The sequence below is a fragment of the Chrysoperla carnea genome, chromosome 4, assembly GCF_905475395.1.
Source record: "Chrysoperla carnea chromosome 4, inChrCarn1.1, whole genome shotgun sequence".
Taxonomy (NCBI): domain Eukaryota; kingdom Metazoa; phylum Arthropoda; class Insecta; order Neuroptera; family Chrysopidae; genus Chrysoperla; species Chrysoperla carnea.
The window spans coordinates 54,953,635-55,075,530 of record NC_058340.1 but is presented as its reverse complement, the minus strand read 5'-3'; the positions used below and the strand labels follow the sequence as shown (position 1 = coordinate 55,075,530).

The 121,896-nt window shown below is 28.7% G+C and overlaps 13 protein-coding genes and 2 non-coding genes across 19 annotated transcripts; 9 read left to right on the top strand and 6 right to left on the bottom strand.

Annotated features, from left to right (window-relative positions):
• Window positions 1-335: 335 nt before the first annotated feature.
• LOC123297934 (equilibrative nucleoside transporter 4) lies at window positions 336-5,321 on the bottom strand. Its single transcript, XM_044879771.1, has 8 exons — window positions 5,047-5,321; window positions 4,446-4,600; window positions 4,152-4,361; window positions 3,867-4,093; window positions 2,944-3,298; window positions 2,599-2,786; window positions 2,189-2,423; window positions 336-1,770 (listed from the first exon to the last, which is right to left on the bottom strand). The coding sequence occupies exons 1-8, from the start codon at window positions 5,268-5,270 to the stop codon at window positions 1,343-1,345; spliced, it is 2,022 nt and encodes a 673-aa protein (XP_044735706.1). The 5' UTR covers window positions 5,271-5,321; the 3' UTR covers window positions 336-1,342.
• A 2,142-nt stretch (window positions 5,322-7,463) lies between these two features.
• LOC123297766 (WW domain-binding protein 2) lies at window positions 7,464-17,067 on the top strand. Its single transcript, XM_044879537.1, has 6 exons — window positions 7,464-7,627; window positions 7,782-7,956; window positions 14,395-14,554; window positions 15,185-15,460; window positions 16,027-16,112; window positions 16,389-17,067. Exons 1-6 carry the CDS (start codon window positions 7,572-7,574, stop codon window positions 16,431-16,433), a joined length of 798 nt encoding a protein of 265 aa, XP_044735472.1. The 5' UTR covers window positions 7,464-7,571; the 3' UTR covers window positions 16,434-17,067.
• Window positions 17,068-18,845: 1,778 nt separating this feature from the next.
• Window positions 18,846-25,203, top strand: LOC123298801. Its single transcript, XM_044880898.1, has 5 exons — window positions 18,846-19,262; window positions 20,417-20,432; window positions 21,362-21,914; window positions 23,325-23,457; window positions 24,816-25,203. Exons 1-5 carry the CDS (start codon window positions 18,846-18,848, stop codon window positions 25,032-25,034), a joined length of 1,338 nt encoding a protein of 445 aa, XP_044736833.1. The 3' UTR covers window positions 25,035-25,203.
• A 7,569-nt stretch (window positions 25,204-32,772) lies between these two features.
• On the bottom strand, window positions 32,773-38,185 carry LOC123297976 (ubiquitin domain-containing protein UBFD1-like). Its single transcript, XM_044879821.1, has 6 exons — window positions 38,058-38,185; window positions 35,303-35,674; window positions 34,669-34,820; window positions 33,875-34,000; window positions 33,622-33,810; window positions 32,773-33,020 (listed from the first exon to the last, which is right to left on the bottom strand). The coding sequence occupies exons 1-6, from the start codon at window positions 38,068-38,070 to the stop codon at window positions 32,910-32,912; spliced, it is 963 nt and encodes a 320-aa protein (XP_044735756.1). The 5' UTR covers window positions 38,071-38,185; the 3' UTR covers window positions 32,773-32,909.
• A 204-nt stretch (window positions 38,186-38,389) lies between these two features.
• On the top strand, window positions 38,390-42,797 carry LOC123298800 (polycomb protein SUZ12). The gene is made up of 3 exons (XM_044880897.1): window positions 38,390-38,541; window positions 38,877-38,923; window positions 41,082-42,797. Exons 1-3 carry the CDS (start codon window positions 38,442-38,444, stop codon window positions 42,795-42,797), a joined length of 1,863 nt encoding a protein of 620 aa, XP_044736832.1. The 5' UTR covers window positions 38,390-38,441.
• Window positions 42,798-49,451: 6,654 nt separating this feature from the next.
• LOC123298799 lies at window positions 49,452-51,839 on the top strand. Its single transcript, XM_044880896.1, has 3 exons — window positions 49,452-49,570; window positions 50,309-50,766; window positions 51,582-51,839. Exons 1-3 carry the CDS (start codon window positions 49,486-49,488, stop codon window positions 51,837-51,839), a joined length of 801 nt encoding a protein of 266 aa, XP_044736831.1. The 5' UTR covers window positions 49,452-49,485.
• Window positions 51,840-52,612: 773 nt separating this feature from the next.
• On the top strand, window positions 52,613-56,041 carry LOC123298798. The gene is made up of 6 exons (XM_044880895.1): window positions 52,613-52,677; window positions 52,752-52,876; window positions 53,307-53,453; window positions 53,625-53,906; window positions 54,551-54,719; window positions 55,670-56,041. The coding sequence occupies exons 3-6, from the start codon at window positions 53,358-53,360 to the stop codon at window positions 55,933-55,935; spliced, it is 813 nt and encodes a 270-aa protein (XP_044736830.1). The 5' UTR covers window positions 52,613-52,677; window positions 52,752-52,876; window positions 53,307-53,357; the 3' UTR covers window positions 55,936-56,041.
• On the top strand, window positions 52,930-53,011 carry Trnal-aag. Its single transcript has one exon. It is a non-coding gene; the product is annotated as a tRNA-Leu (tRNA).
• A 3,887-nt stretch (window positions 56,042-59,928) lies between the features above and the next one.
• LOC123297273 (methyltransferase-like protein 22) lies at window positions 59,929-62,469 on the bottom strand. Its single transcript, XM_044878872.1, has 6 exons — window positions 62,442-62,469; window positions 62,261-62,342; window positions 62,089-62,196; window positions 61,831-62,019; window positions 61,188-61,355; window positions 59,929-60,232 (listed from the first exon to the last, which is right to left on the bottom strand). Exons 2-6 carry the CDS (start codon window positions 62,340-62,342, stop codon window positions 59,943-59,945), a joined length of 837 nt encoding a protein of 278 aa, XP_044734807.1. The 5' UTR covers window positions 62,442-62,469; the 3' UTR covers window positions 59,929-59,942.
• Window positions 62,470-64,691: 2,222 nt separating this feature from the next.
• Window positions 64,692-70,996, top strand: LOC123297272 (protein disulfide-isomerase). Its single transcript, XM_044878871.1, has 4 exons — window positions 64,692-64,917; window positions 67,582-68,051; window positions 68,504-69,328; window positions 70,130-70,996. The coding sequence occupies exons 1-4, from the start codon at window positions 64,767-64,769 to the stop codon at window positions 70,175-70,177; spliced, it is 1,494 nt and encodes a 497-aa protein (XP_044734806.1). The 5' UTR covers window positions 64,692-64,766; the 3' UTR covers window positions 70,178-70,996.
• A 2,301-nt stretch (window positions 70,997-73,297) lies between these two features.
• On the top strand, window positions 73,298-75,004 carry LOC123297997 (enoyl-CoA delta isomerase 1, mitochondrial-like). Its single transcript, XM_044879847.1, has 4 exons — window positions 73,298-73,643; window positions 73,705-73,851; window positions 73,969-74,316; window positions 74,885-75,004. Exons 1-4 carry the CDS (start codon window positions 73,389-73,391, stop codon window positions 74,990-74,992), a joined length of 858 nt encoding a protein of 285 aa, XP_044735782.1. The 5' UTR covers window positions 73,298-73,388; the 3' UTR covers window positions 74,993-75,004.
• Window positions 75,005-75,128: 124 nt separating this feature from the next.
• On the bottom strand, window positions 75,129-78,261 carry LOC123298128 (dynein regulatory complex subunit 3-like). Its single transcript, XM_044880037.1, has 8 exons — window positions 78,081-78,261; window positions 77,732-78,015; window positions 77,487-77,662; window positions 77,183-77,398; window positions 76,900-77,040; window positions 76,257-76,485; window positions 75,507-75,877; window positions 75,129-75,362 (listed from the first exon to the last, which is right to left on the bottom strand). The coding sequence occupies exons 1-8, from the start codon at window positions 78,244-78,246 to the stop codon at window positions 75,149-75,151; spliced, it is 1,797 nt and encodes a 598-aa protein (XP_044735972.1). The 5' UTR covers window positions 78,247-78,261; the 3' UTR covers window positions 75,129-75,148.
• A 3,202-nt stretch (window positions 78,262-81,463) lies between these two features.
• Window positions 81,464-89,931, top strand: LOC123297432 (TOM1-like protein 2). 2 transcript variants are annotated; one of them, XM_044879090.1, is made up of 9 exons: window positions 81,465-81,664; window positions 83,511-83,758; window positions 84,911-85,114; window positions 85,178-85,426; window positions 85,900-86,203; window positions 86,636-86,774; window positions 86,928-87,018; window positions 88,128-88,178; window positions 89,695-89,931. In XM_044879090.1, exons 1-9 carry the CDS (start codon window positions 81,598-81,600, stop codon window positions 89,872-89,874), a joined length of 1,533 nt encoding a protein of 510 aa, XP_044735025.1. In that variant the 5' UTR covers window positions 81,465-81,597; the 3' UTR covers window positions 89,875-89,931. The 2 variants fall into 2 exon arrangements, with proteins under 2 accessions (XP_044735026.1, XP_044735025.1); XM_044879091.1 differs by lacking the exon at window positions 88,128-88,178 and having other exon boundaries at window positions 81,464-81,664.
• A 5,995-nt stretch (window positions 89,932-95,926) lies between these two features.
• LOC123298389 (intracellular protein transport protein USO1-like) lies at window positions 95,927-102,097 on the bottom strand. Of its 4 annotated transcripts, none has more exons than XM_044880378.1 (4): window positions 101,943-102,097; window positions 101,689-101,843; window positions 97,740-99,888; window positions 95,927-96,210 (listed from the first exon to the last, which is right to left on the bottom strand). In XM_044880378.1, exons 1-3 carry the CDS (start codon window positions 101,986-101,988, stop codon window positions 97,756-97,758), a joined length of 2,334 nt encoding a protein of 777 aa, XP_044736313.1. In that variant the 5' UTR covers window positions 101,989-102,097; the 3' UTR covers window positions 95,927-96,210; window positions 97,740-97,755. The 4 variants fall into 4 exon arrangements, with proteins under 4 accessions (XP_044736313.1, XP_044736315.1, XP_044736314.1 ...); XM_044880380.1 differs by having other exon boundaries at window positions 97,753-99,888; XM_044880379.1 differs by lacking the exon at window positions 95,927-96,210 and adding an exon at window positions 96,964-97,552 and having other exon boundaries at window positions 97,753-99,888.
• A 13,184-nt stretch (window positions 102,098-115,281) lies between these two features.
• Trnae-uuc lies at window positions 115,282-115,353 on the bottom strand. Its single transcript has one exon. It is a non-coding gene; the product is annotated as a tRNA-Glu (tRNA).
• Between the last annotated feature and the right edge of the window lie 6,543 nt (window positions 115,354-121,896).

Genomic DNA, 121,896 nt, shown 5'->3' with positions numbered 1-121,896 from the left:
CTTCCTGTCTGTGCAAACACAAGTCCGTATCGTGTGAACCCACCATTTAAGCATATAAAAATTTACCCTACTAGACTAGAGATTTCCGGTATAAATTCAAGTCGAATAATACTCGGATAATCGTATTTAATCAAAAATTGACCGACCTATATCATCTAGAATTTTAGCTGATTTTCGTCAATAAATTAGTTTTTTCGGTTTTTCTATTTTACAAGCGAAATGGACTAATTTATTTCAGAGATCGAATTTGTAGAGAAAAAAAAAACCATATTTAGATTGGAGATCATGAGACTGAATTACAGTGACGTAAAAAACCAAAAACATTTTTTTTTTTTAATGATTTTAAAACTGTCCAGTTTAATTCGGCTATATCTTTAAGAGTAAACACTACAGCCTTCAAGTTAAACAATTCAATTTCAACTTTAAAAACAAAGACTACCGCATTATAGCCTTCTCTTCCTTTACTTTCATTTACTTTTACTCAGTTTCCCTTTTGTTCGCCATTTAATGGTTTTTTTTTTTTTTTTAATTTTTGTTGCGGAACGGAATATAGCATTCTATACGTGAAAGAATTTTTAAAATCTGCTAAGTATTGCACTCAATAATTTTCATACTAAGTTTCATCTCCTATTTCATTCGCTTGAGGGTAGCATTCGAAAAATAATTACTAGCTTTCTTATCAGATGCTTACGTCATACAAAGAATACACCCTTCAAGTTTTAGGTCTGTACGATCAGCGGCTTAGGGTGTGCGTTGATCCGTCAGTCAGTAAGTCAATCAATCTGTCATTCAGGACAAAACATTTTATATTTATAGATTTACTTAAGGTTTAGTTTTTAGGGGTGGCTTACCCACCCAATTAGATTTAAGCTATGATTTCAATGGTTTTTTTTTAGTAAGATTTTTCTATTCATATTAACAATGTACAAAAATTTTTATAATATTTCGATGTATTTTGTGTATAAGACGATGTAATATAGGTAAAGTTTAGGCTAGATACTATAATTTTAAGATGTTTTGTAATGGCACAATGTAAAAAATTCATTTAGTCGGTCAACTTTTTCTGAATTCAATCATCTCTCGACATGTTTTTTTTATTATTTACAAATTTCCATTTGAATCTTTACAAATCAGTGAAATTTTCGCTGATGGGAAAATTAATTAATTTTAATTCATCCAAAAAATCACCCTTTCATCAGGATTCAATAAGCCTGATAGGTCTGAAAGGAAGCTTTGTAGCATAATCCATTTTGAACGCGAAATTGGAGGTACTTGACTTTCTTTGACCCTTCATTGAAGTAACATAATTGAAACAAAAAAATCAGGTAAAATAAAAGTAAGTTTAATCATCATTAATAAAATTTGTTGATGTATCACTAATAAACGAAGAACTAATATTTAAAACAGCTAGGGGCATTGTTGGTGTAAACAATGTTGTTTGACTTCGTGCTGTAGATGTCGTATTAATCAATGTAGTTGTTACAGCAACCGCTAATGTTGATAATGTCGATAAAACAGTTGGTGATGATATGTTGTTTGTTACATTACTAATTATATTTGTTACAGTTGTATTATTGTACAATTGTGTTGTTGCAATTGTTGTTGCTAGATTTTGTGATATTGTTGACATTGTTGTTGGTAATGGTAAATAATTACTATTATTTTTTGGACATAAATTTGCATCGCCGAATTTTATAATTCCATTTAAGAAGTATGCAGCTATTGAACCAGCTGTTAAGCCCATATTATATGATAATGTCATTATGTTCCCTAAAAATTAACCGAAAATAAAACAGTTAGCTCTTTTCAACAAAAAAACCGAAGTTTTTGAACATATATAAACAAAATAAGCCGTGTATTTTCTACAACTTATGATAATTAATATAAATGAGTCCTTCGAATATTCAATGACAATTTCGTTCGAAAATTAAATAATTTCCTTAATGTATAAGCGCACATACTACAATCGCAGCTATGGAACCAAAATTCGAATGTACTTTTTAAAATTTTAGTGGGGTAAATCTTCCAGACTTTGAGAATCAATTGGTAAATATACCGGATTTTGATAATCAATTCAGAAAATTTTGGGAGAAGGCTAATTTTTTTTAATAGGTTGTAAATTTCGTTATAAATCACAGAAAAAAGGAGTTTACCACTATCATAGAAAACTATCAACGAAAGAGATTACCACTTATTTCTCGATGTTGTTCGGGTACTTTTCCTGGTGCAATTATCATAGGTACACTACCAAAAACTCCGTTGGTAATTCCCAAAAATATTGATAATACCATAGCGCAATATTCTAATTCACCACCAGGTCCTGCATTTACCATAACCAATAATGATAAAATTACGGCTATTATTCTTAAACCATTAAATGGTAGTAACATTCGACCCCAACGAATTGGTCTTCCACTGCAAATCTAAACGATAGAATATTGTTAGTGAAATTACGATTTACATTTTACTTAGTTTCCAATTTATAAAGGACTATTTGAAAAGGAATATGTCTAACTAAACATCCAAACACTGGATTCGAACCCAGGATGGCATACATAAGTAAGGTGACGGTAATGGCTACGTGTATATAATATTTACCTTTCCCAAAAGATCAAAGCTGTTAAATAGAGCCATTAAAATTACAGGTAACCATGAACCATATCGACAACTGTTTATTTCTGAAATAATTCCAGGATACAAGCATAATGTAACGAAATATGCAAGTCCAATAGCTAACATATCTTCCCATATTAATCGAGACACTTCCAAACGTGCCCACCAGCCTCCTGTAAAAGTAATTTTAACAATTACATATAACAGTCCGTAGAATGACATATTGTAAATTCCTCAAAATCAGGTCTATAGGGCCTGAAAACTTTTTCAGGCCCTATAGAAATCTCCATCAGAAAAAATTTTTTTAAATAGAAATGTAATGGTAAATACTTTTAATGCTGTTCCATAATCGACTTCCACCGCCAGGATAAACTGGACCTGAAACACTTGGTCGCATACGGATCACAATGTCTTCAACTCTATATTTGGTACCACCTAGACCATCATCATCTCCAGAAAGTTCATCTGGTCGAACTCGTCCATCTACATCGTTAACAAATTTACCAGCCTCACTATTTCGTTTTGTAGTTGTTGGCTCATAAACCGGATTTGCAAAACTAAATGCACTGTATTTAGTTTGCACGTCATTACTTCCCGCGCCTGTATCCGTAGGTGGCGGACTTGTTTGTAATTTTAAGAATCCATATTGAGTTTTTACTTCATCTCCAGTTTCGAGTTGATCCATCTGGAATAAATGCACACAAACACAATCTGCCGAAATTTTTAGCCAAAAATAAAAAAAGCAATAATAATGATGAAATAAAGCAATTTCTGTAATTCACTTTATAATAATAGGGTAGCAATTTGGCAATAGCAAGATACAGGACATAACAATACCTTCATTTGATCACAATCAAGAAATCGATGTCATAATGAAGTGTAATTTGTCGTATCACCTAAATGTAACCCTTACAATTAAAGGATTAAAACGGCGCAAACTTTGCAAAGTATATTTAAAAAATTTATTTGTACATAATCGATATACTATTGTAACGCTTCCACTATAATTCTGTTGTATATTATATTATATTTTTCATGTTCCTTCCACCATAATTCCTATTTTAAAAGCCTTTTTCTAATTCTTTTTTAATTTTTTCATTTTATGTATCAATCGAAAACTTAGAAGTTGTCGAAAAATCAATTAAAAGAGTATCAGAAATAAAAAAACGACTTTTGAATATTGCCAGAAATAAAAGCTTGTGAAATGCAAAAAATTCCATATTCAAAGAAAACTTAATCAAAAATCTACTTACTAGTCCAGAATCTTCAGTAGGTTCTAATGTAATTTTCGTTCTAGATTCTTGGCATAATCGAATATAATATTTAACAAAATCTGTTTCTCGAATAATCATATTTATTATAAAACAAATTCCAACCAAAATACTTGATGCAAAGAAAAATAAAACTGTATTTGATGTTTCACCCGGTAACATCCATTTAGTTGTAATACGATTAATTGAAACCCAAAAACCAGCGGCACCTTGAACACAATTTTTTTTAATAAACTTTTCCATAAATTTTCATTTATTTAAACTTACTTTCTCCTGCCATAACTGCTTGAGTATATCTACTTGGTAACATACTTGTATAGCCATAAAAACTTGATTGTTGAACTGTGCATCCAAATGCAACAATCGCAACCGCTATTAGATTTATACAATACGAAACAGATAAAGATAATCCAAATGTTTCCCACCAAACTTCACATATTGCCACAAATAATAATGTTGTCACCGAAATAATATATCCTTAAAAACGTATATGATATTTAACATATGTTATATAGAATACATATATGTAAATAAAATTGCCTATATGCAATAGAAAATTACCAGCTTTAATTCTTGTATTTAATGTTAATGCTTCAACAAGAACATTGTTTATTAAAACAGCAAAAAATGCTGTAAAAATATAAACTGTAGACATATCAAAAACAATTCTAGAATTTGGATAACGAACTTTAAAATAATCAACAGCCATAATAAAACTAAAATATTAAAAAAATTGTATTAAAAAAGGTTCATTTATTTAAACAAAAAGATTTAATCTAGGCGCCAAAGTCACTTTTCGTAGTAGATAAAGGTCAGATTAAAGAAGATTTAAAGTAAAAATACTTTTTTATGGAAATGAAACAAGCTGTTACAAAGAAATCATCTCTAAATGCTATTCAGAATTTTGTTACAGAATGTTCAAAGAATATTTATATTTCTTCAAAAATCAAATTGGTTATAATTCGAAAATGGATTAACAATAACCAAAAGCTTTTTTGTTCAAAAAAAAAGTTAAATTTTCTTATTTGTTGACAATAATTTTTTGGCATAAAGAAGACAATTGACAGCAGCATATAAAAATACGTAAGAAAACTTTGGTGAAGCCAATAAAAGTGACCTGTATCCTAAATTAAACAAACAGATTATAAAGTTAAATTAAAACCTGTTATATGGAAGCAAAAATCCAACACCTGCCAAAAATAACGCCATATAAATCATGTTATATCGATCGGTTGGCGGTAAAATATGGCTAAAACCATTTGAGTATTTAAATGAACTCTGACTTCTATCATTATCAGACTTTTTACGTGATGTATCCTCAAACATTGTATATCCGTCAGGATCAGCGCCTCCCCAAATACTGTCGTCAACAGATATTTCTGACATTGTTAGATAATAATCATATGTACATAAATATGTATTTCAAAACAATTATCAAAAAAAAAAAATATACAAAAAGATGATTTAGTATTTAATAACTTTTTTTTAGTAGTATCAATTTTAATTTACATTTTTCTACGAAGAATTATTGAATATTTTAAATAATTAGTTAACTTTATTTTTATTTTAATCGTAATTTAATACGAACATATTGCGTAAATATATTTATAATCTTATTCACGAATGCGCAAGTTCATAGAACTTGCAGCATCGATTTTTTTGATCGCATGCGCTTGATGCATATGAGCTTTTTTCCATATTTGTTAATTTTTTTTTAAATCTTACCGGTACTTGTCAATATATTTACTAGAGCAGCATAACACTAGATTTTAATGAACCTATGATATCTTCACCTTTTGTTAAAGTCGTTGCTAGCCAGAAAAAACCGTAAAGTTAGCTTTTACAACAAAACATAAAAAAAAAATAGAAAAATTCACAGCATTCCTAAAATCGCTATCATTTGGAATATAATGTTTTTTGAAGATTTTTTATTTCCAAATCGATATTTAAATTGAGATTGATTAAGTTCAAAGCTAGCATTATGGGAAAAGACTAGCCGTTGGTGAAACATTTCCTCAAATTTTTGGCACGTTTCCATTCTGAAAAGGTTGCTTACATAAAAAAGAACAATAAATGCAACGCATATTACAAGACAGATCACTTTTAGGCCTAACAAAGGTCGTCATTTTCGAGGAAAGATATCGAAAATCTCGTGATAGCCAGGCAATGATTAGTAATAATTTTCCAGTTTAAGAATCGCTGAAGAAGAAGAGATAAATAACTTTTTACAATGGTTTTTCCGAAAAGATCACTCACTCGTGATGTCTCAAGAGCAATATGTTGACCGCATAATCCCTAATGGTTGTACATTGAATTTGTACTTGAAAAATTTCAGTGTAAGCAAGACAGGAACAATATTTATTCTGGTATTAGTGAAATTTTATAAAAGCAATATAAACAACACTGTTTGCTGACAGTTTTTTCACGATCATTATTGCCAAATGTATTGTCTATACTATAGTAGTGACATATCGCAAGTACTTATTGCCTATACATAAAGCAATATAATTATTCTGCGAAAATCCTATAACAGCATTGCAGCCACGAACCCATATAACAAGAATGTGAAACTCCATGCCGAGCTAAAAGGGCCCATGGCTGAAATTATGGCGCCTATCTGGACTTCAACCCCTTTTCAAGGGGTTTTCCTAAATACTACATTAAACATTTTCCATGAAAGAGTATTTTTAATTCAATTATAAATAGTCTACTGTTGACTCTAGGAACAAAACAGGACAAGTCTTCATCCTGAAGTTTTTTTCGAGGATGGCCAGATTAGTCATATAATTCTACCTCTGCCTCAAAGGGAACTTAATAGAATTTCAGTTGGACTGTAATTTGATTTGACCATCCACAGACACTTTCATATTTTGATTGGTATAAAAACATCTAAAATGCCGAAAATTGTCAAGTTTCCCTACAGGATTTTATTTCAGTCTTTTTTTCACCTACAAGTTGCTACCTTTATGCCAATCTTTTTGCCGTATACAAGTTTCAATCTTTATGCTAATATTTTTCTAATGCTAGGTTGTATATAAAAACGAAAGCTAAAATTACGTTCAAATTATCTTATTATTATATAAACGCTTAATTAGCGTATGGCAATCTTTTGCTCGTTTTACTTATTTACTGTGAATAGCACATTCAAATGTGCTGTTTTATTATTCATTGCCAATTAAGGTCTAAAAAATTAATATATAATCGTTGACCTAGCACGAATGCCCATTATTGCACGCTTTTAAGTCTATTCCGAGTCGTAAAAAAGTGGTTGCGCTTTCATGAATACAACATAACAGACGATTTTTCAAATCAATAATAAAAATCATAGACTGGAAAATAAAGTAATTTTATTTCCTATTAAATGATTCATGTATTAAAATTGATTAAAATATTGGACGTAATTAATACAAATTGAACATAATAAGTGAAAAAGAACACTCACTAAATTGCAATTTTTTTTACTTGAATATATCTCCGACATACGTCATCATAAACTTTATTATTTAGATAATAGATGTCAGAGTGTCAAGAAATAGATAAGTTTGTGTATTATAATATCGGCACTAAACGAATGACACATTTCTATAATCATGTGTTGTTTGATAACTGAATAATAAAGTAAAGAAATTATTGTGCAATCTAGAATTATCTGTCAGTTGTATTGTTTTGAAAAAATTAATCGCAAAAATGTCGTTAAACACAGCTCACGCTAACGGTGGTGTATTAATTCACTCTGGTGAATGGTATGTATAAAAATAATTATTTAAATTTTTTTATTAAAATTTATTTTCCTTGACAAGTATACTCCCCAATATTGACGTGTGAATATCATTAGCAATACATTACTAAAACAAAATTAACACTGATTTACTGTATTTATTAATTATTTTTTTGCAGTATTTTATTATTTTGTGATAATGTTACGATGGAATTTGCGGGACAATCGGGTCCAGAATTCAAGGGTACGAAACATGGACGATTATATTTAACAACGCATCGAATGATTTTCAATAACAAGGAACCACGAGATGTTATGCAAAGTTTTAGTTTTCCTTTTATTACATTAAGTGATGTAAGTATTATTTATTTGTTCTTAGATTAATATTGTGACAAATTTAATTTTGTTGATAAGAAAACACTTTTTGTTATGATAAAAATTTTTATCGCAGTTATTCTATGAAACTGCATTGCGCGATAATATATAGGTATCATAAATAATAATTTTTAAAACATAAACTCTAATCACAACTAATTTCTTTAACAAGTACTTATCTGATCCTACTGAGACATTGAAAACAAAATTTTGAGAAGGTTGGAACGTTTTTAGAATGTTTGAGACAATTTTATAGCATTTTGATAACTTAAAAATTGGCCTAGAACATTCTGGTAGTTTTTCGAAGATCCAAAACATTCCGGCCAATCTTAATATAACTTCTTTAGATAAGCAATAGGCGAGAATACGAAAGTTTCTCATATTTAATAGTTTTCTACTGCTTTTATTCTATTAGACCGACATCTATTAACAGAATTTGTTCCATTTGTATCCATCAAATCGCGTATGCCATTGAGGATTTTTATCGTACCCTAATTCAACATTTAACCAGCAATCGAGTTTTTTAACTTACGAATCGAATCATGTTTGTCGTGGACGCAAGATTAACACTATGCATTCATGAATCTTAGGAGCTTAGGGTAGTTTTTTACCCAAATCAGCAATCATTTTCGAATTTTTTTATTTACAACAAACGCCTCAATGATTTTGCTAGTCTGCTTTGTAGGATCAATCAATTCGATAGCAAATGCCCTTACAAAACATTGTTGGGCACCTGAGCCTTAAGAACAAAAGGGAAATAACCGAAAATGTTAATTAACCATCCCTAACAGAAAAGTTTTTTTATCTTCCGATCTGTTTCAGAAATCATCAGAAACTACCTGCCGACTGAACTAAATAATACTTATTTTAGTTAATTAGTATCTGTATGATAAATTGATTTGATACAAATCTAGTTATTATGTTCCATAACTTATTCTAATCATTATAGATAAAATTTCTTTGTCTTACAATTCTGGATCTATTACATCGGTAATTATGGTCCAGTATTTAAGTAATAGACATATGTAAAATAATGCTTGGAGAAAGATTGACCAGTTTATCTCTAATGTCCATAGAATGTGATATGATCAAAGATGTAGACTTTGAACAATTTATTGACGATTTTGCTCATCTGAAAACTAGAAGGGTAACGTTACAATAATCATAGAATTTGAAGCTCTAGCCTATGAATGGGAAGAGTTACTTTTCCGAAACATATTACTATTATCTATTCATTTATCATGGGTCGTATTTTCTAATTTTTGTACTAGTAAATCTCTTATACCACTCCTCGGGCCAAATGTGGAAACCATGGTAGTTAAATTTTGAAAAATATTGCAGTTACGTTAAATTTGACCAAAAATTTGAAAAGTATGATCGAAAATTGGTGGGATTACATACATATTGGTGGGATTAAATTTTTTTATTTTAATGACGTCATAGAGTATAAAAAATCAATTTTTTGGATATTTTGGCCAAATTTTCTTCGATTTGCATGAAATTTTTTTTTAAATATACTAATTTTGGGTCCTATTTTCCATTTTTTGTGTTAGTAAATCGCTGATACCAGACTTTGATACAAATCTGGAAACCATGTTAGTTAAATTTTGAAAAATATTGCAGTTACGTTAAATTTGACCAAAAATTTGAAAAGTATGATCGATAATTAGTGGGATTATATTCTTGGTTTATTAAATTAGGATAAAATTTGGGTCTGATAGAGCAAAATAAATTTTTTTTTATCTTAATGTCGTCATAAAGTATAAAAAACCAATTTTTTGGATATCTTGGCCAAATTTTCTTCGATTTAAATGAATTTTAGAATTAACTTATCTACACAGGGGTCCAGTGATTTTTATGAGGTTATAACCCGTTTTAACTGTTCTTTAACAAATCTTTTACGTTTGAATCCTTCCAAACGAATTTCCATGTTTTTTGAAAGCTCACAGAACTTGATGGGAATTTTTATTTGAATGTCCTTAACCTAGACTAAAAAATTGTTTTAAAATATGTCATCACTATTTCCCTCAATAAAGCTCGATAAATGTATTTCAAATCTAGAGGACTTTTTCAATACATTCAAATAAACGTATTTATCAAACTACTTTTCTATGTACTAAGCAATCATTTACCAAACATCCTGCCTCCTATATTATATAGATGTGATGTGAGTCAAGAAAAAGTAAATAAAGTTTTTTGACTCAAATGAAATTGATAGGGTTAATTGAATACCACCTGTATTGATAAAAAATAATTATTAGCTACTTGACGTGCTTAAGATGACTGACTAAACATGGACTTTAAACCTTAATTCACTCATAGCTAAAACAAATGCTTCAGTGCAATAAATGGCCTTGACTCTATTTCTTTTTTTAAAATATTTTTGTTTTGTGTATATATTTTTTTAACAAACTGGTTATACATATTTCTCATACATATATAAATTACAAAGTGTACCATATAATTCAATTGAAACTGTGGTTATGGTTATACAGCCTATATGACATTTAACTGTATAAGAATGTATTTACTCTCTCTATCCAACTCAAATCACCATACGGACATATATCCTGCTTCTACTTACACTAGGCCAACCGACAGGTAATTTCAGGTGGAAATAAATCGAAAGTTAATGAGACTTTGGGATGTTTTTCAGAGATGATTAATATTTTCTCAAGTTTTCGACCTCGAGGACCCTGTGCTAAAAGATGGAGGAGGGGGTAAACTGCAAAATTTTTGACCTTCCTCCGGGTTTTTCCTTATGTCCCACGGAAAAAGCATTTTTTAACTTTTTTGTAGAACATTAAATTTTCTATAATATTAACAATTCAAACATGTGTGTATCTCCATTCATTACCGAGATATAGCGCTTCAAAAAAAAAGGTTAATTTTCAAAATTCGCTAAAAAATTCCAAAATATGAAGAATTTCACCTTATTTCTTCCGTTATACCTGAATTATGATGAAACATTGTCGTAATTGTGGTTTCTGGTTGCAATCACCAGCTTTGGAAATCAAATCTGGCCATAAAAAGTGCGAAAATTCAATTTTTAGCTATAAGCCCCCTTTCGACTACCGATAATATAAAATGCGAGTAATTTTTTAATTTTAAAGAATTGAAACGGAAACTGAAGGATAATGCGTTTAAAAATTCACTATCGATTCTCTTACTCACGTCTAGCGTGTCTGTATTACCCAAAAATTTGAATATCTGAAAGAACTCTTCAAGTTTGAACTTGAACCCTTTCCTTTGCTACTCTTCACTGTAGAGGGAATGCGCAAGGGAAGAAAGTCTCCAATGTACTTATCCTTCACTCTCATAGAGAAAGTCAACCTTGGCAACAGAAAATGTAACGTGTTTGATGGAGGATATCTGTTACGCTTTCGCTTATTTATGTTGATGTACTCAGATGAACTACTGTACATCAATTGTAATGTAAGTAGATCTACACAGGCGAACAAGTGTACATCTACTAAGATATAAGTAAGAAATCATCGGAGATATTATGGATTCAGAGATTTCGGACACTATGCCCGTAGCGAGACAACAGCCTTAAAACAATAGATACTTATTAACAAAAAATAAAACTTATTTGGTACACAGTATCTATATAAATGTTTAATATATGATCAAATATTACTCAACTTTATATTACTTTTACCAATCTTTACCTATTCATTAGTGTATGAGATCAGTATTAAAACGTATGTGATTATTAGTTTATTAATGCGGGTACCTACAGTCTATACAAGAATAATACTACCTTCTTTATTATTTACATGTATACAAATATTAACACCAATAACGAGCTAGTTAAAATTTACAACCCAACAGTGAATAATTGGAAATAGCGAATTTTTGTTTAAAATTTGAATACACTCAAAATAATTATAATATTAATTTTAGTTCTTGAACTAAATTATTTTTTACAATTACCTTTTCAAGGATTTATTCGCAAAGTTTTTAAGTAATTTTTAATAAAATTTTAATGTGTTTAATAAATTCATTATTTTTGAAAAGTTAAGTTTGTTTATATTTGAAACTGAGAGTGTTTCGGATTATAAAATCTAAATTAGGTGAGTTTTATTTTCCTTTGTTAATATTTCTATGAAATTTTGTTTCAAACGGAATTTATTATTTAGCTAAAAGCATCGTTACAAATCATCCAGAGCTTTTGAATATTGATGCGCTTTGTTGTTTTATAAATTCTTTAATCACAATTTATTCCGTTCGCCATTACTCGTCACACCAAAGGTACAAATTTATGTATCGAAAATCTCAATATTTATTTTTCTAAACACAAAATTAAACTGAAATATCGACATAATTATGTGTTTAAAATTAATTACTGGCCACAGATGATTTTTCACAGTCCTTGTTCAGTTCATTATATTATTCTATGGTTCAGTCACGCAAAACAAAACGCACTCTCAATTCATTCATCGGTCAGTTACCGGTTTTGGCCTATAAAACGCACATTTTTGGGGCGGTTTGAAAAAGTTTCACAAAAAGAAATTTTCCTAGTCATATACTAAAACTATGGTATAATCGTAGCTTTGATCACCTTAGCTCGAAAACTACGCGTTAAAAATTTGTGTGGTCGGGATAGCTTTTGGTCAGAATGATCCAAAGAACATTTTAGGGTGGATTAGAAAAAGTTTCACAGAAAGCAATTTTCTTATATAATCTTGCGGGGTCCTTTATTAAGTTTACGGAAAAATGTTACGAATATAATTTGTTTGTTATTTTATAAAGAATAAACTTGCGATATGAATATTCGTCTATTTCTTACTAGTTACGAAATATACAATTAGACCTCTGCGTAATTTAACGCCTATTATGATTACATAAAATTTCACATTCGGCGCTAAAAACTATCTCTATTTTTTTTAATTATATTTTGAGCATTCAAAATATAAGTGCAGTGTTCTTTTTTCTGCAATTTTATCTGTTAAAAAGTAAAATTAGTTATTTCGTTTTTTAACATGAACATTAATCAATTCAAATTGTTGCTTCCTCTTAAACCACTGAGCAAATAGTATCCCATTATAATGGAAGTAAGTTCCATGAAAGAGTTTTTCATAACACCTTTGCTACTCCACATGGAATTTATCAATAAACGAAAATTTAGGAAAGTAGACAATGACTAGTCGACTTTCCTAAATCCCTACAATGTATATAACAGATTCAATTTATTAAAATAATTAATTAATTTATTAATAATATTTAAATTTATGTACGAATTGTTCGATGTGAATATTCGCACGATTTATAATATACATTTTGCGTTTACCTGATATCTTTTGTTTCAATCAAATAAAACATAATTATCAAAACTTATCAAAAAACTAACTCTAGTTATTACGAAATACATACATTCAAAATTATACAAGCAATCATTTTGTGGAAAAACACTCCATGTCTGAGAAAAATTTTTAGTAACCGGTGCCTAATCTGTATTTCGAACTGAGCAACATATTTAAAATTAAAAAACAAAAACCTCGTATACAAACCAACGAAATCGTTTTCTTTGTTTTAGTTCTTACAACACCCGCTCCAGATTAATCTCTGATTCTTGACCATCTATCTTCAAATTAGTTACTGATAAGGGACAACCAACTCGTATGCTCTTGTGGTTTCCGCTTCGATCATTAGTGAACATTAACTCATTGGAAAAAACATTTGACAAAAGCCTGATCAAAAAAATAGATATTAAGGGGGGGGGGGGGTGTGTCATGAATCTGAGATACCGCAGCAAGTGTTAGTGGTGAGAAGCGATTCACATAAAAACAATTCCCATGCGGTAGTCATGATAAGTCATGAGAGCTTCATCTGAAATTAAAAAACCAAAAGGATTTCTTTAGTACATAAGTTTATCTTGAATTTGAACGAAGAAATTATCAAAATACTCATTTTTTAACTTTTTGTGAAGATGCAATAAAAAACCTCTGATTTAAACTTTGATTTTTGACAAAAATTGCTCTTTTTGTTAATTAAAAAATAAGTTATATTTAAAAAAAATCCTTCGATCAGAAACTAGTATTTAGTATGTAAACGAAGTGTGCAAAAAGCACCCGGAGACTCGATTGTCTATTACTCGGAAAGTTTTGCTCCTAAATTCCTAATGACTTCAAATTTTCCGAGAATATTTCTTATAAGTTAACAACGAATCTATAGTGTTACAAATATGCAATTCACTAAAAATCAATGGACATAATTTAGTAAATAAATTCAAATTTTTGAATGTATGACCATGAATACATAAAAATTTTAAATATTTTTGGAAAAAAAAACTTTTTGATGCAAATTGCATTTAAAAAAAGTATTTCCTTTAAAATATGAATAAATTCAGATGCTTAATTAATAGATGAGTGTCATTATTGTTAAATAATTAATTTATTCTGAATTTATACACAGGTGGAATTAGAACAACCAGTATTTGGTGCAAATTACATTAAAGGTAAAGTTCGTGCTCAACCAAATGGCAATTGGATTGGAGAATCGAAATTTAAGTTGATGTTTAAATCTGGTGGTGCTATTGATTTTGGACAGGCTATGCTAAAAGCAGCACACATGGGTAAGTCTTAATGTTTTATAATTAAATTAATATTTTTGAATAAAATTATACTGCTAATTTTATAGAAAAACTCCAAAATAATCCACTTCGTTTAAAGATTTCGAGAAAGCGTTCATTATAAGTCGATGTTGGCTCAATAGTCATTACAGCTTTGTAATTTTTTCAAGAGTAGGCGTTTGTTGTCCTATAGACTTAAATATCTGAAATTATTTTTTTTTTAGAGCGCACGGAAAAAAAATCTCGAGGCGTTCTAAGAATTCTCGAACAGAAACCTTATCCTAGACTGATATTCCATTAATTTTACAATCGTAGCGCAATTAAATTTTCCGGATAACCCTAAAAAAGAGCACCCCCTTTTCCCGACCATGATTACCAAATTTCTACCCTTAATAAAATAATTTTCCAAAATCTACACTGGCCTTACATCTCGCTTAATTCGGCTTTGTCCTAACGAATAAAGCAGCAATTAGTCTATGATATTCTACGGTGTATTTTCTGTTGCAATTTTAAAATATAGTTGTTGGAGTCCTATCCCTGAAATATAAATCATTTATGAATTTTACCAAAATTTCATTGACTTAGGTTAAATATCCTGGATAATAAGTCTTAATAAAACTTTTATAATTTTAGCTCAACGCAACGGAACAAATGATGCACCACCACCATACATGCCACCACAAGGACCATGGTATCAAGCTCCACCACCTGCCTATGCCCCACCACCAACTGGCTACTATGGTTGGGTACCACCAACACAAGCATTCCCAAATGCTCCTCCACAGAATTCAGTTTTTATGACAAATTCACCACCACCATATCCAGGAATTGGAGGATATAATAATGGTTACGCAAATGCTCCACAAACTGGTGCTGTTGGATTTGCCCAACCCACTCCAGCACCACAAGGTATGGATATAATAATTTAAAGAAAATAGCGAAAATACACTTGGAAAAAAATTAATTATATATATCCTGGCTATAGATCCTCGTCAGATTATTTTCACTTTTCTTCTTTTAATTTGAATTTTATTTGTTTATTCGGAGAATTCAAAACAGAAAAATTGGGAAAATGGAACAAAATTGGAGCGAAGTATAGACAAATTTTTGGTCAAAGGGCACGTAGATTTACGAAGACTAAAAACAACTTCAGTCCTTTTTTGCTACAGGCCCCGCGCTGGTTTAATCCGGCACTGTTTAATAACCTTGAATAGTATTTGAAATTTTATTTTTAATGCCTAGCTCAAGTCATAGATTGTGAAGATATACAGGGAGTAGATTTTCACAAATCCTAAATTGTTTAGTTTGTAAAATTGAGTGGAATTAGATTCAAAATTTTTGATTTTTTTTTTTTTTTAAGTTAAAATGAACTAAAAATTGATTACTTGTATCGTATCATTTTCTCATTCCAAAAAGTTGATTCCAAAATCAATCCAAAAATGTAAATGAATTTCGTTTTTATTTATTTGATATAGATGCAAAAGCAGCTGAAGCCGCCCAAAGTGCTTATTACGATCCCAACCGACCTCAAATGGCTTATGTTCCACCTCCAGCTTATTATGTATGTATATTTAGTTCATAATTTTATTGGCAATTTTATGGTTTATTTTAATAATTTATTGTCTATTTTGTGTTTTAAAAGCTCAAATTCGACGATTTTATGCACAAGGATTGAATAAACTTTAACCTAAAACCTTTTTTCTTTTTTTACTCCATTCAATCGGCATAAAAAACGTACCCTATTTTTGGGGAATATTGGATATGCCTTTTGGCCAAAAGAGTAATTTTTTGAAGGTTTATAAAAAATAATTTAATATTGAATTTTGTTTTTTCACAGGAGAATCCACCTAGTTATCAGAATGCAACCAAAAAGGAACAATAATGAATGAAATTTCCCGTTTTCTAAATTACATAATGGCACTTCTATAAAAAGATAATATATTATACAAATATTTAGCTAGGAGTCAAAAATGCTTTATTTGTTAATCTTATTTTTTATTATGTCATATAAATATTATTATTCCAACTTATTAAATAAAGGATTTCTATTTGGTATTTAAATTCAATGCTTTAAAAAAAGTTATAACAACACTGATGTGAAAACTCTTCTTTTTCTACTTGATTCTATTTTCAAAAAAAACATTTTAAAATTTTAAACTAGTGGACAAGCTTGCCTTTTTCATTTGTTTTTAATGTTTTCTTTATTTATTATTGTTGGTAAGTGTATTTGAATTTTAACGCCCCATGTGCACTAAAGAGTCAGTCCGCAGTGGCTGGAATATTGAGCAATCAGTAGGTGTTTTATTGACCTATACCAACGGAGAGTCATGAGCATTTTTTCACAAACGATGAACTAGGATTATATGGACATACACTTCAACAAGTGTACGGAGAAAAATGATCAGGCATGGTTACCCATTGTACGGTCTCAAATCAGTAGTTACATACCGAATTGGTTGCCTTTTACGTAGCGGTCCTAAGAAATGATCTATTGATAGGGTCTCCATCATAAAAACGATAAAATATTGATTGTAAAACAGACTTATTGAAAACGAGAATTGGGCTTTCACTTATAAGAAAATATTAAAGGATTCGTTTGCTAAACAGAAATAAAGTTTCTACAGAACAACAACATTTTGCCATATCCCATGAAACACTATCGGCTTTATTATTAAGTATGGTCGAATTTCTGATTAGCCATTTGGATTCAGTAAGTAGTCATTAATCGATTGTTTTTTTATGAATCTCCTTAACCTTTGATTTAATCGCATCTATTCACTTTTCTTGCACAGTTTTAATAATTAAAGACATCTCTTTCAATAAATATATTTTATGTTATTTAATAAATTTGAAACAATTTCTTAAAACACTTACCGGCTAACTTTATTTGATAAAATATAATTCTTTTTTTTTTTATAATATTTTTAGGAACACATTGTATAAATTATAATTAATAAACTGTTTATATAATTAATTAACAATAAATTGTTAATAACAAGTCATAATAAACATTTTTATGATTAAGTAATAATACCTAGTATTATTCCTATTTTTTCCAAAGTTAATTTTTTGTTTGTTAATAATGTTATATATATTCCTAATTAATTCCATTTGTAAAGTATTAATTATATTATTTGATGTTATTAAAAATACATAAATATTTTACATCTATATTACCATTATTATAAAGTAATAAATAAATTGTTTTCAAATGTAGCAATTAAGTTTTTTTATTTAACTAATTTATTAGTATACAGGTTGTATAGATATTAGTCCCACCTCTTTAGCTAAACTGCTATAAGTATATTCTTTCTATACCCACATATACCTACCTATATGTCGCATCCAACTAGCTTAATTAGCTGTTTAATTAACAGCTTTACCTACATATTTAGACAAATGACTTGAGACGTTAATATTTAATTACTTGTCTAGCCTATTCATTTAAATTTAGGCCCACTTTCCTGTCACCTGGTGCTGAAACCCACAAACTATCAATATGGCGCCGGCAAGCAACAATATTGTTGGTGTTTCTTACAATTTGATTGCATTAATGCAACAACAAAAAGTTCAATTGAAGAGAAGTACAAATTAAATACTAATTTTCACGGCAAGAGTTTCAGCTTTGAGAGATACTGTAGCAAGTCAGCCACTCCTTTTGAGTAAGTAACGAAGGAATTATGGCTCAACAAATTAGTGGCTTTAAAAATTTTCAGATTGTCTTGAACAATAAAATTTACTCTCAAACTTACCCAAATCACTTAAATGTGAGGAATTTTGTGAACTCGCTTCTAAACTTTTCCTCCTAACAATACCTCCGGAATCCATTTGCCACTTCGATATACATCTCAACTGCCATTGAAGGTAGGTGAATGGTGAATCGAAATTTGGAGCAAAGTGACGCATAGGTTGTTACTTATGTGTCCATGACATGAAAGGAGTCCCGTAATTATTTTCATTTTTAGGGTTTGTATTTCCTCCTTGATTGGAGTTACGATATAAAACTTCAGATAGGAGGATATCTTTGATTGGTATTCTCGGCCTAGTCATCTCGCACGGATTTTTCGCGTGCACCTATTGATACTGTTGATAAATATCTTCAAACTGGCGACATACCGTCAACTTGACAATAAAAATTCCCATTGCGCGTACAGGAATCTGAATAGTGTGAACTCGCCTTAAAAATACAAATAAATATGGCGTCATAATTAAAACGTACATTATTGATCATAAAGCATTTATGTCAAGAAAGTGTTTCAAATAATTTTTAAATAGTGAACAAAACAAAAAGAATATGGCTAATAATTCATCCCATTGTGGAAATACTCGGATATTTATCAATGATGAACATATTAAACTTGAACAGGAATTAAATACGCAGCCAATAATTAAAGGTGAAACCATGGAACAAAGTAATGCAATGGAACTTGTACTAATTAAGGAAGAAATACTAGAAGAAAGTGATATAGAGGAACCTGAACAATTAAATACACTAGAAGAAAGTGACGTGGAGCTAGAACCTGGACAACTATTAAATACTGAATTAATAATTAAGGACGAAATAATAAATACAAATGATTTAGACCATCAACAATCTCATAATGAAGATAAAGTGTATTCATGTGCCGATTGTGATAAAACATTTACTTGGAAAGGCAGTTTAATTCGACATAAACAAGCACATACAGGAGAAAGGCCTTTTTCATGTGAAGTTTGTGATAAAACATTCACTTTTCGAAACTATTTAACTAAACATAAAAAAATTCACATTGGAGAAAAACCTTTTTCTTGTGAAATTTGTGATAAAACATTTAAACAAAAACATCACTTAATTGGACATAAACGAATTCATACTGGAGAAAAACCATTTTCTTGTGAAGTTTGTGATAAAAGATATAATTCACGCAGTGATTTAACTCGACATATGCGAATTCACACTGGAGAAAAACCATTTATTTGTGAAATTTGTAATAAAACATTTAATCAGCAGAGTAATCTAACTCAACATAAACGAAATCATTTTGGAGAAAAACCATTTTCATGTGATGTTTGTGATAAAAAATTTACTCAGAAACATTGCTTAGTTAAACATAAACAAATTCACAGACAAGAAACATTATAGAAACAAAAATTGTTATCAAAATATAAAAAAAAATTTATTTTTCAAAATGTAAATAAAATAACAAAATTTGTAAAATATAAAAATAAAAAATTATAAGTAAATAATTTAAAATATATGTAATTTGTGTTTGTTTTTTTTTTAAGAAAATTATCAGTCGAATGTAGATACTCCTGTGTGATTTGCTCCTTGGAATGAAGTTTTTGGAGTCATATTTGGAGAGAATACATTCCCGTTGAAAACTAACATCGATCACCTCTTATCCAGTCAAATAAGCCCATAAAATATAAGTAAGGTTACAAAAATTCCTATAGTGCTAAAAATTGGTATGAATGTTCAGAATACTATTATAAATGAATTGTGAAAAGTCCCCATCAATCCCCCTTGTGCAAAAAATTTTATTGAGGGGGGAAGTTTGCAAAAATAGGCTTTTCGCGTTTTTCAGCAAAACGATGAGTTTCACAGCAAAAATAGTTCAGACAAAATATAGATAAATATAGATAATCTGATTCTCTACCAAAAGTGTCTCTACACCTTTTTTCATAAGTATTGCCATTTTCGTGATATAGCGGTTCAAAGAATTGAACAAATTATTTTCTTCGTAATACATTTTTAAACCGTTATACGAGTAAAAATATGAGGACTTATTTTTGATGAACCAGCTTCTTCTTGGCGCTGTCTTTTCACAGTATCAATGCTACTCTTTCGAGTATAATTTTTTCGACACTGCCCATGAATTTTTACAGATGTCTGGTCTTTCAGGTACTTCGAAAATGCACCACCTCTTTCAATACTTACGACTATCACCACGCTGACAATTGAATGGAAGACAGATGTTACTTAGGCCATGCTACTAAATAAAAATAGGGACGGAGTTCTTGACGTTGATTCATAGTCTAAAAATTTTAAAATTTGTATGTATAAGATATAGGGACTCATATTTTTACTCGTATAACGGTTCAAAAATGTATATAAACGTGCATATTATGAATAAAATAATTTTTTCAATTCTTTGAACCGCGATATCACGAAAATGGCAGCAATTATGAAAAAAGGTGTAGAGACAAATTTTGTAGCAAATTAAATGATCTACAATTTTTGCTAGTAAACTCACCGTTTTGCTGAAAAACGCAAAAAATCTATTTTTGCAAACTTCTCCCCTCAATAAAATTTTTTGCACAAGGGGATTGATGGGGACTTTTCACAATTCATTTATAATAGTATTTTTAGCTCTATGGGAATTTTTGTAAACTTCAAAGTATAATTTGACTGGATAATTTGAAGAAAATGGACACTAAAGTTTTATCCTAAGTTGCGCCCTCACGGGTAAACGACTAGTACCTATTATTTAATCTAAATATTTTTCTATCGTCAAAAAAGGTTTTTACACGATTAAAATACTCACATCTAAATAGGGTATTAAGTGCGTTCTTATTGGACGAACGCTCAAATTGGACGTCAATGCGTATAAATGTTTGGTCACCCCTGATATTTGCATCTGTGATAGACATATTTGGTACACAGCCCTTATAAATATAAATTGTCAGTTGACATCTGTCAACCCACACGTTATGTGTGATTTGGCAAACGATAAAAAATGGAAAATGATTACAAGTTGAAATTTATTAATATAAAACATTTAAAAATATATAATTCATTTAAAACTTTAAATAAACAATTAATTAATGAAGGTTTAAGTGTAGATATATTAGAAAGACAATGTTTACAATTACAAAAACGTCTTCAACAAAAACAACAAAGAATTTCAACATCATTTGTAATTATATTAATTACAGTTATACTTGGCGTTTTAATTACACAATTTACACAAATGCATGTAATTGATTTTATGGTGAAATACGCACTGGGTACACGATGTTTTATTCCAAATAATTATTTAATATGGGAAGCAACAAGGCCTGTATCAAATTGTGATTTCTGTATAAATATCACAAAAGCTTTAATTTTACCAAATTTAACACGTGAAGAATTTGCACCATATGCTTATTCATCACGACCAATTATTATTAAAAATGCTGTACAACATTGGCCAGCAATGACTGTATTTACATATGAATTTTTTAAGAATTTATATGAAAATATTGAGGGTGCATATGAGAGTGTGGATGATGGTTGCCAGTTTTTACATTTTCAATCAGATTTTGTTACGATTCGAGATGTTTTTCAAATGAGTGAAGCTCGTGCCAAAAATTTACCGGGTGAAAAATCATGGTATATTGGATTGTAAGTAGAATTATATAATAAATTAGAAAGAAGTATCTAGTAAATGTCCACTTGCAACAAATAGTCTCATAACATAGGTCTGCGACTAAAAAACTGCATAGGATTTTTTTACATTTTCTTATAGATTTTGACCTCCTAAAAACAGGAAAACTATTCAAAACATTCTATCACATAGGTTTTTATAGATATTAATAACAACATAAACTAGTCTTTAAGTAGTATTATATAGTATTTTATAGTAATATTATATTAAACTAGTCTTAAAGTAGTATTATTGCACAATGAAAATAAATTAGCTTCGCTTTCAATGGGGTATTCTGTGCATATGGAAGAAAATTAACTGTAATAATTTGGTCATTATCTTGGAAAGAATCAAATATCAGGACCATTAATGGATGGTTTGTTGGGACTTCAAAATACTCACGATGCTTTTGTTTTGGGTCAGCAGGCAGGCTATACTAAATACCCTTGCTGCTTATGCTTATGGGATAGTAGATCCAGAGAACAGCATTGGACTAAAAGTGATTGGCCACCCGAGAAACTTTAATACCTGGAGAAGAAAATGTTATCAACACTACTTTGGTGCCGCCAGAAAAAGTTTTGTTGTCACCTCTCCATATCAAATTGGGGTTGATGAAACAATTTGTAAAATCACTGCAAGAGGGTGGAGACTTTTTTAAATATCCATGTACAAAATTCCCAAAGCTGTCAGAAACAAAAGTGAAAGAGGGAGTTTTCACTAGCCCCGACATAAGAAGGCTTTTAACCGACACCCTCTTTGTGGAAAGTATGGATGAGAAGGGAAAAGAAGCTTGGGTATCGTTCAAGAATGTAGTGCGAAAGTATTTTGGTAATACTAAGGATCCTGAGTACAAAACCATTGTTCAACTAGCAGCATACGAAGCTCAAGGCTGCAAGATAAATCTGAAGGTCCATTTTTTATACTCCCACATAGACTTTTTTCCTGAAAACCTGGGATCTTACAGTGAAAAACAGGGGGAGCGGTTTCACCAGAATGTCCGCGATATCGAGAGACGGTACCAAGACAAATGGGAGGTCATTATGCTTGCAGACTACTGTATAATTTTTAATAAACAAATGCTTTTACCAATTTTTTGTTTTTGAATTTGCAAAAAAACCTTATGTGATAGAAAAAAAATGGCCATCACTTCTGAAATCAGCGCATTCTAAAACATACAATTTAGTAAAAATATCTCATGCAGCTGACAAAAAAATTTTTTTTTGCAGACCTGTGTAATTAGAAATTAGATTAAATAAATTCAAAAGGACCTAAATTATTTTTTATAATTAACAAATCTAACCGTTACCAAACGTGTATATTAAATGGTTTAAAATCTACTAATTTAAACTGTTTGAAATGGCTAAATAACTTTTTTCTTATTTACACAGGGGAAACTGTCATCCAGAAGTTTTAAATGAAATGCGTAAATATTATCCAAGACCACATTTTTTACCAGATGATGCCGAAATTTCAAATCGGGAATATATATTTTTTGGATATAACGATGGAGCTACAATGCATGTGAGTATATTTATTTTGATTCCCTTTAACATTTATATAAATTTGATATAAAATTTCAAATCATGTGTTTCACATATTACAACCCTTAAAAAATTCAAAAACACGACTGCGTTAAATAAAATTTGAAAAGAAAAAACAAGTCCAGTTTTGTTTACATAGCTTTACATAGCGACTTCAACAATCAGGGCTCATTATTGGAATGGGAGCGATGTAGATTTTAATGTACCCCGACTGTTGAAGTCGCTATGTAAACAAAACCGGGCTCGTTTCTTTCTTTTCATGTTTTATTTAACGCAATCGGTGACCCGGCACTAAAAATGAAACTAAAAAATATAAATCTTACTAGCTGTTTTTTTATACCATGTATACTTAGTGTTCAGTTTACATCTACGCATAGGCCTACCACGAGTTACCTAGACATGCGTTGAAGCTTCGATACGCGTTGAGTTAGTTGCAAGACGCTTGGAGTTGTAAGACATACTTTTGCAATTTCATATAACATCTATAATACCTCTTACCTAGATGCATTGCTTAACGCATGTACTCTGTCATACTCGTGGTAGATGTCTATGCGTAGATGTAAACTGAAAGAACAAAATTTTGGTATAGGTCTTCCTAAAATTACTTAATTAGTCAAATTTTGGTTGTCTATCCGTATAACTGTCACATCAAAAATAGTTAGTAGAGTACTTAAATGCAAGAGGTCACGTGTTCGATGTTCGTTCAGGTGTTTATTTCTTTATATCCACAGATTATAATTTATTACATAAATAGATAGGCAACTCTACTGTACATGAAATGTTATCCAAAAAGCCCTTTGGAGAAAGGCACTTACAATAAACTATTTTTTTTTTTTAAATGGCGGGAATTAGGTACTATTCGAAATATTTCTATTCAGTTTATCATTTTTTCTAAAAATTTCTTTGTATTTATTTGTCTAATAGTGGTAATAATGCCACTATTCAAATAATCCACAAAATGTTAATAAAGACAATCAATTGAGAATGCACACAACGAATTTTAATGACATGCAAACGAATTTTTAAAGACGTATTGTTTATTTCTTTAAAAATATATAAAATATTGTTTCCCCAACAACCATTGAAATGGATAAATTATTATCAAAAATAATAGATGATCCTACACGAATATAACGTGTAGAGCCACCTGGAGAAAGGCACCTTCAGAGAACGGAAATAGTAAAAATTTTACAGGGAGTTGCGGATCTGTTTTAAATTAAAAACTATAATCTGTGTTTATATCTAACATTTGTACCAAAAATTTGATAGTATTTCATTGTCATGATTAACCTATTCTTTAATTTTTTTAAAATTAATAATTGCTAATTCTGTTTACAGTTAGATTATATACCACGTTTAATGTGGCAAGCACAAATAAGTGGAAATAAAACATGGAATTTAATACCAACACCAGAATGTGAAAATGTTTGTAATCATATAAAGTTTTATGTGGAAGCAGGTGATGCAATTTTATTAGATACTCGTGTATGGTATCACAGCACATCAATAAATACTCCTGGAGTATTTAGTTTAACCGTACAATCTGAATACGGTTAAACGATTTAACTATTTTTTAATTCTTTTTTTTTTTTTTTTTTTAAATACATAGTTGCAATATGTTTTTTGTACAAAACGTTTTCTAATCGTGTGTGTATTTCGAGTACAAATTGTTAAGAGACAAACTTTATTTTTTTGCACATTCTTGCCTTGCACAATAACAGATATTTAAAGCCAAGTTTACAAAAGTTTTTATATTTAAATTCGATTAATTTTAACGTTTAATATTTATTTATTTAATTTTTTTTTCTTTTCAAATTTTATATGATTGTACATAATACTCAAATTTTTGTTTTCCATTTGTGCGACAAATTCGTATTGGCTATGTTCTAGCTCTTAAATCAATTAAACTCTTTGTCTAATTATAAGCCATGTGATGAAATGAAGCTCTTCCGTCAGATAATTAGTAGATCACATAATAAACCTACATGTATCGAAAATTTAATTCGAGAGAAATATCCACTACACGTTCCAAACTGCCTTTGATTGAAGAAGCCTCAACGATCGAAGAACCGACATCTCACAATATAAACTTCGGATATCTTTTTCGTGTATCATATAAGGTTGTCGTATAACGTTAGAACAATACAGTGGACTCCCGGTAATCCGGCAAACTTTTTGGAGTCTTGTGTCGGATTATAGAATTCTACTGCCTAAGATCCCCTATAGTCCGAAATTTTTTACCGATAAATCACAAATCCAATGATAAGATTCTATATGTTATACTTTGGAGTACAAATCATACTTCATTACAAAAACAATAGTCGGATTACAAGGGGTGCCGGATTAGCCTATAATATATTGTGTGCGATTGCTCATATAAAAAATTTCCCCATAACTATTTAAAATCAATCACTAGAACATAGCTAACTAACATTAAATGAAAATTAAATTGTTAATTTTCTAAAACAAAATATTTTGATTCATCTGCAGCTAAAATTTCTCAAAATATTAAAAAAGAAAGAAAACATTGTCTATACTTAATTTTTACTTAACGGTAGCTATAATTTAAGTCTGATAAAATTAGTGTCATTTACTTAATTTGCTATTGTACTACAAACTAAGTTTTATTTTTAATAATCGTGTGCCATTTACAAAAAAAAATATATGTTACCATAACATAATGTTTTTATATATTAACTATTTATTAATATTATTTGTAATACTAATTTATTTTTTAATTTTTAGGACATCTTGCCAAATATTTTTTTTATTAAGTTTGGATTTATACATATTTATTTTTATCCATCATTTATACAATTAGTTTTTTTTTTTTTTCACTAACAACTTTTTTGCAAAATTTAAGAAGAATCCGAACCTGTATAATGTCTGTTTTTTCCATAAAAATATCGCCTCCACTCATTATAAAAAACGAAAAATATACAAATTTACTTACTTTTTCAAAATTCTATTAAACAGACCCTGATATTCCACGTACTTTGGTTAGACATAAATTTTACCCGTGTGTAGATGATTCTGTCTCCGCAATTTTGCAAGCTTGTTGCCAGTGGACACTTAGGTAGTAATCACCATGTACCCATCATAAATAATTACTTGTTCATTTCCAAAAAAATCATAATTACTTGTTTTCCATCAAAGTTTTCCCAGCAATTAAATTTTAGAAGCCATTTTTTTTTTTTGAAATATTTAATATAAATATTACGTAATTTGTTGTGTCAAATTATTCTGATTATATGAGTTTTCCTTCTTCCTTAAAAATTTGAACGTGTCTTCCGTATAAAGACAACAGTCTTGTACAAAATTTGAAATGAAACAAGTAGATATTTAATTTATTAAGCAAACATAATAAATACCATTGATTTATAATAATTAGTGTCAGTATTTAAAAAACAGTTAATTCTAGTCATTTTATTTTTTTAATACATTGCATTCTAAAATACACAATAATGAAGTGACTCCTCACCAATGCTCATTAAATTAGGTAGTATTAAGAAATCTTCCCCTGAAATACGTTAAATACGAGATTCAATTCTAATAATCTTCGGTCAAAATTTAATAGACAATATATTCTTCAAAAATTTTGGAAAATTATTCAATTTCCCGACAATTTGGCGTACTAAACAACCTGTTTAAAAGTTATTCAACTTTTGTTCAAACTATTGGATTCATATTCTCACCTGTACCGCACAAAACTGACGCCATGGTGCTTAAACTTTTTTTTTATATATCGGAGAATCTTTTTGTAATGATTCCTGGTGGGTCATTTAACTCGAAAAATTTCAGCATGGGCTTGTGGTGGTCAATCTGTTTATATGTTCAAATAACTATGTGGAATTTCCAACTTGCTTATTATATTTCCATTTTTAAATGAGAAGGGAGGGGGCAGAATTAAATGAATTTACAACTACTTATTTTGAATATAAATTTTTCTCGTTAGATTTTCTAATATCCACAGATAGTTCTTTGAGTCGATATATTGCTTGTATTTGTTTCCCCTACTCAGCCGAAGAAAAAATGTACGTAAATAACATTGTAGTTTTGGTTAATAAAAATCGAATATTCTAACAACAGCTTTATTTTAATGTTGAATTTCTCCATTAATTGAAAATATCGAAAAATTGTGTTATAACTCGTAAGTTTTAACACAATTACGGTAGGATTAATTTTTTACATTGAGTGAGGAGTTGTCATTATTTATTAAGAAGCAATTTTTCATTTGTATATCAGTTAAATAATTTTTACAAATAGTAAACAATCCAATTTTTCTTGTCATGCTCTACCATTTTTAGCAATATTTTACAATAATTTAGTTAATAGACGTTCGTTATTCGCTCAATTTAAGTGAAGGTTGAGAAAATCCATTCGCAGCTTATATATGTATATTTTTTTGAAATTTAGCAACAATTGTATAATGTATATTGTATTTTAACAAAATAATTATTTGTCCGTCAAATATAAAAATTGTATTAAAATTTTGATTAGTGTGCCAAGGTTTTAACAAATTCGGGTTTTTAATACTTTTATAAATACTTATATGAAAATAAATTTTTATAATGTTTTATGTAAATCTAGTTATTTTTTACAGTTTTTAAACTGTGATAAAACCCTATCCTTCCCAAAATTTTAATTTTAGGAAATATTTTTTTCAGTGATATTCTTATTATATGGATTAGTAAGTATTAGTATATGTATTAGACAAGGTAAACTTACTGGCAGTTTTCTCTCTCGCTTCGCATATCGCATTCACTTACAGGCCAAGGTTCTCTATCTTCATATCTCGATGTTCTAAGATACGAGGTTGTCCTTGTATTAGCAATAAAGCTAACGTAATTTGGTCCCCCACAAAATTTCTAAAATAGGTGAGTAATAAGAAATACATAATGCGTCAGAAGAAAAATAAATACTAAATGTAAGTTTAAGAAAACAAGTTTATTCAAAAAAGATGAGTAAAAGACATGTATATTACATTATTGAGATATATAATATGTCAAAGGTAGAGTGGTGACTAACCCAGTCGCCTCCGGTTACAGAGCACCTCGGTTCGTATCTAGCATTGTCCCGATTAATTTTTTTTAATATAATTATGCCGAGAGAAAGTTGTTTTTTAGAAAATTGTTATGAGAACCAAAAGCGACTAATAAGTAAGAGAGAGTAAGGTATATTTTAGGTGTTTCTAATTCCCACCCCCTGGCAAAAGAGTGATTTATGACATAAGTAGGAAAGTGGGACTAACATAATTAATTTTTTTTGGGTAAAATAACATGTTCTCCTGTTACAAAATCTTATTAAATTTCATTTAACAAGAATAAATTTTAGTATGTACACATACATGCATACATACAACAAAAAAGCAAGCAAAATAAAGCTCCGCGATCTTAGCACCTCATGTGCGGAATTTCGATTGACCAATTATACCATCTGAAAGGTCAGAAATTGGTCATAAAAGGTCAGTTGGTCTCATTAATTGGTCAGCATCAGAAAATTTTTTATTAAAGATTGAAAAAACTCTACCTATGCGCGATCGGGAAGCATTCGCTGATAATTGGTCAGCTAATATAAATAATTGGTCAGTTTAATTTTATATTCAAAAAATAAATAATATAATTTCGAAAAAATTTTCAATTTTTTCAACATTTGTACTAGGAGAACATAAGTGGGAATTAGTAGTTCCTGATAAGGAGAAAGGTGAGTAAGTGTTTTCACCCCGAAAGTCTAAAATTTTATTTTGGCAGAAAGTTATTAGTCTGCCCACTAGAGGTCACACTCACCAAACACGGGTGTGCAGACCACTAACTTTCTGACTTACGAGGTGACAACAATTACCTTGCTATCAGGTACTACTTATTCCGTCCGTCCTTGATGTTCTCCTAGTAGAAATGTGAAAAAAATTGAGGTTTTTGAACGAAAAAAAACTAATTTTTTCATCATTTACTAGGCAAACATGCTGTGGTGGAAATTTGAAAAAAAATGAAAATAAAAATCAGATTTTGCTTAAAAGATTTAATGAACTTTTTTTTAATATATGTCCTCACCTAGTTTCGAACCAAGGGACTATTTATTCGAAGTCAGATACGCTAACCATTATACCATTAGGGCTCTGTTATTCGTATTAATACCCGTCTTATTTTCAAGAATACAATTAACTTAATACTTACTTTTACTAAATAATTAATTAATGGATAATTTTGCTCTGAAAGAAAAAATAGGATAGAAAATTTAAAAATATAACAAAATTTTAAATATATAACGATTTTTATTTATTGATAACAAAAAAAAAATTTTTAATTTCCTATTAGGGATTGTTCTTGAAGTCTCCGCCGCAATTCCAGCAACATCTCAAGCAGTTGGTCCAATTTCCTCCTAGCTTCAGAAAACTTTATTGATCATATTACGCAGCCAAATATAAGCAATGATTTAACAGTTTTTAATTTTAATTAGCCAGTGCATCATGTAACTTATTTCATAAAACCATGAGTACGCGAAATGTTTATACCATTACTCATTTCCATTTTGAAATACTGCAGAAAATATGAAAATTTGATGGGTTTGCTTATTACGAAAGTGAATTTCAAATTGAAATTTGGGGTATAATAAAAAAATTTCTACTTTTAATTTTATATATTAAAGTATTTTATTTTTATGAAAACACTCAAAAACATTGCGCAAAAGCATTTACAATAAATATAAATGCAAATTATATTTCTTTTAAATAAATGTACTGTGCTTTCGTTCAGTGTAAAAATTACATTAATTTAATATCGAATTTTATATTATTATATCAATTACGTAATATTAAATTTCATTTATATAACTATTTAATTATATTATAATTATATTTTTATAAATCTAAAAACATCACACACAAAACAAAAGAACTGTATTTTTTTAAAATTATTAAACAGAAGAATATCTCTCAAAACAATACAATCATTGGTTAGAACAAAATTTAGAAACAAATTATTTTCCATTAAAAAAATTAACACTAGAAATTTCAAACAAAAATTTTGTTTTGATAAAAAGAAACAAGAATTGAATTTACTCAAACTTTAAGTGACTGAATTGAATAAAAAAACTTTTCTTTTTAACTTGATATTCGAACGTCTAAGCCCATGGTAAAATGCAGCCTTTTCATTTCATGATAGTGCGTCAATCTGCGAAAAGTTGGCAGAGCGCATTTTTAACTATTAAAGAATTTAACTTTGAATCTCAAATTCATATTGCATTACTTGTTTACATTGAAAAAGATTTAAAACAAAATTTATTTCAATGGGATGGAGTATAGGCGACAGATCGGGACATAGATTTTACAATCATTATTTTAACGTCATATACTTCATTGAACCATTCTATCGTTTATTTCTGTCGCTCCGATGTGAATTCAACATATTGGTGAATTCACACACAAAGTGATGGGCAACGATCGACACGCGATTAGCAACTGAAGTATATGAAATTTATCGGAAATTTTTTTATTCAATCATAATTTCATATAGGTCTATTGTAGACAGTTCTATTGGATATTGCGTATCGCTCGTCGCCTTATATGTTAATTTCCCGTGACGATTGTACTAAAAGGCATACAGTGGGTCATTTTAATCTATAATCGCTAATAGCTCGTTTTGTAGTTAACCAATCAAAAAATAACTTAAACAAAAGTTGCTGAGTTTGATGGTAGAAATCATGTTCTAACATCAGATTGACCTAGTTCTTCTGGTTTCTTTAATAGCCAATTTAGATCCTAAACGGTAAAAGATAGATTAACACTTTAAATTAGAAAGTTGATCCTCATACTCCGAAAGCTAACGATTTTCAAAAAATGTTTCAAACAAAATTTGTTAGTTTTTTTTTAATGAGGATCAACTTTCTAATATCTAAGTGTTATTCTATCTATTACCGTTTAGAATGTCTATTTGTCTACTAAAGCAACCTGAAGATCTATTTCCAATCTGATGTTAGAACATGATGTATCCCATCAAACTCTATTATGTTATTTTTTGATTGGTTATCTACAAAACGAGCTATTAATTTAAAATGATCCACCCTGTATACTCTGTTAGGTTTGCGATAAGTTTGTTAGTAATGCAAAAAATTATTAAACAAGTTGAATAAATATGCTAACTTGTAATGAAGGTAAGAAGCAGCCGTACATAAACTGATTTAGAGTTAATTTATTTGGAAATCACCCTGAACCTCAAACATATTTAAAATTAAAAGAGGAGAGGCGTTTTTATTTCAAAATAAATGCACTCTACGATTGCTGCGCTAATATTGATAAATCTTAAAACATCAGAAAACGCTTTTAGATTGTATTCTGGATTTCTGATTGTAAATTTTATACATTCAAAATTTTATAAGACTTCCATACGCAAAACGTTTTCTTAGATAATTCTAACGTAGCTTGGCAAACGTACTAGATAGCTTTAAACACTTTTCACTATTAGTTTAGCATTTTCTAGTGAGGAAGAACAGTGTAAGATGACTTACAATTCGAGGAGTTATGAGAAAGTGTTTACAAATCACAGTAATACAAAACAAAGATTAATAATTTGGATTGTCAATAGCTATTAATTCTAAAAGTTTAAAATTATCCAGTACCGTGGGACAGAAAGGTTGCTTTGTAAAATGATTAATACATACTTTAAATTTCGTGAGTTGCTTCCTTTTGGCAAGTCTACCAAACTTCTCTTTACGACTATTTTCGAAAACACTGCGCTCTAAATGAGCACTATGACATCATATTTAAGCTATCGGTCTGAAAAAACGCAGCAAGGAATTTGTCGGACGCTATGACCATGAACTGAACCCATGAGCTTGTCTACGACCTCGAACATGCCGTACCTAAATATTTTTGCCTTTCAATACAAACATAATTCATTTTTACTGAATTGTTAAATATGACGTGCTTAAATATGACATTATTGTGCTCATTTGAGAACACAGCGCTTTCGAAAAAAGTCGTAGAGAGAAGTTTGATAGACTAGCCAAAAGGAAGCCACTCACGAAATTTGAAGTATGTATTAATCATTTTACAAAGGACCCATTCTGCCCACGGTCTATAAACCATTAGATAATCTGGTAAATTAATTTTATATGTCTTAATAAATTTGGAATTTATAAATAATTTAATTTTTATTGGCACTTCATACAATTATTTAGCATATGAAATTGATGTTAGAGCTTAATGTAATCGATCTTTTTTTTTATAATTAGAAATAAAGCAATTATCAAATATACAAAATTTAAAAAACAATTGAAATACATATACGAGAATAAAAAATCAAATGAAAACCTAAACATTTAACAAAAAATTTGAGTAAATACAACAAATATAGTTCTGTCGATTTCTTTTTGTATTGACAAATAATAAAAGGAAGATTATTTTGTTGCTTCTTTGTTTCTTTACAGAAAAACATTTCAAAAATACTGCCATTTTCCTAAAATTGCATCTTTGATCGCATCTACATATTGTGCTGGAACCCAATATATCCAATATCTAGATGCTTCTGTTGGACCTAATTGAAGACCCTAAAGATAAATTTAAAACTTGTTAGATATTAAAATTATATAACTTCTAAGTAAAGAATTATCGTATAATAAGAATTTGTCTCATTTTAACCTATGATCGTCAATAGTTTTCGAAAACAACCTCTGGGTAAGTTTTCGCTTTAAAGGGATACAGATTGTATTGATTTTGAAATTGAATCTGATTTGCATGATTATTTTACAGTAATCTTTTGGTCATAGCTAATAGTATTTTCTTAGTTTCTGCCAAATTCGTTCGGTTTTTGAACAATAGACCTTTTTCACATTTTTTTTTCTTTTTTTAAATGAAAGTAAATGTCTTGATAAATGGGCTAATTTTTTCCCCGATTTTTTTGAAGCCATATGACCGAGAAAACAGACAATGAAAATCAATAAAATTCAAATTGGCGAAAACGATCCGGAAACACACGATGTTACACGAAGGTTTGGTTTGACGTCATTTAAAGTTGATAATAGTGATATATTAATACAAAAGTTGACACTGTTTTATTGTCATTGCTTGTCGGATTGACATCACGTGTGCAGTAGAGCCAAAAAAATCTGAATATTATAAATTTTAATTTTTATAAAGAGAAATACTAACCACAATATGGTAATGTTCGAACCCTTCAATTGGTTCAGATATCACACTTTTTATAGAACTCATTCCTAATTTTTCAGTACGTTCTCTAGTTCCTAACCATACTTGATCCTGTTCTAGTTTAAATGTTAGCCTAACTTTTCCACCATGTTTATTTAACATACCAGATAACGGCCTTGTCGGTAACGGTTCCTATAAGAAAAACAAAAAACAATTAGTTCATAACGTTTACTATGATTGTATTTTAAACACATACTTTACTCTCTAATAATCCAGGCATGGCATCATCTGGAACTCCTTTATCTAAAACTTTTCGATGTATTTTTTGTCTACATAGTGGCTCTTTAGTGGAAGCTGCTGCTTTCTCCTCTTGAGCTGCAGACTTAAAGATAGAAAAACTCTTTTATAATTATAAGTTATTTTAAAATCACAAAGTTTTAATAAACTTCTATAAAATTAATTGTAAAGTAAACATTAACTTTATCAATCCATTAGGGTTAAAATTTTAAAATGCTAAAGAAGATGACTAGCGGTTTACTTTCTATGAGTTGGAAAAATTAATTTTTTCCTATAATAACTGAAAATTAATGCAATGCAAATTTTTTATGTAAATATGAGCCCAAGACGTTCAATAAAACATGTACATAAACCCGTATTCTCTAAATTATTTTTATTTATCTAGCAACATTTGCTGGCGTTGCGTTATCGTCACGGGAAGTCCCTGCTGATCAAAATTGGAAATGTTCAATATACCAGGCAAGAAATTTGTTTAATTGGTCGCTCGCCCATTAATTTCGTTTGCTTATCTATAATTTTTTACCCCGCTATTTTGAACACACTTATCGTATTCGGTGTTAGCCATTTATGATTGCAATGGTTAACTGTCGGCCTTAGAATTTAGTTAGTATTTCTAAATTTTTTTACCATTTCCTGCGAAAATATGGATATATTTTAATCGATTAATCGGTAATGTCGAATTATAAAATCGATATACCGATATTATAAAAAATATTTGCGTCCCTATTTATTACTTTTTTTTAGATTATTTACCTCTTTTGAAACACCGGAAACGGCTAACACATCATGTAATTTCGAACCAACAATCATAACTTTAGCACCTTGTGTAATACCAATTGCTCTTAAAGTTTGTTCATCTCGAGCTAAGCCCTTAAACATCACTTTTTGAAGTGCTTTAGGTATACCTAGAATAAATTTAAAAATCATTATTGATACATGTTTAATGTCCATTGACAAAAGACCCAGCAAAATAAAAAAAAATACTGTCAAGTAGCCTGAAAATTTAATTCTATGTGGTCTATGTAATTCTAAATAAAATTTACCATTGGTTCAATGAAAATAATGACACGTTTCGAGTTATTCGATTTTTAAAAATCGAAAAAGTGGCATTATTTTTCGTTGGGCCAATAGGTATTTGGAAGTTTAATTTTCTCGGTGAGTGTAATAATGAATTATTGTGTGATCATTGAAATTTTTAAAGAAGTAAAATTGATTAAGCAATAATCTTCAAAATATTGTTAACGTTTATCGAAAAAATTGCACATTCGATTTCAGCATATCTGGTCGAATGGGAAAGACGCTTAATGTGAATCAAAAAGATCCGGGTTCGATTCCAGGGATGTGTGTATTTTTTTCAATTATTTATTATATAATTTAAGAAACTTACCAATTATAGTTTCTAATTGTGTTTTAAGTTGTTCTACTGTATTATCTAATTCACTTGTTACATCATGCTTCGTTTTATTACATACAACTTTAAATGTAACAGTTTCTTTAACTTTTGTCTCTTCATTTTCAGTGGCAGCAACATTACTAACTAATTTGTCATCGGTTGATACAGTACTTGTAACATCATTCTCTGTTACATCAACCTTACAATCAACACCTCCGGCACTGGTCACTTCTTCTGATGTTGTTGGTGTGTTCTGTGAATCTTCTTTCGATTTTAATGTATCACTTTTAACTACATCTTTATTTTCCACTTCTGTATCATTATTTACTGTACATGGAGCATTTTCACCAGCTCCTTGCTCCGTTTCTATAAATCATAATATATTGAACTTACAATTAGTATTATTACATATTAGTAATACCGCAACTTGTGCAGGTCATTTAAACAGTTGACTCTGTTAGTTGGTATTTTCGTTTTTGTTTTTAGTTATTAAAATATTAGTATAATACTCGATTAAACCAAAGATAAAAAGAGGATTCAAATTTAAACAACCAGTATATAGAGTGAACCATTTAAATCTATTATGACTCATAATAGCTCGTTTTGTAGTTAGCCAATGAAAAAATAACTTAAAAAATTGCAGGGTTTGATGGGGGACATCATGCTCTGATATTAGATTGGATCTAGTTCTCTTAGATTGCTTTAATAGTCAATTTAAATCCAAAAAGGTAAACACTTTAAAATATAAAAAAATTGAAATTTTTTCAATTCTCTCTTTAATTTAAAATATAAAGTTGATTCTCATTTAAAAAAAACTAACATTTTTGATTTAAAACATTTTATCAAAAATCGTTAGCTTTCGGAGAAAATGGCACTTAAAAATATGCCATTATTGCATTTTATTGAAAGAAAATACGCAAGCTTTAGAAAAATTTATCAAGGCAATAATGGTCATTCGTCTGTGTTAATAACTTTTAAGTCCAGATAAATTTTCAAAATCATTTGAAGATCAAGGTCAAATGATCTTGAAACTAAAATTTTCTTTTTTTAATGAATTCTATCTCTTATCTTTTAAGATCTAAATTGACTATTAAAGCAATCCGAAGAAGTAGGTCCAATCTGATGTTCGATTACAAAGATAAAATTACTCGATCCTAACAGTATTATGCCCGTGATTTTTATTAAAACTCATGATGTGTCATTTTTGATACCAAATGAACATTCCAAACATATTAGGAGCAGATAAGCTCACTAAAAAGATTAAGTCACTCGTACAGGTACTTTTTCATAAACGATTACAAACAGGATGAAACCTCGTATGTGATTTTGATATGCCCAGCCGCGAAAAATTGCATTTTTCATGGTGCTGAACGATGGGCACCATGTTTAGCGAAATATCGGACAAAAGAAATTTTCTATTTAATTATCTTTAATAAAGTATAACCTCAAGTGAAGCTGATACATTAACTAACTGACATATACAAATTCTAAGGCACTTTTAGACATGCTAGTAAGGCGTGGATACATACGGGAAAAACGGAAAACTTCAACGTTTTCAACATCCCCCAAAATTACGTTTTTCTGTTCTATACAAACTAGAAAGATGGGATCTTCATCAAAATTACTTTTTTTAAGTTCTATACATGCTAGAGAGATGAGATTTTCACCAATCGACACGAAATAATGTCAAATTAACAAAATATTTCGAAAAATTTTATTCTTTACATAGCAAACCTCCAAAAATGGGAAAAACGTCGCCAAAACTACCCTTTTTCTTCTATACATGCTAGAGAGAACCGGCTTTTTGCATTTGATGCAAGCCAAGGCTGAAGGCCGTTACATAGGTCAGGGTGCAAAGCGAGTCTTCTTAATTGAATAAAAAAAAAAATCGAAGGAGACACTAATAGAACTTATCGAAAATAGTTTATTTTGATCGAGTAGGAAACTTCTCGAAAGTCTTTGAAGTTGGAGAAGGTTAAACTTCAAACAATTTTTTTAGTAATTACGAAGAGATAAGCCAGCAATAGACTTCGTGTTTACAAGTTTTATATCTCAATAAATTGTTTACATACCGCATTTATTTTGTAAAGTGTGCAAAAGTTAATTTCTCGAAAAAATATAACTGATATGTCACACGATAAATATAAAACCTAGTTTTTGCCTTTCAATTCAGTTGCATGGGAATAATAATGCATACTGATTTAACGTTTAGGGCTTATAAATTTCACTTTCCCCAGTTTATTTTTATTAAACTCATGATTAAATTTTTTTTTAATTTTTATATGGAATATCTTGAATAGCTTAATTTTTAGCGTCGTTTAAATAGCATATTCCTTCAATTAATTATCAGTCATATATATTTAGCCGTTAACAATTAAAATATTCACCATCTTATTATATTTCATCAAGATCCGGAAAAAGGTTATAATAACAGAAAGTTCTTTGTGTTTTGTCATTAAAAGTTTTGTAAACAACTTTTTTATAATTAAAAGTGTTTAGATATAATTAAAACAATTACAATTAAGATAAACTATTAAAATTTTAATGATAAATCATACAGGTTTTATAAATTTTTTTAACTGTTAATAATTGAAAATTTCAAAATTATCAAAAAGTCATCTTCATGACTTGCATCAATGATTCGAAAAGATTTAAGGTAATTTAAAAAAAAATAAATTAACTGTATGGAAATAAACTACGAATACTTTTAAAAAATTAGAAAATATTTATTATTTGAAGTTAAACTTACCAACATATTCCATAGTGGATGTTTCCAAAAAATCCAGCTGTCACGAATTTGGTTATGGTTTTGTTTGTGATCAGCTGTTCGATTTATTTAAGTCTATAGAAAATATTATTGAACTCTATTGAACTTTTTTAACCGAAAAATGTTTGAAAAATTAATTTCATTATTTTATTAATTAAACTAATTGTTTTTATTTACAAACATTTGATTTAATCACTAGTTTATGTTGTTAAAAAATAATTAATAAACAAAATAAAATATTAAAAATTTAAAAAAAAATTAATAAATAATTTTTTTTTTATTGAGTGTTGGTAATAGTCAATTCTGATAGCCGCAGAGTTTCGCGGGATCTGAGTCCTAGAAAAATTTATTTTAAACTAATAAATAATGCCACCGAAGAAAAGGGACAAAGATGCCGAAAGTGCTAAAACACCAAAAATGGACCATATACAAGCGGATCATGAATTATTTTTACAAGCATTTGAAAGTAAGTATCTTGGTTATGTTTTGGCTTCTGTAATAAATGTCCGCTTACCTTTTTCCAGTCAAAGACCCTTATCTGTATTATGCTTACAGTTTTATGAAATTTATAAAAAAAACTTTGATTTTATTATTTCATATTATGCAAATTATAATGAAAAATGATTTTCTTTATGTTAAATTAGCGAATTATATTTTATTGTTTAGATTTTGAAAAAATTCCCCAAATATAAACATAGATTATTTTCTCAAAATTTTGCATAAAAATCATTTTATTTGTCTATTTGTCCATCCTAGGACTAATATTATGGAATTAAAAATAACATTGCTTAATTTTTTTAGAGCCAACACAAATATATCGATTTTTACGGACACGAAATATGTTATCGGTAAGTAAATAATGCTTTTTGTCCAAGAAGGTAATTTTTCGATTGAAAAAGAAATAAAATTTTTGACGCTAAGAATATGATATTTATTCTTAAAACTTTTGTATTTAGAAGATATGTAAGGCATTAAAAAGGCAAAAGCAAGGTGGATCTCTATTATTATTGGTTTTTCACCAATATATCATTCTTCTAAACGATTAACCCAGTTTCAAAAACACCATGTTAAAATTTGGAGAGCATTAAATTTCCAATAAAAGTCTTATTTTTTTCTAAAATGAGCATTACTGTTAGAGATGTAAAGTTGAGGAAAAATCATTTTAAGATAATTATAAATCAAACTCCAAACGATATTCGGGTAATAACCGTACGGCGAGTAAAAGTTAAATAATTATGGAATACCAACTGTTACTAAAAGTTTAAATTCGAGTGTCTCAAGATTTTATTTTTAGTAACATATAGGCGATCACGGATCTAGTAATTATAGTAGGGATGTAGTATAAAGTCCTACTTTCGACGAGGGAGGGGTGTACCACTCAGGGGGGAAGGAATGTGCCTACTTTTGATTGGCTGTGGCTCTCATTTGCGGTAAATTCAAATAGAATGATAATATTTCGTGTATTTTAGATTTTAATATTTCTATTTTCATGGTTTTAGATTGCCTCAAGCAATATGTCGGCTTTTGATTGGCTGTGGCTGTTCGCACTCTCAATTGCGGGAAAATTTAAATGGGTAGCGAATTCTGCGTGTGTTGTAGATTGGTCCGAGCAAAAAATCTTTCTATTTAAAGTAAAATCTTTTACCTTAAAGAATTTTTTTTAATACTATTTAGAAATTAATTACAAATATAATATTTTTAACTAACTACCCTTGGATGAAGGAATATACCTTTAATATTCCTATGACCGACTAATCACCTAAATAATATATTTTAACATCAATTTCATATTTAAAAAATTCTATAATACGTTGAAATTTAGTATTAAAAATTAATCGACGTATTTTCGAGACATTCTTAATCCTTCTTTTGAATTTCATTAGTTAACTTATAATAGTTGTAACACTAGAATTGAAGATTTAATATTCACTAAATTGAATAGAATATTTTTGCGTTTTGGTTACTTATATCGTAGAAAAATTGTTTTAAAACAATCATAAATACTTCACATATTTATTTTTCTTTACAAATTTTACTTTTCTTTTGAATATAAGATTATTTATTTATGTTGTCCACACTCGTCAACCATATGTCAAACATGTTTCCATGCTTACAAACGAATCAAAAACACTTAAAGAAGGTTTTGAGCATACTTTCAGCATGTGCCTAGTTAACAGCCAATAGAAAGTAGGCACAATGATACCCTGCCTCTTCCCCCTAAGTGAGGCTCACTCCACTCGGTTATACTCCATCCCTTTTAAAATATTCCTATATCCATGGTATCTCACTGTCAAAAAAAATGCCACAGTTAAAACATTCTAAGCGTACTCATCATATGTTATAATAGTAACACTTAGAATGTTTTAAAACGAGCATTTTTTTGGACATTGAGTATACATATGCACAGATACATTAGACAATGTGTATACGAAAGATATTATATAGTTTTCTAAAGCATTTCACAAACATTATTTCATACACACATACGCTATTGGATTTCAAGCTGTATCGTCATTGAAGAGTAGGCATTTTGTGTTGCATATAATAATAATTAATAACAAACATATAATACATAGTATCTTTCTTACACACATTGCTTAATTATATGTACATACGTATTCTCTCACACTCATTGATGTACTATGCGAAATGATTTACTGAACGGATTGTATACAATTATTGCTACAAACCCTGGTTTTTGCCCATTGAATAGGGACAGAACTATGTCAAATTACCTCTCTCTCCCCACGGGAGAAAATTAAAAAAAAAATTTAAGTGAAGTCTTTTTACTAGTGTGTGTAGCTAATTTTAACATATTATCCTAGGGAAATCTAAGGGAAAAGTTTTTCGCTCTGGTTGAAAAAAAATATTTGTGTCTTATCAAAGTCTGATTGTATAGATTTTCGTTACACAAAAATATAATTTCAAATTCAATCGGAATATTAACTTCAAATTAATTATTATGAAACAAAAATGAATAAATTGGAATATTATTTATAATTTCAGCCAATATTTTTAAATCGTAATCTTAGTTATATGAAACATCGAATGTCACGTACAAATGCGGCTCGTAAAACATTTCGAATAGATGGTTTATTAGAAAAAATCACTGCTCAAAAAATAAATAAGCCAATACCGAATGGCGGTCAAATGGAATTAATATTTATAGGATTTTATGATAAAACAATCGATAACTCTGTACAATATGCTCAAGTAGAAACATTGTTATTGAAAATATGTCATAAAAAACGAAAAGATAGTGCATCCCCATTAATGCAAATATCATTAGGTACAAATGAAATAGATGTAAATCCATCAGAAGAAATAATTGTCCCAGCAAAACAGACAGCAAACGTGTGCATTCCAAACGAATCGTTCAGTTTATCAAATGGTCATCTTGTTAAATCGTATATGCTGTTATTACGTGTACATTGTTTCACTACAACATCACAAAGTATCTTAGATCCAGACGGACAACCAGCTCAAAAACGTAGAAAATCAACATCAACCAAAATATACGGCGCCGAACTTGTTATTTACGATAAACAAAATCGATGTTTATTAACTGACGGAGATTATGAGATTGCTCTTCAAGAAGTTACCACACCTGCACCAAAAGTATCTCCTAAAAAGTATTCAAGTTGGGAAACGTTATCTACTGATATGGACGATAGTTGTGGTTCGTTTGAATCGTTTAAAAAAGGTCCTTCGTTAAAATTACGATTACGGTGGTCACGACCTCAACCTGTTGCTGTGAAAGTTGAGAAAGTCAGTTCAAATAACAATGAAACCAGACCTCAAATTGTTTATCAATTTTTATATAATAACAATAGTCGACAACAAACTGAAGCTTGTGAAGATTTACATTGCCCCTGGTGTAGTCTTGATTGTGGATCGTTATATCCGTTATTAAAACATTTACGTCTATGCCATGCACGATTTTCGTTTACATATGTTCCATTACAAAATGGTGGCGCTAGAATCGATGTGGCGATTAATGAATTATATGATAGTTCGTATGCGGGTACACCTCATTCTTTAGCTGGTCCACGACTTCCGAGTGCTGGTCCCACTCGCCGTGCTCCAGTTACACGATTATTAGTTAACAGATCACGTAAATGTCAAAATAATGTAAATAGTTTAACTGAATTTTTACAACAAAGAGAAGAATGTGAAAGAGATGCTAGGCGCCCATATTTAGCTGGACATGCACGATTATACCATCACACTGGAACGTGTTTACCAGTATGGCCACAAGAATTAGATTGTGATTCAGAGGGTGAACATGATCCAGATTGGTTGCGAACTAAAACAACAATGATGATCGATGATTTCACCGATGTTAACGAAGGTGAAAAAGAATTAATGAAATTATGGAACTTACATGTCATGAAATTCGGTTTTGTTGGTGATTGTCAAATACCATTAGCTTGCATCGAATTTGTTAAACATCGTGGTAAAGAAATTTTAATGCGTAATTTATATAAAAATTTTGTACTACATATGTGTAGCTTATTTGATTTTGGATTAATTAGTCCAGTGACATTATATGGTGTTGTACGTAAATTACAAGCATTGGAAGGCGCGCCCGAGGGAGCTGAATTAGCACGAATCAATACAGCTGTGGAACAACAAGTGGCATTAGCTGCAGTACATAGAAATGGACATACAGGTGGTCATAGGAGAAAATTAAATTTAACAAATGGCCAAAAAGTGATCTAATTTTTTTTTTCATTTTAATTTTAACTAGTTTTTAAATCATGATTAATGTTGAATTATTTTAAAATCAACAGTAAGTTATTTTTTCTTATTTAAGTTTGCACTATTTTCAGTTTATTAAAATTACAAAGTCCTTGTTCTATTTGCAGTTCTAGAACTGAAAATTAAAATCAATTAAATGAACTAATATAAATTCAACGTTTTTAACTTACCTTTATTTTATGTTTATTGTTGACAAAGTCAGTATAGGTTATTTTTGATCTACTTATTTATTTTTCCGAATAGTATAACTTCAACATTCAATTATTTGAAACGCGTTTTCCTTTTTTTAAATGGCAATGAAATATAATGATAAACGAATCTATTTTCTAGAATCTGAATTATTTAAAAATAAATAAGAAATATAAGAAAGATTTAGTTCGAGAACTACAAATGGAACAAATGAATATAATTTATTGGAATTAGATGAAAAATATTTTATTAAAAGAAATAAATCCAATTTAGGATTCGACTCAGAAAGTGGTGAGACCCCAGTGCCTCCCAGTGAAAATATACTCACAGTGAAACATTAAAAATTTCGATAGTTTAGCCTATGTACCAAAATAATACAATTCTGCACAAAAAAGTGCATATCACTTTTTAGAGTTTTCTGTTCTGATGAAATTGTGATCGGTGAATATCAGATGTTTTTCAAATTTCAACTAACAGATCTCAAAAAATTTGAAAATTAGATTATTCATTATTGTGTGCAGAATTCCAAGAGGATTAGTTTAGTACATAATATGCGTGAAATAAAATCAACCACTTACCACATCGAACCTCAAAAGCGAAAGTTATTTTTGGATTTATTTATCTCTTATTTTTGCCAAATTCAATAATGACATAATTGGATTTTTTAAAACACTTGGTGATAATTTTGCAATTTTTATAATAGTAGATTTTTTTCATTTTATTGTAACTGCTATCTTGACCATGTCTAATATATTATTCATTGGTGTTTGATTTTTTATATAGATCAATATTTATATGAATTTTTGTAGCAAATTCATGAAAAAAATTTCGTACAACAATATAGACAGTGTATTTTCGCAAAAAATAAAATAAATGACATTAATATCTTAAATCAAACTCAGGCATAATTATTATTAAATTTTGATAATTAGAGAAAATGAGACTTCATTTGCCAATTTTATAGATTAACTCGATCAAACCAACAAATATTAAATTTAAAATAACAGTAATTTTACTATAAACTAATTAAACGAAACCAAGAAAGTTTTTAACAAAAAGTTTGAATTTCGATTCTCATCAGTTTATCATTATCATAAATGAGAGATCGGTGAACCGATATTAAGTAGCCAAAAGTGATTTGAAACAAAAACGAAATAGCTCAGAACATAAATTATTATATCCGAAATCGAGTACGAAGTTCCGAGAGACAGCCAGTTAATCGTGTAAATGCTAGTTATTGCTAAATATTGTGTTCATAATATAAGCATAAATTTCCGAAACCAACACTTTTGATACTTTTCAGTAAGATCAGTTTTCCTTGTTATTTAAAATCTAGAATTTCAAAGCGAGATAAAAGAATAAAAATTAATTGTGAAATACTAATTATGAGGGAAGTTGCCTTTGTAAAAATATATTTTTTTTCAGTTGTATCGATCTCTTATCAATGTGATAAATGAAATAAAACGCTGATAAACGAACGAAACTGATTCTTTAAACTGAAATTTAATTTAATACAATCGAATTATAACTGATATAACTCAACTTAAAATAAAAGATAATTTTTTTTTTTGTAAGTGGGAAGGTGATAAATTTCATCATTTAGTATTTATTTTTGCCTCAAAATTGTCCAGGATATTGATTGATTATTGAAATTTTAACATACAAAAAGCCCGACAAACCATGTTCATACCATGCTTGAGTTCTGCGTCATAGTATCACAATATGATGTCATCAATTTTCATTTAAAAAATGTAAATTGATGCCATCATATTGTGACATAATCACACATAACAACGTTTAAGAACACAGACTTTATGACTACATATATGTGATCTCACATACCAGTTCTTCCATTCATCGCCTTCCCTATTAGTTATAAAAACAAATGATTGTGAATTTGTAAAAAAAAAAATATTTCAAATTCAACTTTCAAGGTATTTCGATACCGTAAAAATGAAAATGATAGCAAATATTTGAAATCTTATTTATCAATTAATCATCTTTTTATGCGTCTTTTGTGAAAATTCTTATCGATTCTTTGTACGATTTAGGAGAAATTAACTATCCAAGTCAGTGTTTTTACTAAAAAGGACACATTTCTCATAAACTATACAGAGAATCGATATGAATTTTTTGCAAAAGACGTGTACAAGGATGATTAATTGATAAATAAAATTTTAAATTTTAGTTATTATATAATTATAGTTATATTACTAGAACGCAATCATTTATTAATTTTTATAAATTCTCAACAATTTATTCTAATAACATGACGTAAAATATGAAGCTTGCGTTCTTCTATTAATACCAGTATTGTTAGTATACTGACCAGTACCGTTTGACTTTTCATTTCTATGTATTTAATATTGTAAACAATAAGGTCATCATACTGATCAATATATTGACATTAATAAAATAATGTACGCAAACAAAACATCACACTGCCTATTTGTAAACAATGGGCTTGTTTAGCAGACAGAATGAGCCAAAACGTGAAACCAAATAAGGTATACTAGAGGTAGTGTCCGACCGAAGCTTGGGCTTCGACCATCTTCGGCCAAAAAAAACCACCTTCGGCCTGAATTCAGGTCGATTTGTTCTAAATGTTATTATTTTGAAATAAATTTCAAGGTAATTTTTTTAATCATCTTTAGATTGGCTTCTAGATCAACTTCTAGAGATCAACTTTAATATTAAAGTTTTAAAATCATGTTTTTAAACCTTCAACTTCGGCTTCGACCGAAGGTTGTGGCGATAGCCGATTAATCGGCTTCGACCAAAAACAACCTTCGGTCGGACACTAACTAGAGGATACATTAAACATCTGATTTCTAATTGTTAATCTTTAATCGATTTGATGCGCGTGTTTGCTTAACAGTCCTATTTAATATTTATTTTGTGTATACGACTTGTGATTTAGAAAAATATTTATGAAAGTTTTTATATTCGTTTGAATTTGTCAAAGACGTTTGTAGCAATAATAACTTATCCTAATATAAAATATAAATTTCTATTTGAAATTCAATATACAATTTTCTTCAATTTTTAAAAATTTAAAGGAATTACACTTAGTAATTTGCTAACAAACCAATACTTTTCGGATCATAAACGTTCTTTCTCAACTGCCACCATCAGAACTGAGAAAACTTAAGTATTTGATCTCAATTATATTACAGAAGCAATTTATTATAAAATAAAGCGACGTCTTAAATAATTTTAATTATAAATTGGCGGACAAAATGACATACATATAAGCACCACTTTTACTTTGAATAAAATTGTGGTTAAAAGAGATCGCTTTGTGTATGATGAATAAATTCAAACATATATAAATATTTTTCCTTGCTGGAAACTGTAAAGATTGTTTAAAATACGACCAAAAACATTTTTTTTAATATATCGTAACAGATAAAATAATCAAAATAATATCATTTTATTTAATTAAAAAATTGATAGTGAAAATTTTTTACTAGACAAAATTAGTAGTTAAAGATCGTAGATTATTAAATGGATTTTAAGAATATTACATTCAATTTTTGGATGCATATTTTAAAAAAATAATTTAATTTGTTAAACCAAGAATTTGTAGAGATAAATAATACATAAAGTAATATATTATTTGAAATAATTTGTAAATATCCTTGATTGTGAATAGACTAAAAGTCTGACGTCACAAATGATAGTGAAACAGTTTCGGATACTATTTCGTTGCCCCCGTAGCGAATATTAATGGTTGAACTTGAATGAAAGTATTAAGGTAGTACCTACACGAAAGTGATATTCCAAGAATTTCTCAAAACTCAGAATATAAAATATTTAATTCATAATACACTTGCTGTTAAAATTAGAAGATGATTTACCATGCCATACATGAGATATTAGCAATTAAAAGTGACGCAATTTGTACGTGTACATGGGAGAAGTGTATAAAAATACACAAATTTACAAATATTATATTTATTTACCAATGAATGACGTCCACCATCTCTATGAAAAACTAATATAATGTAGAATACTATATTTAGAAAATATATAAATAAAAATAAAAATTATTTACCATATAGTTTCGATAAAAAACTTAAATAAATAACTCGTTTTAGCGATGATTTTTGTGGAAAAGATATGAAGACTAATGTTAAAGGCATATGTCATAGTGTGTGTGCTTATATGTATACTAGAAACAGTAGTGAGGAACTACAGTCTTTTGAAAATAATATATGGTATATGTATAATAGTCATAGCACAGTTAATGCACTGAATGATAGTATTAGTCCAAAACTTTTTGACTGGACGGTCGCGGAGGAACTACCTTAAGGAGCAAATGCATTATACCATACAAATTTTTTAATGAAGCCGTTACTTATTTAGTTTAGTGATTCACATTATAACGCCTCCTTCGCCATATTTATGAACTCTGTTCTTCTTGTGAATTGATTAAATTGACGAACCACAGAAGATAGAAGAAGACATCGTTGTCAGGATAACATCGCAACTTGAAGGTTAAGAAATAATCCTGAAACAGTCATATTCAAGAGGTTTAGTTTACTGAATAAAAATATACTTGGTCGATTTATTATCCAATTCATTTCACTTTCAAGGAATGATGCTGTATTTAAAAACAGTTTTTCTTGTTTATATTTTCAATTTTTCTTTCAAAGTTCTATCTTCTTTTTGTTAAATGGATGCAATGGCAGGTAATATCAACATCAGATTATCTGGTCTTGGTTTTTTTTTCACGTTTGACCGCCGAATTAAAAAAAATTTAGTGAACTGTTAACAATGTGCATTAATCTTCCTGCGGCCAGTAATCTTCGTATTAAATTCATTCTAGTTAGTACATCCATATATAATAAATAACTATTTAAATTTAAATAATAGCAGTTGTTTCATTAAAACTGTGCCTTAATCAATAAAAGGAAATTTCATTTTCAAATTAGATCTGCAACAATTAATTTGTGTCCTTGAAAATGACTTAAAACGTGAAGGATGGAAGTAAATATTTGCTAAGTGTGGAATCGTAAAATTTTCTTTGGAATTTGTGTATATAATAGAATGCGTGGAATTTTTGTATGAGTAAATACATATCGGTCATATCTAAATATTGAAACTGTCCAATATTATGTATTTTAAAACGCGCGTCGCCCGAAATTAGTAATCAACGGCTTTATGATGTGAACCCTTTTTCAGCACATACCAAAGTGCGTATATTTTGCTAGACAGACCCATTGGAAAGAATTTAATTTTATCTATAAAATGTGCAAGTATTAACTATTAATTTTTATATAAAACTTAACGGTGTCAGTTTTTATAGTAATAATCACCTTAAAATAATAAGTTGTGCTTTCGTAATATTTCTTTGCAATTGTTCGATTTTTTGCTATGTAAACACGAATTATAACAATTGGTGAAAATCACATTTAAAAAAATTGCATTAGGTGATTATATTAAGAATTTAAATGTAAAATTTAAGAAAATATATATTATAAAATTGCATTTTCCATTTTAAAAATATTCCTATCAATTTTTTTTTACAATTTTTTAAATTAATGGTTAATTTTGACATATTTATGTTTAAATTTTCGAATACATATAATTATTATAATCATGTTAAAAATCTAATTAATTATATTGCCATTAATTATGTTTTGTAAATATATTTTATTCATTTTTAATAATTTGTGACTTTTTTTTTATTTATTCTGTGATACCCAACCGTTTCGCTGCATAATTTCAAAATATAAGCTAAAAAATATTCACGCTGAACTGCAGAAAGGGTATACATACATTGTATTTATTTTAAAATTACATATTTTTTAATTTTATTTCTATTAAGGTGACTGCCTGTGGTAATATTTTCATTAAATAAAACTACAAATCATTAACGAAACTGTAAGAAACCGCATCTCGACGAGACAAAGCGAGTTATAATTTTGCTAACAAAACAGCTCATCATAATTCGTTATATTAATTTTAAGTTAAATCTATTTAAACTTTTTTTATTCGTACAAAGAAATTTAGATTTAACTTGGAATATAAGCAAGTTTGAAGTGTTATTTTCCAGTTCAAATCATTCAACTAATTTTGGATACCATACATACCAGAGAATGAAATTCAAAACTATGTTGTAAAATAGAAATTTTGCGGCGGTATTGGAAGAAAGATAGGAAAGACAAGAATGTAAAGTTAATTTTTAAATCAAGCTTTTATTTAAATAAGTGTACAGTCGGCTTGTATAGATAAACCTTACCGGAACGTGTATGCTCGGGCGGTTTTGACCTTTAGGCTAGTTGGCGACGTAAACCACACGAAGATAAATGTAAATTATATTTCTATAGTTACAAGTTTAATAAAGTAACTGTTTTAAGTAAATAGGTAACTCAAATATTTAAGCTCAAGGAAATTAAAATTTTTTAATGATATAATTAATATAAAATTTAAAGTTTACAAAAAATATCTAAAAATGTTAAACGCTGAAATTTTGCGAAAACGAAAGAACAATAAGAAGAAACATTTATTCACCGAAACAAACTTCAATATATTACCAGGTATACTAAAACAATATCCTGTTTTTCTTTAGTTAAAACGAAATAATGCCAAACAAATAGGATTTTAACCGGGAATGAAAGTGGATTAGAAAAATTGAAAATTAAGGCTTAAGATAATCTGCAATAACTTTGTTAAGTAAGTTTAATCACATTGTTTTTCAAAATTTTGAAAACGATTGTTGCATTTTTCCAAACATGAAACTAATCCGATTTGAGTGCTTTTAGATTTTTTGACAATAATAAAAGTTATTTAATTTTCTTTGGAAATAATAAAAATTTTATTTTTCGCTTAAATTCGTAGAATTCATACCTTTGCACGGAGATCGAAGGCACATCTTGAAAACCAGACTCTGCGGCTCAAAATCCGGACAGATGGCAACTCTATTTCCCCTATACTTGATAAAAAAAGGCTGCTAGAAGAGGTTAAATTACAATTTTGTCCTAGCTGATGTTATCGAGTGCCAAATAAACACATGCGTGATTATAGATTCATTTGGTACTTCATAACACCCAGTTAAAAATTCAGACAAAAAATTTTAATTTAAATCTTTCAGCAGTCTAAGGCCCAACATTCCGAAAACGCTAGATTTCCCTGCCAAGTTTAGAGTGAAAAAGGCTTATCTTATCACCAAATAATAACCTACCAACCATCAGACGGTTAGGATTTATTCATAAAAATATGTCTGCTACTTAAATAGCTGGCAATTTTCTCACATTCATTGAGTTAACATTTTTAAGATTTTCATAATTTGGCACAAACAACCAAGACTAAATCAAAGAAAAAGAATCAAGCGAAAACATTAAAATCTAATGATTCCAATTTGGCAATACAGAGTATTGGCGATAACGGCGTTTCCTCCAATAATACAGTTCTGTATGATGTTTATAGAAACGAATCCACTTTAATTGAAAATGAATCGAGTGAAAGTATCGTTTACCCTGTACAAAAAATACGAGCACCAAAGTATAAAAATCGAAAAAGTAAAAAGAAATGTGATCAGAATAAAATTGAAAAACAATCAACATCAAGTGATGAGCTATTACCAACTACTAGAAAAGAACAATTTCGAAATAAATACGCTGAAAATGTTATTACAAACTTGAGAAACACTAGTGCATTGAGTAGTATGGAATATTCAAAAATTACTCCAAAATCTGCACAAAAATCAACTTCGGGATCCTCAAGGGGTTCAAAAGTAAATATTTAATGCTTTTATCGTATATTTTATAATTTTAAAAGTAGGTAATAAAACAAAAATTTGTGTTAATTTTGCCTTATAATAGTTTAAACTTAATTACCCGAAAAGCTTACTTAAGATATAACATCACTATAAAGTTTGACACTATTAGAAATTACTTAAGCTAAATAGCAATGAGTGTTGGAAATAAATTACAAGGTCGAAAATTACAGTTTTTAATAATATCTCTAAAAAAGTGAACTTCCACCATATATGAACAAAGCATTAATTGTAGTCGATAATTCGAAACAATTATTTACAAATAAAGTTCAAAGATAAATTTTCATAATCAATAAATACTTTTCTATATTTCCGTAGAAGGTTGTCATTTTTATTTGTGAGTTCAAATTTTTATTTTCAGTCTTAGATATCTCAAAAACTGAGAGAGAAATAAAAAATTTTACTTTTACTATGCGTCTAATTTCACCGGGTTGTAAGAGGATGTAATTTACGATTAATATTCTATTGGCTAACACATTTACATATACAATTAAACAGTTTGTGCAACAATCGTGTTTACGCAAACAGTTTGATTGTAGCATGAATTGAGTCGTTGCATTTTTTTTATAATATTTGTGCAAACCATTTTGAAACTACTCAAAATTCTACGCTTTGCATCATTATTTGTATAAAAACAAATGTTGCGCAAATGGTTTGAACTTTTGAAGTAATGATAATCTAGTTCCCAAAAAAACTGCTAAAAGTATAAAATGAGCATCGAGAATTGTGAATAATAATAAAAATACATAATCAATTGTACTATTTAAATATAGGAATCAAATTTGGGAATCACGAATTCACCTGCAAAGTCTATTGTTATAAAATTGCCATATTTAACATATGATTCAGACATACACATTCAGGATTCAAAAAAATATGTTAATAAGATGAAAATATATTCGAAACAAAATGAAGCAGTTAATATAAATCAACATTTGAAAGCGGTTTTAAATGAAGAAAAACGTTTCGCATTACGACCTAAGGAATATGGTTTGTTGGGACAAATATGGAAAAATACAGTACATTGTTGATTGCCTTAAAATATTGTTTTTGTAAACTGTTCGAATCGTAAACCCTGCAATGTTTTTTTTTTTTTTTTTTTTTTTTTTTATGAAATAAACAATTTTAGTGAATATAATTTGTATTTTTATATTAAATCACTGGCAGTAACTTATACTCACTTTGCAAAAAAATTTCCTTGTCGAGCCACCCTTCAAACCCTTGCCGTCCCTCCAACGAACCTTCTGCCCCAATAAAATTATATATTATATAAATAATCTATCCATTATCAATAAGATCTTTTCATTTTAATTACGATTCATTATTGTTTCGAACAGACAGTATAATAAGTTGGACAAAGAAGATACAAGATATTTGTTATTCATTTAATCACATTATTACAAACTGTCCGAAACAAAAAGTAATCACTTTAAAACGAAAAGTTATCTATTGGCAGCAAAGGTAATATGAATGACATTTAATTCGAGGTAATACAGAGGGATACGCTCTTTGACCGCCTCTCCACTGCTGAAGGACTTATGGGATATACTATATATCTTTCCATTTGTTTGAAAATACAAAAAAAAAAAATAGTTCGCAATTTTAAAAGATTGCTATGACTTTATGATCCTTTTATGATAACAATTGACAAAAATAATACTTATTAAAACTAAGTTTTCCTTATTTTCATTAATTCCATCAAAACATGAAAAATTTAAAGTGAATATTTTAATCCCAAAATTATTGGGATAAACGTTTCATTAACACTTTTCGATCAACCTATTTGTACATCATCACAATAAAATTATGCCAAAGAGGTCAAAAAATCAAAAAAACAAGTGAATACATCGAATTTAAATATTTATCCAGGTAACGAAATATAAAATGATTTTTTAATCTTATTACCTAATGTCAAAATTGACATCTAGTTTCATGATTCATAGATTTACAGGGTCATTCCTGTCCTAAATATCCAGTTAATTCACGACCCTTAACAAATCCATCTATATCTTCGACTTCCCGGAAAATTATTGATTTTCAAGACAATCTAAATTTAGATTTAAATCAGGTATTTATACTAGTTTTAATAATAGTTGAACAAATATCATCATGCCACCATGAGGTAGCGTGGCCGAGCGGTCTAAGGCGCTGGTTTAAGGCACCAGTCTCTTCGGAGGCGTGGGTTCGAATCCCACCGCTGCCAATATTTTTTTTTTAAATTAAGATCAATAATTTGAATAATTATCCTCTTTTTATAAATCTTTTTCATTTATATTTTACATGTTTGGTGATGTAATGGGTAACGTGAGTACAGTAATTCATAGAAACAGTCTTTGGAAAAAGTGGAAAAAATTTTACAAATTAAAACAACAAAATTTCAATAGCATTATAAAGGTTCGTAAAATGTTAATCGAACTAAAAGAAATTTAGATATATCCATTACATCACATCATATTTTCTTAAGGATAATATTTTCAGCAACAATTGTATGATTTTAGAAAGTAGATGCCAATATCACGTTGGAAATTGCTAAAACAAGTCATAACAAAATGAACAAAACAAACGACTCAAATATTAATTTAGAAACTTCGAATTCAAAAAATAATATTGAACATATAATTACCCCTGAACAGATTGTAACACAGGTATTGTACCTACAGGATTCTACATTAATGCTCTCCGAGGTTTTGTACAAATTTTATGATTAATTTATGTACAGAAATTTTATGAATTCTTGGCCAGTTTTGATGCTAGAAAGTTGAGCAAAAATTATAATGTGTAAAATTAAGTATTTTTTTCTGTTAAATTTTCAAAAGGTCGTATCTTTGGCGAGAGATTCAATTGATAATACAAAGAAAATACAAGATATAGACCAACCAAAATTTGATTCGACAATACCTAATGAGGAAACTGAAAACAATTCAGCTCGTAGTACACTAGTTATCGACGAATTATCATCTCAACTGATAGAAAATCATCCATTAAACTTGGACAGGCGTGAAGAATCGAAACCAAATTCTAAGGATAATATAAAATATAAAGGAAGTCGCCGGAAAGACAAACAGGTAGACAGTTATATATCTGTTTTCTCTCTGATCGTAATAAAATTTAAAAACATTAGCCAAACCTTTTTTGTAAAGAAACCTACAATTTTTGCAATTAAATTTGGTTTCACTCTTAAGTTTTTGAAACTATATAGATCTCTAGGGAATATGAATCCTAAGAACATGTATTTTTAAATTGGTAGTTAATTAATTCAAATGCGGAAGCGTATATATATGAATGTGTAATATTTATCTGAGGCTAGAAAATGTCACTGAAGACTTTTATTTTTTGTATCCATAATGAAACACAATGGGGTTGACTAAAAACTGAGGAATGGAATATTTAATCAGTCACCCCATAGTGTGGGGGAATATTTGGATATGATTTTAAGAATAAGATGTCTTCCTGGTACATCCTGGCACTACGCAACCAACATCCTTAGTTTCTGAAATTAATAGTGAAACCCTAAGCACATAAACGTTCGAGTTCTTTCAATATTGAATATAGAAATTTAAACAGCTCACTCAGTTTTTCCTGAAACTATATTGCACGTCCGATTTTGAAATGCTTGTTAAATTTTGAAGTATTCTATAAAAATTTCACATTATGGTCATCTCTCAAAAGTAATGGACGCGATAAAAGACAGAAAACCGCAACATTAGTTTAAATGCCTAATTTTCAATTTCATTAATTTTAGATAAAAGAGAATGCTTTATTAGAGGTTACAAATAATATTATTACTCAAAAGGGAATTTTAAAAAAAGAAGATTTGGAAAATGAGGAGGCTGCGTTTTATTTAGCCACAGGCTTCAACCCTAGTGCTGGTGAAATACCATTACAATTAAAAGATTCCGAAAATGTATTTAGTAAGTTACTTTGATAATAATAATGTTTCGCCCGCGTGAAATAATCTTTAGGAAAAACTTGTAGCATGCGGACACTCGGATAATATAAATACGAAATAGAAGTCCCATAAAAAAAACTATTGTTTTCGATATAATCCTGTGGGCGTTCGACATTTTTTATATGCATTTTAATAAAACATGAAATTTGGGAGATAATTGGTATTGGAATATGTTATCAATATCTATCCGATAAGTCGAATTTTTCTGGCCTGGGAACTAAGCCTCCGCTAGCTCGATTTTGAGATGTCCTTTTCCTCAGGGTCATTTTAACAAAAATGAAACATGGTTTTTTTAATAGTTTATGAAAAAATTGAGAAACGATAATTCTCTTAGATAGATAAGTCTCTTCCAGCTGTTATTAGATAGTTGAAACGTGCAAAGATACTATTTTCGTGTCGGGTCATTTAAACAAAGCTGAAATATGCCCAGATTTGTTAATTTTTACCCATAATTGACAAAAAATAAGTGTTTACCAGCTGGGTTGGGGGAGCGGATTCGTCCCATCTGTAAGTTGGAACTTAGTAAAGAGCATCTATGCAACTTTCAATTGAGTTAGCAGGCTTAATCCCCAGGCCAGAAAAATTCTACTTGTAGGATAGTTGATAACATTCCCATATGAACGACCTGCCAAATTTCACGACTTATTAAAGTGCATATTCTCTATTTTAAAATTTATAAGGATTCACAGACTTTTTTTGTTATAAACTAGATGCCTTGACCCACCGATGTTTATTACTAATTTTTTAACAAATTGAGTAATAGTTACCCTTGAAAAACTATGCTGGAAAGTGAAAATTTAGATGTAGACAGTTAATGGTATTTCGAATCAGATTCGTCAAAAACCCGTCAGAGTACACCACAGAGTATAGACTAAACAACAAAATAAATATAGCTCCTAAAATCATTTTTAGATGGCAACATAGCGATAAATTCTGCCGCATACATGTTTGAATCAAAGCGAAAGAAAAATGTTCGATTTAACGACAATGTTGTAATTATTTATTATACATCAGCTGAATGTCAACAACAAGCAATACGAAATGGTACATTTATTACATCGGTTGTCGAACCTCTGAAAGTAGCTCTTCAACAGCAACAACGGAATCGTGAATTACGGAATAAACATTCATATACACATACAATTTTTCCGACTACCGTTCGTTGTGGAAAATCTTAGAAGTATTCATTAACCTTTATTTTATTTATTCAATTTTTCAAATAAAATTTCATTATATTTAAATATTTTCATGATAATTATTATAATGGCGACCGTGTTTGTGATGTCCCCGATTTATTGATTTCAACATTTTATATTTATTTAAATACATATCATAAATTTTTTTTTAGTTTATTGTCCAAAAAAAATTACTTTATTTTTTAATATCTACTTTGGAGTTAGAAATTATTATTTCAAAAATATTTATTGTATTCTGTGTAAAAAAAATAAATGTTCATTAATTAAGTTGAATTAAATAGTGTATATTTTTTTTTGCCAACAATTGTTTCGGAATAGGGAAGATGGTTAAAAAAACGACGGGAATTTATTATTGAAATCTAAACACAAAATTTAATATAAATATTATCGAAGATAATAAATGAGAACTCTAGGATATTTCGAAATAAATATCGATTTTTGCCCCAATTTCCTAGATCAGTCTAGACTGCAGTCCGCCACCAAATTAGCAAAGAGTAACATTCATAATAAGAGTAATAACGACTAGTTAATTCTTACTGATGATGACTACATGGTAGTCGAAATACGTATTTATAAAATTGGGACAAAAATGGATATTTATTACAAAATTTAAATCAAAAATACTTTTTAAAGGACGAACTTTTATTGTACTAAAAAGTAGAAAATAATTATTTCTATATGATTCGGAGAGCCTCAAGCTTTTCTTGTTCTTAAAAAAGTATTTTTATTTAAATTTTTAATTTAAAACTAAAAAAAGTATGTATATCAGATATGGTGAGTGCGTTGGGAAAACCAGGTCGTACTTACCATGATTGCGCATTATTATCCGATTTAGATTTTTACTTGATACCCATATCATGGGAAGTGCTAAAAAAACAACTAAGCCTCCACCATATTGGATTTAGAATGACGTCACTTAGCTAACATTAGTCATCTAAACTAAACGTGCATAGAAAATTACTTACGCATGTCTGCGATATTGCATAAAAGCGAACGCGAATTAAGCCACTTATTATTTATGGAAACAACCTTGATAAAATTCCGATTTTTTAGCCAATTTCATTGATTTTTTTTTGTGTAACAAACTTTTTTTTTAAATTTAGAGATATTTTGATAGGAATTTTTGTTCTTTGTAGATTTTTTCTAAATTTCCTAAATTGTTTGAAAACATTGTGTTTTTTTAATAATATAAAATATACGTTTTTTTTATTTACCTAAAGGATCTTTTTTTCAATCTTTCAGATTTAAAGAAAAAAACGGATGTTTTTCAAAAATAATTTTATTTTTATAACATATACAGGGTGTAAATATGTCTTTTTATGTTTGTATTATAATTTAAGCAAGTGGGACCTTCGAAATGAGAAATATAAAATTTTGTTTCAAAACGTTTACGTTAGCTCTGCGCCACACAAAATAAAAACAAAATTCATATCTATTGCAATACAGCAGGCCGTAGATATAAGTATCATTTTGTCAATATAACTAAACTCCATCCAAATTATAGTCATGGCATTAGAGGATCACTATGATTATAGTTTAATCATGATTGGTCAAGTTAGATCGGATTGAATTAGCCTTTTTCCTGGGAAGATTAAAAAAAGATCCTCTAGATGGCAGGATATATTTGCACCCTCCCTCCCACCTAGTGTTGCCATCTAGCGGATCTTTTTTTAATCTTCTCAGGAAAAAGGCTAATTATATTTTTAAATAATACTAATACAAATTTTTAACTAACTACATAAGACAAATTATAAACATTATCATATTATCATTAAATCCGAACATTCAATAATTAATAATTCCAGGCCTTTTTTCTCTGAAGATTAAAAAGAGATCCGCTAGATGACGACACTAGGGGGGGGGGTACAAATATATCATGCCATCTAGAGGATTTGTTTTTAATCTTCTCAGGAAAAAGGCTAATTATACTGAATTAATTTTTTTGACAAAAACGAAAAAAAAAAAATTATTGTAATAAAAATTAATTACCGCATGCATATGAAAATATAAATAGAAATAAAAGAATCGATATTGTAAAATCTTAAATTGCTTATCATTTTTAAGTATATACATACACTGTTTATAAAAAAACGATAAAAATAAATTGAATAATTAACAAACAAATAAAAAATTATCAAATTTCACTGATAAATTCTATTTTTTGTTATTGCTGTTGCAACTAATCGCTTGTTTATAAGTTTTTCTTTTAAATAAACAAATTTAGATACATATTCTATAAAAAGAAAATTGTTCTCTTAGTAACTATAGACTCATATCAAGTACCGTGTGGCATTCCAGAGAGCGACTTTCTTACTTTCTCTCTTACGTATCTTTGCCTGCTATAGTAGGATTTTAAAGAATTTGCCTAACGATAGTTACGAATATCGAAATTCTTAAGTAACTTTTTATAAATTTTTATTCGGAAATTCATCTACTAATAACAATACATCTACGGCTCACGCTGGAAGTTGACATCAATTTATTTAAAGTAATTATGAAGTTTATGGTAGGCCACCAATATTCGCGGCTGGCAGAACCCATAGGTATAAAACGATGGTCGCACTGTCGTGTCGATGGAAAGTAGTATAAACAAACAAAAAATCTACAGAACAAATAACTAATTAATTTTGTATCTTAGTTCGTAAGTCAACTAGTGAATTCATTTCCACTTTATAATTTTATTATAATTAACCAGTAGAGTTTGGGCCAATATTTCGGAGTTGCGAATATATCAACTTAGCCTTTCTTTCCTCTTTTATTCATATTTCGATGAACTGCTGAGATTTAATTTAATTTACAAGAATTAACACGTAGTATGGAAAATTAGCAGCTATTAAGAAAATGTGAAGATTGACTTTGTAAAATCGAATAAATAACATATAAAAATAATAAATTATAAATTAATAGGAAATACTAATTAAACTTATATTTAGATCCGTTCTTCACTCACGTCTATGGAAAGTAGAGATAAGGAGCACAAAATCTGTGTTAAAAAAGTGCCCCTCAAGCTGCATTAAATTAAGATGGCGTTGGTGTTCCAGAGGACCCTACATACAAATACATACAGTTCGGTTCATATACTTCGCTATACGAGGGCCATTCTAGCTCCTTTATTTATACTGTAGGAAATGAAGCATTTGACCCAAGAATTCTCTCCTCGTCAGCAGATTTTTATGGGAGCCGATGGGAAATGTTTGTCTGAATGTACTGAAAAATGTCATATAGGTGAGTGCTTGTGCTTTTTTGATTTACGCCCATGGGGCGGGGCAGAAGTTCCCTACTCTCAGGCACCATGTTGTCTTTGTTAAACATTTAAAAAAACTATCCAAAATATAAAATCCAATACTTTTTTTAAATATTTAACAAAGACAACATGGTGCCCGGTAGTAGGGAACTTCTGCCCCGCCCCAGGGGCCTAAATCAAAAAAGCACAAGCACTCACCTATATGACATTTTTCAGTACACTCAGACAAACATTTTCCACCGGCTCCCATAAAAATCTACTGACGAGGAGAGAATTCCTCAGTTAGACGATTTTTTTGGTTTCATTTCCTCGATTATTAATGCTATCTTGTGGACACTTTGAGTTAAACAAGTATACGATAGATATTATGTCACTTTTACGCAGATTATTACGCATGTATTAATATATTAAAATAAAGAATTTATGTATTTTGAAGTGAGTAAAAAACGCAACTACACAATCATTAAAATTTACAACAAAATAGTTGCAAAAGCAACTTAATACTTTATGTAGGTATTTTATACAAATTACCGCCTTAAACTATATATTAAGCGCAAAATAAATTTTATTATACTGCTGTCGATGTTGCTAAACCTTTTTCCAAAAGCAAATAAATCAAGCTCATTATATTATCGCATCTGTATGATAAGCTTTTGCCAATGTCATATAATTTGAACCTTTACTTTTTTATCATAAATATTTTAAAATATTTTATTAATACTTGTAACGATTTTCAATTATTTGTTTATGAACTAATTTTCCACAAGACAAATTGCTTAACTCGATCATATCGAAAGTATTGTGGAAAATCTAAATCCAATTGTATTGCTGACCAATTTTTTGATTTATTTTTCGCCATCATTTCCGATAATCTTAATAAAAAATGTTCATAGCATGGTGCTACTGAATCTAAATCTGATACCGTGAACACATAACGTTTTTCAAGTGCTATATAAATATCTTTTGACGGTGGTTCTATAAGTAAACGCTCAATGGTTTTTACAAATGCATCGGTAATATCATTATCGTAAATAACTGAAACAGAAAAAAATTATAAACATTATCAAAGATAAAAAATTTCCTAGATCAATTTTTGTATTATATAAATGCGTATTTCGATTACAATGTAGTCATCATCAGTAGCAATTAGCTAATCGTGATTACTCTTATAGTATGTTACTCGTAGCTAATTTGGTGGCTGTCTGCACACTGGTGTTTTGATTGATGTGTGCACAATTTATATTTTTCCAAGTATCTAACAAATTGTGATCTCGGCCAATCACCCTTGGATCAGGTGCTTATTGTTTGGTCAATAAGCGTGATTCTTTTAGGTCAATGATATTCGAGTATTTTATCACCTCAAAACATTTTTCAATTTCAAAATCTATTATTAATTCTAATTTAAATTTGGACTTTTATTTTAAGTGTCAAAATACTCGAATATCACTGGCCTAATAAGATCATGCTCATTGGCCAAACATTAATCACCTGATCAATGTTTGGCCAATCACCAAGGGTCATTGGCCGAAATTTACAATTTGTTAGATACTCGGAAAAGTATCAATTGTGCACACACCAAAACACCAGGCCAATGGACAGTACTTTTTTCAAGAACACATATATTAAGGACATGAAATCTCCTATGCCAAGCTATAAGCACCCTTGGCTGAATTTAAGGCGCCTATCTGGGTAGAGTCTAGTTATCGGTCGTTGCGTACTTTGTATTTCGCATCAGGCTGTCTAAGTGATTGAAAACAATTGAAATTTTTCAATTGATTAAAAGCATTTTCCTGCTTTCCTCTCCACTTAAGTTTTATGTCCTTAATATACATGTTCTTGACTTTTTTACATTAATTACAGGATCTTTTAACATGAACAATTGCCAGCATCGTTTAATGTAGATAAAAATTTATTTATCGTAACCGTGACAATTAAACAACGAATTTAAGATAATTTTAAATGAAACTTGTGAGCTGTGTACTTTACTTACCATCTGCAGCTAAAACAAGACTGACATTTGGTAAATGTTCTTTTAATTCATCGCTAAATTCATTTGCATAAAAATCCAAACCCAATATTGAATATTTACTTTTTACATGGTGTTTATTTCTTAAAAAATTTGACGATATTAATTTTAAAATATTCCCAAGATCCACATCTAAAAAATCAATTTTATTTTATATGATAAATTTTTGAAAATGGTATAATTATTATAATTCACACGCTAGCGTAATTTCTTTCAGGAGAATAATGTATATTATTAGTTGAGCAAAAGAGAGTGAGTGCACATACATATATATTTTTTTTTCGTAGCTCGCGTAGTTTGGTTTGATAGAACTCTACGAGCTTTACCATAAAAGTTTCGGGAACAAATTTTTGTTGTAAGATAAATATAGTAAAATCAAATTAGCGTGATTTGAATATAGACCAGATTATAAGCTCAAAAATGAGTTTGGACTTTTATATCGATGCCGAAATAAAAATAAATAATTTTTTGTGCAGTCTAAAAATTCCTTAAAAAAAATTAAGAACTCTGTGATGATACAAACGAAATTTTGGTATAGGAAAATAAATCACATGTGAAAGTAATTATCACGCTAGCGTGTAATTATACATAATTTAGATAACAGTACCTGTACAAATAACATTTTTTGCATATTTGCTTGCAACAATGCTTGTTAGGCCAACACCCGATCCTAATTCTAAAATTGTACTATTTTTTAATTTTTCGGGACCTAAATGTAATAAATAATCACTTAAAAGTAAAGCACCTCTCCATACTTGCAAACCCACCAATTTTAAACTTGATATTGAGCTATGTTCTAAATAAAACAATCAAAAAAGGCGATCAAAAATAAAACTTTTAGTTTAATTTTAAATGTATTACCAACCTATTTCTATAAATTGTTCTGACACTTTACTCTCTTTGGATCGTTGCACAATTAAATCACCATCTTCATCAAATAAAGGATATTTAAAAACAAATTTTGCTATCACATCTATAAATTAACAATTAATTTATAAAAATAATTAATGAAAGTAATTGATGAAATAAAAACTTACTTTTATTATCACTTTTTTTCAAATTACAAACGTAGTCCTTTTCACTATAAATCTCTGATGTAACAACGGCAGTATCAGCCATCTAAAAATATATGTAAATGTAACAATCGAATAGAAAAACTTTTTAAAGTTCGCAAAAATCATACTTAAATCCTATTAATTTTAATGTTTTTTAAATCACCTTCGGTTAATCACAGTGATTTTTAATTATAATTGGAATTTTATTAATTTTGTATTTTTTGCGAATTATATAATAGTAACGGATTAAAGTATAAAATTTTAGTGCAAAATTTAATCATTATAATTAAATTTCGTTTAAAATGTTTAGCTGAAATAAAATGAAGGCCTTGAAACAAAACGTCATAAATTATTCTCTAGTGTATGTCTGTTCGACAATTGTTTGTCTTTTTTTATATTTTAGCTATAATTTATTTAAGAAAATATATTTTTATTGCCAAATCTTTGTTTAGATTCCGTTATATTATTGTAAATCTTATATTTACAAATGAAAATAATTGGTTTACACATGAGTTTATTGCCAATAAAAAAAGAGATGTTTAGCAGTCGACTGTAGAAAAGTGTCTAAAGCACTATTTACAATAGTTAATATTTCTATCAATAGACTCTTTCACTAATTAGCAATCTATTACCAATTACCAATTTTATTTGCCAAGGGAAAAAATATATTTATAATTCATTTAATAACTTTGGTATTTTAAAACTAAAAAGAATAATAACTTAATTAATATACAAATTTGACTAGGGTTGCCACTTGGATCATGTCTCTCGCCGGAACATTATAAATATGGTGTTGTGAGTGGGCGGGGGGCATTGCAGTGAGAAGCGGGAAATTCAAAAAGTTATAATTAAATTTATTTCTACATAAAAATATAAGTATGAAGTAATATAAAATATAAATATATTAGAAATTTGCAAATTTTGTGCATCATTTTGCACGAAAACTATAATGTCAGTTTGTTTTGGCATTAATACTTAAGTATCTATCAACACTTAATCACAAGATATAGCCATAAAAATTTTACACAAGTATAACTCGAACAAAACGAACAAACCAGATAATTTTGCGCGAACGTGACTTAGAAAGTGCTATAAAAAGTAAAAATAAAATTATGAACAAAATCAATTCTCACTACAATTGCTGGGGTTAAATCCATCGTGCGTCGATTCAGCAATCATAATGCTAATTTTTGCTTTTCGACCCTGACTACGGCGTGGCCCGACAAAACCTTCTAGGCCGTCACTGTGGCAACCCTAAATTTAATATGCCACTAAATAATTCAGTGACATGTTTGTTGCTTTCAGAATTGTATTTAGGACCGCTTCGTGAAAATATTTATTGAAGAAAAAGTGAATGTAAATTAATCAAATGAAAATTTTCCTAAATTAATCAAATAAAAACTTACTTACCCAAAAAATGATTTTTGAGATTCCAAATATTGATTTAAAATTTAAGCCAAATAAAGATTTGTAAGTTAGGTTATCATAAAGTATGTACAAAAATTATCATATTCACTTAATAGAAAGCAAATATTGTTTTTTGCAAGCTTGGCCGATTTTTATTACCTATGTTTGATCATAATGACAAAATTTCATTTTTATACCATGTATATATGAAATATACATAGTATATTAAGTTTAGTCCAAAGTTTATAACGCCTAAAAATATTCATGCTACGAAAAAAATTTTGGTATAGGTGTTCGCATAGAATCACCTAATTAGTCCATTTCCGGTTGTCCGTCCGTCCGTCTGTGGACACGATAACTCAAAAACGAAAAGAGATATCAAGATGAAATTTTTATAGCGTACTCAGGACCTAAAAACTGAGGTCAAGTTCGTAAATGAGCAATATGGGTCAATTAGGTCTTGGGTCCGTAGGACCCATCTTGTAAACCGTTAGATATAGAACAAAAGTTTAAATGTAAAAAATGTTCTTTATAAAAAAATAAACAACTTTTGTTTGAAAATTTTTTTTTTAAACATCACTGTTTACCCACGAGGTTAAAAGTGGATATCTTTTTTTACTAACATGACGTCAAAAAACAAACGATTGCTTCATCAACACTGTCTATACATGGTATTTCAACAATTAAGTCAGTCAATTGTTTGTTTTCACTTGTTTAGTATATTATTATTGAAAACTTTAAAATTTAAATATCTATGTTTTTGTAAACAACTATTTAACCTTTAATTTAAAACAATTATTATATTAACAGAAAATACATTACATTAAAAAAAATTTTGCTAGTATTAAAAATTACTGTCATTCAAAAAAATGAAAATGTATAGCATAGACTTTATAAATCTGATGACGCCATGTTTTGTCGTGTAGGTTTTTCAAGAGATCATCCAATGAGGTTTCCCCACGACTTGATGTGCCACGTTGTGAAGCGAACTTTACAATACATAGAAAAGGTTTACATTGCACGTCCGTCAGTCATTTTTAGAGATTCATATTATACATAGGTTACAAGAAATTCCATAATAATGAAGTTTATACCGATTATTTGTTTTATTTTATTTGCCGGTTTTGTATATGGTGAAGAAGAAATTACATTAGATGAAGGTGTTTTAGTATTAAAAAAAGCTAATTTCGACAAAGCCATCGCAGATAATGAATTTATTTTAGTTGAATTTTGTAAGTAACAATTTTTTTTTTTCCTATTTTACTAAACAAATACGGTTTATGATTTGTATAATTATTTATTGTTTAATATTTACATTGTAATTTTATTACGTTAAATAATTAAATTATATTGTGGGTTTTTAATTAATTTAATAGATGCATAAAATTGCATTAATTTAGTTCCGCTTAGGTACGGTCATTAGCCTATGTTATCCACGTCATAATTATTATGCTTCGTGGTCCGTAACTACAACGTGACCTTTGAAATACTTTCAAAAATTTTATTATATGTAAAATGTTTTTTTTGTTTTGTTTAAAAAAATTATTTTGATTTTTGTGAATGGCCAAATTGGCATTACCATATGGTAATTAGTATTGTCAATATTGCGAAAATAATAGAAAATTTGATCAGAAATATTAGATACATTGCGAACCGCCTGTTTTTACCATGTTATACTATTTTTAAAATTTTTTTATGGCTTTGAATTTCATTTAAACCTTGGGATTTATTGTATAAATTCGGAGTGACGTGTAGGTGGTGTATTTATTCTGATTCATTGAGATTCATTCAAACCATATTTTCCCACGATTCTTATGAGATATGAATATAAGTTAACAACTCAGCAGTGATTTTTATATTCAATGTCTTACGTGGTTCCAAATCCAAGCCGTCGCCACTTCACTTTCTACTACTATATGCCGCGCCGGCTATTTGTCATTTTATTCCATTGACAGTTTTTAAATATTAGAAGTTTTTGATTATATTTCCTAATTATTTTTATTAAATTTTTCTAATAATAGAAGAATCATCAACCCATGAGGTTTAATTCACCAAAATAATTTTTTGATTATTTAGTGCAAAATATTTTTTAATTATTAATATGACGACCCTCTAGCATCCAACATTCTGACCGTGAGTTTTATACCATTTTTCTTGATCCCGTAATCGAAAGTACAGCGAATTTTGTGACTTTCTATAGTGTTGATATGCTACCGAGCCTCAAAAATCTATCTTCTCGGTAAAGTCTGGCCGATAGAACCGTTCGTATTAAGAATAATATTTTTGATGGGAAGACAATGGTTTTTCTTCAACTTCTTATAATTATTATTCAACATCTCCCTTAGCCTCTGAGATATCGAATCTTATAAATTCAATTTGGGAATTATTTACGATAGCGTTTACTTTATGTGAATTACAAACCCCTTTTTTATCTCTTAGCAAATTATCAAAATTATAAATGTGGCATTTTTGTACCTCCGCTTTTCATCTACTTGCAACATGTTCTTACATGATAATCAAAATTTTTTGCCTAGGAAATTATAATTCTAATTTATAATTAAATTATAATTTTTTGGCGAGTTTTGATCTTTGAAATGTGCATACAAAATATTGTTTATTAACAATTTTAAAGTCTAAGACATTAGATTGGAGACGATAAATATGGGCAAATCATGTTAATAGCTACTTTGTATGAAGCACAGACTTACATTAAATATAGACAGACACTTTATGCCTTACTGGCTGTGGTCAAATGATATTCCACCGTGTCCGCTCTTTCTGTAAATTTAGCACCTCCATACATTGATATCCTATCTTTTGCTTAAAAAATTACGCAACGGGTGGTAAATTTACATAAAGCGCACAAGCTTTTTTGAAAATAAACACGACCAATGTTCTAATAATGTAAATAAGCTATAGGTGGTATGATTAAAGGCTAAACATAATATTAATAAGTTAGTATAAACCCCATGTTGTTTATTCACATTATGCAATTATAGGGACACGCTGAGATGTTAATTTAAATATGATAGACCTGTATAATATAGACAGAACATACAATTCTGGTCTATATCCGATTTTGTCACCATATAGGAAAGTGATCAGACAGCTATGTCTAAAATTTCAAGCAATAAACTTTACATTTTATGATTAAAGCTTTCAAAAAATGGAAGATGTGTAAATTATTCCAACTGGACAGATTAAAATTCATTTACTACAAAATCTCAACAATAAAATATATATAATGTTTTTATGCGTTCTTCACTCTATGTATGATTGCACGCTAAACAGAATGTTTATTTATCTCCAAAAATGAAAATATAAGATTTCATTGTTTTACAAATCTTTTGTTCTGGCTTTCATAATAAAGTTGTTAATTTTCATTCGAGGTGTGCAGTTTTAATATTAACACTTGCACTTATTTCGCATTTCAATCCCAGTTCGACTTTTATGCTGTGTTTACAGAATCTTAATTTTAAATAGTAGAACTTAAAACTGACGCAAGCCTCACTTTGTCAATAATATAATATAATCAATAATATTTTAAAAAGTTTATTGTTAAAAAATATTGTTTTTGCTTTTAATAATCGTGTTTATTTAAGATAAGTTGAGTTAAATACAAGGATTAGCTTATTGTCACTATAAAATTTTTTAAAATGTTGTTGAAAAGATAATAAGAGTAATTGTTAAAGAAATTATTGATAAACAGGATGTCTTGCTTGCGGTCTTTGAAAACCTGGAAATGTCATTGATTTTTAGTTTTGTCGTGGAAAACCTGGGATCTTCCTTGATATAATTTTGCGGAAATTTTAATCTGCCAGGGATTTTATTCTTGAAATCATTTGTGAAAAATATTAATATTATCAAATTCTAATTTTTGTTTTTGATTCTTATAGATGCTCCATGGTGTGGGCATTGTAAAGCTTTAGCACCCGAATACGCTAAAGCTGCACAACAATTAGCAGAAAAGGAGTCTTCCATTAAATTGGGTAAAGTAGAAGCCACTGAGGAACAAGAACTTGCCGAAAAGTATGGAATTCGTGGTTATCCAACATTAAAGTTCTTCCGTAAAGGATCGCCAGTTGATTATAACGGTGGTCGTAAAGCTGAAGATATTGTATCATGGTTACTTAAAAAGACTGGCCCACCAGCTAAAGCTTTAGATACAGTTGATGCTGCCAAAGAATTTATTGAAGGTGCAAATGTTGTTGTTGTTGGTTTCTTCAAAGATCAAGAATCAGCAGATGCTAAAGTATTCTTGGAAGTTGCTTCCGTGAATGATGATATTCAATTCGGTATTACAAGTGATGACGCAGTTCTTGGTGAATACAGTGCAGAAAATGGCAACATTGTTTTATTCAAAAAAGTAATTATTAAATTAAAAATTAATTTTTGTATTCTTTTTTTTTTTTTTTTTTTGCAAATGTATTTCAAGTTGGCGCAAAAAATTTCAACTCGCCATAAAAATATTTGGGTTTTTCGTTTCCAAGAACGTATAATTAAAAAATGAAGTCTGTCCGTTCGTCGATTTTGATTCTTTATGTGATAAATGAAAACTTGATAAATAACTTCATATAAGCTTAATGTAATTTCCAATAAAAAGTAAACGCATGTATTGGGATTCGAGATATTTTTATTAAAAATATGTAAATTCCCTTTTTAATGAATGATCTGATCTAAGCAATGCATTTGCCATAATTTTTACATAAAAAGTTAATTATATCATGCGGATAATTTATAAAAATTTAAAAATAAACTTTTGTGACATCATTGGTAGGGTTTTGTCTAAGATTTATTAATTAATTTAATTTTTAATAGTTCGACGAAGGAAAAGCTGTCTTCGATCAAGAACTCACTGAAGAAAACCTCAAAAAATTCGTTGCTGCACAATCATTACCACTTATTGTTGAATTCAATCATGAGACAGCTCAAAAGATCTTCGGCGGTGAAATTAAATCACATTTGTTAATCTTCTTATCAAAAGAAAGCGGCGATTATGATAAATACATTGAAGGCGCAAGCTCAGTCGCTAAAGATTTCAGAACACAAGTATTGTTTGTCACAATTAATGCCGATGAAGAAGATCATCAACGTATCTTGGAATTCTTCGGAATGAAGAAAGAAGAAGTCCCAGCAATGCGATTAATCAAACTTGAAGATGATATGTCCAAATACAAACCAGAATCACCTGAATTAACAGCAGATAATATTAAATCATTTGTGCAAGGTTACCTTGATGGTACATTGAAACAACATCTCTTAAGTCAAGATTTACCAGAAGATTGGGATAAACATCCAGTTAAAACATTAGTGTCATCTAATTTCGATGAAGTCGTTTTCGATACCAATAAAGATGTTTTAGTTGAATTCTATGCACCATGGTGTGGACATTGTAAACAATTAGAACCAATTTATGTTAAATTAGGTGAAAAATTCGCCAGCAATGAGAATATTCTTATTACTAAAATGGATGCTACAGCTAACGAATTAGAACATACTAAAATTACAAGCTATCCAACACTTAGATTATACGCTAAAGGCGATAATAAAATGATTGAATACAAGGGTGAAAGAACCTTAGAAGGAATCAGCAAATTCTTAGAAACTGGTGGAAAATATGGTGTAGATGAGCTTCCAGAAGAAGTAAGTATTTCAATTTACTTTACGCTATGATTTTTTCCAATAATTCAAAAAACATTAAAAAATAATTGACACTCTTTTAAGTGCAAAAAACGCACTCTTTATGAATGTTTTATTTAGTTTCGCTACAGTATCCTAGATATATCCTTTGTTTACTGATGGTATCGAGTTAATAGGGTCGCTTAATATGTATAAGATTCTAAGTTCGCCTGCAAAATATTTACAAGGTGGAAGAAATTGAAAGAATATTAATAACTTTAACTGAATGTTAGGATAATAAAAAAAAAGATTTTTGATAATGAATTTTTTTGGTAGCAAAATTAACGGAAACAAAGGGAAATTAAAAGGCGGAAAAATTCGAGAAATTTCATGAAACACTACATTATTCCTTAAATTAATTAGATATGTTGATTCTCTTGTGCTTAAGATAAATGATTGCATAGTAAATCGACTGTCGAATTGAAAATCGTGTTTCATTTTTAAAATTTTGGAATAGATATACTAAAAAACCAAACTGCTAAAATTAATATTTTTGATAAACTTTGAAAAACTGGGAAGAGATCCTTCAATTGCTAAGTTCTTCTGAGATACGATTATATTAAAAATGTATTAAATAACTCTATTTAGAAAAACTTTTTGGATACCTTTTCGGTGTAAAATCTACGTATATGAACAATTTTATCTAAAATAGCGACTGTTCAGATTAAAAAAAAACTCCAGACTCCCCTATTATTTCAAGAATATTTATAATTTTCTTTGATTGATTTGCTTTTTCTAATAAGTAATTATTTTTTTTTTTTGCAGGCTGAAGAAGAAGAAGATGATGATGTTCCAAAGAAAGATGAATTATAAAAAGTTACATTACGTCGCAAGATATATCACCAAAAAATATCCATAACTAGAAAAATCAATTTCTATAAATAACATTAATTAATTGAACATCGTCAAAGTTTTTTTTTTAACCAGACAACATTGTTACAGTGAAACATAATATTATTTTGATGATGTTTTATACGTGAGACTGGTTGGTTGTGTGTTTAGAACCAATAGTTAAAATAAGAATTAAAAAATTGTAACAAGAAGAAACCTCGAAAGAACGCAATTAGTTATTTTCAATTGTAGGGTAATTCTAACCAAATAGTGTACAAATTTTTTGGTGTAGTAAAAATGTTATTTACCATTAATTATTAATTAATGAAAAAATATTTGGTTGTAATTACCGTACGAACTAATATATAAAGAGTATTCGTTAAATTTCAAAATACAAACTGTTTTATTTCTCACAATGAGAAAACACTTATTTGTTTTATTACTTTCGTTTTTTTTTTTTATTTAAAATACTCTCTCTTCCAAATAATTTAATTTTTTTAAATTCTTTTTTATTTAAATTTAATGTAATCTCATTCCATAAGTCAAAATTTATGAAAAATTCCGTTACGCACATTTTTTCGAATGGTAATGAGAAAAAAAATTGCTTTTCTTTGTAATAATTGTGATTTTATGTGCATTTTTCGATACATTTTTTTTCTGTTGATGTAAAAGCATTCCAGATCAACAACTAGCGATTAAAAAAACTTAAGATTTTAAAAAATAAAATTGCTATTTAGATATTTCGATGGAATGAATGTGTATTTTTTTATATTTTACATTAAATAAAACAATTTAATTGAATTATTCGAACTATCATTAATTATTGTTAATTTTTTTCTCTTTGTAATTAATTATAGCAGTCCAGAAATTTTGATGGGCTTAAGATTTACATTTAATTAGGCGCTAACTACAACTTATTCCACCGATTTTGATTCGAAAAGCTTCCGTTGTAAAATTTTGTAGAAAATAATTATCAATTTCTGCGCGGGCAATGGTAGAAGAATGCCTGTAATATATCAACGAATACGAAGGATGTTTAACACTGTATTTTCATTGTATCCACGACGAAAAGTGTCGGCAAAATTTTATAAAATACATTACAATATAGCGTTTAAAACCGCGTCCCTTAATTTTAAGAAGGACAAAAACTGAAAGAATGTGTTTTATTAGAACTTTGTGATTTTCTTTATTTTATTTATTTGTATATCTATTATACTGGTTACCCATCCGCTTAGCTGGACAATGCCAACAATTATCTACTACCACACAATACTTTTAAAGACACCTTTTGTTTAAAAAGAACTAAAACAATTTTAATAAATATTAAAACATTCAAATTTTTATATTTAGATATTTAATGAGAGTATTCCAAGCATTTACATCCTCTTTGTATTCCAAGCATTTACATCCTCCGACTTTTGAAAACTGAAGTTCAATCGAAAAATACATGCCAGAAAATTGTCGAGTCAAATGGACAGCCGCCGTAGAAGAGAACCATAACAGATTGGAGTTATCCCTTCCCCCCATACAGTACCACCCATGAAATTAGATACAACTAGAGATTTGTAATATGTTAAAAAAAAATTTCAGATAAATAAGATATATATTTCTATTTTCTGTGTAGGAATCTTAAGTCATAAAAAATTGAGTACAGCTAAATATCTACGTTCTTTGTTAGCGAAGTTAAAAAATGTTTTAATATTTTACAAATTGATCAAAAGGAAGATAAAATATTAGAAATGCCTAACGCTTTCATGTGAATACGCTAATATAGAGTCCAAAGATCAGCGGTACTGTTTTAAAATTTAACATAAGTTGCTACATTATGAAATTCTATAGGCTGTCACAGTTAACAAAATTAGAAATGTCAAGGATGATACGGAGCAACTCAAGCTTTTACAAATATTCATGTATAAGTGACTTACAAGAAAAAATATATTCTACTTTTTAGTACAATAAAAGCTTGAGGAAGTGATTTGAAAATTATGTCATACTTACCATAAAAATGCTTTGTCATCTGATTTACATATGCATGCAAAATTTTAGCTCAATCGGAAACCGGGAAGTGGATCAAGTAAAAACAACGGACAGGTGAAACTTAATAAAAGCTTGTGAAAAATAAATATAAATTGCCTATAATTAATAATACAAAAATTTTGCCTTTTTTCATAAATGTAAAACGACCTATCATTTATCAGGGTGGAGATATATCGAATCGAATAACATTGACTATTGAATCGAATTTTATTGGGTTGGATTTTTTTAAATTAGAATCTGTACATGAAAATTTTTTATTTATTATTGACAATATCCCCTCAGATCAGAGGTAAAAGATTGAAATATCTGCATGAGATGCTAAAGTAGAAGATATAGAAAATATAGGTATATACAGGGTGTGTTTTTTGATATGTTTTTTTTGTAAACCGAATAGTTAATATTGATAGCAAAAATCTATTTTTTTGTGTGCGTTACCACTTTTATTGAATTTATCGAAATTTTTTTTGAAGGGTGCCTAGATTTCGCAGAAATAATTAATCGAAATAACAATTTTGAGTAAAACTTTTCAGTCCGTTTTTGCCTAAACTGTACGGTATGCGGAAAAATCATCAATAACAACTTTCTAATTTAAAGTGTTCATCTATCCGCGATTACCAGTTATAAAGTAGAGTGAGCTTATCATTATGAGGTTGAAAACCTAGATCAAGTTTAATGTCTGCGTAAGATGTGCGCGCCTACATTTTTATCTTTCGAGTTTCAAGTATATCAACTTAAAACAGCACCCTGTCCGTTGAAAAAAAAATTTGTCTCATACATATAGTACCTATATCTAATAAAGGATTAAAAGTTTTTCCATTTGTATTGTTACGTGAAAATGAATATAAAAGTATTTGAAATCGATATCTATTAATTTGTATTATCCGTAACTATATTTTAATTGCGGGTCTTTTTAAAGGGGTATATAAAAAAAATATCAAAATGAATAAAAATACTTAACAAATTTTTGGCCCACTCTGAATAAATTAAATATTAAAAGTTAAAGTGAAGTTTACTCAAGTCCAAAGGCCTCTATAAAAATACGCTACTTATGCAATTCATTCAGCACAAACAACTTTTATTGAGATAAAAACACACCGATCATAACAGATCAAAGTCCAAACAACGTTTAAATTATTCTAATTAGAACAGATTAAACATGGCGAGTTTACGGCAAACTTTAACTAAATTTAACGGATTTCCAAAATTAGTTTTTGAAACTTTTCCGCGCGCATATAGTGGAGCAGCAAGTAAGGATTTAGTAAATGTTGCTGTCAATGAAAAATCTGGTGTTGCTACATTAACCTTGCAAAGATTACCTGTCAATTCGTTAAACTTAGAATTTATTCAAGCCATCAATCAAAGTTTAACCGAATTAAGTAAATCAAAATGCCGTGGTGTTATTTTAACTTCGGTATGTTAAAAAAAACAGCAATAATTAAAACAAATTATGTTTGACATACTTTTATTTTTAGGCGTCTCCAAAAGTATTTTCTGCCGGTTTAGATATTACAGAGATGTTTCAACCGAAATTGGATAGAGCAAAAGAATTTTGGAGTTCATTACAAGATTTATGGTTAAATTTATATGGATCAACTCTCCCAACTGCGGCTGCTATTGTGGTAAATTTTCATGACTTTTCCAGTAGAATTTGAATTCCTTAACATTTCCAGTAATGTGATCACCATAATGATATTTTTATATTTTATGTAAGATAATTAAGCAATTTTTTATTTCAGGGCCATGCACCTGCCGGCGGCTGTCTGTTATCAATGTCTTGTGAATATCGTGTAATGGCACCAAATTGTACAATTGGTCTAAACGAAACTCAATTGGGTTTAATTGCTCCACCATGGTTTAGTGATACAATGTTAAATACAATTGGTTCACGTCAAACTGAAGCTGCTTTAACAGCTGGTCGATTATTTACGACAGCTGAAGCGTTACAAATTGGTTTAATTGATGAAATTGGTAACAGTCGCGAAGAAATTATTAGCAAGTGTGAAAAATTCTTTGAACGTTTTAAGCGAATTTCACCACAAGCAAGATACCTATCGAAATTAGCTACACGTGCTAAGGCTTTGGAGGTATAAACTTTTTTTTCCATTTACAAATAATTCAGTAAGATAAATCGGTTTTATAAAATGAATTTGAAGAAAATGGTTTTCATAAGGATTAAATTTCTTTTTATGAGGATCAACTTTAAATTAAAAGTGTTATTCTATCTCTTACCGTTTAGGGTCTAAATTGGCTATTAAAGAAACCCGAAGAACTAGGTCCAATCTGATGTCAGAACATGATGCCCCCATCAAACTCTACAATTTTTGTTGGGGTCTTTTTTTTTGATGGCGACATATTCAGATGCATAGATTCAAATGAACCATCCTGTATATGAACATCTATAGAGCGAAATAAATCAAATAAATATGAAACCTTTATAGAGGGAATAAAATGAGCCAAACTCTAATTGGACTCTTTTTTCATACATCTTGAGAGATAGAAGCCAAATGATTGATTTTAGGCTTTTTTTCCTCCATAAATATTTCGCAAATTAATCTATTTTTAAAACTTTCTGTCTGGAGAATAATGTAGTCATTTTATTTTTAAACTAGAAAAATAATAAATTTCAATTATCAATTAATGATTTATTTTTAGGATCTTCGTACTAATCGACAAAAAGACTTGGATTTATTCATTAAAACTATTACTGATCCAATAACACAAAAAATTCTTGGAATGTATTTACAGTCATTAAAAAAATAAAAACTTGAAAGCTTTTATTTACATTTAACAGTATTGTTAAACATTTAAATATAAACGTATATTGATATTAATAAATTTTTAACGATGGATTTTAATTTTATTTTCACAATTTTAAACAAAAATCACGTTTCAATTTCATTTTGTGAACCTTACTATTTATCCGTCATGATCCTCATCATCTTCTTTTATTTTTTTATCTGTAGTCAACATATCATATACCGAGCTTTCTTCCTCTTTAACTTTTACTTCTCCGCTTGCTGCAGCCACTGATAGAACCGGTTCATCATATAAATCATCGAATTCCGATTTTTGTGAATCTAAAAATTTATTGATTTCCAAAACTTGTGCTCGATCACGTATCATTTCATCTCTGTTTAAAATTCCAACCAAAAATTAATAAAATTAATTGTGTACGACGTTTTAGAATCTAATGTTTTTTAAGGTTTTCTATCGTCGATCATTGTACTAATAGACTCATTTTCCATAAATCTATTAAAAAAAACTAAAAAATTACCTGGCTAAATTCGTGACAAGATTAGAAAGCCATTCATTTGCTCTAGTAACAAGTCGATCTTCTCGATTATCAATTTGTAAATTATGATAATCATGGGAGCCTGCGCAACATTGTTGAACATTTTCTTTGTCACTAAATAACTTTTCTAATTCTTTAGAAATGACTTTAGTATTCTCCTCTTCTTCTATATTAATCAGTTGTTGACTACTTGAGCCAGTATTATATTGATTCATAATGTTCAGAGCCAATTCGTATGATTCTTCCATCCATTCCTTTTCTAATATTCGTAATTCAGTAAAATGTGAACTAACTAGTTCCAAAAAAGCATTTAACATGTCTGTTATCACAATGGAAAAGTTTTCATTTACTTCCTAAACAGACAAAAAATAAATATAGATAAAACTTAATAAAAACCCGGTTTTTCGTTATTCTAATAAATAGAAAAGAGAATGGGTTTGACATTTTACAAAATAGGATGTTCGTCAACCGATAAATAAAAAATTTTCAACTTTCAGTGTGTCGAAAGACGAATATTCTGTTTAGATGTAATTAAAAATTTTCGGAGCCCCTCGAAAGAAATCCTTCCATGTTTCAGAATTTTCCCAGTAAAATGGTTTTGTGTTCACCATAATTAATGCACCATAGTGAAGAATAAATTGTGGAAATGTGACTTTATTAATATTATAGTACCAAAATAGAAACAATTTCAGACCATGCAAATCCCCAATTTATATGAGAAAATTTACATACTTCTAATTGAGCATTGATTGTAATTTCACATTTCATTAGTTGCATCCATGTATCATTTATAAGTGTATTGAATTCATTACGGGTATTTTTAGCACCATCATGAAAATCTTCCATTAACCGTTCAAAATCTGAAGTATCCGGTTCTGCCTCATCATCTTCGACCATATCGTATAATCGAAACATATCCTCAGTTAAAATTAATTTTTTATCGACGAATTTTTCTATGATACTACGAATACATACATAATGAATATCATTAAAATTTAAAAAATTAAAACACATTATTTTAGTGCGATTTTAATACGAGCACTTCAAATAACATTATAGACTATTCGATGGTGTTTGAATTACTATGCAAAATTCTACATAATTTGTCGGAGAGCCAATCTCATAATGAATGATACCAACGGAGAAGGTTAACGACAAATGTAGGCTCGGGTAGTAAAAAAAAGATCCGCAAAATTTCTGCGGATTGGAGTTATTGGAGTTCGTGAAATGAATGAATAATGAATGTTAGAATAATCCGCGTCTGGTCCACAGTTTGAGTTCGCGACCACATTATAAATCCGTGTTGGCCATAAGAAACAGTACATAAAATAAAAATGTAAGAGACAATTATAGTTGGGTATGCAATCGTCCTTACTCTTGACTTTGTATTTGATTCCGAGATTTTTCAGCATCCACACATTTCAAAAATTGCTGTATTTCATTTTGTCTCTCTAGATACATTTGTTGTCCCACATCAAACAGCCGTTTCGTCACATCACAGAAATTTTGTTTATACCTAAAAAAAAATATTAATTTTATTTGGTACATATTATGAGAAACTTTTCAATGTTAAATTAATAATTAATGGTGGTTGGAGTTTTTCATGGTTGGAGTATTCTGAAAGCTACTAAACAAAGTCTCAACAAAAATATAATTACTTTTCATATTTTTCTCTCAGTTCGGATTGTTCTGGGATGCTTAAAAGAAGTTGTCCATCTATATCTCCGTCAAACATTTTATCAAATAGAGCACTAGTTCCTAAAAATTCAACAAAACTTTCAGCATGTAATGCTTCTTCAGCAGCTTCAGCTTTTAAGCGTTCACGTTCAGCATACTTTATTTTTTCAGATTCCAGTACATGTTCAATATCAGCCCTATTTGAAAATATTACAATTTTATTCAAGGAGTTCGGTGTATATATTATTTTATTTATGCATTTATTTTTTTAAACCGTATACTTACGCGTATTTTTCTCTTGCAGCCTCTTTCTCTTCAATTAAAATCATTTTATACTCGTTGTAAATAATATTTGGCAAATATGCCGCAACCCATTCACGAAAATCTGGCACCTGCTTACAGCATGGATTTCCAGCAAAATTGATTGAACGTAAATCCTCAAATTGACGAAGATAAAGTACCTAAAATAAAATTATAATCAAAAGCTTTACTTTTGAGCTAGTCCAAATTATTTAAAGATTAATAAGTACATTTTCTATACTCTCAATTTTATTATTTCCAATGCTAAATATTATTAGCTTTTCTAGACTCGATAAATTTTCAAGAACGCTTATTGAATTTCCGTAGAGCGTTAAAATTTCTATTTTTGTTAATGTATTCAAATTTTCTATGACCGTAATTTTATTAAATGATAGATCCAATTCCTTTAAATTTACTAATGCTTCTAAACCTTCAATTTTCTCAATAATATTATGCGATAAACTTAATTTCGTTAAGCCGGTTAACATCCAAAGATGATCGATTTTTAAAATGTCTAACAATAGAAAAAAATTAATTAGTTGAATTATAATAAAAATAGAAATTATTAACTAGTCCAACTTAGAAATTCAAGGCGAATGATTTCAACTTCATCCCACGGTATTCCTTCTTCGCGTGTCAGACGTCCAGCTTCTCCTTTCGGTGCATGATCATCAATAACTTTTTTCAATAAAATTAAGTCAATAACACCGATTTCTAAATCGGCGTGAATTATTTTATCACTCATTAATTAAAAATCAAACTTAAGAACATTTCAATAAAAAAAAATGTTTATATATTCATTTAGAAGTTACTATGGAAACTTTTTATCTATTATGACAGCAATTTTTTGGCGCTAGAATGTAAATTGTAAAATAAAGAGACAATAATTTTAAAAAATATGATTGAAAAAAGCCGTTATTATAATTTTTATTGTTTAAATTTTTAAATAAACTTAATTTTTTTATTTGTTTGTTTATTTTATTTTGTTTATTTAAGTTTAATAAGTTGCAAGCACACGCAAGTTACCAACATAAAATTATGATTTTACAATATCTACAGACTTATAAAGACAAGACTGATAAATATGTTTTTTTCTTAAATCTTTACCCTCCATATTTTCTCATAAGATCTTCGTAAATAGACGGTAAAGCTAAGGAGAAACATCTTATATAAGTCATTTAGGCCCCAAGCCACATTTTGCAGGATATTCATCTGCCCATAGCCATATCAATTTTTATTATACGTATTTTTTCATATTTTAACACAATTCATTAATCTTGATCTTTTACTGAGTATAAACTTTGAAGCACTCTGCAATTTGGAAAAAAAACATTACCGGATCTAAATTCTCTGGATCTTTTTTTATATAAAACTGTTACATTCAATATTTTCTGAGATTTCAATTTTTTTTCGGAGAGTCTCTATTGATTGACCTTCGTAGGAATATTTAAATTTCTTAAGCATGTAGCTATTAATAAATATATTAGTATTATTAGTATTTGTAAATAAATGAGTAAATATCAGATAATTGTAAATATATTAAAACAACATTCTTTTCCACATTTAATAACTATATTAATTGAATAAATTATAGATTTTTTTTCAAATACAAGTTTTATAAAAATTGTTTGTTACCAAAGTAAATGCTTTTAGGGTTCCGTACTTGAACTGAATTCCTAAATAAATGACTATATATATAATCATGGAATTTGGATAAAGATAACTTCCATACTATGAATGCTAGAGATAAGCAGAACTATCTCTGTGTATAAATAAGGATGGCGTTACTGTAGAAAAAGTGTAACTTTTAAAAGTAGTACTCAAAGTAATAAGAGTTAGATAAAGAACAGCTTGTTTCTGCTCTTAAACAGAGACAAATATACATATGCATATACATATTCGTTTTCTCGATGAAAACAATAGATTTTTATCAGGAATTTTATAAATTTTCATTATAATAAAACACTATTGAACTTGATTTTATGAAGGTGTTAATTGTAATAAAACACAAAGCAATGTTAAATATCATTGCAAATATTGATAAGAATTATCATGAATTTATAATAGCTTTTATTTTGCAAAATTCCCACTACTATTTAACTTAGAATGTTTTATTGTTAAATAAATATCTTTTCGTTCCAATATCTCAGTAATAAATTATTTTAGGACATGCGTTTATATCAAATTTTTGCTTATTCATAAAACTGGTGCTACGGTACCCTAGATGTGCAAGTTCAACTCGCGCTTAGCCGATTTTTTAAATTAATTTTTTTTTGTAAAAGTTCGGTAATAGTTTTAAGCTATATTTAATGACATTATGACTTCAGTTTCAAAAGTTGCTCTGATATCTATTGAAATTGCTTTACGATATCGACCTCCGTTTAGGAATTCGATTTATTTATTAAAAACACATGCATCGAATAGTTATAAATGGATTTTTGCATTTTTTGGGAAAAAATTTTGTGTAACTTTTTTAAGGGGTTAAACCTAAACAAGTCAATTTTTTTTTTAATACGATTAATTTTGTTGCGGAGCATCTTCTTCAATAGTTTCCGTTTCTAGTCATCTGATTATTCTGATTATAAAATTCCTGATATTCTGATGGAATGTGAACACTCACTTTCTTTATAAGAGGCAAGGCTACATCTTCTTTTCCACGCGGCTTAATAGCTTGAAGACAGATGTGACATTATTATCAATAAACTAGTCTCACTTGGACATACACTGGTTTCTGGGAGTCATAATGAAATTGACTAAACAAAGGTATATTGAAGTTAATCTTTTTGTCTCTAGGGACTTTTTCCCTAGAGATTGGATGACCAGGCTGTTTTTACACTACCAAGTTTTATAATCTATAATTTGTATCAGTTGTTACTTTGTACACAGAAAACTTGTTTGTGCTGGTACTTTGAGTTATTATTTCTTCATATTGTTTAGGCAAGTAGAAACGATCATGTCTTCTTCGGTAAAACTCATTCAACCAAAAGCTGACGATAGTAAATGATTTCCTGGACGGGAATATGCGGCAAGGGTAGTTCTGCATGTAATATCTATGCATATTGCCCCACATTGCGTATGTTATGGTAAGGGCACATGTCCTGGACTAATGTGCTTCCCAAAATAAACGCAGAAAATGACAGTGGCATATTTCAAAGAATATTAATTGGATTAGAGCCGTTCTCGGTGAAAACACGCATCTCTTAACGTAAAGTCGCATACTTAATTCGATTTGAAAACATGTGGATTAGTTCCCTATCCAAATAATCGATCCAAATAAAAACAATTAGGTATAAGAGATCCTTGGTTCGAACTCCAGTTGAGCCAACTTTTTTATATTCATTATTTTTTAGTTTCAAATTGTTTTATAATAAAAATAATAAATAATCATTTTATAATTAAATAAAATGTTGTAAAAATAATTCTTAATATAACAAAAATGTTATTGAGTAAACGACTCAAAAACAAAATATAGTGACTTTCTCAAGTGCCAAATCTGCGTATCTATTGTTTTCACAATAGAGATTATAATGTGTGGTGTTTACATCAGATTTTTTAGTTTAATTTCCCTTGATCTTACATTTCTATTCAAGTTCAAGACTGGACATATAATTATAAATGTTGAAATAATCGCCACTGTGTTTTTTTTTTGTTGTTTAGTATTAATTTGAAAAGTTGCATATAATTGAGCTGTGAGTAATAATATAGAGTGGGAGCCTTCAGCCTACTCCGTACAAGTGACATCTATTTTTTTTTCTAACGTGCTGTCTGTCTGCATCGCTGTTTATTGTGTTTGCTTTTGTAAACATACTAATCTCTATAATTTCTAATAACACAGGTATTAAATTACAGTCTCGATAAAAGTGTTTTTATAATACGATTTTGTATATTAAAAATATGTTTTATAATTTTAGTTAATGTGAGGTTTTAATAACAAAAGATTATTCCAAAAAAAATATACCATCGAAAAAATATTCAACTCCAATAAACGTTGTAGATTATTTTTATTACAAGTGAATTTACAGAATAACATAAAAGTGAATGTTTGACGTTTATATTGTCAAGTGAAAATTAAATATTTGTTATATATTCAGAAAATATGTCGTTTTTTGGTGTACCCGGTTTAGGAGGAAATCCTTTTTCAACTCCTGTTGGACAACGAATTGGTAAATATCCCAAATTTTATTAACTCATATTTAAATACCCCTTTGTGCTCGTTTGTTTTTTTTTTATTTTGACGTGTTGACTCATAAATCACGAGCCTTAAAATTTGTCCATGTTAACATTGAAAATTACAACATTTTTCTTTATAATATAATTTAGCTTAATAAGAATATTATTACGTCATGCTCTGGAAATTTATTTATTAAATTTATGATTTACATCTTTTTAAATATGCTAAGAAAGCAGAGAAAGTATTTATAATATTATCGTTTATTTTTATTTAATGCTTTTATTATCCTGTTATTATTTACACTTTCTACTAAAATTCTTATAAGTATTCTATATAAGAAGCTATGACTAAGCTAAATTAGTTCACATATTTAGCTTATAGTTTGGAAAATCTTTGAAATATTATGAAAAATTATTTGGAAATATTAGCATTTAAAATTTGCGTATCTGACTTATCTACGTATTTTATCTTTAGACTGATTTTCTGGGATTTACGATTTACCAAATTTTATATTTATACTACATTGATACAGATAAGGGCTGATATGATAAAAACTAATGGTGAAAAATTTTTAGAAAAATGAAAACGTTCTTCAAAGTCGAACATTATATCTCTTGCAATTTGTTAATGATTGATTACAAAATTGTATTACCATTACCATAAAGAGATTCGATATATGATTCTTGGAAAATGTGTATTTTTTTAGACTTTTTTTTTGTATATTCAAAATATATTGAAATATTAGAATTTGTTCTTGATTTGTTTTATTCCATGCACCCCTATAGTCAGTAACATATGCGTCATAAAATCAAAAAAATAATTGAGTGAAAATGATAGTAGAACGTGATGGAAGGTCGACAGATTAATAAATTTTTTATTATCTTCAGAGCATCCAGCACAAAATGTATTTAAAAAAAATAGATTGTCGATGTATGATGGGGTGCTGGCTTTCTGGAGATTGCTTACTAATCGAGCACCCAGTTCGTCCAAATGTAACGAATTATTTACTAATACCTTTCTATTTAGCAATAGAAAAAGTTTTTCAGGGAATAAATATAAATTGTTTATTACTGTTCTAAATATTCACAAAAAACTTTCTCGAAGAACGATATGTTTAGCTTAATATCGGAAACGGCAAATCCGATTTCGAATGAACTTTCACATTTTATTTTCGTTGACTGAGTTTAGCCAAAGTTTAACATCTCCCTTAGATTTTTTGAGGGGTGGGTTGCAAATTTATACAGGCTTGTTCAATAAGATATACACACTTGTATGATAATAGATAATTTTTAAATTTTTTGTTGATTAAATTTTCGACTGCCTGTGGAAGAGAGAAAGTAGGAATCAAGTTTGTCTTTAGCTGTTATTTCTTTTCTTTCTGCTAAACTCAGTAGTGACTATATTTAGTCTGTAACGATAAAAATTATAAACTACTATCATATAAGTGGTATTATTTTATTGAACAACCCTGTATAGTATAACCGCATATTATATAAATATGTTGTGAGAAAAACATGTGTGATTAATTACAATACTCAGATTTTATGGTTTTATAACATGAATACATTTTCATTGGAGATTTTTCATTCGGGATTTCAATAGGAAAGGATTTTAGAATTTTGCAAAAATATCTCTTAATTAAATGTTTAACATGAAATTTTCTTTTACAAGATGGAACTTTGATTGTCTCTTCTAATTTTAGTTGTTTCAAAAAATGATGCCTTAGTTTAACGACAGCTTTTGAATTTTTCAATTGAATTGTTTTATATAGACAAATAGCCAAAAATTACACTATAATTAATTTTCAATGTTCTAATAGCAAAATTATGCTTTTTTAGAAATAGCCACAGATGAAAATCTTCCGTCCGAAAACTGGGAATTAAATATGGAAATATGTGATCTAATAAATAATACAGATGAAGGACCACGGGATGCTGTGAAGGCGATACGTAAACGATTACAACAGAATGCAGGGAAAAATTATACAGTTGTAATGTACACTTTAACAGTATTAGAAACATGTGTGAAGAATTGTGGAAAACGTTTTCATGTGTTGGTTTGCAGCAAGGATTTTGTTCAAGATTTAGTAAGTTTTATTTCATTTATTTTAAGATATCAAGGCTCACAAACAGTTTCCCCAAACGAATAAAAAACATGAACTCATATTGGGGAATGAATTGTGATTGATTTTATACATATAATATTGTCCATTTTATGTCACCCTTTTTAATATGTAGTGTTTCTTTAAAAATATATTTACATAGAAGGTACACACAAAAGATTTTTCTGCATCGTTTACCCGACCGTCACTCTAACACAAACCGTTCATATATTAGGGTGGTGAAATCCCTAAAATTGTTTGTACGAACTATAGGTACCCGCAGGATGTAATTATTGATAGAAAACCAAAGCATTAATGAGATAACGTGATCAATTGACTAAGGCACCGGGGCCAATTTTTATACAACTTTCTTCGTTATTGATTGTTTTTTAAAAAAGCCGTAGATAATCGAATTTGTATACGAAGGGCTTGGAAGAGATTGAATATTTTATGGTACCAATTTTGTGTAGAAGGAAAGATTAGTTAAGACTATTCCTGACGTAACTAACATCAATTATTGAGATTTCTTAAAATAAGAATAATTCTAAAATAGAAACTGAAAATGCTTGACAAAATTTTCGCATAGGTTAGCCACTTAACCATTAATTTGAATTGAATTTTAAGAAGAGTCTATAATCTTACTTAGGATGATTTCTGTTTCAAGTTTGTCTCACTTTCGTATGAAGGGAAATCAGATCCAGTTTTCGTATAAAAAAATTGTTATTTTTCAATGTAAACGTGAATCAAAATTATCGAAGTGGGGTCCATAAGTTGGAAATGTCGGTCTAATAAGACCGATGCAATTTTTTCATCACTTAGACCAATAATTAATTAATTCTATAACTGTATTTTTTAAATTATAATTTGTTGATTTTTAAATATTCTGGTGAAGTTAAAGAAGAAATATCAAATTTTAAGATCTCCTCTTTACCTTCCAATACATTCAAATCTCTACGAATTCGTGGACCAGTTAAATAACATGATAAATTAATACCATAAACTCTTTGTCTATGATCAAGCGGTTGTATATGGTCGACCCAAAAATTAAATTATATTGTCATAACTCACCAAACATATTGAGGATGACGACACCTGTATTAAATATATTATTTAAAAAAAAAATTTGTTTGATTCTAGGTAAAATTAATTGGACCTAAGAATGATCCACCAACAGTTGTGCAAGAAAAGGTGTTATCTTTAATACAATCATGGGCTGATGCATTTGCTGGACAACCAGAATTATCAGGTGTGGTAGCTGTTGTTTGTGATTTGCGTGCAAAAGGGATTGAATTTCCACCGACAGATTTGGATACAATGGCACCAATACATACTCCACATAGGGTATGTACAATTACCTAAATAAAAGTCAATCATATTTTTACTAAATCTATGGTATAATTTTAGACTGTGACTGAACCATGTGCAGAAGTAGTTCCTCCAGCTTCACAAATACCTAACGCTGCAGGGGATTCAATTGCTGTAAATCCTAATGTACCCGTACCAGTGCCAATTAACGCGCCTCTTGCCCCTGAACAAATTGGTAAACTACAAAGTGAATTAGATGTTGTTCAAAACAATATGGCTGTATTATCAGAAATGCTCTCAGAACTAACACCTGGAAAAGAAGATTCAAGTGATTTAGAACTATTGCAGGTGAAATTTATTTTAATGGAATTTCGAAAATATCCAAAAGTTCGAATGGTTTCTAATTTGTATAACTATTTTATGTTATTTCTGAAAATTAAAAATATATTTTTTATATAATTTTTGTATTCTCGATTAATACTTTATTATCGATTAATACTTTAGCCTCCAGTTTTAATTAAAATTCTAAAAAAGCTTTTATGGTGATTAACTTTTCGTAATATCAGCTGTATTTTATAGATTTTTGGAACGTAAAGATCTTGGTGAATATTTCAATCTATTGGATTGTAGTGATTTTCGCTATTTAACAAATCTTTCCACGAAAACAGCATAACTGATTTTAAAATATTTAGAAATTTCAATTAGGTCACAAAATTTGAAGTCGAATTCAACGTAAGATATTTTCGAAAATCCTACTGCTATTCCTAACAAAAAGTATGCATTATCTAAATTTATTTTACCATTTGTTTATTTATATTTAGGAGTTACATTCCACTTGTAAAGCTATGCAAATACGTTTGGTTGAGTTAATTGGAAAATTGGCAAATGATGAACTTACAGCTGAATTGTTACGAATAAATGATGAAATGAACAATATATTTTTACGTTATGCAAGATACGAAAAGAATCGTGAAGCTGGAAATCGAAATACACCATCTGCATTACTTGGTGCAGCCTTGGGTGTTGCATCTCCAACAAAAATAGAAGATGCCCAGGAATCTTTAATTGATTTAAGTGATGGACCAAGTACAGCATCTAATCTTGAAGATGAATTTGCTGCATTAAGTATGTTCTTCAATTGTTTAATTTCATTTATAAATATCTCGACTCTACCGTTAGCTAAGTCATGGCCAATTGATATTGTTTAAAAAAAATCTCTTTAGGTTAGTTAATCTATTGGAATTTCTAGCTAAGAGATACTATCTAGCGATTAAATTAAAAAATAACAAGTGAAAATAAACATTTGACTGAGTTAATTGTTGAAATATCCTATATAGACAGTGTTTAATATCAGTGCTTTTCTAATTAAGTAAGTTTAAAAAAACATAAAGATTCATGTAGGATAAAAAGCCATTTTTAATTTTACCCCTTTGTAAATTGATCCTTTTGATCCCTATATGAGAAGTCGAAATTTGTATATTAAATCTTGTTTGAAACATTTGTTTGGGAATTACCTATTTGATTATTAAATTTTTTTTTTCAAAATTTTATTTCTAGGTGTGCGAAATGGAAGTAAAGATCTTAAATTATCCCAAATTGCCAGTGTACCAGCGCAAAAAGGTCCAATTGAAAAAGATGATGAATTTGATATGTTTGCACAGTCACGTAATGTAACATATGAATCATCTAAAACAGGGTAAGAAGTTACAATTTTTATTATTATTAATATTTTTAAAAGCTTACTCCCGTATACGTTTTCTCTTAAAATATAATGCTTTTTAATGCAGAAACTATTAATTGAAGAAGCTTTTTATTTTAAATTGAAAGCTATTTTTTATTTTATTTTTAGTGGAAGTACATACAAGGATAATTTAGAACCAGATCAAGTAAGTGGTGGTTTAAGTAGTCTTGCAAATACACGAACACAACCTCCTACTGTTGTAAGCATTTTTATTTATTTATTTATTTTTTAACTTTTGTTGATTTATTATGTGGGTTTATTATTTTATATGCGTATGAAAATATTTTTTTTAAAATGGCAGTTCTCAATTTATTAAATTGAATTACCATCACAATAATTATAGTAATAGTCAAGTTTTGTCCATACTAAATTTGGATCAATTGGAATTTCACTATTTTGGGTCGAGTGCGAGTGTCCTCCATACACAGTAGTGCAAATATATGGTATTCACTCAGATGTAAAAATCACCTAGCAAAAGTTAACCTTCAAGGCTTGTATGAGAGTGTATGTAAAATGACGATTTAAGCAAAATCATATACACATTTTCGTTCCAATTTTATTTGAACGAATGTTAAATAATAGGAAGGGTCGTAAATCTAATTAAAAGTAATAGAGCGTATGATGATAACAGGAAAAGGTTCACCATTTTCTCTATTCTACCTTGGAGAGGGCTCAAAAGTATATGAATTTTGACTGGATAGAGGAAAAAATTCCGAGGATTCTGCGTTATTTACATATCAAAAAATATGTTTTTTATTTTTTGAAACAATCATTTACGCTCAACGTAAGTCTCGAAATTTTTTCTCATTCTAGTCAACAATGAAATTTTGTTAGTCCCTTCCGAGACAGAAGTGGAAAAATGACGCACTTTAGTAAGCTACTATTTTACGGTCTATAATAAAAATAATTCTTGGAGTACAGCTACTAATCTTATATATTTAACGAGCAATTCGGGGGCAACAAATTGATCTAGCTAGGTTTCGATTTACAAAAAAATAATAATAACGAGGAAAGCTTGGTCAACCAGGTACTTGTTATTAATTGTTGCAAAGCCATAATATTTAATTGAAGAAATATTCAATAAAGATGGCGAATAATTCAAAATCTAAATTTAAAAGTCTGCACATTCCTCGACTGATCAAAATGCCTAAAAATAATTTCATATGCATTTTATTTAATTACTTTCTATGTTATATTATTTATATTATATTATTTAAACAAATTTTTATTACTGCTTCTCAAATTGCATGCTTTAGCTCTTGTAATTAGCATTAAATGTAATTTTTTGTTTGCGTGATACATGTGAAGCCGGGGAGAGAGAGGGATTTCGACGAAATGGCTGCATGGTTGGAAAATACAGTAAGTAATTGCGTTTAATTCTATATTGATCAATTGTTTTTAGTCGAAGAGTTTTATATTTCCAATCCTTGTCCGTCTAGTGTTTGTTTATTTTTTTTTTCATTTAGTGTTAAACGTGAATAATTTTATTAAAGAAAACTTAGAAAGTAATCGTTGCGTTTATTAATTGGTTGCATGAAAGAAAGTTCTTTTTGTCTGGGTTAAGTGATACTAAACAGAAAAATTGAAATAATATTCAATTTTATAGTCGTCTTAAGTACGCTTATGGCATATATTTCATACCAGCATTTCTCAAACATTAAGTCGCAACTAAAAATAATATTGTGTTAAATTTTCAAATCACCGCGAAAAACGCTTGTTTATACAACAGTTTCTATTTTCGCCCTATTGGTCATTGAAAGCTTACAAATGGGAACTAGTTTCTTTCCTATATTTAATATAAATCATTTAGCGGTGTGCTGGCCCAATTTCCAATGGGAAATCTAATTAAAATATATGCTCGTTTAGCAATATCAAAATTGATGTATTATATAACAATTTTATGCTAATTCAGATTTGATGGGAAAAGTGGTATTTTGTTGAAAAGTATTAATGTCTTATGTCCTAGAAAGTATTGACAGTCTAAACAGCCCCTATAGTTCATAAATTTAGAAAATTACACGTTAATTCCCAATGTTGGACAAATAGTAGTTTGCGGGACTAGTGAGATTTGTTTGATGAGTTGTGAATATTATATAAGTTAATGCTTAGGCTGCGTTATTGCGAGTTCGCGTGTAATATTAACATACAAGTCGATGGACGGGTGTAACATCTTACACCAGTACTTATTTAACGCAGTATAAACAGATAAACAGATTAGATTATTAGACACTTATCGTTTATTTTAATATTGATTATATTAATTTCCTGGCATAATTTATCCTTGCTCGTATACACTTTAAAATACAAATATCATAAAGCCCAATCAAAATGAGTTTTGTTCTTTTTTGGATTCTATCTCACTGTGGCTTTCATAAGCTTTTGCGTGTTGTAAACACTTACAGCTTTATAAGCAAACAGTAAAAATTGGGAGCAATTTTTCAGTCTAGTTCAAATCAATTCTTATTATTATTCAAATTAAGATAAGCATTTCTTATTATAATAACCAACCAAATGTTTTTTTTTTTACATTGATCTCTATTTATGGACGATGGATACTGTGGTACGAAACTAATACCTCTAGATAAAGACATTAAAAAGTGTATGTACCGAATAAGCATTCCATATTTTCCTGTATAATTAGAACGGAGAGTGACTGTCACTGAGGGTTGGTCAGTACAATATCCTGTGACCCGGTACCCTTTGTGTAGTCGTAAACTTTTTTCCAAATTTTGAATTAACTTTATTTATCATTATTATGAAACATTGGCCATGATTAATTCTAATTATATATTTTAAAATTTTCTCTAATTATCCATATTTAGAGATCAGTGTATTCATTTCAACGCTCTTACTAAAATCAAATTTAAATTTAAAGCCCGGAGCACGAGAAAACATTCCAGAAGAAAGTGTAACAAGTAGTGAGTTTGAACGATTTTTGGCTGAACGTGCTGCTGCCGCTGAAGCATTACCAACAAATCCAAATCAACCATCACCAAATCGGCAACCTCAACAGCGGCGTACAAAAGACGATGATGCTAACTTATTTGCACTTTGAAAAAATTAAAAAGTCAAAAATTAAAGAATATAACAGGTTATAAAAAAAACATACAAACTTAATTATACTTTACAAAAAAAGAAAAACAGAGAAAGAAAAAGCATAAAAAAAAGATTACTATTTTAACAATATTAGTTATTATTTTTAGTATTTGCTAAGTACATATTTGTTATTGTAAACTTGTTATTTTTATCAATATTTTTTAATTATATATATTATACAAAAAATATACGTATTTATAACCTCAAAATGAAAAACATAAATATATTTTAATTGTCGTATATCTAACATATAATATTGTTTGAAAAGTTTATCAAAGTTAGACCCAGATCGTAGAGTTAACAATTCCATGAAAATTGTATATTTCGTGAATGATAATCTTTTTCAATGTCATTATTGCTTAGTTGAGGAGCTGGTGGGCACGATATTCTTTTTGCTTTAAATTTTAGGCACGCATTGAAGATAATTCCTTTTTTAAGTCTTACAAAATAATTTTTAACCGTTTTCTTCACTAATAATGAAGAAAGCGAGTATTTTTTCTTACACAACGTATTCAATGCGCTGCATTTTCTTATTTAATACACTTAGGCTTGTTTTCTATGGGTTTATCTAATACCTGATCTAAGGCCAGCTTAGGCGAGCTATAACTTCGACAATAAAATTAACTGTGTTTAATAGATTGTATACATTGCATCAGGATTATAAATTTTTAGAAAAAAGATTTTGGGAAATATTGCAAAGATTATTGAGGAAAAAAACTTTTAAAGAAAAGGGTTGAGTTATCACGAGTTGACTTTTGATATCTCGCAATATAACAGGGAGATATGCAAATGATTGGCGCTTTATTAAACTGAAAAGCATTAGTTTTTTTATATTTTGTGATGCCCGATATAAATAACGGCTGTGTTTAGCCGATAAAAGCGAAGGAAGAAAAGCAAAGTAGTCTGAATAATGTTTTATTTTTAATTTGTTTACTTCTAAAATAATTGTTATTTTATTTAAAAATCTTATATCTAAATTATCACCAGCTCCCTAACTGTATATTGACATGAATTTCCAATGCCATTGGATAGTTATGTAATTGAAGTTACCTTCATTATTTAAATATTTTATTTAATTTTCTACTATTAAATATGATCGGCAATGGCGTAATTAATTTCAACAAAATTCTTGCATTTTTTTTAAACAGACTAAAAAGTAGCCACAATCGAAAATAATTATTTTGATCACCTAGTAATCTTCTAAGATTATCGACACAATCTATCCACCCTACTATTCTATAATAATTAGATTTGGATCTTGTCTTTTATAATTTGAAAAATCAATCAATTATAGTTACCATAAAAACATGAAATATGATTTAACGACAATTAAAATAATGTGTACAATGTTTATATTTACAGTAGGTATGCTTTTGGAAACAAACAAAAATATAACAAAAGAGGTTAAGGCTTTTTTTAATTAATATTAATTATAAAATCTGCATTTAAAAATAATTTTTAATACAAATATACTTCACTAAATCACCACATTAAAAAGAACTATACACATGCTTTTAATTTTTGCATTTATATATAATTTCAAAAGCACCTACTGTATTTAATTTTTAATTATACAAATTGGTATTATTGTGAAGTAGAACGTTAAAAAACAATTATTGACATCGAGTACATGAAATAAATAATAAAAGGACTGCATAAAAATTCGTATAAATTAACCCTTTTTTTTTTAAAGTATAAGCTTTCGCAAAAAAGAAATCCTTACTCAAATGTTAGTTACACACATACATACTAATTACAGGAGTCAAAAAGCTGTGGAAATTAAAACCACCTAAACTAAATATACAGTCATTTTGGGTAACTTTGGAACACTTATGAGGCAAATTCCTTTAGTTTGTCAATAATTTGAATAAAATTACTAACAATAATTGTTATTTAAGTGATATTTGATATGGTGGTATATTCAACGTACATTAAAAAGTATTTAAATTATGTGGGAATACTGAGAAAAAAGCTATAATATATGGTCCAATGTTACCCATAACCTGAACTTTATAAAATGAAGATCTTCTCAAAAATAAAAATATGAATTTTAATAACTAAGCGATGCAACTGGCATTAAGGTTAATCTCAGTAAATTTGGTGTTATTATAAATTGAAAAAGAAGACTAAATATATATTGTTTATTTTAAAAATGAGTTTTTCTTTTACGTACCATATACTCGATGTATTTGATGTTCGCTTCAGATTTATCTAAAAACGTGTCTGAAATGTGCTTTAAATGGGAACTCTACATTATCATACATATGAGAACAAATTTTGAAATTGAGAATTATTTGAAAACAATTTTGAGATAGTTATTCAAATAATATTGCAAATATTACAATGCTATGTGCAAAGATTAATATTTCCGTAGGTAATGGTGAAGCACATACAACTTCCTGTGTCAGTGATAGCATCCATGATGATTTTTTTAATTGACGTTCATTTAACTCACATTTGCTTACGCATCGGTGTCCATGCTAAAATCCTATGATTTTCTTCTTTGGCAATAGAAAAAAATTAAAGACTTCTTTTGAAATTTTAACTTTTTAGCCTTAATAGATGAAAATTCAAGTGTTTCACGTCAAGTAAAAAATGAAAACGTTCCTCGTTGAATGTGTTGGAATAAGACATATGGGTGTCATGTGATATTTGTTTTGTTATTTGAATGAGATGTCTCAACTTAGAATCGATACAAATTTTATAATTTTTGAAGTGTAATTTTTTATGCGAGCTTAGTCCATTTAACATTTGGTTGAAATATTTTTACAATTATTAGTACTTACAAGAGCATACTTCTAATATTCCAAAATCGCTAATCGAACTTGTAATCAAAAAATTACACATTCACTAAATATTGCGACACTTTAAAATTTCCATCTAAATAGTTTTGTACAACTTAGTTACAAATAACATTGCGTTAACCTACGGCAAATAATCACGGAAGACTGAATTAACTATTCCCTATATCTGTGGTAGATTTTAAATTATGTATATAGTGGTATACTCCTAAAATTCACATATACCAGTGATATAACGAAATCTTATTTGTTCTGTGTACTTGAACTAGAATAAATTCAAACTCGTTCAATACTTGTCAGTGAAAAAGTGGGGACGAATTCCAAAATACACAATTTAATGCCAACACTTTGGTGTTCGATTTGAAGTGATATTCTAGAGAACAAAGACGAGGTACTTATTCAACATGATCACTTGTTGCAAAAATTGCATTGATAATAGTACAGCCATATCACCGATATATGCGAATGGAGCTTTAACCCGAGTAGTTGTTGCATTTGTTTGCCGTAGATATGATCTTAATTTGGTACTATATTATTTATAAAAAAGTATTACAGCTTTGGCTATGTATGTATGATTAATTCCGAATGCTAGACAATTGTCGTTTAGTTTTCTTTTCGGTGCTGTTTTAAAGCCAATTTATTTGCCAAAATTGATTGTCAGTAAAAGGTTTTTGGAGATGGATTTGATTTATTACGCCCTTTTATTAAAAATATTTAGGAACGAAATATTTTTTTATGATAAAAAGCACGAATTCTTGGGCTTTTTTAAATTGGTAGTTTGTGTTTTTAATAAATTTTAATGAACTTTTTTATGTTGCAGAAAAAATTTTTAATCGATTATGTAGTTTAATCAATTAAGTTTGAAAAAGTAGTTATTTTAGTACTATTTTTTCACCTGTATTGAAAATTTTGAGCTAAAAATAACGGAAATGAATGATTTTATAGGGTCTGTAAAGGTAAAAAAATCCACTGTTCCTAATCTAGTCCGTTAATTCGTTACCCGAACTAGCGCATAAAATCGTTTATCATTATTACCGTGGTTTATATATTTACGTATTAATAAAATGATCATGATTCCAGTTTAACCCTGATCAAAATGATTTTCTCGACCAAATGCGAAATTTAATTCTATACCAAAATTGTGTTTTGACTTCAGTTTAATGCTAGGAGAAAGTTAACGAGTTAAATTAAATCACGCTTTAAGGCAAAGGTGAAATAGTGGAAATTAATTAATTTTATAAATAATTTATATCTGGCAAAAGGTAAAAAAGTTTAATAGAAATTGTGCCAGTTTGTTGAAAAATATATACGCCTAGAATTTAGTACATCTCAAACTATCGAAAATGGTTACACTAGATTGTTGTATTCAGTAAGCGTTCTAGACGAATGTATTTTTCAATAATATAGCTTATTGCTCAAGAAAATCTGTTTAAATATGAAATGTATATTAGATCAAGAGCCAGTACGAACGCAGGTAAACTTATGCTTACCTGCCGCAAAAATGCGACCACCTAAAGGTAGCTCTATTCGATATATTTTTATTATGAAATCAAATTTACAATTGTTTCAAATTTTGTGCATTTTACATGATACTATTAATTAATTTAATGTACTTCATACATGATACTTTTAATTAATTTAATGTTAAATCATATAAACTCTACCCGAGACTAATTTGATATATTGTATAAGGACATATCCTGGAAAGAGCTTAAAAATCGCTTTTATCGAAGATAACTCTCTATTTTCACCCACTCAAATCTGAAATCTCATTTAGCAGAAATTTCAAAAGAAATCAGCTTTTAAGTTCTTTCCCGGGGTATATTCGAATAAAAACATCAAATAAATGATCAGAGTTGTCCTAAGACTATCGAAATTTAGTGACAGGCTAGCATAAAATAACCGTTTTTGATGCGGTGATACTGCTACTGATACGGCTCTTGTATCCGTATCATTTACCTAAGTATTATGTAAAACTTGATAAAATTTGTTACTTTTGTTAATATGCAACAAAAAAAGTTAAAGGTAAAAAAGGTAATGATGGTATCAATATTATATCAATCGTAATCGTGGCATATTATTTAAAATTATGCATTTTTAGTTCGTATTATACATTTGTTTTTCTATTTTAATAGCTCAACTTATATTTATTCTTTTAAACATCTTTTGTAAACAAAAAAAAGTCTTTTAATTGTTATTTAATTTGTTGTTTTTAATTTTTTAATTAATTTCTTAAAAATTGTATATAAAAATTATTGTTTGAGAAATTAATGGTCTAGTTTATGTTGTTACTTAGTTCCGCTTTCTAAGTATGCTATAGAAGGAAAACTTAACACAATTGATATGCTCATTATAAATAATGACTACGTTTAGCCTCTAAAAGCTCCTGATAGTAGTATACGTTACTACTCTCAAGCTCTTTAAGCCAAGTGATGACTGTCAACTATTATGGATCGTTATTTTAATAGTACTACTCTTCATAAGAATTTCGTATAAGAAATTTATATCATGTGTTCTTATCTTAAAGCTTCAGTCTGTATTAAAGTGGAAAACAACTTTTAGTATGCATACCAAAAAGTTTAATGATGTAAACTAGGCCAATAGATTCATTGCAAGTCTTTTAATTGTTGAAACAGGATGAGGTATGTATTTTTTATTGTCTGGTTGTGAACATAAATTATAATAATAAAATGATCGTTTATACATAATTATTTAATTTTTATTTACTAAGATCCGTAACTCACCTTACGATACATTTATCATTATTTTCAGAAAAATAACATTGACTTTATAATTTTATAAAAATAAGCATTTGCGCCAACCAGCGTCCAAAGTTTTTTTTTTGTCTCTTTAAATTCCTTAGGAGTGAAGGTGTCTGTTTACACCAAAGAGTTGATAAACAGACTGGATTATTTTCAATTATCCTGGATTAAATATTAAAAATTAACAAGCAATTTTTATCTAGTGTTTTTATTTCAAGAAAACATGTTATTTATAACAATTTCAAATTTCAAATATAACATAGTTGTAAAATAATTTTAAAAAAGGTTGACACAATTTTCAAACGCAATACAAAAATTATTATTACATAATATAAAAACATTAAAAATATTTTAAAAAAATATAAAATTTTTATCTAATTAAGTTTGTAAAAATTTTTTTTTGCAAATAAATATTATGAACACATTGTAAATGGTAAAAAATTGGCACAATTTAATTGATTCTTTGGTTTTTGTTTTCAATTCATGACGTTAGTAAATTGTAAACTCTGAATTAAAAAGTTTATTGAAAATTAAATATATGGTTAATGCTCGATTTCTTCACTTTTTGTTTATTGTAAAATTATTCGGCGTGACGTCCGTTAGTTTCCTTCTTAACTTGTTACGTCTATGGTTACCTATCTATTTCACATTTAGAAATCCTACTATTATTATACAGGCCAGTAAATTTTGTCAATATGGGTTTCTAAACGTTTGTGTAATCTTAAAAGGGAACTGAAAAATGAAAAAGAATAGTTTACTAAATGTGAAATAAAGTGAAATATATAATAAACTAAAAGCTGTTTAAAGATCTTCAACCAAAATTATTAGAAATGGATAAAATTTTAAGTCGCCTTCTTGAGATTACCAATTTCTCTAGCTTTTTATTGGGTATTTTTCTTTATTTGATATAAATGGAAACTGAAAAGTTGACATTAAAATTTGAGAAACATAATTCAATGAAAAATATGGATATATTAAAATTAAATCAGAAATTGATAATATTAAGAAATAAACATTAAACAAAATAATCTGAATAATTTAAAGAAAAACGTGACTAATTAAAGAAGGCGTTTAACGTTGTATAAAATTAAAGTCGGCAAGCCACATGGCGGATTTTTTCGCAGCGGACAATTGATCGTTATTCAAAAAAAAATTAAGTGCTGAAGGAAATTTAAGCTTACATATTACACGAAAAAAAACGTGGTTAATCTGCGTATCTGCATACTGCGGACTATCATTGAAGTCAAAGTTTCTATCTCGGTGTAGCTTACATGATAACACATGATGGCACACAGCTGTTTTAAACCGTCTCCGTGACCGAACACTGTTAATCGATAGTTTTCTATTCTAAAAATGAATAATCTTGATATAAAACGAAGATAGTCCTATTTTGTATGATAAAAAGCTAGTTATAATAGAGACAGATGTCTCCAAAAAAGTTTAAAGCTGGGCTACAAAGCAATGGCAATTACAGAAATACCCGCCGTGTTTGCAATACTCTAATTTTCACTAGTTAGTGATTTTTTTGTAAAAAGTTACTATTTCTTATATTCAAGTAATGAGATAAATTACCTTAAAACGACCCTTGAATCAAAAATATATACGAGCACAGAATATTTTAAGGATATATTTCGTTACATTGTGAAAAAAATCGAGCATTAGCGCAATTAAATAATAAAAAGAGAATACAAAAATTTTTGAAATAAATATAGGTACCAATATCAGGTTCGGATTTAACTATGACAACTGCCCATGATCGCGGAAGAAAATTAGTTAATTTGAAAAGTTGAAAGATCTTGGATATTACCTATTTGGTGTCGAAATAATTTTGATAAATTAAATTGAGATGAGGTGACATTGAGGATAAACCCGATCCTGATAGATTTATATTAATTATAATCTGACTAAATATGAACGAAATAGGATAAACGAAAAACATCTTTATTCGTCGGGTATATATGATTATCGACGATGTCCGTTAAATATTTAAGAGAGTCTTGACGATTTCTTTTGCATCATTTGGAAAATAGTACAAACTCCAATGATGTCCTCTGTACAATTTTGACTTTACTCTCTTAAAAATAAACATTAATATTTGGATTAAAACAAATTTATCTAAAACGATAATGTTCAATATTTTGCACGAATCATATAATAAATATACTTAAAGATACATAAAATTTAAAAAGCCGATCAGTCGTTTCGCTTAAAACTATCGAAATATGGAATGTATTGAAAATAGCTTTTAATTAAAAACTAACCAATAAGTGATACCTATTACTGACGAATATTTCGATCTTTTAATGGTGTGGTATTAGGACTATCAGTACGAATAACAGCAACTTTTCCAGGGCTTTGATTCTCCTTTTCATTCGAAACCAACAATTTGCTTCGACGTGATGCCGATTTTGGAGATGTAACTTCTTGTTTCAATTTCTCAATCAATTTATTTTGAGCACGAATTTTATTTTCCATATCTTGTTTATCTTTCTTCTCTTTATTTACTTGCATGTTTAATTGTTTATATTTATCCAATAATTCTCTAAATTCTGGCAATTCTTCAATATTTTTCATTTGATTTTTCAACTTTTTATTCTCTTCAATTAGTTTATTTATTTTACTTTTATCCATTGGTACTTGTAAACTAGCAATCTGTGATTCAAGACGATTTACTTTGAATTTCAATTCAATATTTTCAGAACTTTGATGTTCAATTTCAATTTTGGATGCACTGATTAATGACTGAGCTTCCAAAAATTTTTGTTCTCTAGATTTCAATTGATCTAGTAATTCTTTATTGTTATTTTTATGCTTCATACATTCTTGTTCTAAAGTTTGTATTTTCTTCGTTGATGTTTTATGTAATTCATTGTATTTTTCTTCCAAAGATTTATATTTCATGTTTGTTTCATTTAAACTGCTTATTAAAGTTTGCTGTTTTAATTCGTAATCTTTAATTGTGTTCAAGGTTAATTGTTTATAGTTTTCCACAGCATCGGTTAATTCTCGTTTCTCCTTGTCAATATCATCACGAATCATTTTTTCCATTTGAACCCATTGCTTTTCACTTGAAGTAGTGTAAAGTTCTTCTAATTCTTTTGTTTTCTTTTTTAATTCATTATTTTCATTTTCAATTTGTATTTTAGTTAGTTGAAGCTTTTCAACTTGATTTTTTAACTGTTCCACACCTTGATCTGATTCAACTAAACGATCTGTAATTACTTGTACGGTTGATCGTGTTTCATCTAAAGCAATTGCATATCGACGTTTTTGATTGTTAATATTATCAATTTCAGTTCGAAGTTCACTAATTTCTTTCGACCAATTTTCACGTACTTCATTTAATTCGATAATTGTAGATGATAATTTCCGTTGTAATTCATTTATAACACATTTTTTTTGTCCCAATTCCATGTCCAATTTTTCTTTACCATCGATAGCATGTTGTAAATCGCGTTCTGTATCTGATAAAATTAATTTTAAATTTTTTGTCTCCATCTCATGTTTTTTTAGATTTTCATCTAATTGTGTCTGTAATTCACGAATTTGTAAATTTGCATTTTCCTGAATTTGACGTAAATGTTGATGAGTACTATCTTTAAATTGTGTCATTTCTTTTTTATGATTTTTTAATATTTCATTATTTGTGGATCTCAATTGTTGAATTACTTCTAAAAATCCTGTTTCTGTTTCTTCACGTTCTTTATTTTTGGCCGCTTCAGCTGCAATTAATTGCTGTTGTAAACTTGAAATTTCAGTGTGTGTTTCAGTTTTAAGATCACACAATTCTTTACGTAAAGTCATTATACGTTTTCGTAAAAACGTTATATTTTTTTGTTTAGCTTTCATTTTCTGCATTAAAAGTTGGAAGCGTTTTTGTTGTTTGATTAAATTGTTTTGTATGATATTCTTATTTCGTAATTTCAATTGTAATTCATAATTTTCTATTTCCAATTCATCATTTGATTTTTGCAATTCGCATATTTCAATTTGATGTTCTTCATTTTCAAATATTAATGTATCTTTCTCATCTACAGTGTCCGCCAATAAAGCTTTTATTTCATGTATATCATTTTGATGTTGTACTTGAATTTTTCCGATTTCTTCGATCAATTTTTGTTTTTCCTCCAATAATTCGTCTATTTGAATTGTAAGTTTTTCAAGTTCTTGAGCATCATCCATTTCATTTTGCTTTAAATTGGAAATTTGTTCTTTCAATTCTTCAATTTGTATTTCTAAATCTTTTATACATTGTGTCTTATTATTGCATTCCACAATTCTTTCTTGCAATTCTTCACGTTGTTGGTCTAATAATTGTTGTGAAACAGGTGTTGGTTGTAAATTTTCTTTTTGAGAGAATTTTCTTGCAGATTGTGAACAAAGTAGCTTTCGACGGGCAGGTAAATTTGGCTATAAATAAAAAATAACATTTTTTTAATAATATTTAATTTATCTGACAGGGGCGGATTTTACATTCATAGGGCCCTAAACTAATACGACCTAGGGAACCGTCTAATTATTCAATTAATTGCATATTCTGTCAAAAAACTGTTTTCTATAGAGATGTAGGTATACGGTATAGGAAACAAATAGGACAATAAAATATTTTGTTGAATATATAATATGACTTAGTGTTTGTATATACAAACAGCAACTGTACGACATTAATGCAAAAACTAAATTGAAAGGTTCTGGTTAAGTGTAGTTATGATATATAAATTATAAAGCAACCTTTCTGTATTTTTGTGCTGCAAATTCCTTTATTTGCTGATTATATGGTAATTTATGGAAAGACCTGATAAATGACTTAGTCGATAGTTCCAAAATGAGGTCCTATATTTGTTTTCTATATCTGTCTGTCTATTGTTTTCAATGGAACCTTTTTATTCACGGGTCCCTAAGCTGCACCCCAAAAAGCCCTTGAGTAGATTCGACACTATTATTCGATATACTGCATAAATAATCTATTCCAGAAGGAGGGTAATGTTTTTCGAGAGTATATATGCCTATTTTTGAAGCCTAAGCAGTATGATAGATTTTAACATATAGCGGAATGTGACTGGCTATAAAAAATTTTGAAAGATTTATTCATATAATCAATAGTTTAATCACGATTTTAGTATTATACTGAGAACCAAATGAATTTGCTAGAGTCACAAATATTTATTCACGGTCGAAAATGGACAAAAGATATCAAACATTCTTTACTTGCTCCCGTGGTCTGTGAAAGTTAGCACTTTCTGCACGGAGGTGAGAAATATGAATTACTTTTAGAAAAAATCAAAATCGGCTCATCCGCTTAGGAGCTACGATGGCACAGGCAGGCAGGTAGGCATAACACCCTTCTTTTCAAATTCAAAGAAAAAAAATCTACACTGAAATAAAAATTAACTGAAAAGATAAAAAAAATGCTTTTTTTCAAATGTGGATATATACGAAAGCCATCCAATTTTTATACAGTTGGGTTTTTGATTTTTAAATTTTATTATTTTTATTTTTTTAATTGAGGTAATTACAGCCATTATTTCATGCGAATGCATTTTTGATTATCAAAAAAAGATATTAATTGGGTTTAGAAATCATGCTGCCAGTACGACCCGTTGATGTAAAATACATAGGAATGAAATGTCAAACAGTGCTGGGCAGATGCTGGCATGTATTTAGGAACAGAAGCTATATTTGTAGAAATCTCCCTACCTTTGTCTGCGCTTTGCAATATCGTAACCTTTGTTATTCTATAATCACTATTTTATAATGCACACCCCCTAAACCTTTTATCTTGATATAAGTATATATATATATTTTTTTTTGAGAAATAAGGAAAGTTTATGCTTGGAAAATTTACAGTCGATCACAGAGGGGAGCTTTTTTGGAACCATAAATTAACAAAATTTTGAAAACTATTTGTAAATTTCTATAAACCGGTAGATTTAACATTATATTTTGTAATAAAAGGTTTTAGTAGAAAAATTACCTAAAATTGCAAACTTTTTATTAAGATTAAGATTTTTCTTAAGAGAGTGAAAATCAATTCAATATTTACGTTCATCGTTAGCGCCTTTAGTATCTGTGTTCATTTTAAAATGATTTTTTGTAATTATTATATTTTTTTAAATAAAAACTATAGGTAATCTCGTTCTACCTCCTGGATAATTTATAGCTTAAATAATTGTTTTAATAAAATATCATATTTTCCAAATAATTACATACCGTTCTGAAACATGGTGTACTAATAACCGAATTTTTCTCTGAAGCCACACTGCTGATAGGACTTTTATTCAAATCACCACGTTCTGAGGTTGGAGTACAAGATCGAGCATATTTATCATGTTTTGGATTATATCTACCCGGTGCTGGAGTATCACCTAAATTTACAAAATTAACAAAAATAAATAAAAAACTTGATTCCACAAAAAAAAATGGCGCAAATATATTAAAATTAAATAATTACTATTTTTACTTACTTATAACATCATTAAAGCGCGTTAATTTAGCTTTTGAAAAAGCCATATTTCTAATAATAAATAAAATAAATTAATAAATATTAAAACTTAACACTAGATTTATTTAATTAAAATAATAACAAATAACTAAACGGTTAACAGCTGTGATGCCATGATAAGAGTACGAAATGAAATTAAAAGTCCTTTTGTAATTATTTAACGGTTACCTGAATTTCCGTTACATATTTTAATGCAACCAATGAAAGTATTCAGGTATTACGTTTTTATTGGTAGAAGTATCTTTAAAAAGAGACAGCAATGTCTATACATTTCTTTCATTTCAATTACCTTTTATTGCATAATCTTTTGTGTTATATAATGAAAAAAAAAAAGATACAATAAGTCAAGTCATCTATTGACATTTTTTGAAAGCTCGAACAAAATAAAAAACCATACCTTTTAAAATTCAGCTATTAGTTTGAAGATGGCGTTTTATAATAATTTAAATTTTTGGAAAATGATTTTATAAATATTTCTTTGTACCATTATACAATTATACACGTAAGCACCGACTTTTATTCAAAACTATCCACCGAAAATTTGGTATTTGTTGATGAAAAACTTTCTTTTTATATAAAATGGTGGAACCGACGGGAAATCAAGCAACTTTCTACATAGCTATGCCACTGGTGTAAATTCTTTCGTAATTCATGAAAATATCAAAGTTGATGCTTCCTAGGTTCAGATCAAAGTCCGATGTTTGAATATGTGCTAGGTTTTATTTACGACGTTTTTATTGTAATTTAACTGTCAAAAATCGTATACGTATATATGTAGCTGAAAATATTGATCTTAACAATTTATATTATTGATCCACTGAACATTTAACACTGCTTCTTCTTTGAATATCGTAAAATATTCTTCAAAAAACAAGAATTAAAAAACAACACCCTTACATTAAAAAAACACGTATGCATGTAGTTATACATATCTGTATATGTATTTGCCTATACACACATAGGTTTATATTATACATATAAGTACATTTTCCAACTTTATTTTAGCTATAACATGAAATCCTGTCATTTTCATTACTTGTGACCATTTTCTTTAGAATGACTAAAACTATTATTTGCCAAAATTTGAAAACGTTTGACCGAAATGCAGTTTACATCTAATTTGTGCGAGTTTCAGATTAATTATTGCCAATAAAGAGAGTATTTTACCCTTTTTTTGTACATTTTTGTTGTTTTTTGGTGTTTGAATTATTTTTTTTTTACGAAGCGTTTCATAAAACATCTTAACTTTGACTCTCAGTGATTCTATTTAATATAAGCTTAGTATATGAGTATTTATTTATTTAGGTTCAGTGTACGCTTCGTAAAAAAAAAAATAATTCAAAGACCAAAAAACAACAAAAATGTACAAAAAGGGCTAAATACTATCATTTGTGGCAATAATTTCTAAAACTTATATTATTTACGGGATAAAAAATAGACATCTTTAAGAATACAAAAGCATTAAGCGCGATATCTCGTTTCTTTTCGTAGTTATCGCGTTCACGGATTGGACGGACAAACGGAAATGAACTAATTTGATGAATTAAAAAAAATCTAGCCTACATACCAAAAATTTGATTTGTTGCATCAATATTTCTAAGCGTTACAAACTCGGAGCTACACTTAATATACTCTGAAATATTTCATATATCCAGGGGTATAAAACTTGATTTCTTAGATTATCAGTATTATCATGTAGGGTTTATTACAATTAGCTTTAATATTATACCTAATCGCGGACAAATATGGGGTAAATACACAGGTAAAAGCTAGCCTTTAATTATTAAGATGTCTTGCATATGTGAAAAGAAAAGAACAAAAAAACATTTACTTTATTTAATGACTTTATAAATTATTAAGTCTAATTCATTTTTGATTTTGCAAATAACTCTTTTAATAATAATAAAAATAAATATAAGTCCAATAAGAGGATAGTCCAAGAGTCAATGATAAGTTTTCTTCCGTTAAAAAATATATACCGTGCATGAGTTTTATTTCCATTCCTCTAGATTAAAAAAAGTTCCTCTTTTGCTCTCCTTTTAGCCAAAAATTGGGTACGCCCAAGCAGAGAGTAAGTAATAAAGATAAATATATAGTTACGAATTCCATTATGACTATGTAAGACGCCTTTATCCGGTTATGGGGGTAGGACATTTTTTATTTAAACAGTTATTTGTTGCCTTTAAATCATACTACTGCAATTGTTCATCAATTTTTAATATTAATCATGCTCCAATAACTTCTTCAACTTCTCCAAATTTTTTATGGTGCCTTTTAAAAAATGTCCAAAGCCGAAAAAATATGTTATTTCATGGAAAGTTAAGAAGTACGATTTAGGTGGTACAATATTAAGAATGTATGGCTCAAAAGGGTACGCATCCATTAAACTATTAGAAGTTGCTTTCAAAATTGCTAGAACCTTTTAGTATCAAAATTGAAAACCCAAGTTTTTAGAAGTCCTAGTTTTCTCGGTTTTCACTCCCTTCAAGAAGTTTGTCTGAAGATCAAACCCTTCTAGAAATGAATAATTTTTCAACGCTTTCGTAATAAAATATGATAATTATTATTTGTTTTATTTACTTTAATCATGTATACGATATTTATTTACATCAAAGTTTCTCGATTATAATTGACGATTTAAATATGATATATACAGCGTAAACTAAATATTGATAAATACCTTGTCTATATCTTGTCATGCCAAGTGCCCTACCAATTGGGCTCTAGACACAGAGTGCAATTTTTTTCAACTCACCGAATTTTTATTTTTACTTTGTTTATTTACTTATTTACTTATTTTTTTTTTATTATTGGTTTTGTTTACTTTAATCATGTATACGATATTTACTTACATCAAAGTCCCTCGATTATAATTGACGATTTTAATATGATACATACAGCGTAAACTAAATATTGACAAATATCTTGTCTATTAATCATAATTAAAGAGAATTGAAAATAATTTTCAATTGGTAAGGTGCTTGGCATGAATCCAAGAAGTTCGGGTTCGAGTGTATTTTTTTCAATTCTCTTTAAAATATGATAAACACAAGAAATTGTGAAATTTTGCTGTGGCATGTTTAAATTTTGCAAATTTCTCTAGCATGTAAAAAATTCTCCTGCCTGTAACTTAGACGATGGACTGTCACGGAAGAAAATTTACCATTTATCTCTTAGACTAGAAGATCTACATCGTGTTTAGTGTAGTCGAATAAATAAATAACAATAAGATTAAATGTAGGCAGTGATTTTTACAATCATGTAAAATATGTTCTGTATAAGGAAACTTGCGTGCATATAAAGGGCGTATTTTATATTTAAGATACATATAATATAACAAATGTATAAAATTTTTTTCATTTTTGAATTTTTTTTTCTGTATTTAATGATTTTATATGTGCTAGATCTCACCCCACGCTTTTTAAAAACCCACATCATCTCAATAAAAAATGTTTATTTATTTCTGATTGTGATTTTTTTTTTATTTCAATTGTAGATATTATATAAGTAATTGGAATAAAACGTAAATTGTTGGTGTATTCTGAAAATGATGTGTTTTTTTGCCAGCTATGTGCAGGGTGTATAAGGCTTCTATCAGACGAACTGAAAATGTAGGTCTATTAATTTAGCTGAGTCTTTTTATTTAGTCTCAGTTAAATTTATTGGAAAATTTTTGCTATCAAGAAAATCAACGAGAGATAAGCTTAAGTCTTATAGCTAGCTACATACTGCGCTTTAACATGAATATATCGAGTGTTTTTTTAAAGTTGACATAAGCTTGAACCCCGAAAAATAAGTTTTATTGATAAAAAAGCTTCAAATAAAAAATGTTGAGTGTACAGGCGTACATCTTACGGACCTAGGTTTCAAGCACAATGAAAAGATCACTCTAAGTACTCAATAACTGTTAAAAGATAGATGAACACTTGAAATCAATTTGTTATTGATTAAAAAGGTAGCATTTTTTGATCGACCTAGGCGATTAGGCTTTTACAAGAAAAATTTGAATGATGTTATTGGGTTCAATATGGAAAACTACGTTTTTTTCAGAAACCCTGCTGACAAAAAAAAAAAAAAAAAAAATAATAATAATAATAAATACAGAAGTGGTATAAAATACCCCAAACATGGTGAATAATTTGAAGAAAAACCGCTGGTTCAGAGAAGTTCTTTGTATAATGAAATTTGGTGGAGGTGTCGGGAAGTATACACTATTTCTCGAATTCATCAAAAGCTCTCACGGCCACAACAATTTTTAACGAGTAGTTTTCGAGCTACGGCCGTTCAAAGCTACATGTATATATTATAGTTTTTATATATGACTAGGAAAATGGCTCTCTGTGAAACTTTTTCAAACCGCCCCCAAAATGTTCTTCAGACCGTTCTGATAAAAAACTCTTATGGGCACAAAACTTTTTAAAGAGTAGTTTTCGTGCTACTGGCGATAAAAGCTACAGATATATTATATTTATAATATCTATATGACTAGGAAAATGATTTTCTGTGAAACTTTTCCAAACCAACCCCCAAATTTTCTTCGGACCGTTCCAATCAAAAGCTCTCACGGCTACAATGAGTAGTTTTTGAGCTACAAGTAAAAGATACACAGGCATTATAGTTGTATAGCCCACAGCTTGAAAGCTTTTCCGTGAGAGCTTTTGATCAGAACGATCCGACGAACATTTTGGGGGTAGTTTGAAAAAGTTTCACAGAAAGCCATTTTCTGAGTCATATACTAAAACTATAATATATTCGTAGCAGAATGATCCAAAGAACATTTTAGTGTGGGTTGGAAAAATTTTCATAGAAAGCCATTCTTTGAAATTCATCTTTGAAAAACATAAATTGGCTCAAAATATCTTATTTTGTGAATAAGTATCACCTTAGCTAAAATTTTACTTGAAATGGAGTAGGTATACCTATGTAAATAATTTGGAAAATAGAAATGCAAAAAAATTAAAAAGCTAGAAGAGTAATGTGATAATACCACCACACCTGTAGTTTGGGAACCCTCAGGCAAAGTTGCCGACCTCGTTCATAATAATGTAGATACATAGTATAAATAAAAATTATACATATTTACAACGCGATGTGTCGCATATAATATATATTTATATTCGTTTCATATCATTTGCATGTAAAATTATTATCGCTTGATACACCCGTGTAAAGAAATTTTTTCGCCTACGTGCATCCAACAATCTTATTTAGGACAAAATATCAATAAATAAAATATTACTGGACTGGTTTCTTTTTATTTTTTATGTATTTTTAAAAATTTTTTTATTATAATTTTTATTTTATATAATTGAATTGAACTGTTAATAAATGAAAATTACATAAAACTAGCTGTATCATGCCAAGCTTCGCTGTGATACATTATGATTGCATGGAAATAAATGAAAGTTTTTATGAAATTTAATAAACCCCCGATAAAAGCGTTGAAAATTTTTAAACGGCTGAATTGATTTTTATTTAACTTACAGTTTTTTAATGTGCCTACACATCATACCTTTTTATTTGATATCAGACTTGGGTATATTTGAAAATATTCGAACGTTCATCCCTACGTTCACCCCTCCAACCCCTTGCCTCGGGGTAACAGTTTTGTACATGCTATGCTATTTTATTTGATACCAAACTTGGATGTATATGAAAATTTTCGATTTTTCATTCCCGCTTTCACGTCCCACCTTTTCACCTCCGAAAGTTAAACATAGATAAAATACAATCCTTGAAGCGAGTTGTATATGGTGTCAAAATTTGAGCTCAATCGATGCCATTACTTTGAAGCACATACAAACGAACATAACGCTTTTTAACTGACTGCAAACAAAAAAGGAGGAGGTTATCAATTGGATTGTATTTTTTATTTATTTATGCGTGTTACCTCAGAACTTTCGACTGGGTGAACCAATTTTGATGATTCTGTATCTATTTGAAAACTGGTGTTTTCTGTGTGGTCCTATTTCATTTTGGTCCTGATAACGGCAACCATGAGAAAACCAAAAAAGTCTTCAATTTGCATTAAGTATTCACGGCAAGAGCACGAATAACTCAATACCACGCCAACCGATTTAGATGATTCTTTTTTTAACGACAAATTAGTTATTGTACTTCAGATTCACTAAAAATCACAAAATAAAAAAAACTTTTCAAATTCACCCCAAAGATATCAAATTCACCCCAATAGCAATAGTAACGAACGAAACGGTGTGAGAGGTTTCTACGGAGGAATTATTCAGATTAAAAAGGTTAATACTCCAATCATCTGAGGGTTTCATTTCGGAATCTAACGGCATAAGCTGAATTTTTGTATAAACCTTTATTTTGATAGGACAAATGTTGTCTCAAAAGTCACATGTGGTCACGCGTGCGCGTCCTTAGATATTCTGCGCTTTCTATTTCAAAACGGTTGAACATACAAAAAAAAATTTCAGACAAAATTTATAGAAAACTTTATCCTTTACAACTTTTATAATATATGTTAATATGATTAAAGACAAAAGAAACGAGATATTCATAAAAAACTGATTTTCGAGACCTTTGACCTTGGATATCTAAGGACGCGTACTTGTGAACAAATGTGACTTTTGAGACAACATTTGTATTATAAAAATAAAGGTTTGTACTAAAATTCAGTATATTCCGTTAGATTCCGAGGTTGACCACTTATTTTGACTAAAATGATTGGGTTATAAAATATGCAAATTTTTCTTATTAACAACTTACTATTATTTTTAATTTGGAACACTTTGTAATTAAATGATTAAATTAAATCGATGATTTGTGAGTACGTAATAATGATATATACTTAATATTAAAATATATACTATTTTATATTTAAATTATATCTATAATAGATTGTTTATTATATAGAATAATCTTTTTTAAAATTTATAGCCAAATATAAAGTAGTTGTTATTATTTTTATTTAGCTAATAATTAGTAGATATACACCCATAGTTAACTACCTATTTGTATTTGTCATAATAAATATTGTGAAATAAATTTATAGTTTTAATATTAGATATTTTGTTTTTACAATTCAAAATATTGATCAGAAATATCTATTGTCTATGATTATGTATCAAATTGATCACACAGTGCACAGACCAGTAACATCTTTTTGATGAATTTATATAAATGGAGCAACAATAAAAAATAAAATATTAAATACATAAAACTTTTAAAATTGTAAATATCTACGTACAAATTAGATGTAATTTGCATTTCGGTCAAACTTTTTCAAATTTTGGGAAATGATAGTTTACTAAAGAAAAGTTTCCATAGTGACAAGTCATGAAAATGACTGGGTTTCATGTTATAGCTAAATTAAAGTTGGAAAATGTACTCATTTGTATAATATTTACCTATGTGTGTATAGGCAAATACACATACAGATATGTATAACTACATGCATACGTATGTTTCTTAATGTAAGGGTGTTGTTTTTTAATTATTGTTTTTTTGAAGAATATTTTACGATATTCAAAGAAGAAGCAGTGTTAAATGTTCAGTGGATCAATAATATAAATTGTTAAGATCAATATTTTCATCTACATATATACGTACATGATTTTTGACAGTTAAATTACAATAATTTTTTTATACAAATGAGTACATATGCCAACTTTAATTTAGCGGTAACTTGAAATCGCGCCATTTTCATGACTTGTGACCATGGGAACTTTTATTCAGAATGACTTAAACTATTATTTCCCAAACTTGATTTTTTTATTTGAAGTTGGACTAAGTCTAAATCAATTCTGAAAATTTTAAGGGGATTGTTACAACTTTATTGTTTGGCATAAACTTTATTGTGTGTCCCTTTATCCAAGTTCGAATTGCTCATAGAGGAGGAAGCGAGACGGGTATACGACTCTTCTATGTATCTCAGTTTCTATTATATTAATGAGATAGGTAGAAAAAAATGTTGCCTTTCTGTCTTACTCGTATTTTAGATACAGAAGTCTGAGGGACGTTTTGAGCCACGTTTGCTCATGCCTGTTTTAAAAGTACCATGGATTACTTTAATATCCAAAATTTTCTTATAATTATTAAACTGACCTTTTAGACCTTTATTATTATTCTAAGAGGTAGATAAAAAGGATCAAATAAGTTTCCTTCCATTAGACATGTAATATCTATTACTAAAAATTCGAGTATCTCGAATGTAAATTATAGTTTTTGTACAGCTTTCAATACAGATATCTACTATGTTTTCAACATTTTGTGATAAGAATCATTTAGCAATAAAAATTCTTGATTTAATTGGTATAATACAACCTTAAGGTATAAAAAAAATGAATAATGAATTAATTTAAAAAAATTTCATCTAAAAATTTAAAACCATAATAATTCTTGTCAATTACAATCAGATTGAATTAACTTAATTTAGATAACCAACCATTCACAAAATGTTCACGCAATCTGTCATTTATTGTTTATCGTTAATTAACAGTAAATTTATTTTGAAATTTTGTGTAAATGCCATATTTTAAATATAGTCGACACTGTACAGTAAAGGTAATTTATAATGTTGTTGTCTCCAAACGAACTGACCCTTTTGCATTGAAAGTTGTTTTTGGTGTAGTTCGATAACTACTCCATCACAAACAGGTCACTTGAGTTACCTCAATCTCGCTATCGCCTGTTTTGTAACCCGCAATCTACCTACTCTTACGGATGCATTTTGTTATTGATGTCGCTCTAGATTTACCGTGTCATTCAATTTAAGTTAACTGTGTTTGTTAGTGCAATTAAGTAAGGGTTTTTTTTTTTTATATTGAAGACGAAGGTTTGTGCTCTATTTATTAGTATTTGATGTTAACGTTTCTATTAATATAATTAAATATTTGTGATTCATATTGCTGTTAAAAAAGAGAATTTGTTTCATTAAATTTATCATACTCAATGCTTTATGTTTATGTGTCAGATAGCTTAAGGCAAAAGTCAAAAAAAGGAGCAAGAACTTTTCCAGTGAAACTTTTAAACTTATAATTCCAAAATCACCTGGAAGGTAACTTATAATTCCAAAATCACGTGGAAACAAAATCAAGCATAGATAAGAAAAAGTTAACCTGAAGCAAAAAAAATTAAAAAGAAAATGAAATAATCCGCTTTGAAGACGAATATGACTAAAAAAATTTTTTTTATTATTGCCAAACAAAAGATAATTTTACATCTAAATAGTCTTTTGAATCAATTTTGAGCATAAAAATTCCTTCATTATATTTTGTCCAAAAATTTGACATAAATACTCCACTATGCGTCCCTAAAACACAACCTTAAAAAAAAAAAACATTTACAATTTAGATTATATCGAGTCAGTTGTAATCGACATCATGTGGCATGCAATATCTTTTCCCGAAAAGCAATGTACTCTCATCAAATTGCCCCATGATTGGAAATAGGACTTGAAATGGTTTGGATGAAAAATTCGGATTTTTGATGAAGATTCGGAGTTTTTTCGTGGAGAGCTTCAGCCGAATATCATAGGGGTACTTTCGAAATTGCCCGAATCTGTTATAACTTGTACCACCACCCTTTATATACCACCTGAAGTGTATCTATATCGGAGTCGACAGTCAAATTGCCCCATGATTGCAAATAGGATTTGAAATGGTTTGGATGAAAAATTCGGATTTTTGATGAAGATTCGGAGTTTCTTTGTGGAGAGCTTTAGCCGAATATCATAAGGGTACTTTCGAAACCGCCCGAACCTGTTATAACTTGGACCACCACTCTTTATATACCACCTAAACTGTATCTATATCGGAGTCGACATGATTTAAATCATTTCAACTTTCTCATAAATGCACACAGACAACAGGTACATGAAATATTTATGACATCTGCTCTTAGTGTTCGAACAATATATAAAATTATTATTATTTTTTTTTATAACTTATAATTTACATAAATTAAATTATATGATTTGTTTATACCTAAATATTAATTTTAATACCCACAATAAAAGTGTTTTTGGTGTACGTCCTCCTATTCCTCTGGCTATATGGTCGTTCAATTTTTTTTTGGTAAACCAATTAATATTAAAAAAAAAAAAACAGTTTTGGTGAAAGAGTGCAAATTTGTTTAAATATTATGTTAATTTTTATTTTTATTAATTTTATGAATGATATTATTATTTTTTTTTTTATAACAAATTATAATCATCAAGATTTTATCACATAATTTCTTTTGTAGGAAACTTTCGTTAAAAAAGATTGAGATTGAAGATTAAATTAATGGCGCTATTATTTATTTAATGAAGTGAATTCCATTTAATAGGACTTATTTTGAATAATTAAGTATACACATTCGTAAGATTTATTCGATTTATTTCAAATTTTATTAGATGATTTAGCGATTAAGACTTAATTATATGAATTCGGTCAAGATTATGGAGGTGAATAATTTCAGTCGGAAATAATTTGCTTAAAGCTACAATAAATCAAAGCTTTCTTCAAAGTTTTGTAAAATGCTTAAAATGATTCAATTCCTTCTTAAAACGATTCATTTAAGGATGTACGATAAGGACGGCAATTTTGGATAAAAGACTTGATTTTTTTTTAAAATAATAAGTTGGATAAGGTCTAAATCAATTCTGAAAATTTTAGGGAGGGTTGCCCGATTATTTTAAATACATAAATGACTTCAAAAGTAAGCATATTTAACATTGGTCTTACGTTTTCTTCGTTATGTTTTCATAGATTTCTCCAAAACTAATCGGTGAAAAAAAAAAACTATTTAAATTAAAGTTTAGAAAAAAAAACGCGTTGTGCCCGACTAATTAAGGACGTATAAGCACGGTAGTGGGACCCAAACTTTAAAAAAATATATTTTCAAATTTAATGGTGAATTATGTTATAACTTGACAATATAAGACGAAATGTATGAATACAATTTTTCGATATCTGGAGTAGGTAATTTTTAAAATATCAAAATTTGAAAATTTTCCACAAGTCTTAACTTACCTTAGCGCTCGTAGTACTTTCAAAGTGATTTGTACGAGCTAAAAAAAAGCTACGAAGTGTTCCAAATTTTTAAATTATATAATTTGAACTTAACAAGGTAGAGTCCTAATGTAAAATGTTATGAAAATAGCTTTAGCATAAATTAATCCATTTATGACATGCATAATAATACAATAAAAGATCAACGGTAATAAACAAATCATGAGTTAAAATGAAATTAACGATTTGTTTAATAAAAAAAAAAAAAAAAAACACGAATTAAAATATGCAAGATAATATGTTAGTTTATTAAAATATTATTGTTATATTATATTACAGAGAGGTCTACCAAAAATATTTTAGGTCCCAGAAAATAAAGAGTTGTGTATGTCGTTCTCACTTAAGCCGTTGTCATCACATAAACAAGGATTGATAATATTTAAACACCATACTATATAGTTTATATATATTCGTCGTACTATAAAAGATCTAAGATGCAGAAATGTAAAAAGTATGCTTGACAAAGCTTAAGCGAGTGAAAGTAATAACAAACATAAACAGTAATTGTTTAAATATCCTGCACTACTTGGGTATTAAAGGTTACATATCAAAAGAACTCGGTACAAAAACGACTCGATGCCAAAACAACTCCGGCAAATGTTTCTCAGTTTGAGTGTTTTCTTTTCGAATTGAGAAAATCACTTGAGTGAACGCAATTACAAGGTTATTGCAAAGGTAAAGCCCTTCCCTCCAGACCCATGCTAACTCAATGCCATTAAAGGCATTGCCAATCCATGGACCAGTGAGTGGCTGCAGTCGCATGATTAACGCTAGTTGTTTTATTGTGCATTTGACCCCTCCTTAAATACTCAAAAAATTAATCAAATACCGGTAGTTTATCGCCCGATTTATAATTTTCACCCGAAATATTAAGCGATATTATGAAGATCTGAACTTTCTTATCCAAGTATATTGATTCTATTATCAATATTAGACTAAATAGTCAATGAATTGTACAAGATGTTTCAAAAATTTGCTAATAAAGGAAAATGAAAGAAACCGCTCGCATTAGGTGTCAAATATCATTAGTAAGGCAAGAGTTAGTGGGGGAAAATGTTTCTATTTATTAATCAACAATAAATTTTTCATTCAATGAATCGATCTAAGTTCATTTATAAAATTAGTAAATAGGCAACTTGAACGACGTAAATGTGAAGTGCTTGTCAAATAATCGAAAACTATTATACATGTATAACGTATATGTAATTCAAGTTGCATATTTATTAACTTTGTAAGTCAACTTTTACATTGATCCTTTTATTGAATTAACACAATTTATTGCTTATTAGAAAATAGAAATATTTGCACCATTTGAGGATTTAGTAAAATGCGAGCGGTTTCTATCATTTTACTTTATTTGTAAAACTTTTAACTGTACTTAAAAACAAAAGTGTATACTTCATGGTGGACCATTCTGTATTCATAGATATAATAAGTAATATGTATATACAAGATATGTAAATACACATAGGTATGCTATATAGTTGCCAAATATGGCATGTAGTTGATAAAAAAACCAATGAATTAGTCAATATTTCATTGAGATCTCTGAAGGTATGCTATAATATAAATGTATATGTGTATCTTTAGATATACTTACATTATTTTATACATTTATATAGTGAATTCTCTTTAAAAGTGGACTCTGGCATTTTTAAAACAATCCGTGAATTTATGATCAAACAATGTTCCCATTCTCAACAATTCAATTACGAAAAAATTCTCAATGAATCAAATTTTGTCCAAAAACTACTGTTTGCAAAGATGCAAAAGCTTTGCAACGATGCATGTGCCTTGGATTGCCAGAACTCATGTTTTTAGCGGTAGATATCATGTATTTTTGACCTATTGTTAAAAAAATCACTAATAATGACAAGTAGTCAATAAGGCAGTTAATATCCATCTATTTATTCAACGCTAACGAAACCCAGTTTATTGCCTGTTATCGAATTAAATTGCAATTTTGTCCCAATTTCAAAGCGAGGCAACAGCCTTAAAATAATTGTGTATTTGTTCGCCTGCAGGTTAAAAATCAAAATCATGTTTTATTACTTTTTTTGCATATGGTGAGGCCAATGAGTTTCTTTTGTTATAAATGACAAGAAAAACAAAGAAAATTAAAAAAAAAAAACGTTGAAATTCAAAAATTGAAAAACTCGTCTTCTACAAATTCGAGTCAAGTGGGTAAAAACTTGGCCAACGAAAAGATTTCAAAATAAATTTCACTTTTTTATGGATTTTATGGATAGAGTATTTTTATGAATCGAAAAATTCACAAAAAAATTCCGATACCGGGAATCGAACCCGAGCCTCCTGGGTGAAAGCCAGGTATCCTAGCCACTAGACCATATCGGACTGTGGTTGTAAGTTTAAATTTTTACAATACAACAGTAGACATAACAACAGTTCTTGAAATTAAGGCGCGTTCTGGCTGATTTTTTTTATAAATTTCTTTCAACATTATAATTAATAATTGTAAGAAGACATTTAACTGTAAAAATAAAGGTATTTATTACATATACCTAAGATAGAATGAATTGTTGTGGGCCGTTTTGTGTTGTTTTTGTGTGCAGAAAGCCTTTATCCATAAATGGTAACTAGCTCAGCCCCCGCAATATACAACACCTCCGCATTGTTACTTTTTTATACTAATAAAAATAATAATAATAATAATAATATTGTTATGTATATTTATAATAATGTAAGTATGTATGTATATTTAATAAAAGATAATATTTTTATTTTTAATTTATTTATTTTTATTTATTAATAAATAAATAAATTGGTCATAAATACTTAATAAAAATTAAATTGGCTGTTACGTATTTACTATTCAGTTTTATTTATTTATTGATTTTAAGTTGGTTTTGCAATATTTGTAATAGTTCTTCAAATTCGGTAAAATTATCTAAGATTTTGGATGGTGCGTGGTTCGATAGTGATATCAAAAATTGTTAGAAACAATTTATATAAACAAATAGAAAAATTGAATTTTTTAGTTGACAAAATATTTTTTTTTTGGAATTTTTAGCAAAAATGGTTACTATATTTTTTCATAAAGCTGGTATTCTTTGAAATACCTAATGAAAAACTTCTTCAATTCAGAAGAATTTCAAAAATATATTAACATTATCGATTTTGTACCGTTATGTATCAAAAAACAACAAAACACGTCATTTTTATGGTATGACCTGATTTTCCCAGCGCTTCCACCATGTTGGATATATACGTTTCTTAATTTTAATTAAATAGTAGAACAAAAAATACTTTTTTAGTAACAAGTTTTTAAATATACTAAAAAGTAAAAACTGATTTATCTCATGAATCACTCACACGTCACTCTTTGTTAAAGCTTGAGGCACTCCGAATCATCTTATATAATTTAAATTGATTGTGAAAAATTTAATTACGCCAGTACAAACACCGTATATTTTCGACACACGGTTTATTGGTAGAATATATTGAAAATAAGCTCTAGAACTTCCTTCAATCTTTGTATCGAATTATCAAAGACTCTCTATACCGAAGGCCGCAATATTTTTCAAGCGGATGGAAGTAAAGTTTATGGTAAGGGGAGCGGGCTAAGCGAGGACAAGCGGGTTGAAGGATAGCATGTGGGTCTTAAAAGTTGGCATTGTCGATATTGTGAGTAGTATATAGAGCGGATAAGTAAGTTGGATTCCCTAAATGGATCAATTTGTCGGAAAAAAGGAGTACATAAAATAGCCATTCTTAGGGAGTCCTCAATGACAACTTTTTGTATATTATTTAAAATCAGAAACATTTCAGACGGAGGGCGACGAATATATCAACGCCCAGTATAAATCGTTAATGATAGAAATTTCGAGAAGATATTGATTTTATATTGTAAGTGTCACATAAGAAAGGATTTTTGAAATTCATCCCTTAAAAGGGTGAAATAGGGGATGCAAGTTTGTATGAAAATATATATAAACCATCATTTTTGAGTTCACTACTTAACCGATTTTAAAAATTATTTCATCTATAGAATGCTACGTTATCACCAATTCATATGGGCTGTATTTTTAAAAAAGTTAGGATTCCGCACCAAAAGTTAAAATCAATTTTTATGGCTATTAAGTTAAAAAATATTTTTTGTAGAAAAAAATCACGAAAGAATGAATTTTTTATATAAGTTGCACAAATATTGCTTAAACAAAATAAATAACAAACAGTTAACCCCGTTATAGCCTTCAATTCTCTTTCCTTTTGTTCACTATTTAATGGATTGTAACTTTTAGTGCGAATCGAATAATTTTGAAAAGAAAATACGGCCCTGTTACTTGCTGATAATGTAGCATTCTAAAGGTGAAAGAATATTTAAGATCGGTTACGCAGTGAACTCAATGTTTATATGTTTAGATGCAACTAAATGGTTCAGTTATTGAATCTATAGAAATGAATCATTATCATGAGCAAAGCCTTTAGTTTAGTGAAAAAAAACTAAACAATGGTACCGAAAACCATGCGAATGAAGTTGCGGGCACAGTTAAAGTATAATAAAATATATAAATACTATACAGAATATATTTTAAAATTTAAAATGAATGAAGCGTAACTAACTTGTAATATTTTATTAAAATTCCAGCATCCTTACATATACAACATGTCAATAAAATGAGACAAACATACAAAATAATATGAATAATAACTATTTATTCATAATATAATCTATATATTCTGTTTCATTTTAACAAAATCATTTTACATATAATTTTATAAAAGTATTTAATTCATTAAAATAAAGGTATGTTTGTTATATATGATTGGTTAAATCAATTATTACTTTCTCATATCATTAAATAAATAAGAAGGATATAATGATGTATGGCCACCCAAAATGTTTGAAAACGAAGGCCCTTTCTAATTTAGAATATTTTATTGAATGGACCGGACCCGTGTATCCAGATCTAATAAATTCTGGTCATTTGTATAATAAGTTCTTTTGGTATTAATACGAACCTGTGAAATTACCTACCAATTTATACTCTGCTATAAATTTTACGCTAAAAGATCATGCAACTACTATTACTCAGAAATGATATTCATCAGCAAGGAAATAGCTAGTTGCAGTCGCTTTGTTGCTTGTCCATCCATAAATTATGTCACACGTCAAGAGAAAGAAAGGGTGTCAACGAAATGGGACCATTGGCAAAAGAGGTCACAAGCTGTGTGACGTCATATATTAAAATCTAAATTTTTAGAACGCAAAATTTATTTGTAGACAAAAAACTTAAAAATATTACTACCTCGATCTAAATTAATAAGGTTGGCGTAGATTTAAATTGTCGGGTAGTGAATGCTCGCTGTCCTATCGTTTCGCGCATCCGTTGGGATGCCCGTGAGACCTTCGACAAGTACCACCGTACGCGACCCTTGATTTAAGATTAATTTTATAAAAAATTATTTTGAATGGAAATAAAAAAAATTTGGAAACTGCTGTTTTAATTTACGTCCCCTGTTGAAGTTCCTAGGCGACATCGAACAAACTAGCCCCTTCCACCCGTAAAGAAAATAAAAAATCTTATTATAAAAGAAAATGCGGTTTTTTTATTTTAATGAAAGTTAACATATACATATTCAAAACTTGATTCGATTTTGGGAGTCATTTTGGACAATTTTAACCTAAATTCTCATCCAGCATCAAGTTAATTTTTATATTTCGTTTTTATCATGACCAGGTGTAAAAGAAAATTTATCACTTTTGCGAAAGAGTTCAAGACAGTCTTTCTGTCTAGCTAAAAATAAATTAAAAGTATTCTTTTTAAATCAGCTTGAAAAGTTTCATCTGCGGACATTTTCAGTAATGAATCCTCTTAATTAATACTCAAATAAGAATTAATGCTCTTGAATGTGACCATTAATGGATTTCGAATCAAGTCATCGAATTGTACCAAACATCCAGTCTCAATTACATAAATCATATCGCGAACCCCTTATCGTTAAATGACGAAGCCCACTTTCAGTAATCTGTATGTTATGTAACATACTGTTTTTTGAATTAGGATGTTTTGTTATCCTATCTTATAAATTTAAACGAGCAATTCAAAATAAGTATGCAGGGTTTTTTTTGGGGTGAAAAGTCGATTTTGCTAGGTTTCATTTTTAAAATACGCCATTTTATCCGTCTTTTCATGAAAAACTGAAACATATACTGCAAAATATGACTGTTCCTGACATCTATTGGTGTATATCGTAGTTAACGAAATAAAGTATATATAGCCAGGACATTAAAATTTGTATTTATGTGGAGTTCTTATATTAGTGATAAAATTTGTGTCTTTTTAACTAAAAAAATATCGAGCTAAGCATCGGTCATCCAGATATTTATTTTATATGCTCTATTACATTTAGAAGTATCCAACCATCAAAAACAACTTATACTAACAATTCATTCATACTCCTATGATTAAATATTAAATCTGATATACATTTATTATAGAAATATATATAATACAATACATATAAATAAATATAAATATTTAATAATAAATGTTAATCATTAGAACTTAATATAAGCAAATTCATTTATTATATTTAAAATATTTATCACCATTTAAATATACCTTGTATGTTCTTGCATAAATTATAAATATGAATTTATTATTCCGAAAAAAAAAATCTTCCAATAATTACACTGAAAATCTTAGAGAATCGAGAAATAATTATGACATTCATCAAATGACATATAACGTGGGAGATGTTCTCCAAAGAAAAACGATATTACCATTTTTCTTGATACTTCAAAGCATTGATGCTTTGGAACTTTATCGAAGCGATTCTATTTGTAATAATTTACAAGTGTAATGATGTTTGTTTGTTTGTTTGTTAAAACTAGCGAACGGTTTTTAATGAAACTGTACAGTAATATAGCTCATATATCAGAATACCACATGAGCTATAATTTAGAATGATATATTAAAACAAGTGAAAACAAACAGTTGACTGGGTTAATTGTTGAAATACCATGCATAGTCAGTGTTGATTTCTTTATCACATTACACATTCAAACATATGACACATACATAACTGATAATCAAGTATAGTACATATTATAAAATTTCCGCCTAATTGACGCCCTCACGGGTAAATAGTGATGTTTACGAAAAAATATTTCAAACAAAAGTTGTTTAATTTTTGATAAGGAACATTTTTTACATTTAAACTTTTGTTCTATCTCTAACGGTTTACAAGATGGGTCCTACGGACCAAACCGGTCAAGACCCAATTGACCTATGATGCTCATTTACGAACTTGACCTCACTTTTTACGTCCTGAGTACGCTGTAAAAATTTCAACTCGATATCATTTTTCGTTTTTGATTATCGTGTCCACAGACGGACGGACGGACAACCGGAAATGGAATAATTAGGTGATTTTATGAACACCTATGACAAAATTTTTTTCCCAGCATCATTATTTTTAAGCGTTATAAACTTGGGACTAAACTTAATATACTATGTATATTTCATATATACATGGTATAAAAAAAATTAAATCTGACATTTACTATTTTAAAATTTTTACAGAAATCTTTAATTTATGGTTCAAAATGATGATTATAGATGGAGCAGATCTAAAATCATCATTTTGAACCATAAATTAAAGTATTCAACAAAAATTTAAAATAGTATATGTCAAACCATTCATGGCCAACTTTTCTGATATACTCAATGAATTATGACTATTTTACATTTAGCAAAATTGAAAACTGTGCACATAAAGAGAGGTGGAGGCTATAAAGCGGTTTTTTTATACTTTTAAGCCCTGTGAAACAGGCGGGTATCAAGCTAGTACCTGTATAATTATTATAGGTATAAGCTACGAAATATAGTAGGCAGTAAAAAAATCCACATTTACTTATTTTGGTGTCCGAAGTAATGTTAATATCTTATTTTTATAATTATAAACTTGCCAAAAATAAGTTTTTGTATACTTTTTTATTGTTTACGAAAACGACTAGAAATGATTTCCCACAGTTGGAGATTTATAACTGTAGCTGTGATACTAAATATAGTTAAGGCCTGTATGACATACAGTGTACATACATTAGTACTGACTGACATTTAACTGACTGACTGACATAACTGTTATTAATATGCAATATAAAATCTGTATAACAATTTTTAGCTTTAGTAAATTCATTTAAATACCACGGAAATCTTAACGAATTGATAGCATATATGTGACACGTGTTCTACCGTTCACTTGACTGACTGTAGTTTGTGTGTGTACACAACTACTATAATCAATCGTCAAATGATCAGATTTAGTAAATTCAGAGAATTTTTTCGGCCTGGCTCTTAATTCACTATGTTCCATAGGTTTAGGAGATTATAAGGTCGTTGGTGGAAGCGCAGTTTCTAGTGGTTGGTTTTCACCGCAAAAATAAAGTGATTGTCTGATTTGTTTTGGTTCTCAGTATGTTATATTATGTATCTATAAGTATTACCTATATGTAACAACATATGGATATGTTAATAATATAAAAATATCTGTATTATTTATAATTAATAATTATTATTATTTTATAAATAATTAATAGTTGTAGTTTTGATAAATTATATAGACTTAAAGGCATTTAAAAATATAATACATAATTTGAAAGTGGTTATTGTAATAAGTATTAATAATTATTATGTATTAAGGATGCAATTCTTTTTTTTGAATATTAAACGGAACATTTTATTGATATTTTATGTAAATTAGGGTAGAAATTATGTAATTAATTAAATTGTAGTTTAATTGAAAAAACAATTTTTTTTTGGTTATTATAAAGAATATTAATTAAATTTTTATATTATTAATTTTATCACTTTTGCAGACAATATATTTTTAACATAATAGAACGAGAATTTCTTGATATTTGATTTTTAG

What these genes read in the sequence shown, in the direction of transcription:
- LOC123297997 (XM_044879847.1), top strand. Translation starts at nt 73,389, where the DNA reads ATGGCGAGTTTACGGCAAACTTTAACTAAATTTAACGGATTTCCAAAA. An exon ending in GTGGTGTTATTTTAACTTCG is followed by an intron (nt 73,644 to 73,704) that starts GTATGTTAAAAA and finishes TTTTATTTTTAG; the next exon opens with GCGTCTCCAAAAGTATTTTC. An exon ending in CACGTGCTAAGGCTTTGGAG is followed by an intron (nt 74,317 to 74,884) that starts GTATAAACTTTT and finishes ATTTATTTTTAG; the next exon opens with GATCTTCGTACTAATCGACA.
- LOC123298389 (XM_044880378.1), bottom strand. Translation starts at nt 101,988, where the DNA reads ATGGCTTTTTCAAAAGCTAAATTAACGCGCTTTAATGATGTTATAA. An exon ending in GCGCTTTAATGATGTTATAA is followed by an intron (nt 101,844 to 101,942) that starts GTAAGTAAAAAT and finishes TTGTAAATTTAG; the next exon opens with GTGATACTCCAGCACCGGGT. An exon ending in GTACACCATGTTTCAGAACG is followed by an intron (nt 99,889 to 101,688) that starts GTATGTAATTAT and finishes TTTTATTTATAG; the next exon opens with CCAAATTTACCTGCCCGTCG.
- LOC123298799 (XM_044880896.1), top strand. Translation starts at nt 49,486, where the DNA reads ATGTTAAACGCTGAAATTTTGCGAAAACGAAAGAACAATAAGAAGAAA. An exon ending in AAACTTCAATATATTACCAG is followed by an intron (nt 49,571 to 50,308) that starts GTATACTAAAAC and finishes AACATTTTTAAG; the next exon opens with ATTTTCATAATTTGGCACAA. An exon ending in GATCCTCAAGGGGTTCAAAA is followed by an intron (nt 50,767 to 51,581) that starts GTAAATATTTAA and finishes ATTTAAATATAG; the next exon opens with GAATCAAATTTGGGAATCAC.
- LOC123298128 (XM_044880037.1), bottom strand. Translation starts at nt 78,246, where the DNA reads ATGAGTGATAAAATAATTCACGCCGATTTAGAAATCGGTGTTATTGAC. An exon ending in GCTGCAAGAGAAAAATACGC is followed by an intron (nt 77,399 to 77,486) that starts GTAAGTATACGG and finishes ATTTTCAAATAG; the next exon opens with GGCTGATATTGAACATGTAC. An exon ending in CTTGTCACGAATTTAGCCAG is followed by an intron (nt 75,363 to 75,506) that starts GTAATTTTTTAG and finishes AATTTTAAACAG; the next exon opens with AGATGAAATGATACGTGATC.
- LOC123297766 (XM_044879537.1), top strand. Translation starts at nt 7,572, where the DNA reads ATGTCGTTAAACACAGCTCACGCTAACGGTGGTGTATTAATTCACTCT. An exon ending in CTTTTATTACATTAAGTGAT is followed by an intron (nt 7,957 to 14,394) that starts GTAAGTATTATT and finishes ATTTATACACAG; the next exon opens with GTGGAATTAGAACAACCAGT. An exon ending in ACCCACTCCAGCACCACAAG is followed by an intron (nt 15,461 to 16,026) that starts GTATGGATATAA and finishes TATTTGATATAG; the next exon opens with ATGCAAAAGCAGCTGAAGCC.
- LOC123297273 (XM_044878872.1), bottom strand. Translation starts at nt 62,342, where the DNA reads ATGGCTGATACTGCCGTTGTTACATCAGAGATTTATAGTGAAAAGGAC. An exon ending in GAAAAAAAGTGATAATAAAA is followed by an intron (nt 62,197 to 62,260) that starts GTAAGTTTTTAT and finishes GTTAATTTATAG; the next exon opens with ATGTGATAGCAAAATTTGTT. An exon ending in AGAACAATTTATAGAAATAG is followed by an intron (nt 62,020 to 62,088) that starts GTTGGTAATACA and finishes TGTTTTATTTAG; the next exon opens with AACATAGCTCAATATCAAGT.
- LOC123298801 (XM_044880898.1), top strand. Translation starts at nt 18,846, where the DNA reads ATGGCTAATAATTCATCCCATTGTGGAAATACTCGGATATTTATCAAT. An exon ending in AAATCATGGTATATTGGATT is followed by an intron (nt 21,915 to 23,324) that starts GTAAGTAGAATT and finishes TTATTTACACAG; the next exon opens with GGGAAACTGTCATCCAGAAG. An exon ending in ACGATGGAGCTACAATGCAT is followed by an intron (nt 23,458 to 24,815) that starts GTGAGTATATTT and finishes TTCTGTTTACAG; the next exon opens with TTAGATTATATACCACGTTT.
- LOC123297272 (XM_044878871.1), top strand. Translation starts at nt 64,767, where the DNA reads ATGAAGTTTATACCGATTATTTGTTTTATTTTATTTGCCGGTTTTGTA. An exon ending in ATTTATTTTAGTTGAATTTT is followed by an intron (nt 64,918 to 67,581) that starts GTAAGTAACAAT and finishes TGATTCTTATAG; the next exon opens with ATGCTCCATGGTGTGGGCAT. An exon ending in ACATTGTTTTATTCAAAAAA is followed by an intron (nt 68,052 to 68,503) that starts GTAATTATTAAA and finishes AATTTTTAATAG; the next exon opens with TTCGACGAAGGAAAAGCTGT.
- LOC123298800 (XM_044880897.1), top strand. Translation starts at nt 38,442, where the DNA reads ATGCCACCGAAGAAAAGGGACAAAGATGCCGAAAGTGCTAAAACACCA. An exon ending in ATTTTTACAAGCATTTGAAA is followed by an intron (nt 38,542 to 38,876) that starts GTAAGTATCTTG and finishes TAATTTTTTTAG; the next exon opens with AGCCAACACAAATATATCGA. An exon ending in GGACACGAAATATGTTATCG is followed by an intron (nt 38,924 to 41,081) that starts GTAAGTAAATAA and finishes TTATAATTTCAG; the next exon opens with CCAATATTTTTAAATCGTAA.
- LOC123297432 (XM_044879090.1), top strand. Translation starts at nt 81,598, where the DNA reads ATGTCGTTTTTTGGTGTACCCGGTTTAGGAGGAAATCCTTTTTCAACT. An exon ending in AGGATTTTGTTCAAGATTTA is followed by an intron (nt 83,759 to 84,910) that starts GTAAGTTTTATT and finishes GTTTGATTCTAG; the next exon opens with GTAAAATTAATTGGACCTAA. An exon ending in AGATGAATTTGCTGCATTAA is followed by an intron (nt 86,204 to 86,635) that starts GTATGTTCTTCA and finishes TTTTATTTCTAG; the next exon opens with GTGTGCGAAATGGAAGTAAA.
- LOC123298798 (XM_044880895.1), top strand. Translation starts at nt 53,358, where the DNA reads ATGAACAAAACAAACGACTCAAATATTAATTTAGAAACTTCGAATTCA. An exon ending in CTGAACAGATTGTAACACAG is followed by an intron (nt 53,454 to 53,624) that starts GTATTGTACCTA and finishes AATTTTCAAAAG; the next exon opens with GTCGTATCTTTGGCGAGAGA. An exon ending in AGATTCCGAAAATGTATTTA is followed by an intron (nt 54,720 to 55,669) that starts GTAAGTTACTTT and finishes AATCATTTTTAG; the next exon opens with ATGGCAACATAGCGATAAAT.
- LOC123297976 (XM_044879821.1), bottom strand. An exon ending in TTTCCGGTGTTTCAAAAGAG is followed by an intron (nt 34,001 to 34,668) that starts GTAAATAATCTA and finishes TCTATCTTTAAG; the next exon opens with TCTGCAGCTCAAGAGGAGAA. An exon ending in TCGAACATTACCATATTGTG is followed by an intron (nt 33,021 to 33,621) that starts GTTAGTATTTCT and finishes ATTTATCTTTAG; the next exon opens with GGTCTTCAATTAGGTCCAAC.
- LOC123297934 (XM_044879771.1), bottom strand. Translation starts at nt 5,270, where the DNA reads ATGTCAGAAATATCTGTTGACGACAGTATTTGGGGAGGCGCTGATCCT. An exon ending in CTACTGAAGATTCTGGACTA is followed by an intron (nt 3,299 to 3,866) that starts GTAAGTAGATTT and finishes CATTTATTCCAG; the next exon opens with ATGGATCAACTCGAAACTGG. An exon ending in GCTTTGATCTTTTGGGAAAG is followed by an intron (nt 2,424 to 2,598) that starts GTAAATATTATA and finishes TCTATCGTTTAG; the next exon opens with ATTTGCAGTGGAAGACCAAT.